At 44.1% G+C, this 144,179-nt stretch overlaps 3 protein-coding genes across 10 annotated transcripts in view; 1 reads left to right on the top strand and 2 right to left on the bottom strand.

The window, feature by feature from the left end:
- Positions 1-2,218: 2,218 nt before the first annotated feature.
- Positions 2,219-90,186, bottom strand: LOC147019539 (MAP kinase-activated protein kinase 2-like). 3 transcript variants are annotated; one of them, XM_085894098.1, is made up of 10 exons: positions 89,797-90,186; positions 57,660-57,799; positions 37,816-37,880; positions 37,311-37,390; positions 29,123-29,249; positions 22,066-22,141; positions 21,796-21,920; positions 14,507-14,592; positions 14,124-14,201; positions 2,219-4,182 (listed from the first exon to the last, which is right to left on the bottom strand). In XM_085894098.1, exons 1-10 carry the CDS (start codon positions 89,968-89,970, stop codon positions 4,042-4,044), a joined length of 1,092 nt encoding a protein of 363 aa, XP_085750224.1. In that variant the 5' UTR covers positions 89,971-90,186; the 3' UTR covers positions 2,219-4,041. The 3 variants fall into 3 exon arrangements, with proteins under 3 accessions (XP_085750224.1, XP_085750223.1, XP_085750225.1); XM_085894097.1 differs by having other exon boundaries at positions 14,124-14,204; positions 89,797-90,185; XM_085894099.1 differs by lacking the exon at positions 89,797-90,186 and adding an exon at positions 89,544-89,681 and having other exon boundaries at positions 14,124-14,204.
- A 19,161-nt stretch (positions 90,187-109,347) lies between these two features.
- LOC147019540 (RNA-binding protein 15-like) lies at positions 109,348-115,352 on the top strand. The gene is made up of 2 exons (XM_085894100.1): positions 109,348-113,517; positions 113,729-115,352. Exon 1 carries the CDS (start codon positions 109,694-109,696, stop codon positions 112,208-112,210), a length of 2,517 nt encoding a protein of 838 aa, XP_085750226.1. The 5' UTR covers positions 109,348-109,693; the 3' UTR covers positions 112,211-113,517; positions 113,729-115,352.
- Positions 115,353-118,198: 2,846 nt separating this feature from the next.
- Positions 118,199-144,179, bottom strand: part of DOCK4 (dedicator of cytokinesis 4) — a 289,016-nt gene continuing 263,035 nt past the window's right edge. For all 6 annotated transcript variants that reach the window (XM_085894107.1, XM_085894106.1, XM_085894104.1 and 3 more), the window contains 12 exons: positions 139,660-139,746; positions 139,240-139,443; positions 138,162-138,245; positions 136,284-136,403; positions 135,945-136,030; positions 135,525-135,666; positions 127,814-127,895; positions 127,499-127,614; positions 127,269-127,353; positions 124,719-124,871; positions 124,394-124,437; positions 118,199-119,505 (listed from right to left, as the gene is read on the bottom strand). In XM_085894107.1, coding sequence (XP_085750233.1) covers positions 118,978-119,505; positions 124,394-124,437; positions 124,719-124,871; positions 127,269-127,353; positions 127,499-127,614; positions 127,814-127,895; positions 135,525-135,666; positions 135,945-136,030; positions 136,284-136,403; positions 138,162-138,245; positions 139,240-139,443; positions 139,660-139,746 — 1,731 coding nt within the window. In that variant the 3' untranslated portion in view covers positions 118,199-118,977. The remainder of the gene's footprint in view (positions 119,506-124,393; positions 124,438-124,718; positions 124,872-127,268; positions 127,354-127,498; positions 127,615-127,813; positions 127,896-135,524; positions 135,667-135,944; positions 136,031-136,283; positions 136,404-138,161; positions 138,246-139,239; positions 139,444-139,659; positions 139,747-144,179) is intronic.

Genomic DNA, 144,179 nt, shown 5'->3' on the forward strand with positions numbered 1-144,179 from the left:
GGAAGAGAGGGAGAGAGAGAGAGAGCGTGAGTGAGCGAGTGAGAGGGAGAGAGCCAGAGCCGGAGAGAGGGAGAGAAGGATAGAGGGAGCGAGGGAGGGAGAGAGCCAGAGAGAGGGAGAGAGCCAGAGTCAGAGGGAGAGAGGGAGGGAGAGATGGAGAGATGGAGAGAGGGGATTGAGGGGAGAGCGGGAGAGCGAGGGGAGAGAGGAACACACAGATAGAGAGCGAGGAACAGAGGGAGAGAGGGGGAGAGGGAGAGAGGGCGAGAGAGCGAGAGAGAGAGCGCGAGAGAGAGGCAGCATGAGAGAGAAGGAGAGGGAGAAGGAGGCAGCAAATGCGATCCTCTCATTTGTATACGTGCCACTTCCTGTTCAAACCGAATGCCATAAACCAACCAATGCCTCATCTCAGACCCACACCTTGCTCATCACAACGCCACACCACTCACCATAATTCTCACACCTTCTAAAAAAAACCCCTCAACAACCTTCACTCGGTCTCCTTTCCACAATCACCTCACCCACTTCAGTCACCTCACCACAACCACCTCAACCATTCCCGTTTCAACGCCTTCACCACAAACGCCACAGCGCTTCCTCTATGTCACTACAACTGCTACAAACAGCCCCAACCACAGTTAATTCCCTGGGCGCTCACCACAGTCTGAGGATGCCGAGGAAATGAAGGACATTATGAGCCAGAGCATGTCATACAACTTGGCATGCAACTTGCTGCGCAAATAAGAGCTGGGGCTCGTTCGACGTCCACGTAGCCCTCGCACTCCGCTAGATAACAACACTCAAATAGCCGGAGAGCACTCCCGACAATCCTTGGCCAATTTAAGTTACGGTGCTGTCTTGCATGGCCAAGCTGGAGCGTAACTGAGGCCATTTTCAACTCCAGTGAGGTGGGACGATGCTTCGGGTTGGAGTGATGTCAATGCGTCAATCGGGGAGCTGAGAAACGCTAACAGGCTCTTTTTATCCACTTTCTAACTCCCCCTTCACTCTGGGCTCTCCAAAAAGAGAGTAAATGAGTCTCTTTAGTCCAATGTTTTCGCCCTTCATCCAGAGCCTCATTCAAGCCTAGAGGGCAGCACAACCGAGCAAGGTGAGCAGGGTGGAACAAGCGTTGCAAGGGTCGTTGCTGGGTCATCGGCACTTGACTTTGTAAATGTTTGACTAATGACTGTGGAACACCATCAAACTCTCACACGTGCCCCATTAAAGTTGTTGTTGCATGCATCTTTTTCTCCCATCTGTGTCTCGGCCACAGTAGACGCACAACCCGAAAGAGCAACAATTACCGATTCACATCTCTCACACTTCGTCCTCTTGCATTACATTGCATCACATTTTTCACCTCTCACTCACACATCATAAACACCCCCAGTTTTCTTCCCTCCTTCCCCTTCCTAAGTGAATGGGCTGTGTAGGTCCATTGACAGTGTCAGGTACAATGAGGTTGCTACACCTCAACTGCTTCTCTTCTTTCTGGGCTAGCTCTAATTTCCTCAGAAGTGTGTGTGTGTGTGTGTGTGTGTGTGTGTGTGTGTGTGTGTGTGTGTGTGTGTGTGTGTGTGTGTGTGTGTGTGTGTGTGTGTGTGTGTGTGTGTGTGTGTGTGTGTGTGTGTGTGTGTGTGTACCTGTAACACAAGTTAAAATTGTCGAAGTTAATATCGGGGTCACTCTACCCTTTTTTTAACGATTTTCTTTTTCCGCAGCCACAAATTCCTTGCTTTCCCGTTCTAAACATAATTTTGTGAATAAACCCTTTTTAATGTGCCACATAACTTTCCTCGCCCTTGCTTTTAAATATATTGCTTGTTATAAATGTACCCAGGTCGTTTCACCTTTTCCTTCATTGGTCCAGCATGGTCCACACATTCATTAGTTTAGACGGGAAGTTATACCCCACCGAATTTGCTCTCGTAAGCCAGCACACCCTCACTGTATCGCTTGGCAGTGATCAAAGTGTGCACTGAGGGCACGTGACCTTAATTGAACGGCCGTTCACAGGTAATGTATCATGCGAAGTAGTGTAACCCTGCCCAGATTGGCTGTGCCAATCGGCATTCGTAGCTGCCTAGCAACCTGCTGGTGTGCGGAGTTATCAGGACCGGTTGGTCGAGAGGGACCCAAGCATTCCCCCTCGTGGCGAGCCTTGAACCCCCGAGTCCGCAACAAGATATAGTTATATAAAAGTTATAAAAGGATATATAGTAATGGAAGGTCTTTTAATCACCTCAGATTTTCAACATGTGCACCTGTTCTAGATACAAAAGCAATTTGCATGAAAACAAGCGATTCAAAACACCTTTGACAAACACACACAAACATTCATACAGCAATAGCAAAAATATTTCTAGATTTGTTTCCAACATATCTTTCAATTCACTCAGTGTTGATAGTATTATACAATTAAAAAAAAACAAACAAAAAAAAACATTCTACGACCTATTGACCTTACCTCTAATTTCACTCGGAATCCGATGCTAGTATTTATTGCTAAAAATACTCCACAATTTTTATTTCTCTTGGTACAATCACTCCCTTTTCTCACAAAGCAATTCGTATACAACAAGCTTCAAGCAACTTGAGAGTCAGACAGGATGGTGCACAAGTACCACACCTGCCTTTGAGCAGTCTAGTCTGGGTTCGATTCCCGACCCGACTACAAACTGTTTGATCGGTGCTTCGTGGGCAAAGCATTGCATGATGCTTTGTGTGCCGTCCTTTAGATGGATGTTAAGCCGGGTGTCCCATCTGCTAGCATTAGCTGGTGGATGTTAAAGATCCCACAGTGTCTTTCATGTCGAGTAGGGAAGTTATCGCCAGCATCCTGAACAAATTACAAATCGCTGTCAAAATCGGTTTCAATCAAACTTCAGGTCTAACCAGCCAGCTCATGAAAGATTTCAGTCAAAAACTTTCCCCAGTAGACACAAGACAGCAGAAACATGACGGGCAACAGCAGTAGCAGTCGTAGAAGAAATGAAGCTCCTGCCGTACGAAGGCGAATTTAACCATACGTGTTAATGGTGGGTCTTTAAACGAACAGATATGTTCCGGGCACCGATCATTATCGAAAATTCATTACTACCACAACTTATTCCCACACTGTGCAGTCATTCTATCTATTAATGGGCAACCTGAGCAATCAGAATGAATAAGCAAGACATCCTGGCACAGCATCACCAAATTATTATTATTATTTTTAGTATCAATCTTTTACAACTCTACCTCAAGTTCCGAATGAGCAAGTTCTCTTAATTTATCTGCAATGGCTCAATGGACTTATTTGAATCAAAATAAATTTCTACATTTCACTGTCCATATCAAGTTGAAGGTCACTCATTAAAATTGGATTGTCCAACAATCCGAGATACCAGTGTTCCAAAGTGGGACTCTGCCGTACAAGGTGATTTGAAGAGCCACGTATTCCTTAACCACAATGATTACACAAAGCCTGCATGATTATTCACGTCATGAAGGGATACTTCATATTCTCTCTAAGATTTCCGAAATAGGTTAACGACACTGTACACGGGACTAAAGAGCTCCCATTCCTTCAGATTCTCGTCCAAGTGCAGAAACTACATCCCAACTCCCAATTTTGTATAAGGCACAGCCAGTACGATTAACGTAAGGATAGAGGAGGGGGGGAGGGAGACGAAGTGATTGATACATAGCCACAAAGAAGCACAATAATAACAATAAAAAATATCAGTGCAACAGGGGTTCAGGATAGAGCTAACTTCGCTCCGTTCTTAAAAGCAGCAAGAAGTTCACCAGTGCTCCTCAATAAACTTCAATATCATTGCTGCAAACATCTCATTATTTTTACCATATCTAATATATGATATGAAGAAGCTTTTGCACCATAATTTCAACAATGGATTAAAAAACACTTTAGTGACACTGAGAATAAAACAAAACAAACTACATTTTGGTGTAAGAACGCGTTAAAACACGCTTTGGCGATGTTAAAATAAGGCAGTCGGGTTCATCATCATCATCTTGAGTATTACAGTCTGTTTATCAGTTGTAAGCAGCACCAGCCGTGGAGCTCTGTTTTTTGCGCCGCTTGTTCAGCAATGGATTATTTGACTCCTCCAGTGTTTTGATCTTCACCTGGTCGTAATCTACTCGCATCGTAGCTAGTGCACTTGTCATTTCATCCTGCAGCACAGATATAGCACACGCAATCGAGGGTTCGAGTTTCAATCGAGAAGATAGAGATAAGGGAAAGATAAAATTTTATTTTTATTACAAAGTTTCATAATATTCAGAACAAGAAGTTCAAGGACTAAAAAAAGATCAGTTCCATCGAGATAAAACAATCAGAGATTGCAGACCCTCGCCAGGACTTGTTTTGTGTGGTGTGTTGTGTACTGGTGTGTTACGTAATTGAGAGACATAACTAGAACTGCCACTTTATAACTGCTGGCAGTGATGATTAGGTATCAACTAAGACGTCCTGCTTTGATTGGACAGCTGATCCTGATCCACGAGGTCTTTTTAATTATTATTCAAATGAATTCAGAATGGCATCTATCTACAATTCCAGCAATCTCTGTGTGTGTGTCTGTCTGTCTGTCTGTCTGCGACCACCGTTTCTAGACGACCGCCAGTCCGATCTCATTGAAACTTGCCAGGAATATTGCCGGGGACCCGCGGATGTGCCTTTTCGAGGTTTGATATCGATCAGACGAGCGGTTCCCAAGTTTCGGCCATTTTACTGCTTTTTCAGTGTTGAAAAGGTGTATATATGGCAGCTTAAGGTGTCGTTCCACCTTCTCACCTTATCATGCCAATCTTTTCCCAAATTATTAATAACCGGATGATCACCGGTCCGATCGGATTGAAACTTGCCAGGAATATTGCCGGGGACCCGCGGATGTACCTTTTCGAGGTTTGATATCAATCGGATAAGCAGTTCCCAAGTTACGGCCATTTATCTGTCGACCAATGACAAGACACGGTGCTGTGACATCACAAATGACGTCACAATTAATGTTTATTTATGTATTTATTATTATTATTATTTTTTTGCACGATTGACGGTCCGATCTGATTGAAACTTGCCAGGAATATTGCTGGGGACCCGCAGATGTGCCTTTTCGAGGTTTGATATTAATCGGAGGAGTGGTTTCCAAGTTATGGCCATTTATCTGTCGACCAATATCTGCGAGAGAGAGGGACGGGAGGGGGGGATGAGAGTGGGGGCAATAGAGAGGGGCGAGAGAGGAGGGGGAGAGAGGAAGGGCGAGACGAGGGGGGAGAGAGGGGAGGTGGGAGTGGGGACGAGAGAGAGCGAGAGAGGGGACGGGAGAGGGGGTGTGGGAGTGGGGCGAGAGAGAGAGGGGCGAGGGAGAAGGGCGAGAGAGAGGGGCGAGAGAGGAGGGGGGAGAGAGGAGGGGGAGAGAGGAGGGGGAGAGAGGAGGGGGGAGAGGGGAGGGGGGAGAGAGGGGGGGCGAGAGAGGAGGGGCGGGAGAGGAGGGGCGAGAGAGGAGGGGCGAGAGAGGAGGGGCGAGAGAGAGGAGGGGCGAGAGAGGAGGGGCGAGAGAGGAGGGGCGAGAGAGGAGGGGCGAGAGAGGAGGGGCGAGAGAGGAGGGGCGAGAGAGGAGGGGCGAGAGAGGAGGGAGGCGAGAGAGGAGGGGCGAGACTAGGGGAGAGAGAGAGGGGGAGAGAGAGGGGGAGAGAGAGGGGGAGAGAGAGGGAGAGAGAGAGGGGAGAGAGAGGGGGAGAGAGAGGGGGAGAGAGAGGGGGAGAGAGAGAGAGAGGGAGAGGAAGAGGGGAGAGGAAGAGGGGGGAGAGAGAGGAGGAAGAGGGGGAGAGAGAGGAGGAATAGAGGAGGGGTGAGACTTGGAGTGAGAGAGGGGGGAGAGAGGGGGGGAAAGAGAGGGGGCGAGAGAGGGAAGGGAGAGAGGGGGAAAGAGGGGGTGAGAGAGAGGGGGAGTCAATTCAAGAGAGGGGGAGAGAGGAGGGGGCGAGAGTGGGGGTGAGAGAGAGGGGCGAGAGAGGGGGGCATCACAATTCTTCATTTGATATGACGTCACAATTGACGCTGGAGACCTGAAGATGTTTCCCAGGTGTTTCCCAAGTTATGGCCATTTATGATACGGTTGGTCCGATCTAATTGAAATAATGCCCCAATCCAGTCATCGTTTACGCACCTACGGGCCTGCCCCTACGGGCCCGTACTAGTCTATCTATAATTCCAGCAATCTCTGTGTGTCTGTCTGTCTGCGACCGCTGTTTATCGACGACCGCCGGTCCGATCTCATTGAAACTTGCCAAGAATATTGCCGGGGACCCGTGGATGTGCCTTTTCGAGGTTTGATATCGATCGGACGAGCGGTTCCCGAGTTACGGCCATTTATCTGTCGACCAATGACAGGACACGGTGCTATGACATCACAAATGACGTCACAATCAACGTTTATTTAATTATTATTATATTTTTTTGCACGATTGATGTCACAATTCTTTTTCTTCTTCGTTTGGTATGACATCACAATCGACACTGGGGACCTGGGTATGTGCCTTTTCAAAGTTTGATATCGTTCTTCCTCATCCATTTCAGCTGTTTCCCAAATGTCTCCCAAGGTTTGAAAGCTGTTCTTTCCCAAGATTTGAAATAATTAATTAATCCCAAGGTTTGATTATGATTTAATTATTAATTTATTTAATTATTTACTCGCAAAGTTTGATTACTATTCAAATTATTAATTAATCCCAAGGTTTGAATTTTCCTGAGGGAAACGGCTGTTTCCCAAGGGTTTGAAAGCTGTTTTTTCCCAATGTTGGAATTAATCATTGTGCTTGGTAGACATTTGTGAATACATTTACAGAGAGGAGGGGCGAGAGAGGAGGGGGGAGAGAGGAGGGGGGAGAGAAGGGGGTGGCAAGAGAGGGGAGGGAGAGAGAAGGGCGAGAGGAGGGGGAGAGAGAAGGGAGAGAGGAGGGGGAGAGAGAAGGGCGAGAGAGGGGTGAGAGGGGGGCAAGAGAGGAGAGGGAGAGAGGAAGGGGGGACAGACGAGGAGGGAGAGAGAAGGGCAAGAGAGGGGGTGAGAGTGGGGGAAGAAAAGAGAGAGAGGATGGGGGAGAGAGAAAGGCGAGATAGGGGTGAGAGGGGGGCAAGAGAGGGGAGGGACAGAGGAGGGGACAGAGGAGGGGGAGAGAAGGGGGCGAGAGAGAGAGGAGGCGAGAGAGGAGGCGAGAGGGGGAATGAGAGAGGGGGCGAGAGAGGGGGTGAGAGGGGGCGAGAGGGGGTGAGAGGGGGAGAGAGGGGGCGAGAGGGGGGCGAGAGGGGGCGAGAGGGGGGAGAGAGGGGGAGAGAGGGGGCGAGAGGGGGCGAGAGGGGGCGAGAGAGAGGGGGGGCGAGAGAGGGGCGAGAGAGGGGGCGAGAGAGGGGGCGAGAGAGGGGGCGAGAGAGGGGGCGAGAGAGGGGGCGAGAGAGGGGGGCGAGAGAGGGGGGCGAGAGAGAGGGAACGAGAGAGAGGGGGCGAGAGAGGGCTGCACATGCTGGCACTCACCTAGGGGCACGCACCTACGGGCCCATACTAGTTAATATAAATTCAATTCAGATCAAATGGAAGACCAAATAGGTACAGTCCTGCATTGGAGTCATCAGAAGGAACCCAAACAAGGAAAAAGCAAAGATTAAGTCATCAGGAGGAACCTGGATAGGAATCACATTTCAGCTGCTACTCTACCCCCAAACCCATCCAGACACAGCCAAGTGAGACTTATTCCAAACAAACAAAACAACCCACATCAAATATATTTAATCGTTCTGGCTGCCAGACCATGTGTCCGATAAAGTTGAAATTTTAAATACGTATTCCCCATCACTACTGGATCACTATTGTGAAGTTTCATGTCGATTGATTGAGCAGTTCCAGGGAAAACATTATTTAATATTTTCTTAAATCTATTATGGCTGACAAACGATGTGACCTATGACATCATATGTGTGAACCTTTTGTTCCTCATGGATAGGAGCTCATATGTGTAAAGTTTTACCTCGATCTGTTCAGCCACTTCAGAGAAGATTTTTGAAGGATTAAAAAAAAATACATATATATATATATATATATATATATATATATATATATATGTATATATATCTACCAAATCACATAACCGATGACATCAAAAAATATTTTTGTGGACCATTTCATCCCAAGATGACCCTCAAGTTTTCAAACTCATCGGATGTAGGGTTCTGCACATGCAATTATGACGTCATAACGAAGGCATATATGACATCATTAAAAAAAAAATCTCACTCCTTCCCCATGTGCCAAGTTTCAATTTTTTCCTTGGTGCGGTTTCAGTGATAAAGAGGTGCAAAGTTTTTCTATTTTTCCAACATGACTGCCACACCACGTGATGTATGACATCATAATTATTAAAACATTCTGCATGAGTAGTTGCTCCAATGGTGAAAATTTGTCTCAATCTGACAAGTTGTTGGAGAAAAACACGAAAGTTCTGAGGAGACAAACAAACAAACAAACAGATCCAAATGCAATATCCTGTCCTTTGGCGAGGGTAATAATTAATGGACGTAGTTGTCTTCCAATCGTAAATAAATAATTTACGTACGTAATTGATAGATATACTCGCATTACAATCGTGCGTAATTAAGACATACATGTTGTGTGGGCAAACAAAGAGACAGACAAACAGAGACAGACAAACAAACAAATGGACCAAAATGCAATACCCCTCTCCTCTGGCAAGGAAAATAATATTTATAACAAAATATAGACCTACTGGTGAAAATAGTAAAACCAGAACGGCACTCTGTGGAGCACACATCTCCACCAGGCTGAACAGTTTACGTTTTGTATCCCACCGATAGGCCAGATCTGCATCCGGACCTTAACCAAAATCGAATCGGCTTGTTCTTGTCACACACCTAACCTGTCCACCAAGTTTTGTGGGAATCCGTCCATAACTTTTTGAGATATCCTGCGAACAGCCAAACAGACAGACAAACAAACAGGGGTGAATACATAACTGCCGTCCACCTTCGGTGGCGGAGGTAAATAGAGAAAAGCCGATGGCACGCCATCACAAATCTCCACGCCTCCCACCTAAAACAAATTTGAAAGATGACAAAAAGTTTTACCAGAATTGACCCAATAAAAAATTCTTGATTTTGAGAAAAAAAAAATCTTCTGTGTTGATCCCTGTCACCATAAGTTCCCACTCCCTGGAGCATGAACCAGGTGGTCAAATCCAAAGAATGTTAAATATTTAATGATTTCATGCACCCACCCCCCCTCCCCCAATGTTGTTTCCACATACAAAATTCCATTAAAAATATTTTCAAATGTGCTTTTATTTCATTTTTTGGCATTTGACCTTTTGACATTGCCCAGAGCCGCAGGGGGCAGGGCCAAAAATGATACTGCTCTCACACTTTCTTGCCCTGTGGTGATAACTACAAAGTTTGGTGAATTTCTGCACAACTGTTTAGGAGATAGCATGACAAATGGACAAAAAGACACAGAGATACACTGACGGAGCAGATTCCAGTGTACAAGTCGTCTGAGGTTGTTTATCTCACTTCTTCGGCTTGAGTAGTGTGGAAGGGGTCAATTGTTTACACACACACACACACACACACACACACACACACACACACACACACACACACACACACACACACACACACACACACACACACACACACACACACACACACACACACACACACACACCTATATGTATTCACTGACTGACACATTAAAGATCGGTACCTTCCGGGTGACGTAGAAAGGTGAAATTTTGCGTGCCGCTGGAAATTGCAGCCGATACACTGGGAAAGTCACAGAACCGTTGGAAAGCAACCGTAAATGAAAATATAAATGAATGAAAATAAATAAATGGGGGAAAAAAATGAAAAAAATAAATGCAGTTGAGTGACCCGAGAGAATGGGTAAACACAGAAATTTTGTGTGCCGACGGACATCGAAGCCGATACACCAGGAAAGAAATCACAGAACCGTCAGAAAAGCATTCGTAAATGAAAATATAAATGAATGAAAAAAAGAAAGAAAAATCAAATGCAGGTGAGCGACCCAAGATAATGGGGACAAAACTAGAATATATTGGCTGGATCAGTGTCCACCCCCCTGAGTTAATACTTGGTGGAAGCACCTTTTTTGTATACCTTGTCGAGGCTTGTATCAGAGCTAATTCAAAACGCACAGCACGGTGAGGGGGGGGGCATGAGACAAGAGGGTGGGAAAGGGAAGGACAAAACAGTGGGGAACAGAGACATTAGGAGATCTGTGGAAGGGAGAGGGATGGGGCGGGGAACATGGGGAATACAAAATGGACATTACAGGGACTTTCAGGAAGGAAAGCAGGGAATTTGAAGGAGGTGGGTTTGGGGTGGATTAATGGCAGTAAAAAATATAGAGGTTTTGGGTGGGAGAAGGTCAGAGGTGGCGGTGAATGACTGTTTTTGAAGTCTTGGAGGGAAGAATGGGATTGAAGAGAGTGAGGGAGTTTATTCCAAAGGTGGGGAAAAAAAAGAGGAATGAAAGAGTGAAGGTGAGCAGCGATTCGTGATTTTGGTATTTTTACCAGAAGGGGGTTGTTGGTGGGGACAAATCACAGACACAGCGGGGGAGACCAGAGAGGAGACAGTAGAAGATAGAAAGACCACCGACCTGCCTGCGGTGAGAGAGTGAGAGGCCCAAAGACTCAGCCTCACCGTGGGAGATGCCAATGATCCGAAATGCCTTGGTTTCCACAGCGTGAAGCTGAGAAAGGTGAGTGGTGGGAGTATCAGCCCAGAGGGGAGAGCAGTACTCCATCAGGCTGCGGACCGAGGCTTTGTTTGTGGTCAGGAGCTCAGGTGGGCCGAGGAACGACTTTGCACGATGGAAGATTCCCAGTCGGCGACTGGCTTTGGAGGCCAGGTTAGAAATGTGGCTTTCCCAGGAAAGATCATGACAGATGGTGAGACCCAGAAGCTTGAAAGAAAGGACTTCTTCCAGAGGATTGTTGAGAAAGTAGATGGAGTTGTTTTCGAAACGGTCCTTTTGGAGAGACATCGTGAGAGTGTGAGATTTGTCCGGATTGAAAGATATGTTCCATGTGTTGGACCAGTTTGTGATTTTACCCAGATCTGCATTGAGCGAAGAAACTGCTGCTTGCCGGTCTGAGGGATGACAGATGGTACGGCAGAGGGTGGAGTCATCAGCAAAGAGATAAAGAGGATTAAAAAAAATAAAAATAAAAACTTTCACAGCAAATGCAGCTGCAAATCTGTTGGGATAGGTCTCTCCCAACTTTGCACACCTTGATTGGGCAATATTTGTCCATTCTTCTGTACAAACCTGTTCAAGCTCAGTCAAGTTGGGTGGGGAGCGTTCATGAACATCAATCTTCAGGTCATGAAACAGATTTTCGATTGGATTTCGGTCTGGGCTCGAACTGGGCCACTCAAGGACATTTATATTTTTCTTCCTTTGCCACTCCGGTGTAGCTTTGGCTGTGTGCTTCGGGCCATTGTCATGCTGAAAGGTGAACTTCCATCCCAATTTCAGCTTTCTTGCAGTGAACAGCAGGTTTTCCTCCTGGATTTTTCTGAATTTCGCTCCATCCATTTTCCCTTCTATCCTAAGAAGTGCCCCAGTCCCTGCTGAGGAGAAACATCTCCATAAAATGATACTGCCACCACGATGCTTCCAGTCGGGATGGTGTTCTTTGGGTGATGTACTGTGTTGGCTTTGCGTCAAACAACGTTTTGCATTTTGGCCAAAAAGTTCTCATCTTCGTTTCATCAGACTCCAAAACTTTTTGCCACATGGCTTCTGATTCTCCAGTGTTTTTTTGCATACCTCAAATGGGACTCAAGGTGGGATTTTTTGAGTAATGGATTCTTTCTTGCCACCCTCCTGTACAGACCAGACTTGTGGAATGCTTGGGACATTGTTATCACATGCACACAGTGGCCAGTCTTTGCCATAAAGGCATGCAGCAGTTTTAAAGTTGTAATTGACCTCTCTGGTCAGTCATCTCCTTGCTTGGTCATCCAGTTTGGAGGGATGGCCTGATCTCGGCAGTGTCTTGGTGGTACCATTCACCTTCCATTTCTAAAGGATCGTCTTGACTGTGCTCCAAGGGATATTCAAGACCTTTGAAATATTTTTATACCCATCCCCTAATCTGTGCCTTTCCACAACTTTATCCTCGAGGTCTTTTGACAGCTCCATGGTGTTCATGATTGAGTCTTCACTTTGAAATGTACTACCCAGTGGAGGAAACCTTCAGGAATAGTTGATTTTATTCTGGAATAATCAGAATCATGACAATTTAACACAGGTGGAGGCCAATTGACTTGGTGTAAGATTTGAAGATAATTGATTCTTTCTGAACGAATTTACAATTGCAATTATAAAGGGGGTGGACACTTTTCCAACCAAGATATTCTAGTTTTGTATTTTAAAATAATTTTCCGAAATTTGTCGGATATATTTTTCATTTGGAAGTTGTGGGTTATGATGTCTAAATAAAGGTGGAAAAAGTCTGATTTAATGCAATTTAATTCCAGGCTATAAGGCAACAAAAGGTGAAAGTTTTGAAAGGGGCTGTTGACTTTCTATGTCTCGTGAGTTTATGGGACAAATGCCTTTCATCGCCCCTGCTTATAAACGTGCTTGTTGTAAATGTACTCAGCTCGAAGCATCCTTTCCACAATTGCTCCAGCATAGTCCGTACGTAGTTAGCAGAGAAGTTTTACACCACCAATTTGCTCTTGTTAGCCGATGCGTACTCGGCAGCTCTGCTCAGCTGCACCTGTTACAATAAGTTAACTCAAGTACGCATCGAGCGCAGGAAATCCCCTTTGATGCTGCTAATCCACCAGAAACAGAAACACTCAAAGTAGGACAAACCCTGCCAGGACTGGCGGTACCAATCGGCACTTGTGGTTGATTAACAACCAGCCGGAGCACAAAGTTATTCGTACGTGGTGGCCTCAGGACCGGGTGTTTGGGAGCAACTCGAGCACTTCCCCTTGTGGAAAAACTCAAAGCCCAGATCCGTAACAATATTCTTCCGTGTAAGGGGGTGGGGGAAGGGTGGAGGGGGGATGCATGACTCGATTATATTAAGAATGGTATGGTCCGTATGTCAGCGAAGGAAAAATTACTCTTGTAACAGGGAAAATGTCAGAGTAAATCATCTTTTTAAACATGTTTTGAGGCAGGCCAGGTTAGGTATGAGAGTATGCGCCGGAGCAGCGCGTTGCTACGTCCACTTTCCGCCGGTACTCCAGGGGCCTCCGTCTGACCATCCCCCAGGCAGATGCCTAGCCATCCCAATTTCCTTGAGATGCTGATCAACCTGCTGCAACCACGGGGCATGGGGTCGGCCCATTGGCCTCCTCCACTCACGAGGCTCCCTCACTGAGAGAATCTGGTGAGCAGGATCAGTGTCAGGAATATGAGCAGCATATCCATACTGCCACAGCTGATGCTCACGGACTATGCAGGTAACAAATCTCATTTGAGTTTTTCTCAGCAACCACTCGTTGGACACAAAGTCTGACCAGTGATAACCAAGAATTCTCTGAAGAGACCTGACACCCAGGGAATGATGTCTCCATCTCAGATCCCTAGTCAGAGTCCAAGTTTCACATCCATAGAGCAAGACTGGAAGCACCAAGGACCTGAAGACTCAGATTTTCATCCTCCTGCACAGGTACCGACAGCGCCACACCACGCCCACACGGATAGTGCCTGACAGGGCAATCTTCCTGGGTCTTTTCTATTTATTAATATTTTATTTTCACAAATTACCAAATGTACATATCTAATTGAAATTAAGAACAGTGTACTTTGGATCAAGGACTGACAGAAAACAACCAAAATGCTCTTGTCGACATAAAACTCAATTTCCTTAAAAGGTACGTTTAGTTTGCTTCACAGGCCAATACTTGGGAATTCTTTCACCATTTCAATATGTTATCAATCACTGTGCCCAAGCATTTCTGCTCAGAAACTTGTTTGGGCTTTCGCACAATTTCCCATACAAGTAGTGAAGGTGAGGAGGTGTGCATTGTGCGAGTCCATGAAAAAACAAATTACCTTGACTTCATGCCACGTCTCTCTCTCTTCCTTGAGTACGCGACTTGTGTAAAGAGGTGTTTGTGGAACTTCCTTGGACTGCTGAACATAAAAGGTTTTGAGGGCATCATACAAAGCACTTTGTGCATCATTCACATTTTCGTTTTTACCAAGACCTTCATAGTTGAGGAATACACTTCTCATCACAACCATCAACCTTCAAAAGAACAATACTAATTGCCGATAATCCTTGGGTATTTTGGAGTATACATCAGTATTATGATGTCCAGTGGTCCAGATGTTTCATTCACACTTGCAACAGGAAACATAGAATGGCAGCACACATCAAAAGATGGAATGCATGTTCATACAACACAAGGATGAAGGAATGGAAGGCAACATACATTTATCCAATGATGATGCATAAACTCAGAGATAGTCATCCTCTGTGCCGGGTCCGTTTTTAAAAGATGTCGAATGATTTGTTTGGCTGGAAAAAAAAAAAAGAAAGAGGGACAATGCAATAAAAAGGATGGTTTATGAAGCATTGAAAAATAAAAGTAATGGATATAGTTACAAATGATCAAAATAATTAAAATGCAAGCAGCAAGACAGAAGAACAAAATAAATTTTAAAAACTACAGAAAACGATCTCAGCAAGTATTTCTTAATTTCTTCAAGTTTAAGAACAAAGAATGACTTTATCCTCAACTGGAAGGGCACTTGATAGAGCGCATACCTCTGCCACGTAATGTCTGATCCTCAAGAACATAATCAGGCCCAATACATTTTTGAATCATCATGCTATGTATAGTTTTTGGCCCCATCTCTCAATGGTGAACAATCACTTAAAATTTTTTTTAATTCTCATATACAGGAGTGAAAACATAACCTCCTTCCACCTTCAGTGGTGGAGGTAATTAAGGGGGTTTTAGATTGTTCTTAAAACTAGAGTTCATAGAACACCTCACCCCATGCAGTCTTGAGATAAATATGATGATAATAATAAGAATATAACTAGAGGAAAAGCATATTACATGTATATGGACGTGGTCTCCGAGCGGCAAATTTGATTTGGCGAGACGTAAAATGCCGTAATATTTTGTCCAAGTACCGCTAAATGGAAGGGTTTTGAAAATGCAAAAAAGGCAATTTGTGTTCTCATGTTCAAGTGCATGATTAAATTTAAATAAATTAAAAATATTAGCAGTCGTGGAGAAAAAAATTCCCGCCGTTGACGCAGCGTCGTATACACCACCTTATTTAACACGTTCCATTAGTTATTTGTGTCTGTCGTTTGTGTTCTTTACAACATCCTTAAAAACAGTAAGTTTCCAGTTTGGAATGATTTTCTATTTTGTTTGACTTTCTAGACAGGCAGAGTCAAAAAAAATTATCTCACTCCTCTCTGTCTCTGAATTTGACCTCATCACACAGCGCAAAGTACTGCTAAACTAACTACATAGTCCGGATGTCAAACACCATTTTTCAAGATGACCTTGCATTAGGGTCCGCACAATGTTTTCCTGCATTTTTGTGATCACCAGATTATCTGAATGAATATTCCGATTGATGCCACTCTGGCACCCTTGAGCATTTTTGTCGAAACCCATTAATATGCAAATTAGCGGTGGCCATTGTCAAAATTACTATTTTTCTTAATACCTCCAGAAGTAAGCATCCAAATAGCCTGGTTGAGGTGTCCAAACCCATGTTTTTAGGGTCAATGGTCATGATAAACCCACTTACAATTTGATAACATTGAAATGTAGCTCATTAATATGCAAATTAGCAGTCGCCATTATTGAAAATGTAGATAAATAGACATATAGATCGAAAAAAAAACCACTTCAGTCTTTGTGAATATAGATCACTTTATTATTCATACAGATTCAACAATTCGACAGTATGCAATGAAAGCAGCTAACGACATGAACAAACGAAGACATTCCTGTGTAAATGAAATGTTCATATATATATATATATATATATATATATATATATATATATATATATATATATATATATATATATATATATATATATATATATATAACAGGTTTGTAAACCTTACGAAGGCTACTTCAGTGCTTGGTGTCTCATTCAGTGTCAGAGTCATCGTCAAGGTCAAATGCAGCAGCTGTCTTGGTGCGCTCATTCCTGCAGCCAGTATCTCCATGGCACGTACAGAAAATTGTGCATGGTAACTTGGCTGCTGTACAGTGGCATTGAGCTGCGTAGCATTGCTTGTCGGAGGAACATCCACATCGTATTTGCTACAAGATCTCTGTAGGGCATCAGCATAATTGGAAGTAATGATCTTGATGCCTCATCACGTTTCCATCCGTACTGATTGGGATCCAGAGGTGGTGGCTGCAGCTCAGCAGCTGACTTCCATATTGCTGTCTGGATATGAGCGCGTCACACGTTTTGTTCAAAGGACTCTGTAGTCGGTGGGCAGAGCCTTTAGGTCTGGTGCTTTGATGGCATTTGGTTCCACCATCTTCATAGACCACACCTCTTTGCGAACATCAGACATGTTGCTTCTCTCCTTGCTACCATAGCAAACAGCTATGAACACAGTGGCTTCGGCGATGACATCGTCAATAGATGCATCCACATTCCCAAGTTTTTGAAATGAATGGCCTGCTGCGAGTGTCTTCTTGCCAGTCAGTTTACCTCTACCATACATCTGGCAAACAGTGTCGCAACCTGTCAGTGCGTGTAAAGCTAGTAGGTCTTGCACCATCCCGGCATGCTTTCTGGCAGTGGCTCCAATGTCGATCAACGATCGGCCAGGACATGTTGCTTCCATTGTTACGCAGCATTGCAGATGCAGTTCTGCGAAGTGATACACAAGTGTACACATCAGTATCATCACAGATCACTGTGATGCATTTTGCGCCATCTTCGGCAACTTTAGTGACTTGATGAATCATGATGACATCTGCCTCCTCATGCGTCGTCTTCAAATCAGTGCGACACCTTTGGGCTCCGTGGTGTATTTCCACTGGGGTAGACTCCTGTCCCGTAATGACGAGCCTGTGTTGGCTCTGCTATCTCTGTTGACTTACATCAATCAAATTCTGGCAAATCAGTTCTATCAGCTGAACTTTGTTCTCAGTTACTGACAGAACCACCAGCTGTGGAGGCAGTGGGGTCTGGCGGTTCAACCTGTGGCGCCTGCTAGCTTGCTGCCCAGCTCTTGCTAATCTTGTTCCACTCTTGATGCTGAAATCATATCTGTCAAATACCAGATATACATCTGATTTGTCCACCTTTGCCATGATGTAGCTCATGAAGTTGTCAACAAAGTCTTGCACAATTCCCCTGTTAGGCCAATGAATAACCCAGAGGATTGCACAACCATCTAAGATGGTGACCTCAGGTTGTGGACCCAGTCTCGTTGAGATTTCCACTTGGAGATTCTTCTTCAATGTTGACTTGGTCTTTGCTATTCTCATCTCCCCCTTTTCATCGAACATTGATGTTGGCACAGGTGCAAGCTCGTACTCGAAGACGTCACATAGTTTGATGTTTCGACTTTGTTGGAGTCCCATGACCCTGGAGTAGATGAGATATAGATCCCAAACCTCAGTAGATCCCACACGCATGATTTTCCATGTCACTGCCATAGTTATGACTTGTTTAGATAAGGGAGCATTGAATCCTGCTGGCCAGCTTTCTTCATGAAAGTTGTCATGAAAGTTTCAAATGTGAAAGTGTTTGTTTGAAAGTTGTCCGATCAACACGATCTGCAGTCCTACAAAGGAGAACTCGCTGCCAACAATTAGGATTCTTCTTATCAAAGTCCATGATGTACTTTTCTCCGCAAAAATGCAATATTCTTTAAAGTCAAATACTGTCGTCTTTGAACGGCGGCTTCTTTTGCTTGTTGAAGCATCTTCCAAACAGACATTACTCATTCGTTTCAAGTGTCTTTCTATGTGTGAGCGTGATGTGTACGTTGACACACAGTCTCTATGGCATTTGAGCTCGATACATTTGTCTGCCTATAATCTCTGTTCAAACTCTTTATGTATACCATCTTGTCTTGCTTTGCTTGTCCAGATGATACTTTGCACTCTGTCTGGACCAACTGTTACCAGAAGTTTTCCAGCTTTAATTGCATTGCAGGGACTGAAGAAACAGTCTACCATGGGGATGGAGCCTCAACCTGTAACAATAGAGGTAATTATAAACATCAGTAAACACATAATTTCTTTGTTTATATTTTCAAAAATTCTCAGGAAACAGGTTCCACCCTGTGTACTTTTAAAAATCAATAAAATACACAGTTGCTTTCAGACAGATCATGTTAAATAATAAAATAAAACAACCTGCTTGCAAATAATATCGATCATTCTACTGTATCAGAAGACATTACTCTTACTTAAAACTCAGTTCTCCATGTTTCTTTCATTACATTACAACCCTCAACTTACTTGATCAGAAACAGTTCATGCTGTTGATCTTCTGAGGTCAGCCATTTCTTCACAACTGTACTGGGGATAAACGGCTCTGCGCAAGTTATTTTCAAACAGTTTTGTTGTTGTTGTATAACTTGCACTGTAAAAATGACAATCAGCACAGACAAATTCAGGGGGTAAGGTTATGCTAATTTGCATATTAATGAGCTAAATTTCAATGTTATCAAATTGTAAGTGGGTTTATCATGAGCAGTGACCCTAAAAACGTGGGTTTGGACACCTCAACCAGGTTGTTTGAATGCTTACTTCTGGAGATATTAAGAAATATTGTTATTTTGATAATGGTGACTGCTAATTTGCATATTAATGAGCTAAATTTAAATGTTGTCAAATTGTAAGTGGGTTTATGTTGACCAGTGACCCTAAAAACATGGGTGGAGACACCTCAACCAGGCTATTTGGATGCTTCCTTTTGGAGATATTAAGAAAAATAATAATTTTGACAATGGCCACCACTAATTTGCATATTAATGGGTTTCGACAAAAATGCTCAAGGGTGCCAGAGTGGCATCAATCAGAATATTCATTCAGATGGTCTGGTGATCAAAAAATGCAGAAAAACATTGTGCGGACCCTAATGTACGCTTTTCTGGGCAACACTCGGACTAACAGGTTTGTTTTCCAATTCATGTTAGATATATAACATTCAACTGAAATTAAGTTTTTCCTCACTCACAAAATGATCTTTGTAGACAGGACAGACAGACAGGCAGACAGACAGAAGTGAACAGATTGCTTCACCCTGCTTTTCGCTTCATGTGTGCAGGGTAATGAGACCTCATCATGCGTAGATAGACAAAGCAAACACATTTTAGTTTTGGGTACTGATGGCGTATCAAAACCATTTTCCTCAAACTCCCAAAAATCAGACAGATTAAATCGGCCTTCTTTCACACAATATACCACCAGATATTCCGCTTCTCTCAAACCTTTCATATAGACGTTTCAGGGACACTCCAACAGAGCTTTAAAGAGCAGGTTGCAGGTCACCAAACATGTTCTGAAAATTTATCAATATGATTCTATGTGCATTAAATAGTTCGATGCAAACTATTGTGGTTGCCTAACTATTGGGAAAATTGATGAAATTTAACTCCGAAGTTGTTATTTCTCGAGGCTGTTGAAAAAAAAGCCACGTACCATATATGGATGTTGACGTCATGTTCTCCAAAACAAAGCGGATGCTCACTCGCTCATTGAAGAAGTGTCCAGTTCAGCGGGCCGTTCTTTCGCTTTTTTGAGCTTGCAACTGTCTATATTATCCTTTTTTATTTTGAATTATTGTAGAACAAAGTTATGTGGATATTTGTACATCATGCCTCGTACGTGTGTCGTCATGTTTTGTGAAAATGGATGGAAAATGGGTAATCGCTCCCACCGATTCCCGAAGGAATCAAACATTCGCCGGCAGTGGACAAGATTTGTACAAACAAAATGGGCGATTCTTCCCCCAAAGAAAACGGGTAAAGAGGACCCTTTGGATAGACTTGTCATTTGTGGTGACCATTTCACAGCCGAGGATTACGAAGGCATAAACACATCTGATCACCACTCTGTGAATACGGTTGTTGGTTGACAAGTTCTCCAGATACTGCTCTGTCACAGAATCAATTGTTGAGTTTAAGTGAGAAAAACCTTGAAATGTATTCTTAAAGAGTACATGGAAAAACACATAAATAAACTTTCTGAAAAATACAAGCATGAAAAAATTTCTCAACAAATCAACTGATTGTTGATTAAATTACTTTTTTAACAGCATCAGCAAATTGGGCTATTTCATTTCAATTGTAAAAAAATGATCAATTTTCTACTTTTTTTCTTCTAAATTTGGTAGAATATTTCCCAATGAGGCTAAACATGTTTTGGTATTTATATGCCACAACAGCCTCTTGAAAGTTGGGGTTTGTTCTAACTGTTCACTTTCGCTGGAGTCAAGCTCAGCTGTCAGAAAGACTTCAACGCCAAGGCAACGGTGTATAATATATTTGGGCCCATAATTGATTCATTCTATTTTTGACTCTTGAGTGACTAGAGGGTTAAAAAATATTATATCAAGTCACAGACGAATCAAACTTTACATTATTTTATGCATCGAACAAAAAAATGAAAATCTACAAACCAATCTGTCTGGTGGAGTCTGTCAGTGTGAACTGCCGGGCAGTCAGTCCTGCCACTTGTATACGAAATAGGCCGTTTTCTGGCACCTGCAAGTGGCTCAAATTTATGTGGCTCAGGGCCAGAAACTCCACAGTATAAATTCCCATCATCCTCCGACTCGTCCTCGGCAATATCGGAATGAAAACACTCAATTTCATCACCGCTGAAATCACTCTCCGATTCGCATCTCGCCATTGTTCACACGCTGTTTCCGAATGCTCACGAAGTTTTCGGAGAACGTGACGTCATAGCATCTTCGGTAAATTCCGGTCTGTTTTTCGATCACTGACAAAAGTTTTGACTTAAAAGTTAATTTTAGCATATTTTGAGTTTCAAATGTAAGAAAATAATTGCCCAACGATTATTAATGTGATTACAACCTTCGAAGCACGCGAAGTCATCAGCGACCCAAAACCTGCTCTTTAAATATTTTGGCAGCCAATAAAACCGGCTTGTGTGGCCGACCTCAAGTTTAACACCAGGTATCATCGGCTCACAATTTTACAATCGGAGCTTAAGATGGAGCAATTTCTGAGCCAAATTGATAGTTTCAACATTATAATTTATGTAGAGGCTTCACTGTACCTGTCATGGTGCATAACCTCTGACAATTTTTCACCATACAATCATCACGTGCACTTCGGGGCAGCATTTCTTTTGGATAATGTCCACAAAACGGTCACTTCTGGAGAGGCCCTCTTGTGGAAATGGTCAATAAGAGCAACTGCCCCTCCTAACTTGCTCTTCATGCTGGTCATCCCACAACACTGGTTCTTCTATATCCTTGAAGGCCATAGTTCCTGAACTTGTCATATTTTCCACTATCATGTCCATGATAAGTGCTTCAGGAAGCCATGCGTGCAGCATATTTTTATTTGCCTGTTGGTCTATTTTGTCCTTGATGTTGCTCTCTTATATCCTTGGCTTTGCAGAGAAAAAACAAAAAAAGCAAAAGAAAAACAAACAAACAAAAAAAAAAAACAAGCAAAGCTATTCATTCACGAAGAATAAATAAAAGCAGGTTGCTTTAGAAAACACCAATGAACCTTGTTCTGACACCTCAGCCCATTCAGGATTGGGGAACTCGTACTGTCCTAGACGAATTCTTTTCTTCATACCAGGAGAGATGGCAAGACCGTGGTTTGAATAGAATGGTGGAAATCCACAAAGCCTTCAAAAGAGCACATTCGTTGGACAATCATTCCATTCCCTGAACACTTCTGAAGCATCAAACATTAATGTGACCCAATGCTCCACAAAATTAGGAGAATATTAAAGAATGAGTAAAAAAAAAAAAAAAAAAAAAAAAAACTCACAAGATGTACATGACGACGCCCAACGACCACATGTCACATGACTTGTCATATCTTTCTGGACCCAATACTTCTGGAGCTGTAAGAGAAAGAAAATCTTTTCTTTTTGAGCAATCAATGATTTTTCTTTTTTTGAGCTTTAGTGATTCAACAAAAAAATATAAACAATCATCGCACAATCAGGGCACAGACAAAAAACAAATAACAAAAAAGAAGGAATAAAAGGTTCACACATATGATGTCATCGGTCACATGATTTGGCAGCCATATTGGATTTACCTGAAAACAAAAAAAAAAGTCTTCTCCAGAACTGCTGGACAGAACAAGGGGAAACTTCACATAAATGTTCCCCAAGGCATGTGTGTACAAGGGTGTGAAGGGATAATTCATATCACATGGTTTGTTAGCCATATTGGATTGAAGGAAAAAATTATACTAATAAAAGTGTGTGTGTGTGTGTGTGTGTGTGTGTGTGTGTGTGTGTGTGTGTGTGTGTGTGTGTGTGTGTGTGTGTGTGTGTGTGTGTGTGTGTGTGTGTGTGTGTGTGTGTGTGTGTGTGTGTGTTCTCCCCATAACTCCAAAACCATAAAACCTAGCATCCTGAAACTTTGCATGCATACGAAGGGAACTCCAAGGAAGTGCATGACTGAAAATTGGAAGTTGGAAGGAAGGAAAAATAAAACACCCCTTTTGAAGATAATTAATGGCCTCATTTAATTATACACTTTATGAGGCCATCCTCGGCCACCTCGCTTTCTGGAGTCTTAAGGCGTTTCCTGGGTAACCTCGTTGGGGTCTGAACCCCCCCATGTTTTTTGGCCGGCTCAACCATGACCCGACTTGGAACAGGCCGCAATGATTTCTTCATGATAAAGTTTTTTTTTTTTCACTTTCCTCACTCATATTACCGAATGCCTGTTCATTATAGCTATGAATCGCTGTATACATCGCTGTTGCAAGTCCTACAGTTTTCAAATTAGGAACTTGGAGCAATTTCATGCATGATATGGTTTTCCATGATCTACTCTCATGGACTAATTAAAGTACATCATTGAAATATTATTTCGGTTTGAGGATCAGATATCGTCTGGACTAAATAAGTGTCAAAATCTGGAGTGAAATCAGATAATTCAAATAAATAACGAGTCTTATGAGTAAGCCGATGTACCTATTTACTTTAAGCAAGCTGGATGTTCCCTCCTCCTCCAAATACATACACAAGCAAATGTGAAATTTCCAAAACATTAAACTCATCTTTTTCTACTGTTTGGAGAATTATATTGAATGAACAAAAAATTTAGGAACGTAACAAAATTAACCAGCTTCATTGAGCAATATGATGTAATGCATTCACTGGTAGACCTGTTACACCCTGTCCCCCAGAGGGACTGCCTATCTATAGCGTCCGCCAGATCTGTGTCTACATTTTCAGAGGTTTTCTGCGGTGCTCTAAAGGGAATCAAAGCAAATCTGGTAAAAAAAAAAAGGACTTTCAAAAAAATAAAGGTTATAACGTTTGCGTGGACTCTGAACCAATGTACCACATGCCACATGCAGACGAGCAGGCAAAATGGCGGATATATTATGGTCAAAATGGCGGAAGACGATGTCATCTCGTACCTTGGTCCCCAAGCAGGGAAGATCGTGGTTCAACGTAACGTGATTTAAGGATCGTGTTACGCTTCTCCGTTGTGGGTTGCGGAAATGCTGCAGGTGCCTTAGTCATAAAAGTAATGCTGCTTTTCCGTTCACTGAATCACCTTTCTCGCTCACCCCTTCACCCCTTCCACAATGACCCCTTTCCCGCTCCACTCCACTCCACTCCCTTCACCCTCGAGCAGCATCATCCCGAGATTATTCTTGTGTTTTCTATTTATAGCAGAGTACAGTGCAAGCACGTAATATGTTTACCATCATCCACCTCGCTGTGTTGTCATAGATTTAAAAGGTAAAACTCGTGTTTTTTTTATTACCTCTGCCACCGAAGGTGAAGGAGCTTATGTTTTCACCCCTTTCTGTCTGTTTGTCTGTCTGTCTGTCTGTCTGTCTGTTTGTGTACAGGATATCTCAAAAAGTTGTGGACGGATCCGGATTAAATTTTGTGGACAGGTTCGGTTTAGACTGGACAAGGACAAACTGATTATATTTTGGTGAAGATCCAGATCCGGATCCGACTCTGAGAATTTTAAAGCGTTTCTTCACCATTGAGAGATGGGGCCAAAAACGATACATAGCACGATATCTCAAAAAGTTGTCGAAACTTGGTGGACAGGTTTGGTGTGTGGCAAGGATGAATTGATTCGATTTTGGTGAAGATCTGAATCAGAATCTGGATATGAGAATTATTTAGTTTTTAAAATGATTCTTCACCATTAAGAGATAGGGCAAAACCGATATATAGCATGATATTTCAAAAATGTAATGGGCCAGATATGTTCTCATTTATCAGGCATTGTGTGGCAGAGGTATGCGCTCTACTGAGTGCCCTTCTGGTTTACACTGTATTTATTGTATTTTCATGTTTCTATCAATGTTACCATGCTTGATATACATATTTATTTCAATGTTAACATGTTTTATATCCATATTTATGTGTTTATTTCAATCGTAATTTGTTTATTTATGGCTGCCGTCGATAATCCTCGATATTTTCTCGAAGTCCAGGAACTGAACCCCCGCTTTCCCATTGTTCCTTGGTCACCACGATCACGGTTTCAACTATCGCTGCATTTTCCAGGAACCTAACCCCCACGCTATTGGAGGGTTTCCTGTATTTGAATAACAATTTGATTCAGAGGTAAGTTGGTGGACATGTTATATTTAAGGTGAGATGTGCATTATTTAATGTATTAATTATCATGTAATAGAATGTGTGATGGGAGCTGTAACTATGTGATAAATTAAATCCTCCAGCGAGTAAAGTCTGATTAGTGATGTCACATTGATGGGTTGACTGCCTACCTGAATGCAACTGAGGTTGTGGATCTACTGATGTTGGTAATCTACTGATGTGGATCCATGACCAAGGTTGTGGATCCACCATTTGGAGAGGTTCTAGGCTGAAAGGATCGAAACCTTGAGGAAGAACGGTGCCCGGATGATAGTCCGTACAGTCAGGAAACCAGTCAATTGTTTACAGGTTAAAGTTCTTACTTTAGGTTAAGGAACTATGTTTTGAGATTTACTTCGTATTTAAATAAAGTTGAATAACTTTCCATTCACACTCTCCTGTTCCTCCTCTGCCGCTTTGACCATGCTCTTTTCAGTCCATACCTTTGTGGCTATTGTTCGGGAACTATCTCAGTTGTGTTTGAGTCTGGGGAGTAACTGGTGAAATCTATCTGTCCGGGTTCTTCCCGACATCTTTGTTCTTTGTTTTTTCACAATACTCTTTCTCTTTCTCTTTCTCTTTCTCTCTCTTGCTCTTGCTCTCTATCCATCTCTCTAAGGAGAAGTGAATTTTAGCAGAAGCTTTTCTGTAAGGCTCACTTGGCTGCACCTGGATGGGTTTGAGGGTAGTGAAGTAGCGGCTGAAACCCAAATCCCATCAGGGTTCCTCTGGATGACTCCATCTTTGCTCTTTACTTCTTTGGGTTCCTTCTTGGTCTTCCGTTTCATCCGATGGAATCTGGTGCTTAGGCCAACAGGGAGGAGCTTCAATCAGCTCCTTCAATCAGGGAACTTCAATCAGCCAAGGATTAGGATGTTGTGGAGATGGCAACCCATGTAAATTGTTTTGGAATACTTTCATGACTGTGTCCGTCCGTCCGTCCGTCCGTCCGTCCGTCCGTCCGTCTGTCCGTCTCTCTCTCTCTCTCTCTCTCTCTCTCTCTCTCACTCACACCCTATTTATCCTCCCACCCCTGTTAAACTGAATCTTATGGTGAGGAAGTTGTGGTCAAGCAGCTTGCTTTCTCATCACATTAAAAGGCTAATCTGACAAAGGGTTACTTTAGGTCACTAATGTAAGGCTCACAAGTAGGTCTACCCTTAAGCAAGTCAAAAAACACCATCTTTTCAATCTCATGGCTAAACACTCCAATCAATTTCCTTCTGTTCTTCACTATGGGCTGAAGCACACACTTCGCTTCTGTCTGTCCTGGATTCTGCAAAATATAGCATTATCAACATCATTGGCATCTCCACGGTGAGGTTGACGCACAAGGCCAATAGCTCTCACATTACAAATGGGGCAGGTTAGTCACTTCTGGGATTTTTGTCCACCAATCCTTCCCAATGCCATATGCAGGCGATTGTTGGGCGCCGAAGGAAGGGAGTACTCAGTGTTCACTATGTTTGTTGGTTTTTTTATTTATTACTTGGTGAAAAAAATTTGAAACTTCTTTTATGCCAAATATGTTGGTCTGTAGCATTTGTCTGTCTGTTTGTGACACGATTTTTGGCCACAGTTTTCAAGCAATAGTGTGTGTGTGTGTGCGTGTGCGTGTGCGTGTGCGTGTGTGTGTGTGTGTGTGTGTGTGTGTGTGTGTGTGTGTGTGTGTGTGTGTGTGTGTGTGTGTGTGTGTGTGTGTGTGTGTGTGTGTGTGTGTGTGTGTAGGTGACCAGCCAAGGACGGCAACGCTCAATTTTGGTGAAGACCCGAATCCAGATCTGCGAATTTTTTTAAGTGATTCTTCATCAGAGAGAGAGAGAGAGAGAGAGAGAGAGAGAGAGAGAGAGAGAGAGAGAGAGAGAGAGAGAGAGAGAGAGAGAGAGATATATACAGTATATATATATCACAATATCTCAATGATGTATATAGCAAAAAAAAACAAACCAAAAACGATATATATAGCACTACATCTCAAAAAGGTTATGAATGGATTCACACGAAATTTGGTGGACAGGTTGGAAATGCCACTGAGAAGAAGTGGTTAAAATTTGGTGGAGATCCGAATCTAGATCTGGATACAATAATTATTTAATTTTTACCTGATTATTCACCATTGAGAGATGGGGCTAAAATGATATTGCATATCCTCTCAAAAGGTTGAGGATGGATTCGGATGAAACTTGGCGGACAGGATAGGTGTGTGACAAGGACGAGTTGTTTCGATTTTGGTGAAGATCCGAATCAGGGATCCGAGAATTTTTCAAGCGGTTCTTCAACATTGAGAGATGGGTCCAAAAAAAATATGCATAGCACCGTTATCTCTAAAAGCTGTGGACGACTTGTGACAAAACGAGGTGGAAGAGTTAGTTAGGTAACGAGAACAAGTCCGGAATCAGATCTGACCTATCAGTGGCATACAAAATGTAAACTATTCAGCCTGGCGGAGGGTATGTTCTCTCTGGAATGCAGTTGCATTTCGCCAAGTTGTCACTCTGGAAGTGATTTTTCATTTTTTTATTTGTTTGTTTGTTTGTTTGTCTGTGCGATATCTCAGCCATTCTTTGAGCTAGGAAGCTGCAATTTGGGGACAAAAGTGAAGATGTGCTTTTGCGAAATTTTTTTTTCATTCATCAATTAATTATGTAATTATTATTGATTTATTAGTTAGTTATTTTATTTCTCATCCGGGCAATATCTCAGGCCCCTTTTGAGTGAGGAAGCTGATAGTTGGCATGATAGTGAACAAGTTATTTGGCTATAAAGGGTATTTTTGATTTACTGATTAATCAATTAATCGATTAATTATTCATTTTTTGATTATTTAATGTTCAAAAAGTTACAGATTCAGATGAAGCAGTGGTGGTTTCGGTATGCTATTCGGCAATTGGTTGAAAAATGAAAAAAAAAATTCTTTTTACAATTATTATTTATTTTAATTCTGCAATTAATCAATTAATCAATCAATTATTGTACACCGCTCCATCCCAATTCAGACTATGTGCTGCAAGGTAGCATCGCCAGGGCGCCCTGGCGATGTCACGCGCTGGAGGATTGTTTTTTTTATTTATTTGGGATGGGGGCGGTGTACTTTGAATGCACCGCTACTTGTCATTTCTTTTAATTATGCAATTAATCACAAAATCAATCAATTATTGCACACCGCTCACTCCAAATCAGTCTCCATATGCTGCATGGTGAATAAGTATAATTTGTACACATTCACCTCAGAAGTACACCACTCCCTCCAAATTCCATCTCCACGTGATGCATGGCGGCAATGTCACGCGCTGGAGGATTTATTTATTTATTTATTTGGCACGGGGGTGGTGTGCATTAAAAAAAAAAAAAAAAAAAAAAAAGGAGCGGTAAATTCAAACTGCTTATGCTCCGGTCTAGCTCCATCTGCTCTCTCTCAGCTCTGCAGCCCTCGTCAGCTCCTCCAGGATGCATGGATTCTTCAAGTCACCACCTACTGGTTAAACTCCCCCCCAAAGCATCTGGGCTCGTTGCCTACCTCCACAATTTTGTTGTTCTTTTCTCCCATTTGTGGAAATGTGATTTAATACCACTCGCTCCTCCTCCAAGGCTTCAAAATCCCTTGATAACTCTTGCAGTGATGGTCTTTTTACAATTCATCTGAAAGGTGGAGCAATTTCCAATGGACAATATGGCAGGAAACTAGAAATCCTTTGAGAACCCCAAAGCTAAATCGATCAGCATCCAAGGTCAATATAATAATCAATTCAGTGATACAGATTATCCTGACCTTTACGAGATTGAAAGTGCAGAGTATATAAAGATACTGCCATCGTAAAATGGGCCTGCAAGAGGGTACGAAAAAGCATAGGAATTTCTTTATTAGCATATCATTTAGCTAGCAATAGTTCCTCACTTTTTTATCACTTCAAGATGCAAGATAAACTGACAATATAGCAATGATTACAACAAGGTCATTGTTTGCCAGCAACCAAACTTGATGGAAAATTGCTTGTCCATGGGAAGATCAAGACGTATTTTTTAATCCAAGGCAGCTAATTGTGAACAAATGACCGACTCATGGAAAAATTAAAATGCCATGCGTCATATCGTCACCTTAGAATTAAAGGTTCTAACGAACAAAGGTTCAACTGTCAGATAGAACTTTTTGATTCCAAGGTGACGATGTGTCACAGACATTTGGGTAATGTCACAAAGAATATATCACACCAATGTCAATGTCACACTTACCCACATAGTAAGGAGTATAACAAGGAGTGGCAAGTGACTTGTTATTCAAAGTTTCCTTTGCAAAACCAAAGTCGGTGAGCTTCAGAACAGCGTTGGGCCTTATTGATGTGTACAGCAAATTCTCTGGCTGACACACACACACACACACACACACACACACACACACACACACACACACACACACACACACACACACACACACACACACACACACACACACACCTTTTTGCACAAAAGTATAATGGCTTTTGAAGGATTGTTATTTCATTATTATCATACGATAATGGAGCAATCGTGTATGTGTCTATGAAGAGAAAACTCAAATTTTTCATAAATTAAAATGAGTACATGACTTTTTTGGGAAAAAAACTGAAGCTGGAATTAAATTGTAAATACAGTACGAGTATAGATGTGCATACAAAATAATTTCGGATGAAACTAGAAGGGCACACGGTAGAGCACATACCTCTGCCAGGCCAATTACTTTTTGTTTTGTTTTTGTATACCTTGTCGAGGCTCGTATGAGAGCTAACACACACAGCAAGGGGGGCATGAGACAAGACGGGCGAGAGAGGGAAGGACAAAACAGTGGGTAACAGGGACATTAGGAGATCTGTGGAAGGGAGAGGGATGGGGCAAGGAACATGAGGTATACGAGATGGGGCAGGGAACATGGGGTATATACTTTGCGTTTTGTACACCAACAATAGGCCAGATCTGGATTCGGACCTGAACTAAAATTTAATCAGCTTGTTTCTATAACCTAACAAACTCATCCACCAAGTTACGTCCAAATCCTTCCACAATTTTTTGAGATATCGTGCTCCATGTCGTTTTTGCCCAATCAATCAATGGTGAAAAATAATTTTAAAAATTCTGGGATCGAGATCCTAATTTGGATCTTCACCAAAATCGAACCATTTCGTCGTCGTCGTCACATACACAAGCTCTCCACCAAATTTATTCCAAATCCTTCCACAACTTTTTGAGATATTTTGTTCACAAGAAAACAAACAAGAAAAAGACGTCATTCTGAACATGATACTTTCAAAATCCACCTCCTCCCCCCCCTCTCCAAAGATGTCTATTTCATTAAGATTCTTAATCAAAGCTCAAGTCAATAGGATGAAAATTGATTACTTTTCAGATGAAATTTGTTGATTTCAGAAGTTTGACCTTGAATTGACATTTGAATTGGGAAACCAACTATTGTTGAGGTCAAAAGGTCAGTGATGCAATATGCAAAACTTGTTCAAATTTCGAGAAAATCGAACAAAAAAAAATGACGATTTTAGAAATTTGACCTCAAGATGACCTTTGACCTCAAAATCAATAGGCTTCTCAGTTGAGACCACCTCTACAGCTTAGTAAAGCTTCATGACGATCGATTTAAAATTGTGACAATTAAGTAGATGTAGATGTGACAATTAAGTAGATCAAGTAGATGACAAGCAGACAGACAGAATAACAAAATCGAATGAACAATATACTTGAAAAATCTTCGATTTTGCAAGTAACAGAGACAGACAGACAGACAGACAAAGGTGAAAACAACCTCCATCCCTTTCGGTGGCAGAGGTAATTATTTTAACAATGCAACTATCACAGAAAATGGTAATATGAACCAAAATAATAGTTATGAAAGAGAATACATATTTCTCAATTGCAAAAGTTTAAAAGTTTACCAAAAAACCACATTGCTGGCAATTTTATTGAATACGCATGTGAAGACTTTTGTTATGCCTCATCGAATGAGCTGCATGGGAAGATGAGGCAGCACATCCATCATGATTCATGTCAAAAGAGTAATTAGATGACTGCATCACATTAATACGGGACTTTTGAAATGACGTATGAATGCCAACGAGGCCTTGTGCACATGCGCTGTGCATGCGTTTTCAGCGACCGACTTCTGGTAGCATGGGCACTTTTACACTGCCATCACGAGGACAAAACCTATAATTTAAATACTCTTTTCAACATAATTTTCAGCATTTAAACAAAAAAGTGGAAATTTCAAAATGGTTCACCATAATTGTCGTGTTCCTGGATGCAAATCGGACTAACGGAAATACAGGAAATACGAGAAATATCCGTGGATGATAGGTGTTTGGTTCCTACAATTTCCTGTTAATACAAGCGAGCAACGGTGTGCATGCACACCACCTTTTAGCACAATAGATGCAAAAATCTAGTACAATTTCTCTTGTGGCTCTGGAACAAACCAAATAAATATATATAAATGTTGTTTGTCTTTCGGCTGCTCCCTTTCGGGGTCGCCACAGCGGATCATCCGTTATGATCCGCATACTGATTTGGCATAGGTTTTACGCCAGATGCCCTTCCTGACGCAACCCTGGTCGCCTCTTACGACACAGGGATAAGGATTGGGTTTCGCCATGATTCGGGGCTGCCTTACACCCTCTCATAGCTCGGCCCAGTGCAGAGACCCCGTCCTCAAGCGATCCTCCAACCCAAGCCTCCGAGTAGCCGGATTACAGGCGCACGCCACTACGCCCGGTAAATAAATATATATAAATATATACTGTATATATAAATATACATACATAAATATATACTGTATATATACTGTATAATGTATATATAAATATACATATATAAATATATACTGTATATATAAATATATATATATATACTGTATATATAAACATACATAAAAAAAAAAAAATATATATATATATATATATATATATATATATATATATATATATATATATATATATATATATATATATATATATATATATATATATATATATATATATATATTGTGACGTCCACAGAACTTGAACAGTCCCGCCAACGTAGAATGAGCCGAAACGATGGAGGCGGTTTATTTTTTATAACCCAAAGATGGCGGTTTTAATCGCTCCACAGCAAACGGGACGAGGAAGGTGGCACAAGTCGCTTTTCACTGAGTTAATAATGTTTATTTCTCTAACCAGAAATAATAATAAGACTCGGCAAGAGGAGGGATCCGGGGCGATTCGACGGGATGGTGGTGTGGGTTCGGGCGTGGGGAAAACACAAACAATTCCAATGGATATACAAATCTCAAACCCTCTAAGGCGCCAGGTACACACACACACACACACACACACACACACACACACACACACACACACACACACACACACACACACACACACACACACACACACACACACACACACACACACACACACACACACACACACAACGTAGCTGGTCCTGGTGGTCAGGCTGGCCCATGGTGTAGACGCAACAGTCCCTGGATTGGCGTCGGATGAGCTGGCGTTGCACTCGTCAGGGGCAGGAGACACCGTGGTGCTGTCGACCTCCTGGTGTCGGCCCAAGTCCGCTCACAGCCGCCAGGGAGCCAGCTCTGGCGCCAAGTTGCGAGCAGGAGAGGGAGGCAGGTCCGCCCGCCGTTCGACCCCGTACTCCGAGCCAGCAGAACCCCAGAGCCAACCGAGGTGAGGCACGAGGCACAGCAAGGCCACGAGACACGATGAATCCAGGAACGAACCAGCGCAACAATCGAGCACGCTCTGAGCCCAACAGCCTCCACCAAAACGGTTTTTCTTTATCAATCTTCTTCTTCCACCCCTTTTCCCCGAACAGAACCTTTTTATGCTCGAGTCCTCGTCACTTCCAATCAAGCCGTTTTATTGGCCCTCCGCCGTCGCCTTCCGCCAATCGTGATCACGGGGCGGAGCCATCCGCAGCACTGTCCTGTGACGTCACGGCAAGCCTCCAGGGAATACTAAAAGGGTTTACGCAGACACACTTACCCTAACCCGTTTCCCTATCTAATTACGTGACAATTATCATTTCCCCCTTGAAGAAATGGACATTTACTAGACAACTTATCACCACTGAATTGCTACTTATTCCATCGAGATCCTGGTACACTCGAACAGCATGGCATACCTAATTAAACATCCTAATTACCCTTTGAATGCATACCCCCCCTCAGACGTAACACTGCCCCCTCCTCTGGTACCGCAGCTCCTGCAAGGTATATCACAGGCGCTACCGTACCAGCCTTAACACTTACTGACTCACACCTAATTAACCTAATGAAATAAAGTAGGAGGGGCAATGGGCAGCGAGCCGCAGCTAATTTACCTATCCTGCTTAATGTACTACCCCCTTATGGCCTTATCCTCGCCTAAACAATCATTCATTTTTTATTTTTTATTTTTTTTTAATCACATGAGAGCATTGAGCGAAGTTGCACTCCATCCTCTGGATCATCGCTCTTGTCTAACACTCTTCCAGTGATCTGGGGAGGGGAAAGAAAAGGTTCCACAAAAACACAACACTTATACTTTACATTCCTACTCTAAGCCTTAACGACACTATTCACGGGATATTTACACTTGACCGCATCCCCCAGTGGATGCTAATAGACCCAGCGTTACCTGGGGAGCCAATTTTCAAATTTGCTTGCCCCAAAATTATGCGGACATCATGCCCTTGCTGCACATGTCAAGTTGTGCGGGATCGAGTGGGACTCACACATCTTCACAACACTCACACCATGGTCATCATCACATTTCTCGGTCATGGTCCCCATTTTAATGATGCAGGCTGAATCCCATCATGGCCGTGGGGTGGGTTACCACAAGATGATGGGGGCATCTCAGGTGCAACCATGCCCACAGGTAAGCTTTAGTCCAACCCAGACGTTTCTCCGCCCTGCTCCCTTTGATTCCCACCCCCCTGGTAGCCATCAGCTCTAACCCCGTACAACACACTGGAAGGGGTCTCACTGGCTTCTCTGGCCTTCCTGGGTCGCCAAGGTCCTACCCGCCTTGGTCGCCCAACCAGACCCTCTCCCAGTTGCCTCCAGACACTGTCACCATTAGCCACCAGGGGTGAATCTCCTTGAAGGGGGTCACAATTCCCACTCACCGTGAGCTTCAGCAATCCCTGCGGACAAGCACATCATCCCCACCCACAAAACCCACATGACTCCCCCCACCCCATCAGCCTTACATGTGACACCTGCATTTCTAACACTTCACCGACCATGACCTTCCCTGTTACCACACCATGTCCAATAAAAAAATCAATGTGTGCACCATACATTTCACTTCTTAACTTAAAACAACTCACCCAGCACTTCTCACCCGATCCACGCACCAGCCATTGGACAGCCTCTCGTGCCCGCTTTGTTACCAATTACCCACAGACACACTTACTCTAACCCGTCTCCCTATCTAATTACGTGACAATTATCATTTCCCCCTTGAAGAAATGGACATTTACTAGACAACTTATCACCACTGAATTGCTACTTATTACATCGAGATCCTGGTACACTCGAACAGCATGGCATACCTAATTAAACATCCTAATTACCCTTTGAATGCATACCCCCCCTCAGACGTAACAATATATATGCTATATATATAAATACATATATATATATATATATATATATATATATATATATATATAAATATATATAAATTTCTACTGTTTATATAAATATATAGATAAATATATATTGTATATATAAATATATACTGTATACGAGGTGTGTTCAAAAAGTATCCAACCTTAATTTTTCGTGTGTAAACAAATTAAGCTAGGGAGGCGTGGTTTGGTGCACGTATGTAGACGATCCTAATTCGTATGTGGGAATATTTTCCCGCTTGCAGAAGCTGTCAGTCGTCGACAGACCGCCGATGAGTGAGGAAGTGTAAGTGAGCGCCATCGGATTTTCGTTTTTGACAAAATGACGAAAAAAACTTGAACAACACTACTGCATCAAATTTTGTGTTAAGCTTGGCGATTCCCAAGTGGAAACTATCCGCAAGATTCAACAGGCCTCCGAGAACGAAGCAATGGGCACCACACAGATAAAAGAGTGGTACAACCGCTTCAAAGATGGTCGCACATCAGTGGAAAGTGAAGCACGTTCTGGTAGGCCCTCAACATCCCGAAATGAGATCGTCATTGACCAAGTGAGGACCTGCTGATGCAGGATCGTCGATTCACGATCAGAGAACTTGCAGACGAGGCAGGCGTCAGCATTGGATCCGTTCATTCCATCGTGTCTGAGGATTTGGGCTTAAGGAGAATCTCAGCGAAGTTCGTGCCAAAGCTGCTAACGATCGAGCAGAAGCAACTCTGTTTGGAGATCACACAGGACATGCTGGAGACTGAACAGCGATCCCAACTTCAACACAGTGACCACTGGCGAGGAGACCACAGTGATCGTCATTTTGTCAAAAACGCGAAAGAGGAAAAAGAAAAAGCGAAAGGAGAGAGGAAAAAGCAAAGGGCGAGAGAAGCGAGCAAGAAGCGGGTGTCTGACCTGCACCGAGGAGACAATTCGTCCTTCCCAGTGCTTCGGCAAGCACCATATATACAGGGTGTCCCCAAAAAAATGTACTCACATTTTGGCTCCTCATAACTCATTGAATTTTTCATTTATTTTCAGATCAAATTGACCATAAGAATGGCAGAAGTACGACTAGGTTTTGAAGAAAGAAAATTTATCATAACGTGCTACTGGAAGCACGAAAACATCATGGACGTGCAAAGACAATTTAGAAGACATTTACACAAAGATCCACCAGCACGACGCACCATTGCTCGCATCCGAGATAAGTTTGAAACAGATGGAACTGTGCATGACGTCCATAAGGAGCGTTCAGGAAGACCACGGTCATCAACCACCCCCGCAAAGGAAAATCAATTGCTGGAAACCCTCCACCGATCCCCACAGAAATCTGTACGACAAATGGCTCATGAGACAGGAATCCCAAAATCAAGCGACCATCGCATTTTGAAGCGAATTGATTGGAAAAGTTACATTCTAAAATTAATCCACGCTCTAAATGAAGACGATCCTGACCGGAAAGCTGAATTTTGTGAGTGGTACCTGTGCAAATGTGAAGAAGATGCAGCATTTCCACCCAAAATTGGGTTGCGATGAGGCCAGCTTCAAGTTAAATGGCTCAATTTACCGACACAATTGCACCTACTGGGCTCCTGAAAATCCGCATGTTACTATGGAACACCATTTAAACTTACCAGGGGTTAGTGTGTGGTGTGAGATATCAGCATTGGGCATCCTAGGGCCGCTCATTTTTGACCAAACTGTCACTGGGGATGTTTACTTGAACTTGCTGTAGGAATCTGTCGGTTCACGTGTCGAAGAGATATTTGGTGACGAAGAGATTTACTTTCAGCAAGATGGAGCACCTCCCCACTACCACCGTGATGTAAGGGCCTATCTCGAAGCAACTTTTCTGAACAGATGGATTGGGCGAAGAGGTAGTGTTGAATTCCCTGTGCGTTCCCCAGACCTCACTCCAATGGACTTCTTTTTATGGGGATATCTTAAAGATAAGGTTTACGGCTCAAAACCAGCAACAGTTGATGAGCTGAAAGACAATGTCTTGCAGTTCCAAATGAAATGATTCGTAACGCTGTTGAATCCATTGGTCCGCGTTATCGGCTGTGTTTGGAACGTGATGGTCGTCAGTTTGAACATTTGTAAACATGCATTTATCCATTAATCTTGTTTCTAAATCAATAAACAACGCATTTATTATCATTTAAAGAGTGAGTACATTTTTTTGCGACACCCTGTGTGTGTGTATATATATATATATATATATATATATATATATATATATATATATATATATATATATATATATACATATATATATACATATATATATATATATACAAACATACACACACATATACATATATAAATATACATATACATATATGACAGCCCTCATAGCTTCCCCACCGACCCCCAACATGATTCATTGTAAAAGTTTATTTTGAACTTACCCCATGCATTCACAAGCCCCAAAATACGACTTGCCCATTGGTATTCAAAAGCACCTAAATCAGATACGGTGTCTCTCACCAACTTTTTTGTTGTGCAGAGGCACACCCCTTTCTTGCAGGTACTTTTTCCAAGTATTTACAGCTTCTTTTAGAAGCTTTGTGAGCTATTTTATGGAACAATCCTTACCTCACACGCACAACAGAGGTTCGCATGCTCCGAAAATCACCATTTCTCGGGGTTTCTGCGTGTGCACGCTGAGCATTCTGGGGTGGATTACGTCATTTCAAAAGTCCCGTATTGAAGTTTGTTGACCAAATTGAAAAAGCACCATTAAAGCCTTTACAGCATCAAATGTACCTTAACGTCTCTGTGTGCAATATTCATAGAATGCAGGAACTGAATTGCTTTCCCAATGTCTCTCATTATCTCTGATGCTTCTGCACACAAAAGTTGTTTTCAAATCATCAATATCACAAGTACAAACATCATCATTAAAGAATAGATTGTTATTAAAAGTTTAACAATGCTATATTCATTTATTATTATTACACAAAAACAAAAAAAAAATTTAGCAGCAAGTTTTAAGCAACATCTCCTTGAACCATTTATTTATTTTTAACCCATTAATCTTACCCATTCCTCGGTTACCACATAACAAGCTCTTCTCATTTTTCAAAAGGCATCAAAACATTTTCTGTTTTTTCTTTCTTGGCATCGACTTTTTCATCATTAAAAACTTGCATTTTCAGGGGAAAAAATTATCCTGGAACTAATCTATCCTGAGATACTTCACCAAAAATATACATTATCTCTAAGCATTTGATTTGCCAATGGTAGGGTCACACAACCTTCGTAATCATACCTCGCTCGGTGAACGCTTGGTCTCCTCGATCCTGAATTCTGTTGAAAAGCTCTCCTCCTTCCATACTTCAAAAACAAAAAACAAAAAATAAAGAACAAACAGCTTTCAACACTCGGGCTAAAGTCGGTCATTCAAAACTTTTATTTTATATTTTAAGACAATGTTATAGAGGGAAATGTACCAGATGGTCGACAAATTATTGGCATTTTCAGTGGTATCGACTGAAAAGTTTAATGTGGATGTACATAAAGTAATAATGGAGTCAGCATATGAGGGAAATGGATTTGTCAGGAACCACATGCTCATTGTACAGTAACCACCATTTTTTTGATGCACACTTGTTTCACCCGGCGGGCGAAATTACTCACTATAATAAAACACGGCATCTCGTCGATCGAGTTACACAATTCCACAACTTTCACCCTCTACGACACGAGCGTTTGTGAACTTCGTGTAAAGACGAGTCTTGATTTCCCCCATCCCCCTCCCCAGGGTAATCACATGGATTCAAGTAATCCACGATGAGCTGTGAGCGTGGGATGTAGTTACACATTGATGTTGATCTGGAAACTCGAGAGAAATTGTGATCTTCAGAAGTTTCATGGAGAAATACAACAAGGACAACACTTGTATGGAAAGTTGCATGATACTGCATGTACCCTTGGGTGCCTACATCAAGTCCTCATGACAAAATTGCGCTAAAAGGATGTTGTGTCAAATGAAAAGATCATGCACCATGCTTGATACAGAGAGTTGGTCCAACTGAAGCGGTTACTCAACTCGGGTTACAATCCCGGACGAGTCGCCACTCTGCCACAGGAAGTCAGGGAAGGAATTTGGAATTTGTTCAAGGTGCCAGCGATAGCTCGCCAACTCTTTGCAAAGTACACCATGGAATGTTTGACATTCACCAACAAAAAACAGAAGGGACACCCAGTTTAATGGCCATCCGAGGGACAGCACACACACTGATGAATCTCCCTGCCTGTGAAACACCGGAATGACGGTTTATAGCGGAATGATGGACTGCAGAGGCGATTAATTGTCATGAAAGTGGGGTAAGTGCAGGCACAGGTGAGTGTATGTAGTGGTGAGAATGGGGTGAGTGTAGGCATGATGTGGAGGTGCAGTGAGAGAAGGCAGCGAGGACAGTGAGGCGAGGGCAGGCTGTGTTGAGGCCGAGGCGAGGGCAGGCTGTGTTGAGGCCGAGGCGAGGGCAGGCTGTGTTGAGGCCGAGGCGAGGGCAGGCTGTGTTGAGGCCGAGGCGAGGGCAGGCTGTGTTGAGGCCGAGGCGAGGGCAGGCTGTGTTGAGGCCGAGGCGAGGGCAGGCTGTGTTGAGGCCGAGGCGAGGGCAGGCTGTGTTGAGGCCGAGGCGAGGGCAGGCTGTGTTGAGGCCGAGGCGAGGGCAGGCTGTGTTGAGGCCGAGGCGAGGGCAGGCTGTGTTGAGGCCGAGGCGAGGGCAGGCTGTGTTGAGGCCGAGGCGAGGGCAGGCTGTGTTGAGGCCGAGGCGAGGGCAGGCTGTGTTGAGGCCGAGGCGAGGGCAGGCTGTGTTGAGGCAGAGGCGAGGGCAGGCTGTGTTGAGGCAGAGGCGAGGGCAGGCTGTGTTGAGGCCGAGGCGAGGGCAGGCTGTGTTGAGGCAGAGGCGAGGGCAGGCTGTGTTGAGGCAGAGGCGAGGGCAGGCTGTGTTGAGGCAGAGGCGAGGGCAGGCTGTGTTGAGGCAGAGGCGAGGGCAGGCTGTGTTGAGGCAGAGGCGAGGGCAGGCTGTGTTGAGGCAGAGGCGAGGGCAGGCTGTGTTGAGGCAGAGGCGAGGGCAGGCTGTGTTGAGGCAGAGGCGAGGGCAGGCTGTGTTGAGGCAGAGGCGAGGGCAGGCTGTGTTGAGGCAGAGGCGAGGGCAGGCTGTGTTGAGGCAGAGGCGAGGGCAGGCTGTGTTGAGGCAGAGGCGAGGGCAGGCTGTGTTGAGGCAGAGGCGAGGGCAGGCTGTGTTGAGGCAGAGGCGAGGGCAGGCTGTGTTGAGGCAGAGGCGAGGGCAGGCTGTGTTGAGGCAGAGGCGAAGGCAGGCTGTGTTGAGGCCGAGGCGAGGGCAGGCTGTGTTGAGGCAGAGGCGAGGGCAGGCTGTGTTGAGGCAGAGGCGAGGGCAGGCTGTGTTGAGGCAGAGGCGAGGGCAGGCTGTGTTGAGGCAGAGGCGAGGGCAGGCTGTGTTGAAGCAGAGGCGAGGGCCGGCTGTGCTGAGGCTGAGGCGAGGGCAGGCTGTGCTGAGGCAGAGGCGAGGGCAGGCTGTGTTGAGGCAGAGGCGAGGGCAGGCTGTGTTGAGGCAGAGGCGAGGGCAGGCTGTTTTGAGGCAGAGGCGAGGGCAGGCTGTGTTGAGGCAGAGGCGAGGGCAGGCTGTGTTGAGGCAGAGGCGAGGGCAGGCTGTGTTGAGGCAGAGGCAAGGGCAGGCTGTGTTGAGGCAGAGGCGAGGGCAGGCTGTGTTGAGGCCGAGGCGAGGGCAGGCTGTGTTGAGGCAGAGGCGAGGGCAGGCTGTGTTGAGGCAGAGGCGAGGGCAGGCTGTGTTGAGGCAGAGGCGAGGGCAGGCTGTGTTGAGGCAGAGGCGAGGGCAGGCTGTGTTGAGTCAGAGGCGAGGGCAGGCTGTGTTGAAGCAGAGACGAGGGCTGGCTGTGCTGAGGCTGAGGCATCGCTTTTGGAATAGTACTGTCCACTCCCCCCTTCCCCTCCCTCCCTCCTCGCACAATCATGGCCCGTTTTGGCTGAGTCCACATTTAAGTTCAATTTATTTTCTTCATAAAACAATTTTTATTTATTTTGGGTTGCGTGCAACAGGCAAGCTAACTTCCTTGTGTAGGAATAACCTTAATTGCTTAGGCAGTTTTTATGTTTGGTTTGGCAACAGTTCAACATTGTTTTTGGAGGGAAAGAGGAAGATGAAGAGGAAGACGAAGAAGTACAATTTGGTGATCCCTGATGTGGTACTTTATCGATGCATTCTGGCATCTTTTCCAGTCTTGGTAGTTCAGAAAACGCTCGAGAATAAAAGGTATGACTTTTTTAAACCTTATGCTGAGAGGATAATATCGAGTGAGGATATATCACTTTGTATACCTTTGAGACACATTTTGTACACATTTATACAACCGTACTCCATGATAATAAAAAAGGATTTCTAGTCAACAAAGTATGGTGAATGAGTACAACACCATACATTGGCAATCAAATCAAAATGCTCACAAATATTTATGAAACTGAAAAACGAAAATCAAACTAATTTTAGGAAAGCCAAATTTAAAGTTGGTGATGTAAGAATTCAAACCGAAATCTCATTTTAAAGAAGGTTATACCAGAAGTTGGACAAGCAAGATATTGTAAATTTGTGACATTTTAGACAGCGTTCCCTGGCTTAACAAGTTGCATGATTTGGATGGAGAAGGTATTTAAAGGTAAATTGTCAACATGGGTTACAGAAACCAAAACTAGCTTTAGTTACATTTAACAATTGTGCTTAAAGTAAAGGCCAAATTTAAAGAGCAAGTGATTGACAGAAAGAAGATACTACACACTGTAGCAAATGAGAATCTGCTTTGCCCGAGGCCTCGGCAGCATGAAAGGTGAAACCCCAAATGACAGCATTGGTTTTCCTTTGTTTAAGGGCAAAACATTCCTCATTCTAAAATGTAAATTTAATTCAATATTTTATCATGAATAGATTGTTATACTTGAAGGGGGCGAATAAATTTTCCAAAACTTAAATCAGCATCTGTTTTTTTGACTAGTGCTGGGAGGGTGAGTGTTCTGGAGAATTTTCCTCATTGATGAGCTTCGGTCGAGATCGGCATGGTCAAGTGGAGCAAACCTGAGGCCCAATCACATATTGAACGAAAAAAAGGACAGAAATTCCCAGATAAAGATGATTTAATTAACTGATGGGATGGCCTAGACCGAAACGTACACACCCTCGCCTCAATGCTGTCTCGTCTGGGTTGGAATCCCGACCCAGCTATAAACTGTCATCCCCATGTTTCACAGGCTGGGTGATTCAGCAATGTGTGTGCCATCCCTCGGATGGACTTTAAACAGGATGTCCCATCGGCTGACATTAGTTGGTGGATGATAAAGATCCCACGGTGTCCTTCGCAAAGAGTGGGTGAGCTAATCGCTGGCACCATGAACACATTACAAATTCCAAAATTCCTGCCGAACCTTGCATTCCCTGCGTTTCAAGGGAATTAAGTGCAAAAGGGATCATCCCAAGGGGATCACTACACCCCTCAGCTGGGTATGCAGATTATTAGTAGTAGTATATAATGAATAAACGAGTTTTCCTTTTACGTTTTACCTGTGGAGTGCCCACGGGGATGCGTGCCGGTGGAACAAGTGGTCCATATTCATGCCTTCCTCAAGTGTGTGTGTGTGTGTGTGTGTGTGTGTGTGTGTGTGTGTGTGTGTGTGTGTGTGTGTGTTTCCCCCCCCCCCAGGTTTTCTAATGCAGCCAGTTATACTGTCATAGCACAAAAAAATACAAGATTGTCAAGGCGAGGGTCAGTCTGACTCGGCAGAAAGTTAAAACGATGGGTTTTATCTACAGAATTTTGACAAAAACATGTCAACCAACGTGGGAGGAAAAGTAAAGCTTATATTTCAAGTGTAAGCCTTTCTTTAAAGCAAAGAGAGCAGTTATCTTGGAGCCCTCTCTTATCCCACCCACCAAAGAGCTAATGCCCGAAATGTAAGCATTACTTTGCTTTACAAGACAGTTAGCACACCTTTGGCAACTTTCTTTTGATAAAAAACCTGTCGTAATATGAGCTGGGTTTTTGGAGTTTTCATTTCTGTAAGACTGAGCCATATAAGCAGCCTACACTGATAAGCAATCCACAAAGGACTTTGTACTACAAGAAAAAAAAGGTTAAAAACAAAAATTGAGTGCACTCAAATCTAAACATTTTGCCTTGATAATAATAAATGAGACTAAGCCATGTTGGCAATGCAAAACAGCTCCTTTTGGCAAGAAAAACTGGCAAGCTGTAACAAGGCCAAACAAAAGTTGCTGTTTTTTAAAATTTGAACAGAACTGAAAGATGTCAGTTGGTAACTTTTTAAAAAGTTTTTTTTTTGACAGCAATCTTTTAATAGACATCAGCCTACCTCGAAGGCCCATGGATTCATGCCATACCTCAACAAAACAGGAAAATCTGACCACAAGTAATCTTTCCCTGTTCCCCACTTCATACTGTACCTCCACTTATGCTTACCTGTTTGCCTCCACCTGTCCTCACCTCATATTAAAGCGTTTACCATCTGGTCCGCAGCTGTCACGTCGTGGTTATTCTTTGTCAGGGATTCTTATTATCCAAAAACGTAATCTGCACAAACTGTGGCTAACAATGGTGCAAAGGATTTAGTGCTTTAATTCACATCAATTGAACACTATAGAGGTGAGAGTGCACTCTACTCCCTCCTCTCTCTCCCCCCCCCCCAAAAAAGTGGGGTTAAGTTAAGTACTATGTTCACTCCATCTGGCTGCTTGCCCATAAACTTCAGTTTATGATGAATGAACAACTTCATTTCAATTGACTGTTGTATTTTGAACACGAATCAGAACGCAAGTCGGAAAATGAACCCGACGTTTTACAGTAACTTGGCTCTGAATTTGTCCCGATCATAAATGCGCAGAGAGGAGTGAAATAATATTTTTACTCTGTTTGCCTGTCTGGCAGTCAAAGTTGAAAATCATTCCAAACAGGAAACTTACTGTTTTAACGATGTCATAAAGGACACAAACAACAGGTACGAATAACTAATTTACCATGTTAAATGAGGTGATGAAAAGACGCTAAAATATGTATCAATAGCAAAAAAAAAAAAGATGCCGAAAAAAGTTTTTCGACAACCTTTAAAATCTTAATTTTATTCCAAAATAATTATAAACTTGAATACTGTAGAGCACAAGTCACCTTTTTGGCACTTTTAAAATACTTCCATTTATTTAGCAGTACTTGGAAAAAAATATTATGGCAATTTACACCATCTTGACCAATCAAATTTTCCGCTCGCAGACCCCGTCCATGTCAGTGTTTCTCAAGACTGGGTGCGATAAGGTGCTCCATGAACTCTCTTTTTGTTACAAGGGTGTATGTGACAATGATAGCACATCAAACACGACCCGTGTGTAAGTGTGTTGACATAAGCACGCTGAATGGGGGCAGAAATGATTACAGGTCAGGATTGACGATGACACGAGATGGTGGTTTTAGTTTTTGATAAAATTACCATAGAGGATGATCAAAACAGTTGGCAGCACAATGATGATTGGTAAGACTACTAATGATACAGTAGTGATGAAAAGATATTGGCACCCTTGCACTTTTTTTCAGATTAATCAATTTTCTCAAAAAATAAGTTGAAATTTACAAGACTATTAGGTCTTCACAATTCTTCATTTCACTTAACTGCTAATATTATAGAACCTTTGTTTTTGATTCAGAACTTAATATACCCTTTTAAATCAGACAAATAAAAAGAAATGGTATTGACCAAATTATTGACACCCCAGACTTAAGCCATGAATGAGCTTCCTCCACCTCTCTACTGGCAGTTTGGCCCACTCTTCTTGTTCAAACTGCTCCAGTTCTCCCAGATTTGAAGGGTGCCTTCAACAAAATGTTGTTTTCAGATCTCCCTGTGACAGGTGTTCAATGGGATTTAGATCTGAACTCATTGCTGGCCATTTCAGAACAGTTAAGTGTTTTGTCTTGAACCATTCCTGGGTGCTTTTTGAAGTGCGATTGGTGTCATGATATGCTTCACCAAAAAAGGTAGAATTTGGTCACAACTGTCCACATGACATTCTCCCAGAAGGATTTTGGCTTGTTCAGATGTGTTTTAACTCCAGTCGAGCTTTCTTTTGTCTCTCTCTCTCAGCAGTGGAGTCTTCCTGGGTCTCCTATCATAAACCCCCTTTCATTGAGTTGGCGACGGATGGTGCGAGTTGAAATTGTCTTACCTTGTGTCTGAAGGTCACCTTGAATATGTTTGGCAGTTGATCGAGCTGTTTTCTCCACCATTCGAACAATCCTTCGCTGCAATCTTCGATCAAGTTTTCTCTTGCGGCCACGTCCAGGAAGGTTAGCTACAGTGCCTTAAACTTCCTGATCACATTGTGTCTGGTGGGCACGAGAATATCAAGGTCTCTGGAGATGGACTTTTCGCCTTGAGATTGTCCATGCTTGGCTACAATCTTGTGTCTGACCTCCTCAGATAATTCTCTGGTTTTCTTTCTTTTCCTCCATGCTCATTGTTGTACACACAGTGACAGAAAACAGCAGAATGACTCCTTTTCTCCATTCAAACTTGATGAATGAGTGATTTTTATATTGCAGGCATCTGAAACTCACCGCAGGTGAGTTAAATTCCAAAGTAAAGGAGAATCACCTGCTTGAAATCTAATTATTTCTCACAACTTCTAAATGGTGCCAATAATATTGTCCGGGCCATTTTAGGATTTCTGTGTGGAATAAGCTCAGATTTCGTTATTTTTTCAGCTTTTTTTGTTTTGTACCACTGTAAACCAAAGAAATACATTTGTGGATTCCAAAATATTTTTTTAATTTCAACAATTTTCTGGGAGAAATGGTGAATTCATTGAAAAAAAGTGCAAGGGTGACAATATTTTTGGCCACGACTGTATAATCTAATATATAAAATAAAAATCAATTTCTTTGGGATTTATTTAACCACAAAGCGATTTCACAAATACTGTATAACAAACCATTAAACCGAAGTCCAAAGTATTAACTGATCAGGGAAAGTCGAAAAAAAATCCACAGCCATTTCATCTTAAATGGTCTCACTTCACCTGGCCTCTGAGCTTTGTGACAATTGACTGGTGTGTCCACCCCCCATACTTTACTGAAATGAGGAAGATGAAGAAGAAAATAAAATGTTAAATGAAAAGCTGGTGAGTTATCAATAATAAATCACAAAGACATTATAAATGATTTAAATTCAAGGATAGGCAAGGATATGAATCACGGCTTGTAGCTAATGGGGTTGGGAAGGGAGGTGAGAATGGACTTCGTTGTTGGGAACTGAATGCCTAACATGGGTTGTGCATTACCAACACATGGTTTCAATGAGACAACCAAGATCTTGGCAATGGTATCAACTTGATCTTTTCATCACAAGGAGTGATCTGACAAATCTGCTTCACATCCATAGCGTCGAGTAACATAGAACCAACTGCAATTCTAACTATTCTCTTGTCTGCAGCAAAGTTGGGCTGTAGTATAGAAAATTATATGGGGTAAGCAGTTTTATGTTGATACTGTATCGAGTTTTATGTTGGTGCTGTTGAGATGTCAGATGCACATCAACAGCACCAACATAAAACGAGATATCTGCAACCACAAGCCGATTGACCGCCGAGAGTTAGCCTCCCTCGGCGATCGCCTACGGCTTATCCTTGGCCCCTGATCCAATGATGGCACATTTTGTTTGGACGGCCATATGACCTTGACCTTCAACATTTAGCGATAGAGTGTTAATGAAAAAAAAAAATGTCCCATCTACAATCTAACCATAAAACTAAACATCATGAAAATCAGAGGAAAATTATTCAAATTATGATCAAAAGTGTGTTTATGTTATACAGCTCAGAAATTGGGAGTGTTGAGAGTGCTGGAAGAAAAGAAAATATAATAATAATAATAAAAAAATCCAAATGGTGGTTTAGTAGTACTCCTCGGGGTCTAAGGAACTCTGTGGTTCCACAAAAATTGTGGGCACTAATTGTAGAAAACAAACCCCACAACAGCTATAAGCCTCCCACTATCGGCTGATTGTACAGGTGGAGGCTTTATAAAAAATAAACTCAAAAATGCCAGCAAGTCTGCGAAGCGAACAAACAAGCTATTCCAGACAGAATTTCCAGCAAATGTACAGCAAGTATGGTATCTCTTGAGTGCAAACATTTACACTGTAATTCTATCAACATTAGGTTCCAAGAAGGATCAACCAGAGGATTATTTCGAAAAAGATTCCAAAGAAACTCTTGCTGTTATGAAAGAAAGGCATGTAGCCCATTATAGTACTGTACTGAGAAATCAACTGATAAAACATGACAAGAGCTTAAAATAGCTTGAAGCAAAGCACGGCTCATTGCAAGATGACAAGCAAATCTCTACTAAATAGGTTTGCATATATTTGGGTCAAACATTGCATATATTTCAGAAAGTATTCACACCCCTCGATTTTTGTCACATTTTGTTGTGTTACAGCCTGAATATAAAATGGATTACATTAAAAAAAACTTGTCACTGATCTACACAAAATACCCGATTAATGATAAAGTGAAAACATGTTTTTAGAAATTTTTACAAATTAATTAAAAATGAAAAGCTGAAATGTTTTGCATCAATAAGTATTCAACCCCCTGAGTCAATACTTTGTCGAAGAGCCTTTGGCAGTGATTACAGCTTTGAGTCTTTTTGGGTATGTCTATCAGCTTTGCACATCTGCATTTGTGAAGTTTTTCCCATTCTTCCTTGCAGATTTGCTCAAGCTCTGTCAAGTTGGATGGGGAGTGTCTGTGAACAGTGAACTTCAAGTCTTTCCATAGATTCTCAATGGGATTCAAGTCTGGGCTTTGGCTGACCACTCAAGGACTTTCACGTTCTTGTTCTGAAGCCATTCCAGTGTTGCTTTGGGGTCATTATCATAATGAAACATGGCCCCAAATAAGCACAAGACCAGTGCCGGAGTTGCATCAACTGCCAAGAGGAAGACAAAGTGATGAGCCTGAGCGACAAAGTGGAGCTGCTGGACCGGCTGTCGAGAGAACAGTGTGGCCTCTGTGGGCAGACTGTAAGGAGTAAATGAATCCACCATTCACTATATCCGGAAGAACGAGAAGGCGATTCAAAAAACGTGTTGCAGTCAGCGCTGTACCAAGCACCAAAGTGGTCACCCACATCTTCGATGTCCACATAGAAAGGATGGAGAATCTACATTGTCCTCAACCCATACATTGAAAGCTGAGAAACGTGCCTTTCAGTGTACCTCTCATTCGCATAAAGACGATGCGTATGTATGCGCATCTGGCTAGCATGGGTGGCGCTAACACGAGTGACGTGGGTACGAGTAGCCCCAGTCCATTCCAAGTGAGCAGGTGATGGTGTGACCATGTCAAGAAGCGCTACGGTCTCTGCAACGTCAAACTGACAGACGAGCGTGCCTCCGCGGACCAGGAGGTGGCTGAAGTGTTCCCTGCTCAACTTGCACAGCTAATCGAGGAGAAGGGGTACCTGCCAGAGCAGGTGCTCAACGCTGACGAGACCGGCTTGTTTTCGATGCCAACGTAAACTTTTATCATGAAGTGCAAGGGGACAACATTGGGATTTAAGGCCGCAAAGGACCCGGTATCTCTTCTCCTCTGCGCAAATGCAAAAGACTATAACGAAGCCCATGATGCTGAACTGTTCCCTGAACTTGCAGGCTTTCAAGGGCAAGAACAAGCACATACTGCCTGTTATTTGGAGTGCCAATAGGAAGGCGTGAGTGACAGCAGCAATTTTCATCGACGATTCCATAAATGTTTCATCCCTCAGGTGGAGATACCTGGCAGGAAAAAACAAAACAAAAACCTTGTGTTCAAGGTTCTCCGGCTCGTCGACAATCCTCTTAGCAAACCCGGGGACCTGAAGGGGGCTCACCCAAACATCAAGGTGATCTTATTGCCGCCCAACACCACCTCCCTGATCCAGCCGCTCGACCAAGGGGTAATATACTCTCAAAATCGATTATACCCGCCACACCTTTCACCTCATTTTGGATGTGATGGACTCATTTTGGATCCGACCCAGGGCTCACCCACGGGCAGTGTTGGAAGGAGTTCAACATAGTCCACTGCATTGGCGCAATCAAAGAGTCACTGGACGAAGTGAGAGCCTTCACCATCAATGCCTGCTGGCACAACCTATGGCCACAGGCAGTGAAGAACTTAAGAGGCTTTCCCGCCAACACGGAAGAGAGGCATGAAATTGTCAGGATGGCATGGCGGGTGGGACGGTAAAGCTTTGACGACATGGAGCCTGAGGAGTTGGACACTCTTATCACCTCAAATGCTGAGGAGGAGTTGGAAGCCATTACCAAGGTTTCCAAAAAGGAGAAGGAAGAGAGAGGTGGTGAGGTCCAACCCTTATGATCAAGTTCCTGGGTGAGATTCTGCAAGACATGCGGTCAATTTAGAGGCTTTTAGACGCTGATCCGGTCATGGAGCGTTACCTCAAGTTCAAGAGGGGGTTGGATGATGTGACGATCCCATCCAAGGAGCTACATCGAAACCTGTGGCTATCTGCTGGGCAGCTCACGATCACCTATTTTTTTTCTGCCCTTGTCTGTCCACCTCAGGAGCATCATCACAATCGCCTGCATGGTCTTCAAATGACTCCACTGGATTTTAAATCGTCATCATCCCGTTGAAGAGTGTTTGTGTAAATAAAAAAATTTAAAAAATTTATGGTAGGGTTCGTTAATCACATTCCTTCAATAAAAACCAGAAACGACACATGGTGTTGCCTTTGTTTTATTTGTAAGCATTTTTAATGAAACCAATCATGTGTATTCGCAGTGAAAAAGATTTAAAATTTTTCAGTTTCCCTGATTATTCAGGAACCTACCTAAGAATTTTAACCACAGGATTGCTCTTATCCAGTGGTTAAATTATTCGAGATTTGACTAGAGTCTGACAACCTAGTCGAGGCAACCAGGGACTAGAGTCTGACACATCAATCTCGTAAATGTTGTCTTCAATGCACTGCAGAACATCCTCATGTTGCAGGAGTTATATGCAGAACCAATACGGAAGAATAAAGCATGGCATTGACATTTTGCCCAGTGCGAAGGAACCTGGCAAAGAAGGTGGAACGGCCAAGATGCTCAAATGTGGAAAGGACACTCTGCTTCAGTAGTATGCACAGCTTGCTTCTACTTTACGAGACAACAGCAGATCATCAGCATTTTGTTGGTAGCCTGTGGCTGCTTGTTTGCAGCAATGATGCAAGTGCTGCTATGCCACTGATGCATTGCCCTCTGCTGCTTCGGGAAGGAATTTGAAATTTGGGCATTGTCTCGGCGATAGCTCACCGACTCGTGAAAAAACACCATGGGATCTTTAATGTCCACTGACCAATGACGGCAGACGTGATTCCCAGCTCAACGTCCATCCGATGGATGGCACATACAGTGATTAATCACTGCCTGTGAAACATTGGGATGACAGTTTGTAGCTGGGTTGGGATTCAAACCCAGGCTAGACAGCTTAGAGGCAATTGTGCATACCTCTCGGCCAGCCTACTACATACATACCTCGGCCTGCATACCAGCCTACTACAGCAGATACGAGAGAGGTGCAGAACAGAGCAATGCAAATCACTCGAATGAACCTTCATATACCTTGCCAAGGCCTTTGCTCAGGTCAGCAGGTCAGGTCTTTCTTTATAAGGTCTTGGAAAAGATAAACTGTCCTCTAAAACCCTCAATATTTTCATGAAGATATGCAAAGTACTGTACAGTTTGACAGTTCGACACCCACCAATTTGAAACGTGGAGAAAAGTAAAGCAACGTCGATTGTTAACGTCTCCCCTTTTTCGTACTATATAAATATCCTTCCCTCTTACTGCTAATTTATGCCTTTGATCCACTTACTGAAGGGGTCAATTTTTGCACTAGACGTGATAGCCAGCTGTTTTGTTTTACTCGTTTGGAGGGACAAAAAACCCCCCAAAACAAGAGGGTACACGTACAAAACTCAAGTGTGATCCCTCCCAATTATGGTTCCTGGATGGAGGCATTAAATGTTTTGCCTGGGTGTCCATGGTGACCCACTTTTTGAACAATGTATTCATAATTTTTTGATTAATAAAATTATTGAATTATCAATTGTTGAATTTTTTCAATTTACAATTATTTATTTTTTCAGTCCCATCAATTTTATATTTTTATTTTAGGTTCCCAGAGGGGGACATTGAGTGTTTAGTCTTGTTGTCCATGGTATCCCTCCTTTTGGAAGAAAAAAAAAGTTTTTTTTTCATCATGAGGCAGAATTTCAAGTGCTACAAGTTGGCTAATATTACGAGTCGGCAATACCGTCTGTGAACCATCAGCGATCTCCGATAGCAGCCTCTAGATCGGAAACAGTTTTGCTGCCTGCAAGCAGTAAACATCATTGACAAAACTTCACAAAACGTTTTTGGTGTGCTTATTAAGAGTTTTCCCCAATTGTTAGCCTGAATAACACAGCTGTGGTTATTTATGGTACAGGGTACCACGGACCTGCCAATGATCACATTGGATGGCACGTGCTTGGAAATTGTTCACAAGTTTTCTTTTACTGACAACTAGCCATTAGCTGACCACATTGACAAGGCAGCTTCCTCCTTAGATAAGTTAAGTCAATGCATGTGGATCAACAGAAAATTAACAATTAACACAATGGTTCCGACTACCAGGTTAAGTGTGTCCTAATTTGCTTTATGTAGCATAACCTGGACAACAAACAGTAACAAGGAAAAAGAAACTAAAGTTTTCATTGATGATGCCAACATCAGCTGGCATCACACGGAGGTCTTTCAAACTGTTAACATACGAAGTATCCTTGCGAAACTTACACACCGGCATCTTAACTGACTTCGCCAAACAGAAGAATGGAGATTGTCATATTCCAAAAGATAACGTTTAAGGAATTGGTCGATGCAAATATACCCTTTGGTCGACCTCAGCTGTGGGTCAAGGGTGTGTGCAAGAGGTATACACAGCTTCGATGTTGACATAAATGAGTGGGAGATATCTGCATGAGATAGGAGCTGTTGGAGACAGATGCTGAGCCACAGCAATGTGGTTGAACCACAGCAATGAAGATGGCTTTTCAAAAATCAAGAAAATAAGATTCACAGGAAACAGCACAATCATGCGTCCTCGACTTCAGACTACACCTTTAGTACCTGCAGCAGAGAATTTCCCTCCAGAATTTGTCTAATCAGCCACTCTGCAAAATAATGTGGATTTATAACAAAAGAATGTGGAACATGTACTCAATGCTTCAGCTTGTGACTACCTCTGCAGTGCAAAACATGGTCTTTCAGCACAGATGGTTGCCATACTTAAATCATGCAAGCCTACAAGTATTGAAGGAAATTCGAGACATATAGGACTGTTTATACGAGAAGACGTCATGACAATCAAAACTGCTTTTGCACCATTTGGGGCATTTACAATGCAAAGGAGAGTTGTATCCTTTTTAAGAATAATAACAACCTCAAAGGAGGTAGTTCAACGCAATAACATCTTGTCCAGTACAAATGGATCGTGCAAACTTATTGCCAGGTGGAAGAAGAATTGAACTACAACAGAGCACTTCAAGCAGATATTCAGAATTGATAGATTACAAGTTTAATATTCAACTCAATACGAGTTGAACTGGAGAGTTTGTAGAACACCTTACCCCACACAGTGTTGAGGGGAAAATAAATAAATAAATAAATAAATAAAGGACATGGGAAAGGTCTTTTAAACTCTTCCTTATTGCGCTTCCGAGCACGATCGACAAATTTGATTGGTCGAGATGACAAAATGGCGGACTATTTTGTCCAAGTACTGCTAAACTGGAGGGTTTTGAAAGTGTCAATAAAGGCAATTTGTGCTTTGCAGTGTTCAAGGAAATAATAATTCATTTGAAATGAAGAAAATATTTTAAAGGCTGTAGAAAAATAAAAAACTTTTTTGGGGAAGTTTACCGCCATTGATGCACCGTCTTTTAGACCACCTTACATAACACATTACCTTAGTTCTTCGTTCCCGTTTATGTCCTTTATGACGTCCCTAAAAACAGTAAGTTTTTTTTGTGTTTGGAATGATTTAAAATTATGACTGCCAGACAGGCAAACAGAGTAAAAAAAACAAAAAATTACTTCGATCACTCCTCTCTGCGCATGCGAGACGAGACGCCGTACAATTCGTCAAGCACAGAGCCAAAGTACTCCGAAACTGCAAGTTCACGTTCCATTTTGTGTTTCATTGTTCAAAATATAATATCGAATTGAAATGAAGTCGTTCCTCGATCATCGACTGATGTCTGTAGACAAGTCAGATAAAGTGAACCAATTGCTTCACCCCACATGCAGGGGGTAATAATTATAAAGAACATAGATTTAGTGCAAGCAAAATTACAATGTCGCTACACCCAGTTAATTTCCCCATTACTGACAGGGTGCCGACAATCCCAAAGCACCTCCGGCTTAAGGTGTGTTCACACAGAAGAGTTAGCCCAGAGTACGTCTGAAGTTGTGAGATCTGATGTATATGTGAACACAAGTTAGTTTGTTCAAACGTCAACAAGTTAATCTGCCTGCGAGCGTCAATTGGGAGTATGGAGTAAGTATGTGTGAACACAGCACAAGAATTTGGTCGAACGAGGCTCCCTATCTGAAGACGAGGCACCCCATTCGAAGACGAGGATCCCGATCAAAATCCTCACAGCAACAGCAGTCATGCTTCCTCGTGATGCCATCGGGTTCACCAACTATACTCCGAATTCAGGTGCCATGTACAGTATTATAGCCTTCATCTGTGTGGTCCTTTCAGTACTTGAGCAGATCATTGTACAGTGCTCGAGTACAGGACGGGTTACAGCACTCGAGTTATCGAGCAGGCAATTCAAATGTTACACCACACAACGATCCATTTCTGAAATTCCACCTGCTCGCTCAACCCAGGACGCTCACATTTTGTCACTAAACATGACCTACCTTTATTTGCTATTGCTTACGGCACAATGAATGTAGCATCATGGTGTGCAAGCACATATCTGCCGTCGAGCTCCAAGAACGAAAGCGAATCACGTACAGTACTTCAAACAGAATGAGCATTTACATTCATGCTGTATTACACCTTCTGCCTTTTCATTACGTAATGATCCTTCAAAATGATAAATCGGTTCCACTCTCCCGTACTGCTCGTCGGTGCCCAGTGTAACCACTCAAAAATAAATAAATAAATATAAACGCATGATGAGCACCTGAAATGTTCCAAGATTTTCCAAACTTATGTGGATCATTACACGTCCCTCATCAACTCAATAATTTGCATCAAATTATCAAGATCTCCAACCGTCCTGGTAAATGAGTCTCAAGCCTTCAAGATTTTAGTAAATTTCTCAAGCAGTGGTAGCACTGCTTATTCCCAAATACAAACGATGATACTACTTTCAAACTTAAGAACTATGAACAGCCAGACACATCTACTTCCTTAATCCATACAGAGTTTAGAAATTGTTTTTCATCCTGTGCCATGGCATGTTTTATACGTTATTTTGGTCCCGTCGTGTCATCCCATCTTGAGTAACGAGAAACGCCAAAGGAAGCTGGCAGGGGGCTGGGTGGGAGGAATGTGTATGTGCATACCATGCGGATAGCGGTGCGTTAATATACTTCTTCTTCATTAATGGCCACATATATTGCCACGTCCTTGCGGTGTTGGCCGGGGGGAAGCTTGGCCCAAGTCTTTCACGAACAGGCTGGCCAGGACTGACGTTCGACTAAAGGTAGGGCAGGAATTTGGAATTGGGACATGGTGCCGACGATAACTCGCCTACTCTTCATGAAGGACACCATCCGGATCTTTAACATCCACCAACGAATGCCAGCAGATACGATTCCCGTTTAACTGCATCTGAGGGATGGTACACACAATGACGAATGACCCTGCCTGTAAAACACCAGCATAATAGTTTACAGGTGGGTCAGGATTCAAACTCAGGCGAGACAGCTTTGTGGTGAGTGTGCGTACCTCCGGACCATCAAGCCAGCTCCTGCATTAATAGTATTATTTCGCCATTATAATCAGATGTATCAGCAACAACCTTTAAGGTATGGTGGCGATACAACTCTGTGGCGGAAAGTAAAGAGAACGATCAAATTGCTACAGACAGTGAAGGACGAAAGTGAAAAAGAAGAAAAATCTTGTCGACTGAGAGAATTGATGTGTTCAGATTGTCTCCCAATCACGTGGAAAGTTTGGTCTTTCTGTGTTGGAAGAGATTGAATGGAGGATAAATCAATTAATTAATCAGCATTGGGGAGAACAGCAATGTCAGGATTGACAAAGATCTGAAAAACCAAAGATGTGACAAAACAAACCAAGAGGAGGCTGGTGAATGATCTGATATTTCCAGTTGCAATGCGTGGATTTGATTTATGGAAAGTGAAAAATAATGGAAGGAAGAAGACCGACAGTTTTAAATGCGGTGTTGGAGACGAATGTTAAAAATCCAATGGCCTAAATGAACTGTCATACTTTGGACAAATCATGCGTGCAGAAAACGAAAGTCTGGAAAAGTCTTCCATGCCGGTTAGGGTTGATGGAAGAAGAGGAAGAGGTGGATCTTGTATGTGCTGGATGGAAGGGGGTAAAGGCTGCAAACAAACTGTCTGGCAGAGCTTCTGGAAGCAGTGCAGGATAGGGATGTTTGGAGAAATCTGATCATGAATGTCACCAGAAGTCAGCCACTGATTATAATAATTTTTTTTACTTCCGGTAGGTGCATGGGCCAGCGACTCTTAGCCTATACACTCAGCCTGGGCGAAAATCGCGATGGGACGATTATCGTGCTTTCCAGTCGCTATTGCGATAACAACAATGGAAATTATTTATCAGGACAACTGCTGTGCATGTGCAGCAGGTAAATCATACCTTGATCCCATATATTGACGGTACATTGGTTGCGTATAGCACGTTTAGTTTCTCTGAAAAGATATACCTGTATTGAATGGAGCGCTATAAAATAAATCAGGTGATGTAATACGTAATGCATGTTCTCCGAGATGTAATTTCAATTGCATATTGTAAAGCAATAAAGATCAAAACAAACAACCAACTACTCAAGGCGCCAAAACTGCTTTCGGTGTCGAATTTGGCGATGCCTTTGACTGCATTTTGTCTGTGCGGGAAGTTAAGCACACAAAGCGAACATCAAGTCAAAGATCGAGAAGAGGAGAGTCCTCGGTGTCTGGCATTTTAGCATCGAGGACAAGGATTACCTCATTCTTCTCTCCTCTCCTCTCCTCTCCTCTCACCGTTCTTGTTGGACCGAACAGGGCGGGCAAGATGGTGCGTTTCATTTTATTTATTTGTCCCATTCTTGCCACAACATGGGATTGCTTGGCATTTATTATTCGTAAAGTTGCACGTCAAAGGCGTTATTTTAAATGTCGAGATGGTCATACACGACTTTCTTCACAAATGTCCCAATCAAGAAGTCGGTAGACTTCTTATGTCGAGATGGCCCAGAAACTCCATAAATCCTCAAAAAAAAATAATTACCAATATAAAACTTATAACCTTATAAATTACCTACCAGTCATCTGCAGAAAATTTCCCATCCAATAACACTTATTAAACTTTGGGACATCAGCGTTGGACAAGAAAAATGAGATCCAAAAGCGCCGCCTCTTCTTCTGCTTCTTCTTCTCCTTTTCTGACAGACTTACTCAAAATTGGTTTAAACACGAATCTACTGAATTTTATCGTGGGAAAGTGCATGCTGATCGAAATTCTAATAGCTTGAAAGGATTCCACGAAAAATATGCAAAACTGCATTTGAATTGGAAGCGAACAGAAGGGTGGGCGGGGCTACGACTGTCAATCAGTCTGAAGGGGTGGGGCTGCTGGACACATTTGCTCAAGGGCCAATCAGACCTACATGGGTGTGGTTAATGGTGGAATAGTATCAGGAAGTTGGTAGACTTCCTATCCTATGTATTCTGATCGCTCCCAGGAGGTCGATTGGCTGTCTCCATGCTGCTGACATGGGGCCAATCGACAGCAGCACACACAAACATATTTCTATAAAGTATGTACAATACCATTACAACGTGAACACATCTGTAAAGTTTGTACTTCAACATTTGTAAATCAGTTTGTTTTCGAACAGTTAATAAAGATGCTCATGTCAAATACTCTTGCAAGACATTTTACAGCCAGAAATTGCCGTCACATCAATTTAGTCACTTAATTAACTTCAGCAAAGATTGTACTCCACATCAAATTCCCCTTCTGTACCCATATCATTCCACCTGAGAGTGGGGTGGGCAGGGGATGGGGGCTAATGCTCGTGTTTAATACAACACAAATCCGAAGGAAAAAATCCGTGCAATAACAATGAAATTCTCTCGCATGTAAACACATTTAACACGTAGTTTATCCAAGGCGGAAAACACCCTTAGGGAGGAGGGCAAATTAAGGCGCTAGAATCTCCGTTGTGTGACCCCCTAATCACCCTGCAAATTTGGTTGAGATCAGATCAGTCACGACAGAATGTATTACAGTCAGACAGAGACAGACAGACACAAACACCCAAGTCCACAAAGAAAACGATATATATATATATATATATATATATATATATATATATATATATATATATATATATATATATATATATATATATATATATATATATATATGACTGCTAAACAGTTGTGGGGTGTCCGTGCATTCTAATCCATCAAAGGTAGGCACTGATATTTCACACCTTAGGCACTCACATTTCACAAGCACATTCATTTCACTGAAGTGCCCAAGACCGACTACCGACAACTTTTCTTTTAAACTGACTCCTGACAAACGACATCATCATACAGTACATCTTAAAAATGCATGACTGGAGATACAGCACAAAGTAAATGCATCGGATGCAACACAAATATGTTTTTTTTTCTTCCAAGTTTCTTTGACAGATGTGATATTTCTCATCCCAAATGCTGTGACACCAGGGTCAGATAGTTTACATCATTTGACATACCACTCCATAATGATAAGAAGGCACTTCTTTCCCTGATGCATATTTTCATATACGTCCACAATCTTGACAATGTGCTGGCAGTTCGACGCACGCCAATGCATCTCCACCTCCCGTCGTGCTTTTGGACAATCTTGAAGCATCTGTAAAAAGAAACAAATACTCGAATAATTTAACACTTTTATTTATTTATTTCCACTACACCAAAATCTTTCCCAAATCAAAGTTGAAACCTGGATCTGAAAGTAAGGGATTGCATAGATTAGAGCCAAAGAATATCATAATGAGCAGCTCATCGAGATGAGTAATGACCTTTGTACAAATTGTGTGTGTGCAATTCAAGTAAAAGAATCCTGGAGAGAGTGGAGGGGGTGGGGGGAGGGGTGGTTGCATCAATACCTTCTGTAGTCTTAAATCTGACCGAGAGATGTTCTTACTTTGAATTAGAACAGCAATGAAGTTTATTCTGCAAATGCAATGCAACTACACACAACCATCCATCCATCCATCAGGACCATACTCTATGACAATCCTGGACAGGTCACCACTCCAACACAGTACACCAGCAAGCTGGCACTCATTTTGCCGACATCGGAAGGATGACAGGTAGAGTCAACTCCACCTGGTATTAATTCAACAGCCGAGTGGGATTTGAACTCAGGATCCTAGGATCCCAAGCCCACCACCCTAACTATTAAGCCAACACAAGGCACACCCACAACCACAGCCAAATAAATAAATGAAAGCAGTAAAATGTACACACAACAAAGAAGTAACATTGCACAAACTGGTGGGCACTCCTGCCCTCCGGGTGGAGGTACCATTCTCGGCCCACCTTCGGTGGGCAATGTGCTACGGCACAGTCTTGGAAATACACTTTATAATTTTATTGATCACAACATAAGATAAAGGAAGACTATTTGTAATACCGGCTACCACCAAAGGGGGCGCTATTTCAGCCACACGTCAACTTAGGAGTTTCGGTGACATCCACGTTTGATCAATTATAGTAAAGATGTTCACGAGTAAGTCGGTCCCCATGACATGACAAGAAGACAGCTCTAAGAATCACACAAAGGTGATTGATCAATTAAAAGGTGAAACTCGTTACAAAAGAAAAACTGATGATATTTTAAAATGAGATGGTAAAACTTATGACAGTGTATTGATCATGACTGTTCTCATTGGATTCTGCTCAATCTAGATTAAATTGGCTCATCGAGCAACACGAATATTCTTACCATTCCGAAACCTAATTTCAATACTCATCTTCACTGCAATGCAAGCTTACCCTTTTTCTCCAGTCTTGTTTAGAACATCAGCCGAAAGGTGATGTCACCGATGTATGCTCTATTAACCAACCTGAACACCCTCTAAAAAAAAGGGGGACATATCCAAGGATTTTGTTTTATGCTGCAGTGCGATGGAATAGTATTTTAAGGTTCTAATAACAAAAAAATCAATTGTCAGGTACGAAGCGTTATATGTGCACGTCTCTTGCTTTGTTCACAATTTCAAAAGTCAGTAACACAAAAATAACCCAATTGATAATATTAGAATGCTTCACAGGGGTGGACCTTGGACTGTCCATGCATGTTTGCCGCAAATTTGCAGTAAAAAGTGATTTTCACACGAGTAAGTTCAAAGTCCCAATAAAAACGTTCATTTCTTTATCAAATCCATATAAAAACGTGAAATACGGCCATTTTCAGTGAGTCGAGTTAAGCTTCCCAAGTGTCCCTTGGGACGAGGTTCTTCTCGGAGGCCACCACACGAAAACTTGACGCCTCACAATGTGGATGCCACTCGCTACATGGCCCTTTCTGCACGCTTTGCATGAATCTAGTGGTGGTTCTGTGGGTAGTGGATGCGGTGTGCGGTGAAAAACCTCAACTTTTGTTTCTATTTAATAACCTTCAAGAGTACACGGCGGTGGAGATTTCAAGGAAAGAGATAGAGAAGTTCTGAGGTGAGAGGTCATTGTCGGCCCGATACGGCGAACCAAAAGACCGTTGCGATTCAACACTTGGCTGTTTTCCACGTGGACCTCTTCATCGATCCCCATGACATGACAAGAAAACAGGTAAACATTGCCACACTCTCTTGCCTATTCCTTGCACACTTCTGGACATTTTTTTTTTTGGATACAATGTCAAGGTTCGTACAAGAGCTAACACACAGAACGTACAATAAGGGGAGCAGGAAACAAGAGGAGCAGGAGAGGGAAGGACAAAACAGTGGGGAACAGAGATATTAGGAGATCTGTGGAAGGGAGAGGAATGGAGGCAGGATACACAGGGTATACAAGATGGACAATACAGGGACTTTCGGGTCCTTACATGACAGGGACTTTCAGAAAGGAAAGCAGGGAATTTGAAGGAGGTGGGTTTGGGGTGGATTAGCAGGGGTAGAAAATATCATGGTTTTGAATGGGGGAAGATAAGAGATGGTGGTGAACAGCTGTTTTGAAGACCTGGAGGGAAGAGTGGGATTGAAGAGAGTGAGGGAGCTTGTTCCAAAGGTGGGAAAAAAGAGGAATGAAAGAGTGAAGGTGAGCAGTGATTCTTTATTTTGGTAGTTTCACCAGAAGGGGGTTGCTGGCAAACCTTGAGCGCCCTGCGGAAATGTAGGGGGCGGGGGGACACAGATAGAGCAGGGCGGACGAGGCCAGAAAGGAGACGGAAGAAGACCACCGACCTGCCTGTGGTGAGAGAGTGAGAGGCCCAAAGACAGCCTCATCGCGGGAGATACCAATGATCCTAAATGCCTTCGTTTCCACAAGGTGAAGCCGAGAAAAGTGAGAGGCTGGAGCACGAGCCCAGCGAGGAGAGAGCAGTACTCCATCAGGCTGCAGACGAAAGCTTTGTATGTGGTCAGGAGCTTAGGTGGGCCAAGGAAGGACTTTGCACGACGGAGGATGTCCAGTCGGTGACTGGCTTTGGAGGCCAGGTTGGAAATGTGGCTTTCTCAGGAAAGATCATGGCAGATAGTGAGACCCAGTAGCTTGAATGAAAAGACTTCTTCATAAGGATTGTTAAGAAAGTGGATGAGGTTTTTTTTGGGGGGGGGGGGGTTCCCAGATGGTCCTTTCCGAAAGACGTAGAGAGAGATTTTCAAGATTGAAAGACAAGTTCCATGTGTTGGATCAGTTTGTGATTTTATCCAGATCTGCAGAGAGTAAAGAGGCTGCTGCTTGCCGATCTGAGGGATGACAGATGGTACAGCAGAGGGTGAAGTCATCAGCAAAGACATAAAGAGGATTTTCCATTGCGTTGGAAAAATATTTGATGAAAACCAGAAAAAGCACAGGGCCCAGAACACTGCCTTGAGGAACTCCAGCCTGGACAGGAAGAGGGGATGAAAGAACTCCATTAAGGCCACACTTTGACTGTGACAGGAGAGGAAATCTGCGAGACATGAGTGGAGATGGCCATGGATACCATAGGAAGAGAGTTTGGTGAGCAGGGTAGGGTGCCAGACCATATCGAAAGAACGCAATACGTCTTGAAATATGGCTCTGATTTCATGTCTGGTATTGAGGACTTCCATCCATTGTTGGGAGAGTAGAAGCAGCATATCCAGGGTAGAGTGACCTAGTTTGAATCCAAACTGATGATCGGGAAAAAGCCATTGAAGAAGAGGAAGGATTTAATGTCTGAAGCGATGATGGATTACATCACCTTGCTGATGATTGGGAGAAGGCTGATTGGTCTGTAATTGCAGGGATCTGTTTTTGCACCTGTTTTATGCAGGGCAGTAATGTTTGCTGATTTCCAAGCAGATGGCAGATGACCTTGAGCAAATGAGAGGGTGAATAGAACAGAGAGAGGGTGAGCAAGAGCAGCAGAACAGGTTTTTAGGACACGTGGGCTGATGCTGTCTGGACCGGACAAAGCTGTAAAATGCCTTATACATTTTTTTTTCTTCCTCACTCTGTCGTTTAAATATTTGAGTATTTTTTATATTCCTGGAAATTGTTTCTTCTTAGAATTTGACTTTATCTAAAGTGCAGACACATCTACCAAATGATATACACACTATACAAGATTATAAATGATATTTTTATGACACACTCATCAAGTAGAACAGAAGACATCCTGATGTAAATGCTGCACAACTATATATATATATATATATATATATATATATATATATATATATATATATATATATATATATATATATATATATATATATATATATATTTATTTGACTTTATTTAAGATCTGGAACTCAACTTTTTCTTCACATTCTTCTTCTTCAAAAGAAAAGTGACCCTGCTCTACATGATCTTACCAAGTCAGCATCCATTTCATATATGCAAACAAATTATTTACCATAACTGCCTGAGTGCTGACCTTTCACAAATATTCTGATGAAAAACCAAGCAAAATTCATCACCTCCATTCCTGATTATGAGACACAAGCATCAGCAATATGTCAACATCAAAAACTGATGTGAATCAACAAATGATTACATTCACTATTTAGCAAATGCCATTTCACTGTGTCCCTCACTAGTATCTTTACTTACAATTCACGGACCGGTGTGTTATCGTGTGAACAGGGGCGTTTTTTATCTTTGCTCGCTGTCTTGAGAGGGGAGCAAATTCTCAATTTTTGTATGTCGAGTAGTGCCACCTCCAGGTTGGGGTATTACAAGTCTCCACCATTTACAGTGCAGTATTCCTGTCCCCACGCTTTACAGTGCAGCAAGTCGTTTTGAATTATACAGCGAGAAGTATTTTGAATTACACGTTTGAATAAGGATATGAACACAACCACCTTGGCCGCTCCCCTAGTAGTGGGGCAATGTAGCTAAATATAGCATAACAATTGCGCATTTTGTGAGGAAAGCACCAAATTTGGCACACTAGTAGCCTATCATATTATGAACAGATTTGGATATTGGGCCATCTCAAATTCAGCCGCTGATGGCTGTGGCAGCCATTTTCCACTGCCATCAAAAATTGAGATGACCCAATATCCAAATCTTTTCATAATATGATAGGCTACTAGTGTGCCAAATTTGGTGCTTTCCTCACAAAATGCACAATTGTTATGCTAAGTTGCCCCACTATAGGGAGCGGGTGCTTCTAGTAATATAGAATAGAGCAGGAGATAGTGTGGAAACTCCACATAATACAAGATGTGACTTCAATTACTCAACTCCCTCCCAACCCAGCAACCCCAGCCCCACCCTCCAAGCCCCAAGTCCTCAACCACCCCAACCCCAGCTCTGTCCTTCTCTCCCCCTTACTTCCCATTCTTAACAATGTTTCTATTTGTTAAAAACGTTAGAAGTAAATAACAATGGAACAACGTTTAATTCACAATCTCTTCCCTCTTCCTTCCCGTTCTTAACAACGTTCCCGTTCATTAAAAGCAGCGTTACAATTTACTGATGAGAAGTTAAATCCACAATCTCATGTGATTCTATCATCTCGTGATATATGACGGAGGGAGACAGACAGACAGACAAGTTTATTATTGCATGGAAAAATTGGGAAAGAATATGGGGATATATAAAATACATGGCGGAAGAGAGAGGTGGCCAGAATTTTGCCATTTCTGCATTCATTACATTTCAAGAGCACCTGAATGTGCTCTTGAAATACAAGATTAGATCTGTGACCGTCAGGTCAGGACAGATTAGATCTGTGACTTGCTACAGGTACCACGTAAACCTGTACTAACCCGTTCCATGGTCGGGTTGTCAGCGACTGAACCATTTCCCCCACCAAGTTTCTTGGTGAGGAGGCTGTATGATATGGACACCCAGCAAGATGAAGAACAAAATCTGTCAAAGGGTGGAGGAGCTCCTTGTGAGCCAACGGCCATCCATATCTAGTACCCAACTGTGTCTGTGGACGTACTCCTGCAGTTGAGTTACTTTTTATTCGTAGGTTAGTGGCAGGATTTGCACTACAGCCACCGTAAAACCCTTCACTCTGCAAAACGTGCCACAAAGAAATCTGAAAAGCCACTCAGTGCAGCTGCCCTCCCTGGTCAGATTGAGGGAGACTGTGTCAGGGTGGTGCTGAGGTGTCGTCCACCAGACGGCGGTCTCCTTGGGTTAACCTGAGGCGGTCCCTTTTGGGTGGGTGCCTGGAATGTCCCATACCTAAGAGAGGATATCTGAGCTGTCTCTGTTATCATCTGAGCTCAAGCGTTTGGACACCGGTATTGCAGCACTCTCTGAGGTTCAGGTCAGGTCAGGTCAGGTCAGGTCAGGTCTGGTAGCATGCGCCGGAGCCGACCACGTGCCTTGTGGTTGCAGCAGGTAAATTGGCATCCAAAGGAGATGGGGATAGGCCAGGCATCTGCCTGGGGATGGCCAGATGGAGGCCCCTGGAGTAACGGTGGAAAGTGGACACAGCGACACGCTGCTCCGGCACATGCTCCCATACCTGACCTAACCTGAATGCAATTAAAACTAAAGGTTCTGTTCACTTCTTGCTTATGGCAGCTTTGCTGCCGGGTAGCTGTCATTTCTTGGAAGCGTGGCTGTGCCGCTGATGCTGTGCCCCTCTACCACTGCACTGGTACCCATTTCGCCGACCTCAGAAGGATGACAGGCCGAGTCAACACAAGAAGGGCACCTCCGCCAGGCTGATTAGTTTACGTTTTGTATCCCACTGATAGGCCGGATCTGGATTCGGACCTGAACTAAAATTTAATCGACTTGTTCTTGTCACCTAACCAATTCATCCACAAAGTTTCATCGAATCGGTCCATAACTTTCTCAGATATTGTGCTGTATATCGCTTTAGCCCCGTCACTCCATGGTGAAAAATCACATCAAAAAATTATTGTATCCGGATACAGATCTTCACCAAAATTGAATCAATCTTCCTTGCTACATACCAAACCTGCCCGCCAAGTTTCGTCCTAATCCATCCATAACTTTTTGAGCAATCGTGCTACATGTCGTTTTCGCCCTATCACTCAAAGGTGAAGAATCGCTTTTAAAAATTTGAAGATTCCCTCCAAAGGAACATTGATTTTCTACAGAGAGTCGTTTGTATTCGAAAAACTCACAACTTGTGACTATAAATAATCCTTTTGTGACCATACATGCATACTGTCCTGTTTTTGTCATGTTCCTTTATACGAAATTTCCATTTCCAAAGTCTACAATACACCAACACCAGTGTCAGGAGAAAATAGCAATAAAAAAACAACAACGATCCAACAACAAAACTTCCCAAAAGCAATGATCCCACCTGTGGAAATACCTGCAATACACCAACACCACGTTAAAAAAAATATGTCAAGCTCAATCAATTTCATTGGGGTGGTGGGGGGATCAGAGAGGAGCAGTGATGAGAAAAGTGTGGCAGTCTCGAGGACATCACCAGGGTATTAAATATTTAAAAGTTTTTTTTCTCTGTTTGTTTTGTTTTGTGGGAAAGGGGCAGAGGGGAGGGGGGTGGGTTACAGCAGGGGAGGGGCAAAGGCAGTTTTAGGGTGAGGAATGCACAAACAACAACCACACATTGTCTTTTGACAACACCTTCTCACAGACATCACAATCACTATACGCAAACGTATAATCACATCACAATCACGCAAACGTATACATTCACCCATCCTCACTCATGATAGCTATAATGGTTGGCAAAATGAATACCAGAGTACTGGAAAAGGGGCAGAGCATCAGCAGCATAGTCATGCCCCAAGAGAATGATAGCTACCCAGCAGCCAAACTGCCATACGCAAGAAGAGATACCTACAATTCTTGCATATATCCCTATCCCACTCCATCTCCACTGCTTCTCAGTTGGCCGACCTATGCAATCCCAATTGAAACTTATCTACTGTTTCACCTGCCACTACCTTTCCAGGGAAACCATTCCATACATAACTAAAATGGGCACTCGGTAGAGCGCATACCTTCGCCTCAGCTACTTTTTTGTTCTTGGCATGAGAGTGGGGGGACAGAACAGTGAACATTTTGGTGTTGGTTTCATGCAAATTGGTTTTGATTTGACCGTGTTATGACAAAAACCGCATATTTTGAAAGGTCGTGACCCCACTGATCTTTGACCCCCAACCGCTAACAAGGGTAATGACGTAAGTGTCATGTCACCAATCACAAGATTGGGCAATGAATTCTGAACATTTTGGCGTTGGTTGCATGCCAATTAGATCAAAATTGACTGCGCTATGGTAAAAATACGAATTTGACCTTTCCGTGACCTTGACCTTGACCTTTGACCCGATCGCTCCCAAAATCTAATCAAATGTTCCTTGGATAATAACCCATCATACCACCAAATTTCAAGCGATTTGGTTTAATACTTTCTGAGTTATGCGAATAACAAACAAACACACACACAAACACACACACACACACACACACACACACAAATAAATAAATAAATACACAGAAACCAATACATAACCTTTCGCAGAATGCGAAGGTAACTAGAACAGTGCTCGGTATAGCGCAATCCCCCCCCCCAACTCCCCCACAACACCCCTCACCCTGGCAAGTCTGAACAGTTCATGTTTTGCATCCCATTGACAGGCCAGATCTGCATATGGACCTGAACCAAAATCTAATTGGCTTGTTCTTGTCATCGACCCAACTCATAAGCCTGGTGTTGGCTTAATGGTTAGGGTGGTGGACTTGGGATACTAGAATCCTGAGTTCAAATCCCGCTTGTCTGTCGAATTAATACCAGGTGGGGTTGACTCAACCTGTCATCCTTCCGAGGTCAGCAAAATAAGTACCAGCATGCTGGTATACTGTGTCAGAGTGGCGACGTGTCCAGGATTGTGCCCAATAGCCAAGGAGACTGCTTAGGCAGCACCAACGCTCTGCACAGAGTATGGTCCCAACTCATCCACCAAGTTTTGTCTGAATACATCTACAACTTTTTGAGATATTGTGCTTTATATCGTTTTTGTCCCTATCTCTCAATGGTGAAGAATCATTTTATAAAAAGTGTCCGAATCCGTATCTTCACCAAAATATAATCATTTCGTCTTTGTCACACACCCAATCTATCCACCAAATTTCATCAGAATCCGTCTACAAATTTTTGAGATGTCTTGGTCACAGAAAAAGACAGACAAACAACACCACCTCCGTCCACCTTCGTTGGCAGAGGTAACTACTCTCTGAGTGAAAGGCCTTTGCCTTACTACCATCTTTTCTCTCATTTTCTTTACTCTCAGGCTATGACCCTTGGTCCGAAGCAGAGGAATAAAGAAATGGCCCCTGGTCCGAAAGAAGAGTAGGAAAGAAACTCTAAGGTACCATATAAAACTGGAGGCACTAATTGTAGAAACCAGAGAGGTCAGACATCGTCTGAGATATGACTTTGGCCACCGGTTATTTTGAGCAAGATCCTTGCACAATCGTTTGAAAATACAGCAGCAGGAGTAAGTCACATCTTCCAAATGTAACATGATATAAATATGGGTGTGGAGGGCAGCCAACCCGACTCTCCAATGAGGCACTGGGCTCAAAATGAAAAAAAGCCGAGCAATGTTGGAAAGACCATATGACCATGATGTCTACGATGACGAAAGTCACACAAACGTTCCTGAAACTAAAACGGCTCACCATCGTTTTTAATAAGATTTCAACAAAAAAATGCATCATGACATAATAAAAACAAGTGCATATTATGTTTAGCAATAACAACCGCCGTATGGGATGCTCGGCAACAATCCCCTAAATGTGCAATCTGGCTCGAGCCTTCATCCTTGGTAAAAGGGAGCCTGGGGTCACTCGCTGTATGGAAGAATTAAACAAATCACAGCAAATACATGGACATTTCGATTCACCATCATGCGATTGCCGCAATACAGATATGATAGCTGAAATGAGATAAAACAATAAGCCAATTAAAATAAGCCATCCTAAAAGATAAATTTCACATCAAAACAATCTTCATATTTTTGAGATGAATAAAGTTAATTTTTTTTTTTTCCATCACCAACACTCAGCAGCATACACCAAAACAAACTCAAAGGAACACGGAAAGTATTTTTTGCATTCTTGCGGTGCTCGCCAAAAGGTGAAGCAATGGCTCTGGAATGTAACACAGCTATGTAAAGTGACGTTAAACTCCTCGAGTTGAACAATCAAAATGGAAGCGGCAGACGAAGTGGCATCATGCTAAGAGCGTCTGCTCTGAGTCTGGGAGGTCGGCTGTTCAAGTTCACCGATGGCCAAGTCATATCAAACACTCTTAAAATGGTAGGTGCTTTCCACCTTGCTTGATGATGCTCAGTATTTAGAGGATAGAGAACAGACACGACCCAAATCGGTTGGCAGACATTTGGAAGAGGATAATTTATACTCAATTTCTCTGCTGTGTGGATAGAAAAGTGACATCATCAAGATGGCTTCACCGGTACCCACAGTTCCCCGTGAAAGTTACATCACTTCCTCCAAGCTCAGCGGCTGTCTGGTATTTTTTCATACATGCATGCGTGATTATCCCCACACTTTTTGAATAAAATAAAATAAAATGGGGGGGGGGGGGACAAGATCTTTTTGATCTTTGGACAAGATCTTTTGGACAAGACAAGATCTTTGGACAAGATCGCATGAGCTCATATTGTAATCAGCTCCGTCTGTTGGTTCGTCCGTCATGCTATTTCCTCCTAAATAGTTGTGCAGAAAAATCACCAAACTTGGTAGGTATGATCACCAAATGCCAAGAAGGTGCGACGGGAGTAACATTTTGGCTGAACCCCAAAGGACAGGGTCAAAAACTGAAAAAACGAAATTACTAGCAGATTTTCAATGAAACCTTGCATATATAATCAAAACTGGGGGACACATGATATATGTAATGATTTTTAGGATTTAACCCCCGGTTCATGCCCCAATGAGTCGGGACTTTGGGTCACAGAGGTCAAAACGGAAAAAAAAATTCACTCAAAATTTAATATTGGGTCAATCCTGGTGGAATCTTTCGCCATCTTTCAACTTTGCTTGAGGTGGGAAGCTTGGGGATTTGCAATGGCGTGCCGTCAATTTCGTTTGTGTTGCAGATCCTCCATGAGAAATAAGAAAATAAATTGAAGCACTGTGCATTCTTCGTGCACAGTTTAAGAGAGAAAGTTTTAAAATCAGAACAGAACTTCCGAAGAAGTTCAACTTGATGTCACAATGTAACATTCCAGAGATGTTTTCCAAATCCTGGCTGAGCAAACTCCACCAATGAGTCAACCAGTAGAGTGTAGAATTGTAGAATAGCAAGTCTTCATCTTACGACAAGAAATGATGTTGAAGTAAACAAAATGTATATCATTACGGTTTTGGAAAACTTACCCCAGGGGGAGACCATATATGGACAAGTAGGTGACCCGAGCATCAGTTGTTTCATTAGTCTTTGTAGAGGTAGTCCTTAGCCCCTTGTCAAAGGGCTGTTCAGGAGCATGTGTTGGCTAGGCTGTATTTTTCCAGTGCAATGTCTCACCCTCCCCCTTTGTTACTTTCAATCATTCTTCCTTTACACCATCGTTCTGTTCAATCCCTCTATTACTTTCAATCATCCCTTCTTTTCCCCATCAGTCCATTACCCCCCCCCATCCCAATCCCCTTTGTTCATTTCAACAGTCCCTCTTTCACCCCATCGTTCTTGCCTTCAACCCCGCGGCCACTCAGTGGTCCCTCGTTCTGGCGGAATCCCTCTCCATTTTTCCTCTATTCGCGCATTGCTCAATAGGACACGTTTGACCCGTCTGTAGTCGTTAACCCATCAGGTGCCCTCACGTGCATGTTCATGATGCTTGGTGCTCTTCGTGGCTTGCGAGGTGCGGCGCTTCTTGTGGGAATGGTGCAGTGCAGGGCTGTACGAGTGAGCATTTTGTGCATGAATTGGGGGGGGGAGTTGGGGGCTCTCATAAAGAGAGGGTTGAGGGTTGCATTGAAAGTTCTCTCAGAACGGCGTGGTATGTTCAACAAGTGACATCGTGGACCCACCCCCATCGGCTACGGACTAATGGGGGGGGGGGGGATAAAAGGCTTGTGGGAGGAGGGAAGAAAGCTAATGTGAAGAGGAAGAGAAGCCATCATGGAACGCAATGTAATTTTCCTATCAGCAAACATTCGTGCCTTGAAAGAGTTTTATGATCGCGAGAGAAGGCAGAAGTGAACGGGGAAAGCTTGCATGAGCAGGGACAAAAAGAGCTCCTGAGCAGAAAGACTGAGTGAAGCAGAAAGGTTGAAGCGAACGGGACAAGATCGCATGAGCACAAGACTCAAAGACCGAGACTGCTCGTGAGGGAAGGAACAAAAGCGTGTGAGGCTAAAGAAAGGAAGGCTTCATGAGCAGTTGGTGGCGAGATTGTGTGGAAAAAGAACACTCCTTCCACGAGCGTCAGCCTGCCCTCTCGATCATGTCAGCTATGAAGGACGACGAGGAGGGTGAACGACGACACCTCATCGACAGAGCCCCCAGCCCCCCCCCTCCCACCCCCCTCCTCATGGAGGCCTGAGGAGGAAGAATGAGGCAGAAGAGGGTGAGTCGCCTAAACAGCTCGAATCTCTAGGACGCCAGGGAAGACTCGCCCACTGGGTCTGGGCACGTCAGGGATGCGGCTGCGTATCCCCATCATGTCAAATCACCACTGCCCATCTTCCCCATATATTTTCCTCCACATCCTCTTGTATATTTGGGCTGTGTGAGATGAGGGAGAAAGGAAAAGGCTGCTTTTCTATTCGCCATATGATACTTTTATTGTATTTTCAAGTCCTTGTTTTATTCTTTCCCCCCCGAGTGAATGATGGCCAGGTCTTTTGTTTAAGTAAGATTGAAGGAGAATATGTGTTATGGTTAAACCTGCTCTTGTGTGCCTTTTTTCTTTCTTGCTTATAAATCCGTGCTTTTAAATTATTGCTTGCTTGTGTGTTTGTAATAAGTAATTGTTTGTTGTTATTTCCAATCTTTCTTGGTTGTTACTTCCTTTATTGGTCCGATACAGAACGCAAGTGTAGTTAGACGGGAAGTTTTACCCCAATAATTTGCTTTGTTAGCCAGCACACACTCACTGTAACGCTCGGCAGTAATCTGAGTGTGCGTGGAGAGCATGTGACCCTAATTAGCCGGCTGTCCACAAGTAAGGTATCACGTGAAGTAGTGTAACCCTGCCCGGATTAGCCGTGCCGATCGGTGTTCATGGTTTCCAAGCAACCTGCTGGTGTGCAAACTTATCTGTGCCCAGAGGCCTCAGGACCTGGTGTTCAGAAGGGACCCAAGTGTTACCCTCGTAGCAGTCCTTTTGAACCGCAGATCCATCCATCCATTGGGACCATACTCTGTGCAGAGCGTTGGTGCTGCCGAAGCAGTCTCCTGGGCTATTGGGCACAATCCTGGATGGGTCACCACTCCGACGCAGGAATACCAGCAAGCTAGAACTCATTTTGCCGACCTCGAAAGGATGACAACCCCAGATCTGTGACAATATTATTTTGCAATTAACTCACAATGATTTTAAAATAATTTGATTGCAGGTCTTTTTGTTTCCGTTTGGAGAGGTTCTGGGCTAAAAGGATCGAAACCTCGATGATAAACGGTGCCCAGCTGATGATCCTAGCAGTTGGGAAATCAGTCAATTGCTTATAAGTTAAGCAAATAAAATAGCTTTTGTAAGTAGAGTTCATAACATATCTGCGTGTGTGTGTGTGTGTGTGTGTGTGTGTGTGTGTGTGTGTGTGTGTGTGTGTGTGTGTGTGTGTGTGTGTGTGTGTGTGATGTCTGGCTTTCTTCTTGGGACTATGGAGCAGTAATTGGTCTTTATTTTGATTAACAGACACATCATAGTGCTGGAAAACTGCTGTTAATTGTGTGTATTTTCTGTCACTTTGTAAAACATCTATCAACTGCACATACTGTATGTTGGACTCGACAAGAATGCACTGGTTGCCATCCTTTGGAGCAAAATAATAATAATAATTATTATTATTATTATTATTATTATTATTATAATAAAAAGAGAGTTCTTCAAAGAAAAACCTGGGCAAATTAATTTGTTTATAGTATCGTAAGCAGCAGCCCACATAACAACCCCCCACAAAGGCAGTAAACATTGTAACCTTGTGGTCCAAGAAGACCAGATCACTGTTGCTACCCAAACCCAAACTTGCGGCGAGCAGCCATGGAGATTAAATTGGGATCTAACACACACTTGAGAGGGTAACGCAACAAGGCATTACTAACTCGGTCACTGAGCCACTGTGCCTCTGTATATGGCAAGACTTTCCTGCAGAGCAGTGACGTCACAAAGAGCACACTGTCAGAGTTGTGGGTTCCACTTGGCAGTGTTATCCTGACACCCTCTTAAAACCATCTTCATCGGTCACAATTTGAGATTCTAATCTCTTGCACAATTTCTGGTGTTTTCATGAAAGAAAATAAAAGCTTGCTTAGCTTTGGTCCAGTGGTCTACACTTCTCCTCCATTTGTATGCAACACAAGACTGCAGGGTAGCATCAATGGCTGAGGGTGCGGCTGTACCGCTGAAACAATGCCCTCTGGTTACGGTAGGAATTATGGAATTTGTTCAGGGTGCTGGTGATAGCTCGCCTACTCTTCGTGAAGGACACCATGAGATCTTCAACATCCACTAACTGCTGGCAGATGAGACGCCCAGTTTAACGTCCACCCGAGGGATTGATTAATCATCCTGCCTGTGAAACACTGGGATGACAGTTTATAGCTGGGTCGGGATTCAAATGCAGGTTGGACAACTACGAGGTGTGTGTACCTCACGGCCATCCTATCAGCCAAGTGGTCCACAGTATATTAAATTTACCATCAAGGAGCATCCCTGCCAAGGAAGTGGAAATGGGCTACTATGTCAACTTAAGCATTGCACCGATTATGTTGCCAGCAGTCCAATGTGATCGACAAGAGCCGCAAACAGGTGCATTTGAAAGGCATAAAAACAGGTAGCTTTCACTGGTTAACTGGAACACCCACTTGGGGATTACCACAATGGAATTGTTGTACATCTCCAATTTAAAAATCATAAACAAACATGAATAAGTTACGAGGACGTAAGAAAAGGTGAAGTATGTATTGTGTAGCAACAAAGATAATGAGGATGATGCTTGAAGTCTCGACAGCAAGAGTTCGGGTATTGCTCAACGTGACGGAACAATTATGCAAAAATGGTGTTGTCAAACATGATGCTATCATTACGCCAACAAAGGGCAACCTGCCTGGCAGAAAATTATATAAATCATTGCACGAGCAGTGGAAACGCAATCATTTCATTTTACGAAGAATACACCAACGGACCCATTGCATAATCATGTCGGAATGTGTTTACCACGTGATAATTGTAGGATCAAGAGGGGGTTGCCATGTCCACGTTATCTTTCTCCTCTTTCAATTTAGATGATTGGCAAATACCAATTCATAGAACACCTTATCCCACGCAGTCTTGAAAAAAAAAATAATAATAATAATAAAGGAGGACGTGGGCGGGGTCAGCGAACAGCAAATTTGGTCGGTCGAGATGATGTAAAAAAAAAAAGGACATAATGTTTTGTCCAAGTGTTGCTAAAGGCCCGGTCACACCTTGACGTTTTAGCCAGCGATGGCAACGTGTTAAAATTTATGTAAAACGCTGGCTTACGTTGAACTTTTGATGTTTTTTTTTAAAGATTCGGACGTATTCATAGCGACTTGGTCTTATGTATAACGCATTGGTAACTACACAGAACGTTTCGTTGTGTTATAGATAACTTATACCAACGAATGCTGAACCTGTTGTCGGCCTACACAACCGATGCCCAACGATAGTCTAACTTCAGCATAGCGCGTTGCACGCATTGCTGACGATGTCGTGACGTAGCCTATTAAAAGGCTGACGCACAACGATTCAAATCATAACTGCCGTAGAAATGGAAAGGTCAAAATCGCGGTCACACCTTGGCGATCTTGCCAGCGTATGCCGACGTAACAAAAAGTGTGTCTAAAACGTTGGGGCACGTCGAATACGGTATGGGTAAGTTTGGTATGCGCGAGTAGAACGCTAAATACGCTATCATAAGTCGTAGTAAGTAGAGTACGTCAAGAAATTTTGAACATGTTCAAAATTTTACGACGTACTCGGCGTATGACACACGTTCGCATGCGATGGGGATAAGTTTTACACACGATATGTGGACGCTTACACACGTCCACAAAGGCTACTTATAAGCTACTCATAAGTCGAAACACGTCGCGGTAATGTCTTTTTTACGCGAAACTTATTTCTAACTTATGTTTGACGTGCTTTGAACCAATTCTTTACGTAGTCCCAACACACATCGACGTATGTAGACGTATTCCAATGACGTCTTCCGGTCGACAAAAAAAAAAAGAATGTGTTTCTAGCTTACAACTGCCATATAAAGACGTGTTCGCAGCAGTTTTGGGAATTGGTATATAAAAATGCTGCTCATAAAAGGGGAACCCAACAGTGTTTTCGAGTTCCTTTTTGAGTCGATGTCCATGTCAGCAGTAACAGTATCAGTATCAGTATCAGTATTAGTATTAGTATTAGTAGTAGTTTGTTCATGTTGGCAGTAGTAGGTGAGTGTGAGGGGGAGGGTGTGGGTTATGATGGATCGTCCTTGCGTCCGCGTGTCCACGGGTAGGTTCATAGGCTGCCACTCAACGATTTAAATGGCTGCATCTCCACTATTGAAAGTAGACGCTTGCGCTCAACAATTGGATTTTTTTTACACTCAACGACTTTTAAACGGTACCACTCAGCTAGTTTCATTGTTTACAATGAACGATTTAAATTGCTGTCACTCGCCTTTGTTTTTTTTTTTTTTTTTTTTTTTTGACGCTGGGGTTTGGAAATTTGAAGCGTTTCTTCTGAACGTGTTAAAACGCTCAAACTCGACTATTTTAAATAGACGCTGCCGATGGACAATTGGAATCATAGCCAAGCTAGACATCGAAGTGTGAACATCCTCGTCATGCCGAAGAAAAGTTTGAAGAATGCTGCAAATAAGTGTCCTGGCCGTGGCCGTGGACGCTGACGCAAGGACGATCCATTATACCGACGTCTTTCAGCCTATGAGTAACTTAAAAGCAACGTCTGTCGACATGTGGCAACGATCGCGTAACGTGCCAACAACACGTTAATCATAGGTTAGAAATAAGTTTCGGGTACGCTAAACATTACCTCGGCATGTCTCAACTTATGATTAACTTACAAGTAGCATGTGTTGACGTCTGTCAACGATCGCAGACCGTGCCTACAACTTGTGGCCAGCGTAGCGGAACGTGTGAGTCATACGCCGGCATACGTCGTGAAATTTCAAGCATGAAAAAATTTGAGGACAACCGAAAAGTACAACGTTTAAAGCCAACGTACAACGACGTATGGCAACGTACTACGACGTATGCCAGCGTGCTCTCAATGTTATCAAAACTTACCCATAACGTATTCAACGTGTGCCAGCGTTTTAGAAAAAAAATTCAAAAATCGGCATACGTTGGCTAAAACGTCAAGGTGTGACCGGGCCTTAAACAAAATGTTTTTGAAAGTGACAAAAAGACGATTTGTGTTCTACAGTGTTCAAGGATATAATTCAAATGAAATAACATGAAGATTTTAAAGGTTGAAGAAAGAAAAAAAAATCTTCAGGAGGTTTGTGCCATTGATGCAGCGTCTTTTACACCACCTTATTACCTCTGCCACAAAGTGGGCGGAGATTTTCTTTTCACCCGTCTGTCTGTGAGCAGGATATCTGAAAAAGTAACGTACGGATTTGGACGATATTTTGTGGAGAGGTTGGGTGTGTGACAAGGATGAATTGAATCAATTTTGGTGAAGATCTGGATCCGGATCCCAGAATTTTTAAAGTAATTCTTAATCATTGAGAGAACTTGTGGCTAAAAACTATGTAACATGACATCTCAAAAAGTTGTGGACGGATTCGGACAAAACTTGGTGGACAAGATGGTTTGGTGACAAGAACAAGCTGATGTGATTTTGATTGAGGTCCAAATCCTGATACGGCCCATCAGTGGGATCCAAAATATGAACTGTGTTAGCCTGCTCGAGGTATGCACTCTACCAAGTGCTGTTCGTTGCCTCTGCCTTCGTCTGTACAGATCTACTTCAATAAAGATCGTTCATTCTCAGACGTCATGTAATCTACATTCCTCAGAAAAACTACAGGTTTTTCAACTGGTCTTGGAACAAAGTTGGCTCATTGAACCATAACAACTTTGGAATGCACAGATTCTTTGCAACGACTGCCACAGCAAGTGGTGTTTTAGGTTAACAGTCACAGCCTGTTTTTCGGGCCTTGCAGCGCACTTTAGTCCATGGGCTAGACGAGTACTCCAGGGCAGCAATAGTTGCATTTAGATCTCCCGGTATCTCCTGCGATGAGGTTGAGTGTTTGAGCCTCCCACTCTCTCACCGCAGGCAGGCCAGTGGTCTTTCTGTCTTCCACTGTCTCCTCTCCGGTCTCGCCCCCCCCCCACCTTCTATATCTGCGATTTGTCCCCACCGTATTTCCGCAGTGCACTCAAGGTCCGCTAACAACCCACTTCTGGTAAAACTACCAAAATCATGAATCACTGTTCACCTTCACTCTTTCATTCCTCTTTTTTACCCATCTTTGGAACAAACTCCCTCACTCTGTTGAATCCCATTCTTCCCTCCAGGCTTTCAAAACAGCTGTACACCACCACCTATCGTCCCCCATCTAAGTCCTCGATCTTTTCTACCCCCGTTAATCTACCCCAAACCCAACTTCTTCAAATCCCTGCTTTCCTTCCTGAAAGTCCCTGTAATGTCCATCTTGTATTCCCCATGTTCCCCACCCCATCCCATCCCTCTCCTTTCCACAGATCTCCTCATGTCTGTTCCCCACCGTTTTGTCCTTCCCACTCCCGCCCATCTTGTCTCATGCCCCCCTTGCTGTGCATTGTGTGTTAGCTCTCACACGAGCCTCGACAAGGTATACAAAACAAAACAAAAAAAGTTGGCAAGTCAAGCCTGTGTGCTGAGATAAGCGGCGAGGCCTATGAGCTCGACTAGTGCGTCCAGGTCGACTTTGTTAAACTGTACCCAAGTCATCGAATGCAATCAAAATATTATTTATCTAATTGAACCACAAGTTCACATTATGGACAGGCCGGTGGTCTCTGAATTCTACCACCTACTTTCTGGTCTTGCACCCTCTGCTATTTCCGTGATATGCCCCTCCACCCCCAGGATTCTGCACGACTCACACGGTCCACTTGCAACCCCCCTTCGAGTAAAACTCAAAATCCAGAATGACCACTCACCTCTACTAATTAGTTCCTCTGTTTCCCACCTGTAGAACCAACTTCTCCATTCTCTTCAATCTCATTCTTCCCTCCAGGTCTTCGGGACAGCTGTTCACCATCATCTCAGATCACCCCCCCCTCCCCAATCCAAAACCATTATCTTTTCTACCCTCCTAACCCCTCCCCTACCACCAAGCCCAGCTCTTTCCAACTTTCCAGTTTTTCTTCCCGAGTTTGTTTCTGCATCCATCTTGTCCAACCTGTGCATCCTCCCTTACCCCCCCCCCCCCCATTCTTACCCACATCCCTAATTTGTCCAAATCTCCCTCCATTTTGTCTCTCAACTCTGCTGTTGCAATGTTTGTCGTCTTCTGCTGTTCCTTACCTTAGTCAAAGCATCAAAGCATTTTTTAAACACCGCTCCTACAGGTTTTAAAAAAGACATCGAAACATTTAAGTTAAACGTTTCAAGTTTCTTAACAGTATGTTTTCTCGAGATGGTATTAGCAGTGTCTCGAGAATTTGCTTGCTTGTTTATTTCTTTCATCAATCCAATTCGCTCGAATTTGTTAGAACCTGTTTGTTTTCACATCTGTCTATCTGTGAGCAGGATATCTCAAAAAGTTACGCACGGATTTGGATGAAACTTGGTGAACAGGTTAGATGTGTGGCAAGGACGAATTTATTTGATTTTGGTGAAGATACGAATCTGGATCCGAATACGAGAGGTTTTAAAATAAAAAAAGAGTTTCAATGTGATTCTTCACCTTGAGAGATGGGGCCAAAAACGATATATATAGCACGATATTTCAAAAAGTTGTGGACGGATTATGAGTTGGGTAGGTGACAAGAACAAGCAGACTCGATTTTGGTTCAGGTCCGGATGCAGATCCGGCCTATCAGTGGGATATGTAAACTGTTCAGCCTGGTGGAGGTACGTGTTCTAAAGAGTGCCGTTCTAGTTTCACACGTCACACGAGTTATTTGTGCATGATGCTTGTGTCCATAAAAACAGTAAGTTTCCTGTTTGGAACAATTTTCAATTTTGACTGCCAGACAAACTGAAAATGTTATCTCACTCCTTTCTGCGCACGTGTGATCGGGACGAATTCAGAGCCAAAAATACTGAAAAACTACACGTTTGTTTTCTGATTCGTGTTCAAAAAATATGACATTCAATTGAATTCAAGTTGTTCCTTGATCATAAACTGACGCTTGTAGACACAGACCGACAGACAGAAAGGACAGACGGGGAAAGTGAACCAAGTGCTTGATCCCACTTTTCGCTTTGGGCTCGTGGGGTAATAAATGTCTGCATACCAAACCAGGTGTACCAAAACCAGAATTCTCTTGCGACGTTCTTAATCAGTTACCAACCAATCTTGAGGAGGATGAGGAGAAGGAGGAGGTGGTTAAGTGCGAGCTCGATTTGAAATCAAAACAATACAGAGTGAATCAAAACACACGAGTACGTCAAATGAGAATATAAATTGGTACGTCATCTTGTTTGTAAAAAAAAAATAATAATAATTAAAAAAAAACATTATCTGCATTGTATGTACTGTACATGCCTCCTCTCTGGAACAACTTTATGAATTGCTGTAAAGAGGCTGGAATGGAAACAAGAATGAGAATCAGTTCAATCATCAAAATGTGACATTATCTTGACTGAGCGTCAGTGCTGCCAAAGCAGTGACTGGGCAAAGGTCATAAGTCTACATAGTTGGCCGTTACCTTCCCAGCAGTCAGGGCAGGACCTTGTTTCAGGTGGCAGGGATAACCCGCACACTCTACAGTCTCAATGAAAGACACCCATGCGATCTTTAATGTTCGCCACAGACCCATACTTGTACCCGGGGTCCTCCAGTTTAACGTCTATCCGAAGGATGGCGCACACAACTGACGCCTCGACCTGCATGAAAAAACACCAGAGTGGGAGTTTATAGCTGGTTCAAGGTTAGAACCCAGGGAAGGCAGCTGGAAGATGAGTGTGCATCGCTCTCGGACCTAGGCTATCCCACCGGTCCTGTTCACCTCTCAAATTATTTTAATGCTTTTTAAATACAAAATACACATTCCGCTTGTGACATAATCTCAAAGAAACACGTAAAGATCCATTCTTGTAGTGCTAGCCAAAAGGTTACGCCGTGATTCTGGAATGCGTCAAGTGAAATCAAGCTCCCAGTTGAATAACCTCACCGAGCCAAAACACAATTACTGTGCTTAGAGTTTCGAGAGGAAAGGAGGTCCTGGGAGAGAGAGAGAGAGAAGTAAAAATAGACTCCAGTGAATAGGAGGTCAGAAAAATGACCCCACAGCACAAGATGGAGCATTTCAACTACACGGAATGGCACAACATTGTAGTTTTGTAAAAGAACACCTGAAGCTACAATTACTTAATCCAACACTACAAAGATGGAGTTTGGGCAATGCACCATTGACCTCAGGTCAGCACAGGTCAACTTCCATGAAAATGAACACGAGACATCTATTTAAACAAACAAAAGAGCTTTGTCTTCCATCTTGAAAAGATTCCACACAATACAGAAATATAAATATGTAAAAGTAATTTATTCTATGCTGGCAGTGTGACGGCTCATCTCATCGACATCATTCATCTCAATAAAAACAGGTTCAAATTCGAGCGAATTGGATTGACTAAAGGAAAAACAAACAAACAATCAAATTCTCGAGATGCTGCTGATACCATCTCGAGAAAACGTACTGTTAAGAAACTTGAAACGTTCAACTTAAATGCTTCGACACCTTTTTAAACACCTGTAGGAGCGGCCAGGAGGGAGGAGGGGGGGGGGGTCAGGTCAGGATATTATCTTTCTGCTTATTAATACCGCAGCAGAGTACCCACCCCAGCCTACAGCATGCAACACATTCTTCTGACACGTCCCTTTATTGGGGGTGGTGTATAGGCAACAGACTGCTGCCTCGATCGCTCCCGAAAAATAAAATTAAGTAAAATAAAATAACCTGGGTTATGGATGTGATGCGAAAACATGCGCACTGCTTATGTACGTATGTAATTGGATGTGGTTATACGGCTCAGATAATCCCAATTGCACCCACAAAGGAATAAAATCAAAAGATGGGCGGAAAAAAGAAAAATAATAATTCTGAAAACTTCATGGAATCACAATGAAACTCCAGAAACACACTTTCAGGGTGTCCCGAGTAATCCCTGAAAATTTCAACTTCCTCGGCCAAATCCTCTCGGAGGAGAAGATCAAATGCACGACAAACAACAAACAACATGCTTACACATACTTTCCCTTCATTATATATGGATACCGAAGGCGTCACGCTTTCCACCATGGTCGTTGGGCACGTGATCCCAGCCACAGTCAGATTTTAAACGTATCTGAGGCAAAATTGATGTTTTCCCTGGGCAATGTAACCTTAAGTAACTGCACGTGCAGATGATTGAAGACGTAAATTGCCACAACTGCATGGAATAGATTTAAATCCTTCCTGACGTCACAAAATAAAAGTGGTTGGGCAAAGGACACCAAGCACTCGATTCAATTCAAATGGTCTTCCATGTTGAAAATGCGCACGAGAGATGAGCAGTCTCACAGATGGTTGGCATTGCATATAGTCAGGAGCACAGACATACTGGCCAGTCAACAGACAAGGAGGCGGCCCTGCCGAGTGACCAATGCCAGACAGGTTGGAAAACAAATTTAGCCAAGAAAAACACGAGAGCTCGCCAACTCGACTTCATCAAGAGGCAGGCTACGAATCATCGCAGTCATGTTCAACTGCAATGATGCTGTGACCATATATATATACACACACATATATATATATATATATATATATATATATATATATATATATATATATATATATATATATATATATATATATATATATATATATATATTGTGGTGAATAAACGTTTAATCTCCTTAAAATTGGAAGGACAGATGCTTGTCCCTTTGACAGAGTGCGTCACAATGACTGAAATGTACTACCCAACAGGTGTGTCAGACAATTTAAGCCCTTGTTATACTGGGAGCATGGCTGATAGGATGGGCCAGAGGTCATGCACACTCTCCTCTAAGCTGTCTGGCCTGGGTTTGAATCCCGACCCAGCTATAAACTGTCATCCCGGTGTTTCGCACCACTACTAGTACAACCGAACTGCACATCGTCGACACTTTTATACTGTCTGGAGGGCATATACAAGTAAATTGTCCCAAATCTAATGGGGTCATCTCCTGGAAAGATAAGATCTCAAACAGTATCGTCCTGAGGCATGCAGACAGACACAGCATGGAAACCATCTGACTAAAAATTTGGCTTCACCAGGCTGGTCACATTGTACATATGCAAGACAACAGACTACCCAAAGTTGCACATGAGAACAAAATTAAATTTGAAATTAGATTCAGGGATAGACAAACACTGCACTACAAGGACGTCCTCAAGCAACACTTGAAGACCGCTTCAATTTCTGTTTTGGAACAGTTAAACACTTGCTCAAGATGGGCTCAAATGGCATAGCATATTGCAGAATGCAGTAGAATATGCAAAGGAAGCAAGAATTGCAATGTGGAAGCTGTAACAAAAAAACCTGTCACAAAGCAAGTCTACGTCGAACGGCAGTCTCGGTTTACTGTGACCAATGTGCGGAGGGGTTTCTCAGCTAAAATTAGCCAGGTTTCTCATTCACGAGCTCATTGCTACGAAGACGACTCCCGGGTCATCACTGAAAACGACAGTCAATAATAACAACAATAAGCAGAGACCCACAGTCCTCACCACCGCCCCCCCCCAACATCCCAAATCTATGTCCCCTCCCTCCCCCTTTCCTCAACAAGTCCTCAATCCCACCTCCCAAGCTCAAAGTCCTTAATCCCCCTCCCAAACCCAAGTCCTCGAGCCCTTCCCCCATACCAAGACTAGATAATAAAGGATAATAACTGGAATGCACTTACCGGGTGTAGTGGCGTGCGCCTGTAATCCGGCGACTCGGAGGCTTGGGTTGGAGGATCGCTTGAGGACGGGAGCTCTGCATTGGGCCACGCTATGAGAGGGTGTAGGGCAGCCTGGAATCATGGCGAAACCCAATCCTTATCCCTGTGTCGTAAGAGGCGACCAGGGTTGCGTCAGGAAGGGCATCCGGCGTAAAGCCTATGCCAAATCAGTATGCGGATCATAACGGATGATCCGCTGTGGCGACCCCAAACGGGAGCAGCCGAAAGACGAACAACAACAACTGGAATGCACTTAAAAGGAGGTGCTGCTCATGCCGTTGTTTTCTCTCAGTGCAACACTACCCCAGAGGGCACTAACCTATCCTGTTGCGTGGTCACTGTACGAGTATATTATTTTGTCGACATTGTCAAGGCTCGTATGAGAGTGAACATACAATGCACAGCAAGGGGGGCATGGGACAAGGGGGGCAGGAGAGGGTAGGACAAAACAGTGGGGAACAGAGACATTAGGAGATCTGTGGAAGGGAGAGGGATGGGGTGGGGAACATGGAGGTATACAAGATGGACATTACAGGAACTTTCAGGAAGGAAAGCAGGGAATTTGAAGGAGGTGGGTTTGGGGTGGATTAACGGAGGTAGAAAAGATTGAGGATTTGGATGGGGGACGATAAGAGGTGGTGGTGAACAGCTGTTTTGAAGGCCTGGAGGGAAGAATCGGATTGAACAGTGTGTGGGAGTTTATTCAAAAGGCAGGAAAAAGGGAATGAAAGAGTGAAGGTGAACAGTAATTTGTGATTTTGGTAGTTTTACCAGAAGGGGGTTGCTGGCGGACCTTGAGCGCCCTGTGGAAATATGGTGGGGACAAATCGCAGATATAGAAGGGGGACAAGACCGGAGAGGAGATGGTAGAAGACAGAAAGACCACCGACCTGCCTGTGGTGAGAGAGTGAGAGGCCCAAAGACTCAGCCTCACTGTGGGAGATACCAATGATCCTAAATGCCTTGGTTTCTACAGTGTGAAGCCAAGAAAGGTGAGAAGAGAGAGCACCAGCCCAGAGGAGAGAGCAGTACTCCATCAGGCTGTGGATGGAATCTTTGTATGTGGTCAGGAGCTCAGGTGTGCCAAAGAAGGACATTGCACGATGGAAGATTCCCAGTCAGCGAGTGGCTTTGGAGGCCAGGTTGGAAATGTGACTTTCCCAGGAAAAATCATGGCAGATAGTGAAACCCAGAAGCGTGAATGAAAGGACTTCTTCCAGAGGATTATTAAGAAAGTAGATGGGGGCGGGGGGGCTTGCCAAACGGTCCTTTCGGAGAGACATAGTGAGAGAGTGAGATTTGTCAGGAAGAATTTAAATATAGTCCTGCAGCAATTTAATTTTATATTTTCCCGTGTGAGCTCAAAGATGGACTCATCTGAGATTTTCACAATATGAAGCCCTGTGCAAAATATGGAGATGCAACCTGCCCTCATTGTCCAAGTTATTCTGCAGACAAACAGACAAACACACAGACGGGATGATTGCAATCCTCTCCCTCTCGTCATACGGCCTCAGTGCAAGTCACAAGAATAATAATAATAATAATAATAATAATAATAATAATAATAATAATAATAATAATAATATTTGGTACACTCCTTTGAACGAATGTGCAAAGAATTCCGAAACCAATTCAGTTTTGACATTGTCCCTCTGATTTTGATTATATGCCAAACCTTCTTGTGAATTTGTATAAAGTTGATCACCTGAAATAACAACACATTTTCCCACTTTTCCACAAGAGTTACATCATAATGTCATCTCAAATAGAAAGCCGTTGCCACAAGATAATGAATGAAATCAAAGTGTATGGTTATGGTTTTGAGGAGTCCCAAAAAGATCCTCACATAGTTAAAGTAGTTATTTCATCATATATTGCTCAGTTTAACTGTCTAAACTCAGTGTTGATTGATCTGCATTGTGATTGTGTAGTTAGAAATGCCATATGTCATTTTCATATTCTCCATTCTTTTCGCCAAGCCATTTCCCGCATTCTATACATCACGAGCATATTCCCCTCACAGACGCCTCTGGAACCGCTTTGAACAGGTTTCATGAACGCCTGAAACCATATATCGCGCCAAAACCAAAGGCCACGGCGGCTCCTCCCATGGACGTGGGGTGGGGGGAGGGGGAAGATGAGGATCGAGTGAAAGGTGGGGAGGGGCTCTATAAAAATGTGGAGCAGAGAGCTTCTTACTGAGAGAGACCTGCAGACTCGTAAATTTAGAGCTGGAGAGTTTCCGGATTTTGTTAGGCTGCTCGCTTCTTCTCTGCACTCGGCTCTCTGTCCTTCCTTTCACTTTGCTCACTCGTTCTTGCTTCTTTTTGGGCTTTAGAGCACTTTTCGTTATCATCTTTGGAGCGACTCGATAGCCAAGTTCTCTGGCAGCACGTCTCTGACCCGAAGCACTTCTTTTTGTCACTTTCCTTCGTGCTTTATCTATCCATTACTCGCCACTCGCTGTCTTTGTTTCACCATTTGTTCTTTCCCGCATCTTCTGTCTGTCCTTTCGCTATCTTCCGTGTTTCTTCACCTTCACACACCCACATCAACTAGCTGCTAGACCCTCCACCTTATCTACATCACCCAACATATGATTGTTTATCTGAGGCTTGTCAACACATAAGGTAAGTTTAAAATGATGATATTCACTATTACTCATGTTTGGGAGGAAAGGGGTGAGAGAGGGAGGGAGGGTGAGGGGGTGGGAGAGGGAGGGAGGGGTGAGGGGTGGGAGTGGCAGTGGGAGCTGTTTTTACATATATCTATGTTTCATTCTGGGACCACAAGAGAAACTGGACTAGACTTCTGCAAGGATTGGTAATAGGAGAAGTGTCCGTCCATGTGTGTGTCGATATCTGTATGTGTGTTATATCCACTGCCGCCACGAGCTTGGACTTGGAGGAAATGGGGATACAAAAAAAGGAAACAAATAATTAATGGTGACAAACCCCTTTAACCCACCGAATATCGTGCCCACAAAACCAAATGAACGAACGGGAATCTTACTTATTTAACTTAACGGGCCCACATGCATATGATAATAGACAGACATGAGGGAGCCACAAGACAGAATTATTGGACAATGCCTGGCAGGACATCACAGAACTTGGAGGTAGGTGGCAGCTGGGAAAAAACAGCCTTTTCTGCAACTGCGTCCGTGCGCTGTAAGACGCCTGTGAGGAGTCGGAGAATCGTGGCCAGGTTGGTGGGGTCGTGGTTCTGGCATGCAGCTCTGCAGTAAGACACAGCTTCCTCTGAGGTCGAATCCAATCAACTCCTCCTCCCCTCTCTGCATTCACGTTTTAAAGTTTTCGGCACCAAACTCACCTCTAATGCACGATGCCCATCCCCTCTCACTCACCATTGGCCCTGATGACTCTTCTGATAGGCAAGAGGAACCACTCTCCCAACTTCTCAATCAGACGGCTCTCCCCCACTTACCTTGGTTATGACTGAGAGGTTCTTTCCCATGCAAAATTGTGCATCAAGGCTTGTCAAATACTCAAACTAGAAGGGCACGTGTTTAGAGCGCATACCTCCGCCACACAATGCCTGATCCATGAGAACATATTTTGGCCCAAAACATTTTTGAAATATCACGCTATATATCGTTTTTGGCCCGATCTCTCAATGGTGAAGAATCACTTTAAAAATTAAAAATTCTCGGATCCAGATCTTCACCAAAATCAAATCAATTCATCCTTGTCACACACCCAACCTGTCCACCAAGTTTCGTCTGAATCCGTCCACAATTATTTGAGATATTGTGCTATATATATATATATATATATATAGTTATGGATCTGGAAACCATTTGCATTCAACATACAGGTCCCAAAAGTCAGTTATCCCGTTAAGTACATGTCGTCAGATCCCTTTCCTTTTGTCTAGTGGGAGAATCAAAAACGAGCGTTGCGACTTCTTTTAGTTAGGTTATTAAATCTTTACATCTAACAACCAACGGTCCATCTGCATGACCCCTCGGCCCGTCATGATCCACCGCCAACCGGCTGCACCAACGTACCTTTGCAGTGTTGATACTGTTGCTCGTCGAGTGTGGGCCTGCATGGGGGATTGGCTGGGGTTTACCGGGAGGGGCCGTTGCAGCGTTATACTACTACTCATCAAGTTTGACACCGCATGGAAAGGGCGGTTGGGGTTTCCCGGCAGGACCAAGGCCCCGCCCCGGAAAGGTGGGCAGTAGGACCCTGTCCAATGAGGGGCGGACACAGCGAGGCGTTTTTCGCCAAGAGCCCCTCCCCGTGGTGGGAGGAGATTTATATCCGAGACTCTCTGAGTAAGGAGGAGTTTTCACGGTGGTTGGGTCAGGCAGTTTTTGTTCATGGTGGCTGTGAGCAGTCTGGTTCGTTCTTCACGGTGGCTGTTACGGGGAGAGGAGTTCTGTGGACCCTGACTATTCGCCACGCGAGCTCTGCCACGAGCGAGTCCCACACGTGCGACTGGGACCAAACCGACAACCTTTGGCAGGTGCCGCACTACAGAGCACGCTTTCCCTCCGACGACCAGGTACCCACCGAACTCTGACCCCCAGCTTGTCTCTCTTCACGGATGCGAGGGTCAAATAAAGACTCTGGGGTTTCTTTTCTTTTTGTGTGTGTGTCTGCGTGTGGGCCCGTCTATAAGTAGAATTGTTTAAGTGTTTTTGCTTATTTTAAATATTTCCCTGCTTGCATATTCGCATCAAGTCTTGCCTTTGTCTTTATTTTACTGTTAATAAATTTATTAGAAATGTGCCCAGTCCGTTTCTGTCCCTTCTTACATTGGTCCAGCATGGTCCGGGTCTGAGTATAAGCGGGGTTTCATCCCTGGTAATCGGTCTATCATAGCCGGGACGTCCTGGGCAGGCCCCGCTCGACTGCAACGAGCCGGAAAGGTAGGTGGCAAAGCGGTAGTCGGTAGTGTGAATCGGATGAAAATTGAGGATTTTAGAAATACCAACTAGGTTGTTGACCTCTTGACCTCAAAAATAGGCTTCTTCCATATGACAAACTCTACAATGTGGTGAAGTTTGGTGAAGGTCAGTTTAACCCAAAAAGTAATTTCCATAACAATATCTTTGAAGGTACGTGTACGTTCATCGAGAAGCAACTGTATCGATGGCGTGGTGTTGGCAGGGTCTGGTATCTCGTATATTGTGGATTCAAACATTGCTGTGGAACCTCAGAATGATAACTTTGGTATTTTGAGTAAGAGCTACTGAGAGCCAATTCCCAGTCTCGAAACATAAGAACTCCTCCATGCTTCACGTCCTTGAAGAAGAAGTAGAAAAAATCTTTCCTTAGCTAGTCTAGTGTGGATGTGACTGCACCTACGACTCATATTTCGACTCGATCAGCGGTTGTACGAGTAGTGGCATTTGGATGGGATCGGTTGCTACAGAATTTCGGTGGTAAGGAATTGCAAAAGGTTTGACACAAGCATGTCACCACACTCGGTGGTGTAATGGTTCGAGCCCTCAGCTCTGTATCTGGAAGGTTGGTGGTTTGAACCGAGTAATACCAAAGACTTAAAAAATGGTACGTGCTGCTTCTTTGTTTGTCGCTCATCATTTAAAAAAAAAGAAAGAGCATGGACAAACAACCATATATTGGTAACCATCTAATAATTATATTCACAATTAATATCAGAGTGGAAGGTAGGGGTAGCCATAATTTTCAACATCTACGGCAGGATACCAAGAAAATCTGCTACTACCCCCATCCATCCATTGGAACCATACTCCATGCAGAGCGTCGGTGCTGCCTCAGCAGTCTCCTTGGCTATTGGGCACAATCCTGGATGGGTCGCCACTCCGACACAGGATACCAGCATGCTGGCACTCATTTTGCCGACCTCCGAAGGATGGCAAGCAGTCAACCCCACCTGGTATGAATTAAGCGGCAGAGCGGGATTTGAACTCCAGATCCTAGGATCCCAAGCCCACCACCGTAGCCATGAAGCCAACACCATGCATACTACCTCAGACGACGCCAATTATTCTCACCTTATTGTGGGTCTGCGGGGGGAAACGTTTTTTGGCCCAAAGTCACTCATGAATTGCTGGCCAGGCCTGATGTTCGACTGCACAAGTTAATGGGAAGACAAAGGCAGCGATAAACGAGCGGGGTATGGAGTTCAACGCCGAGATTCAAAGGTAGTTGGCGTTCCCATCAGAGCTCCTGGCTCAAGATGCAGGGAAACCAGGTTCAAATCCCAACTACCACCAGCGTTTGTTCATCATCCAACGTCCTTGCAATACACGTTAAAACGAACGACGATCAAAAGGACGTCGACTTGTGTGCTTGTCCCGCAAGTGCTATACGCACAAGCTCCTCGAAGGGAAATAAGTTAACAAAGAAATAAACAAGCAGTCATAGACTGGTACTTACGAAATCGTCAACTTGACCTCTGACCTTGTCTAATAAAAGCTGTCTCTCGAGAAGGTAGCGACGCAAACCAGAAGTTTCTACGATGATTCTGTACCAAACCATCAAAAAAATCGAATGTTTGACCTCACTGTGACCTTGACCTTTGACCGATTTTGACCAAAATCTAATCAGCGCTAGCCATCACCCTCCTGAATCACGTGGTGTATTTTGACATTGGTAGCTTCTTCCGTTCGAGTTATCGTGCCCACAAACACACAAACACACAAACACACAAATAAGAGGACGGAAGTCATCAATACACTTTCGAAATCTTGAGATTTCGTAAGTAATAAATAAAAATCTATGACCCACACGTCTTAATCAATTTAAACCAAAGAAACAGCCAGCACGAACGCTTCTCAGAAGGGTCACTGCCAATCTCCAGGGAAGAGTTTTGATTCTATAAAAAGAAAGCCGTGCCCACACGCACCCCAATCCAGGATGTGCATTGCGGACAGGGAAACATCGGCATCAAACGGATCGACATACTCAAACAAAGCAGGTGTCGGCAAGTGTTTGGTTGGAAAGGGACGGCAGAGGCACGCAAAGGTCACAGATCAACCACCTCCACAAAGCAAGGGCAAACTCACCGCATCGTCCATGACAGGTGACCTTATTGAGGAGCATCGTGAGTAAAATCTCTCCCACTCATCTCGTGATATAAACACTCCGCAATTATATAAGGGATTCGGTCCGTTCACGTGCAAACACTTGTGACATCGCCATGTGCCCCCCCCTCCCCAATGACGTGGGTGGCACAGCAGAGAGTGCCCCCGATCATCTCCAGCTCAGTTTCAAGGTACTACTACTACTACTACTACTACTACTACTACTACTACTACTACTACTACTACTACTACTACTACAACAACGCGGGAATCGAATTTCGATGTCAAAAGTTGTTCGAAAAAGAAAACTCAGGATTTGATTCTCATCGAATACGAGGATATTACGGACTCAGAATGACGACGATACGTCGGGACCTTCGGCGGCGTCATCTGAACCACCAGATTCCAATGACGTGGAATTCGAATTCCAATGACGTGGAACTCGGGTTCGAATCCCGTCACAACAAAACACGTTTGTACGACGTGTCCGAACGTCCTGACGATCCGCGTGAAGGCAACACCGATGTCTGCCGGCGTGTTCGCGTCCCGCGTCGGACACGTCGTACGACGTCGGAGTCAAACTCACCTTGAAAACTGACAAGACGTGTCGGGTATCGACGTGATGGACGTTTATAAACAGAAACACGGGTATTATATCCTCGGGAGGTCCTTGTCGTCTGGGGAACGAAGAATTCCCCACGCACGGCATCAAACGACCTCAAAAAAAATTGTCCGACGTCGCAACACGATAATCTACTGTACGGAACTGTACTGTACTGTACTGTACTGTACATTCATCATTCATGTCGGGCATGTACAGTATAACCAGGTGCACACACCTTGAGGGCATACTTGGCGCCACCTTCCTTTTTGAAGCACTCCAACACCTTCCCGTTGATGCCCAGCCCGAGCACGGCCTTCGACACCTTGTAGTCCTCCGTGATGACGTGCCTCTTGGGTTGTAGGGGAGGCCGAGCCGGCCCGGAGAAGGGCGTCTCGGCGTTGGCCCACATGACGCCGGTCGTGTTTCCCCGAAGTCACCTTCACGGATCCCTCGAGGTCGACGACGGCGGTTCGACGCGGCTCTGGAAGCTCCCTCGCGCCGCCACACGCCAAGGAAACACTCGAGATGGAAGCGCGAGCTCGATGAGGGACACACGAAGAGTTGAGGAAAAAGTTCGGCAGCCTCGGAAAACGGGAAGCTGTTAGGGGCGGGGCGAACCGGATAGCGCTCCTCCCCCAAGGCATACGTCATTCCGTGACACGCCTCCCCCCCCCCCTCGGGTCCCGGGCCAGAATTTCCAGTCACCTTCACTCGGAGTCGTTTTACCTGCGTCGTAATCACTTACCCTGACTCGTGTCGACGTCCGCGACACGGATGGAAATATGATAACAGCGACAACAAAAGGGCCATATACTTATTACGTATGCAAATATGGATAAAACAAGCTCAAATGAGCTAAGATCCTCGTTTTCTAAATGTAACGTCATAAAAACGAATATGACGTCATTGTGACGTATCGGGTTTGCGATAAATTATCTGTGCTAATGCCCGGCTTGATTCCCGCAAACAAAATTCAAACAGCTTGCCGAGTTTCGAAGATAATGGTATCGGCGATTTCCATTAGCGGCGATATTATGACGTCAACTTGTTTTCTAGGAAGAATTTCCAAAATCGGAGATGGTTACTGCCTGCGCGTGGGCTTTCTGCATATACATGGCAAGTTTCACGAAGATCCGACGAAAACTCTGGGTTGTGAAACAAAAAAATGTCAAAAAATAGGACTGACGTCATAAAAATTGATATGACGTCATGGTGATGTATCATATGTGCGGTAATTCATCTCTGCTAATGCCCTGTTCGATTCCCGCAGTTGCCGAGTTTCGGAGATTTTTTTCAGGCGATTTCCATGGTTACTGTCTGCGCAGGGTATTTTTAGCCGCGTCTCGCGAAGCGAACGTGGCTCAAGGAGAGCTCCATCTCTTCTTCTTCTTCTTCTTCTTCTTCTTCTTCTTCCTCTTCTTCCTCTTCTTCCTCTTCTTCCTCTTCTTCCTCTTCTTCCTCTTCTTCTTCTTCTTCTTCTTACAAAACCTTTCAGACTCGGCACTTTTATATACACCAGTACGTGCCCGAAAAAAAAAAATTAATAAATAAATATTCAAACCGCGAGCAACAAACAACAACCACACAAGCCGTTTCTTCGCTCTCGCGTGCCCGTACGTGCGTGGCGCAAAAGTTCGCATATCACAGTTACGATGATTCGCAATTTAGGTTTTAATGGCCAATTATTCAATTAGCGCCAACGTATTTTGCCTTTTCGCAATGTCATCGCAAGGAAAAACACAAAGAGAAGAGAAGAGAGAAAAAAAAATTACTTCCTGGTTCGGAGCACACCAGCACTCTGATGTTACCGAAATTTATGCACCGTCTAATATGAAAACTATCATAACTTGGGGCATTGTGCTTATCTATAAATGCGCATAAGAAATCGTGAAATTATTAGAATACACGAAGTCATCACTATCCGGAAGCCCGTACGTTGTAACTGTGGTGTATTGGCATACGCGGGCAAGGCACAATGCGGGGAGCGTTGTGGGGGCGTGGTTTTGGTAGTCACGTGTCGGCAAGGCATATAGGTAACAATTAGTTAAATAACCAAACCGACAGAGGAGCTCGATCAAAGTGCAAGAAAGTCTTGGATTTTTGTGAAAAAAACCCCCAAAAAAACAACCTTTCAGGGAAAATATAACCAACCTATGGTCGATGAGTTTCAAAAGTCTAATGAACTCGTATTTGTACATTCTGTTCGTAATTAAAACTTGAACACAGAAAAATACAAAACTTGTGAAAAACCTGGGGTGTGTTCCGTTAGCAAGCGGCTTGCTATTGCTTGCCAAACGCTCCAACGGAACAGAGCGCTCGGCACCGCTTAACAACATGGAGGTCCCCACGGAGACAATGCTATTGTGGAACTCAAACAAACGCTGTCTGGGCCATCGGTTTCGGTTTTACTCGATCCTCTGTCCTGCAGTTGGGTGACGTTTTGTTGAGGAGGTTGGTGGCAGGATTTGCACTCCGGCCACCGTGAAACCCTTCACTGCGCAAAACAAGATAAACGCAGAGAAAATCGAAAACCCACTCCGTGGGAGGACCTCATGTGCAGCAGCCATCAACAGGGCACCTCACCGGATAATAGAATTGGGGAAAAGCCTTCGGGACCCCCTACTCTTTGATGATAGGAAGGTAACCACAGGCTAACCTTCCTGGGTCAGATTGCAGGAGAGTGTGGCGGAGTGGTGCTGAGGTGTCGTCCACCAGACGCCGGTCTCCTTGGGTTAACCTGAGGCAGTCCCTTCGGGTGGGTGCCTGGAATGTCCTATCCCAAAGAGAGGATGATCACCTGTCTCTGTTATCATCTGAGCTCAAGCGTTTGAACATCAGTATTACAGCACTCTCTCTCTGAGGTTCGGAGACCGGATTACGGTGAGATCATGGCGGGTGGTTACACCTACTATTGATCTGGTCACTTTCATGGTTACCATGCCCAAGGAGTTGCTGTAGCTGTGTCCAACAAGCTGACTCCAATGATAATTGAGGTAACACTGGTCAACGAGCGTATTATGAGACTAAGGATTCGTCACTCCTTGGGTGTCATTTCCCTGGTCTCTGTTTATGCTCCGACTGAGGCGACTGATCGCACCGTGAAGGACGCATTCTATGCCACACTAGAGTCTGTGGTTGATCAGTGCCCCAGGTGAGATACACTTCAAGTCTTGGGGGATTTCAATGCATCGACTGAAACAGATGGGGATGGTTATGAGATGTGTGTTGTTCCCCATGGGTCTGTTACTGTGAAGCAGAATAGCACCAAGTTCCTTGACTTTGCAAGAAGTCATGGACTGATGGTGTCTGGTTCATTGTTTCAGCGCCCACAGGCTCATCGCTGGACTTGGTATTCCAACGCTGGTGGTGTGGCAAAGGAGAATGACCATGTGCTCGTTGATGGTCCCTCGAGGATGATCCTGAGCTACAGGGTGTTCCAGAGTGCTCAGTTCCTCAATACTGACCACAGGCTTGTGGTAGCAACTCTGAAGTTGCAGCTTAAATCTGGGAGAATGGTACCATCCCAGCCGAGGCTGGATGTTGACAAGCTCAAGGATGAGAGGGTAGCTGAGGAGTTTGCAAATAGGCTGAGTGGAGATTTGGGGGGTGGGGAGTCTGGGTACTTTGGGGGATGCTGAAGGGTTGTAGAGTGCCTTCAAGACCACTGTTCTTGATGTTGCCAGTGGATGTCTTGGAACTCAGCATATGGCGAAGAAGAATTTTGTCTCTAAAGGGACGCTGGATACCATTGACCAGAGTTGCAGCATCAGGCTTAATGGCAGAGCTGAGCTGTTCAGGGAGCTGCAGCGTAAAACTGTATGTGCGCTCAGGGTGGACAAGGAGTTATCTGTGCGAGGAATCTGTGTGGGGGTAGAGCATCACCTGTGGTCAATGATTCTCTCCATGCTTACAGGAAGATAATTTGTGCACTGTGTTCCTCCAGACATCAATCTGATGTCTAAACTATACTCTGGTACTAAGAGTGCTGTGAGATGTGGTGATACCATCTCTGACTTATTTCCAGTTGTTACTGGAGTTCTTCAGCGGTGTGTACTGGTCCCCACACTTTTCAGCACTTGTATGGACTGGATTTTAGGGAGGATGTCGGAGAGATCAAGCTGCGGTGCATCGTTTGGGAATGTCAAGATCTCTGACCTTGATTTCACATATGATGTGGAATCTTTGTCATCTTTGCGGAGACTTAAGATATCCTTTTGGAGGCCCTCGAGGAGCTAAATGAGGAGTCGGAGGGGCTGGGATTATGGGTTCCCTGGGTCAAAACTAAGATCCAGGCTTTCAATGACATCTTGGATGCTGCTGTCTTGTCTGTACCTGTTTGTGGTGAGGATGTTGAGGTCATCGAGAGATTCACTTACCTTGGCAATGATATTCATGTCTCTGTTGGCAGTGAGTCAGAGGTCAATAGACGTCTAGGTTGGCCTGGAGAGTCATGGATTCACTGGATAATGAGGTGTGGTGCTGTCGGTACCTATGCGGGAGGACGAAAGTCTGAGTCTTCAGGTCATAGGTGCTTCCAGTCTTGCTCCACGGATGTGAGCCTTGGACTTTGACCAGGGATCTGCGACAAAGACTTAACTCCTCCGGTACCAGGTCTCTTTGGGGAATCCTTGGCAATCGCTGGTCAGACTTTGTGTCCAACGAGCAGTTACTGAGAGAGACTCAGATAAGATTCGTTACCTTATGCTGATGAATAGTCCGTGAGCATCAGCTGTGGCTGTATGGACATGTCGCTCACTTTTTCTGACACTGATCCTGCTTATCAGATTGTCTCAGCGAGGGAACCTCGTGAGTAGATTAGGCCAAAGGGCCGACCATAGTTGCATCAGGTAGATCGGCATCTCAAGGAGATGATGATGGGCTGGCATCTTCCTGGGGGGATGGACAGACAGAGGCCCCAAGGGCACCAGCGGAAAAAGGATGCAGCGACAAGTTGCTCCGGCGCATGCTTCCATACCGGTCCTGACCCAATTCGAGAAGAAAACTGCTTGAAACATGGAATAACTTATGTAATACAGAGAAACCGTTCTATATATTGTAATTTATTCCAAGTCTTCTCTTGGTCTTCTGCCGGTGCTCTCACCAGGATACTGTACTCTAGATTATTAAATGGCTGGCTTTGCATGATGGTGCTTTCATCTTGTGATCTCGTGAAAGCATGACCTGGCCCGTGTTCCATTAATAAGCAGCTTGCTATTCCTTGCCAAGCAGCTTGTGTGATTTTAAGCGCTCAAGCAAGCACTCCAAGTGAACGGAGTGCTCGGCACTGCTTTACAACATGGCGGTCTTCATTGTGAACAATGCTATCGTTGTCCTCCAACAAATGCTGTTTGGGCTGTCATTTTCAGTTTTACTCGATCTTCTTGTGACAACTTCGTCAAACGAATTTACTGCGTTAGTAGCGGCTACAGAGTACAAGGAAGAGGGAAAGGAAGATAAACAAGAAGGGAACGGGTCGAGCACATACCTCCACCAGACGGATTAGTTTATGTTTTGTATCCCACTGATAGGCCGGATATGGATTCGGACCTGAACTAAAATTTAATCAGCTTGTTCTTGTCACCTAACCAATTCACCCACTAAGTTTCGTCCAAATCCGCCCATAACTTTTTGACATATGCTATATGTCGTTTTAGCCAGTGACTTTACTCAACAGTGAAGAATCACTAAAAAAAAAATTCTCGGATCCCGATCTTCACTAAAATCAAATCAATTCTTCCTTGTTGCATACCCAACCCGCCTACCAAGTTTTGTCTGAATCCGTTCACAACTTTTTGAGATATCTTGCTATATGTCGTTTTCGTCCTGTTGTTGTGGGCTGGGGTTCGGTGGCGATAAACGACCACTCGGTGGAGTTGTGGAGTCGTCTCCGACCGAACACCCGGAATTGAGGTCGTGACTCTCGGACAACTCCGAAAGGTCATGGGTCTCTTAGAGGACCGTGGTCGTCAATATTTCGACGGCGTGAGGTAGGGTCCACTTGTCTAATTCCAATTTACCCAAGTACTCACGCCGTCCAACTTCCGGGGAAAACCACACCCTCGACCGACTTTGTCCGAATCGAGTAGCTATCACCGACTCAGATCCGGCGTAACTGAGCGGAAGTTACCAAAGCCGCGCCGGACCAAATGAACAATTCACGGCACGAACGGCCCTACCAATTCACAACACGCACCATGCTAGGCCAATGGAGGAAAGCACAGAAAACGAGCTGGTACATTTAACACAGGGTTTATTTTACAAAGAATAATTGGGGAGGGGGAGACACAGAGCAGAGTTAAACTGACTAAAAGCAATGCAGGTATGTACAAGGCACTTAAACAATTCCACTTAATGGACTGGCACCACACACACGCACACACACAAAAGAACTGGGCCGGCTGGCTTTTATTGAGTCCTCCAGCTCAGAAGGAAAGGTGAGCCGAAGACCAGGGTCTGGCTTGCACCTGTCCGCCTCGTGCGGTGTACGACGATCTGGTCACGTGGCGAGACTCGAGTCCACAGCTTTCACACAGTGCCAAGCACCAGGGACCGCGCTCTCCAACCGGCCACGCACCAATGAACCAAGACCAAGGAGAAGATCAGAGACGACGATGACCCAGGACCAGACAAACCAGCCAGCACCAAGACCCGCGACCCCCAACCTCCCCAGCCTGACGCTCCTTTATATCTTTCTTGTCCAGGGTGAGAAGATCGCCATCTGAGGTGGTCTCAACCCTCATTGGCCGGGGTGTCGTGGGAAAGTCGCCCTCTGTGGCATCTCAGCCCTCATTGGCTGAGGTGTCGTGGGAAAGTCGCCCTCTGTGCGTGATTGGACAAGGGATGGAGTCGGAGCTGAGGCGATGAAAATCTCCACCCACGTACGTGGTCAAACGCACGTGGGCAATCGCGTTGGTGTGCCAAGTGAAGTGAAGGAGATTTGTTGTAAACAACTAACTATAGAGAAACTTCGCAGCGCACACATGTAATCCCCGTTAGACACAAGTAGGGGACCCTAACTATAAACACATACTTATCGAGATAACTATACTTGGGGACTGCTGTCTGTCTGTGTGCACAAGGCTTCCAAATTCGTAACACTATTACTCAATGGTGAAGAATCACCAAAAAAACATTATCGGATCTGCATCCGGATTCGGATCTTTACCAAAGTTCTCATCATTTCGTCCTTATCACATACCCAAGCTCTACACAAAATTTCGTCCAAGTTCGTCCACAACTTTTTGAGATATTTTGTTTACAAACAAACAAACAAACAAACAAACAAGACAGGGGTGAAAACATCACCTCCATCCACTTTCGGTGGTTGAGGTCTTAAATGAGAAGTCAGGAGGAGCCCCTGCCAAGCTTACCTGAGGACCCAACCACTGTGCGCATTTAGGGGAGGGGGTGGAGGGGTTTTGTTTTTTTGTAAATCTTGAAGAATTAGGGTGAAAAGTGGAAATAACAACAAAAGTATGAAATGTACATTTCAATAATATGATGAGTATACATAACTGATAGCAGGGGTATGTCTCTGAACATCTCATTGGTTATCGTATAGTGTTGAATCTGCCTACGGCGACCATTTTTACTCACACAACGAAGTACCTCTCTTAAGTTAAATCTCTCACCTGTAATGCTTATTCAAGTATATCTCGTAATGTTGTAAGACAACAGTGCATCAATGCTGTGCTCACAATGTAATTAGCTATTAGCTTGAGTTCTGTTCTTGTGCAGTACAAGTATGCAACGGCAATGTTGTTAGAAGCAGAGACTCCTGCAGCAATCAAGGGAAGCGTGAAGCGTTCCTCCCTTTATATGGAATGGATTCTCTGTCCATGCAACTTTAACACAGGGACTGAAAATTAGTTTCTCGGCTTCCACTGGACGAAATCGGCTGCAAATTTCAGAAGTAAATCCTTTGTACTGTCGAGGTAATATGTTCCAAATTTCAGAAGTAAATCCTTTGTACGTCGACGTAATATGTTCCAAATTTCAGAAGTAAATCCTTTGTACCATCGAGGTAATATGTTCCAAATTTCAGAAGTAAATCCTTTGTACGTCGACGTAATATGTTCCAAATTTCAGAAGTAAATCCTTTGTACCGTCGAGGTAATATGTTCCAAATTTCAGAAGTAAATCCTTTGTACCATCGAGGTAATATGTTCCAAATTTCAGACGTAAATCCTTTGTACGTCGAGGTAATATGTTCCAAATTTCAGAAGTAAATCCTTTGTACCGTCGAGGTAATATGTTCCAAATTTCAGAAGTAAATCCTTTGTACGTCGACGTAATATGTTCCAAATTTCAGAAGTAAATCCTTTGTACCATCGAGGTAATATGTTCCAAATTTCAGAAGTAAATCCTTTGTACGTCGACGTAATATGTTCCAAATTTCAGAAGTAAATCCTTTGTACCGTCGAGGTAATATGTTCCAAATTTCAGAAGTAAATCCTTTGTACCATCGAGGTAATATGTTCCAAATTTCAGACGTAAATCCTTTGTACGTCGAGGTAATATGTTCCAAATTTCAGACGTAAATCCTTTGTACGTCGAGGTAATATGTTCCAAATTTCAGAAGTAAATCCTTTGTACCGTCGAGGTAATATGTTCCAAATTTCAGAAGTAAATCCTTTGTACCGTCGAGGTAATATGTTCCAAATTTCAGAAGTAAATCCTTTGTACCGTCGAGGTAATATGTTCCAAATTTCAGAAGTAAATCCTTTGTACGTCGAGGTAATATGTTCCAAATTTCAGCAACACCCATTTCCGCATTCTTGAGTTTTTAACGAAAATTCTCAAAATAAACGTTGGTGTCTGTCAGTCTGTGTTGGCGAAATGTGTTGGCACTCATATCTCAAACGGTATACATTGAAACGAACTGAAACTTGGAATATACATCGGCCAATACATCTAATTAATGGCTTCCAAAACAAACTCCATCTAAGTGCCATCGTTTTTACTTTTTTGCTAGTTTTTACTCATGGGGGTGAACCCCGATTTGGACATTGAAAAAATTCGACTCCGGTACTAAATTAGTCAAATGTGAGGGCTCATAACTCATGAACTGTGAGATGAAAGTTCGTGAAAGTTGAAAGTTCGTGAAATTTTGTATATGAATGGAGGGACACTTGTTGAGAGTTCGAAGTGAGCCACAACCGCAGAATTAGGGACATAGCAAATATTAGGGACACCGTAAAAGTGGACTTTGGAAAAAATATCAGTTTTTCAGGTGTTCTAATTCTTGAAGAAAACTGGCTGAAACATGGAATTCCATATGTAATACAGATAAACCGTTCCATTCTTTGGAAAAATGTCAGGAGCATAGAAAAGATCCCTTTATATGGTACTAGCAGGGGTACCCGGCGTTACCGTGCAATGTTGGGTACCTCTTCCCACCCCACCACTACCTCCTCCCACCCCACCCCATGAGGGACTAATTCATCGATATGGCTGAAATAATGATGCTATAGATGTTTATCCTCATCGCCACGTCATGAATCTGGGATGTGTTCAGTTAGCAAGTTTCTTGAAGAGCGCTTGCCAAGTGGCTTAAGCACTCAAGCAAACACTCCATTCAAAACCGTTGAGAAGGAATGGCTGGCTCGGCAAGCGCTGGCTAGGTGCTTGGTAGCTGAACACACCACCGGACATCTCAACAGCATACAGAACAATCAAAACACCAATAAAAGGACATTTAAAAAATAATTAAACACTGTAAATATTAATCATGAGTATTTTCGTTGTAATGAAAACAAACCTTGTTCAGATACACACATCCACCCAGATACGAACTCAGCTTTATATATTAAATTAGGTGACAGTGTGACACCTCAAACTGAACTGCTGTTTGCATGATATTTCATACTCTTATTCTTATTCTTCTTATTATTATTTTTCTTCTTCTCCCTATCATAGTAATCAGCAAATAAACTTTCTATCCTCTATCATTTCATTTTTCCATGAGTTTTAGGATGTTATCAAAAAAAGACTCCAATAATGAGTGCATTCCTGCTTTTGCAGTCAACGCTGCCTGATGACGTCATGCGTAGGGAAGTCTTTTTCCATACTTTTCATGGAGGCAAACATGGGATATTCCGGCGAGGGTATTACATTTGGGTCCATCTGTCTGTCTGTCTGTCCGCACAGAACTTTAGCATTTTTCTCTGCGACCGCTTGTCGGTTTGAGACAAAATTTCCACCAAAGGAGCAACGTCTCATGTAGAATGTTTTACTGATAATTATGACGTCATAGGTCACGTGATGTGGCATCCATGTTGGAAAAATTGAAAAACTCTGGATCTCTGAAACCGCACCAAGGGAAAAATTTGAAACTTGGGACATGGCAAGTACTCCTCGTGGGGAATAGAGTGATTTTTATGACATCATCGGTGCCTTTGTGATGACATCATAATTACATATGTAGAATGCTACATGTGATCAGTATGAAAATTTTTGAGGGTCGTCGTGAGATAAAATGCTTCACAGAAAAGACTTTGATGATGTCATTGGTCACGTGATTCGGCAGCCATATTGTTTTTTAAAAACACCTTCAAAAATCTTCTTCTCTGAAGTGGCTGAACTGATTGTGGCGAAACTTTACATGTCTGACCGCCTGTCCATGGGGAAAAAAGGTTCATACATTTGATGTCATAGGTCACATGGTTTGGCAGCCATGTTGGATTTACCCTAAAACCTAAAAAAAATATTCTCCAGAACGGCTGCACAGATCGAGGGGAAACTTCACACAAATGTTCCCCAAACCTTAGGGCCACAAGGATATTTACGAATAAATTGACATTCCATGACTTGTGGAAAATGCCAAACAATAGAAAAGAAGGGACATTCCAGGGCTTGTGGAAAATGCCAAACAATAGAAAAGAAGGGACATTCCATGGCTTGTGGAAAATTGCAAACAATAGAAGAGAGGGAACATTACATAGCTTGTAGAAAATGCCAAACAATAGAAAAGGGACAGTCAATAGCTTGTAGAAAATGCCAAACAATAGAAACGAAGGGACATTCCATACCTTGTGGAAAATTTCAAACAATAGAAAAGAAAAGACATTCCATGGCTTGTGGAAAATGCCAAACAATAGAAAAGAAAAGGACATTCGATGGCTTGTAGAAAATTCCAAACAATAGAAAAGGGACAGTCAATAGCTTGAAGAAAATGCCAAACAATATAAAAGAAGGGACATTCCATGCCTTGTGGAAAATTGCAAACAATAGAATAGAAGGAACATCACATAGATGGTGAAAAATGCCAAAGAATAGAAAAGGGACAGTCAATAGCTTGTAGAAAATGCCAAACAATAGAAAAGAAGGGACATTCCCTGACTTGTGGAAAATGCCAAATAATAGAAAAATGACAGTCAATAGCTTGTAGAAAATGCCAAACAATAGAAAAGAAGGGACATTCCATGGCTTGTGGAAAATTGCAAACAATAGAAGAGAGGGAACATCACATAGGTTGTGAAAAATGCCAAACAATAGAAAAGGGACAGTCAATAGCTTGTAGAAAATGCCAAACAATAGAAAAGAAGGGTAGCTTCAGGGACGTCTGACGTGGTGATCGTTCGATCATGTGACCACAGGGATTATTTTTTCTGGGAGCACTCTAACCACCGTCAATCAATTTGTCCAACCACTGTATGTTGGATCACCGTATAATCACTATCACTGCATGTTGGATCATTCCAATCACAGTCACTGGCATTTCTACTCAATGGGACTTTTTATTTGCCCTTTGACATTTTGAACCGGAGGCCCATTCCGTTCTCTCAGGTACTTTTCCAAGTATTTCCGGCTTATTTTAGAGAATAATAACCCTTATCTCCCAGATACGTGACTTTCAAAATTACATAATCCACCCCAAAATGTTCGGTGTGCATGTGCAGAAACTCCAGGAAATGACTGTGATAGGGATTGTTGTGCATATGCAGAAACCCCAGAAAATGGCAGCGTTGACAGGAAACAGCATAAAGTTTATATTACATGAGCCGTCAAGGGGGTCACGTTTTTATATTTATGCCTATTTTACTCCAAGGGGTCCCAGGATTACACACCCCAAAAATGGTTGCGATCGGTTCAGCCTTTTTGCGGTACCTGGGAACAGACAGACGGACAGAGGGTGAATTATAGTAAGAAGTGCGTGCCAGATATGGATCGTGACCTAAAATGGCTCACAAAGCTTCGAAAATAAGCTAAAAATACTTGCAAACGTACCTGTGAGAAAGGTATGCACCTCTGCACAATGAAAGAGTTGTTGAACTTTCTGAACTTCCCCAAAAGCTGAAAGCTTGCAGCTCCTCTTTTGGAGACGATATGCAGGACTATTTCATGAAATATGTACAATGTCGGGATGCTTCGGACACAATACTTGGCCTGTATGATGGTCACAGAAGCCACGTAGCTATTGACCTGATCAACTGGGCCAAGGAAAACAATGTTGTTCTGTTTGTTCTTCTTCCACACCGTTCCCACATCTTTCAACCTATGGATGTCAGATGTTTTGGGCCCCCTCAGCTGAAGTATAAACAGGAATGTTTGTCTTTTTCACGTGCCAATCATCGTAGAGTAACAAGCTCTGACGTTTGTGGATTGGCTTGTAAAATAAACGCAGATGAGGCACAACTGGCTCGGCCTGCAGGATTGTTTTAGTGTGGTATAATATGGAGACGAATTTCCATCCATCAAAGTCCTACTCCATATTGGATGCACCCTCCCTGTTGGCTCCATTGAGGCTGAACGCTCATTTTCTTGCCTGCGGTGCCTGAAGACCTACCTAAGAGATTCCATCGGAGAAAGTTGGATGGCACCTGTGGTCCTCATGAACATAAACCATGACTTCCCCATAACCCCACATGATGTGTGTAACATTTTTATTCAGAAATGCAAGCGCTGTCTATTCCAAACAAGTTATTCTTTCAAACCGCGTGCCAGAAACAACAACCACACAGGCCGTTCCTTCGCTCTCACGTGCCCGTACGTGTGTGGCCATACGTGCAAAAAAAACACAACTTTCAAACCACGAGCCAGAAACGACAACCACACAGGCCGTTCCTTCGCTCTCGCGTTCTCGCGACAACCACACTTCCACACACAGAGTTAATTAAAATCCAAAATAAAATCAAGTTTACCTCCCTGTCTTTGCTTGCCATGACATTCGCTGCCATGTAACCGGCACGGCCCGTGACGTCATCGTCGGCCGGCCACACACCGGCCTACGCAGCCACGCCTACGCAGCAACGTGTCATGTCATTGGTTGGTAAATTTAATGGCCACAGCAACGTGTCATGTCATTGGTTGGTAAATAAATGGCCATAACTTGGGAAGCACGTGTCTGATTAATATCAAACCTTTAAAAGGCACATACTCAGGTCCCCAGCAATATACCTGGCAAGTTTCAATTAGATCGGACCAGCAGTTGTCGAGAAACAGCGGTCACTCACACACAGAGATTGCTGGAATTATAGACTAGTGCATGCCCATAGGTGCGTGCCCGTAGGTGCGTGGCCGTACGTGCAAACAAACCCAAAAAAAACTTTCAAACCATGTGCCAGAAACAACAACCACACAGGCCATTCCTTCGCTCTCGCGTGCCCGTACGTGCGTGGCCGTACGTGCGTGGCCGTACGTGCGTGGCCATAGGTGCGTGACCATACATACAAAAAAAAACTTTCAAACCGCATGCCAGAAACAACAACCACACAGGCCATTCCTTCGCTCTCGTATGCCCGTACGTGCGTGGCCGTACGTGCAAACCAAAAAAAAAACTTTCAAACAACCACACAGGCCGTTCCTTCGCTCTCGTAAACGACGACTGGATTGGGACATTGTGTTTATCTATAAATGCGCATAAGAAATCGAGAAATTATTAGAACACAGAAAATCATCACTATCCAGAAGTAATGCATGCCCATACGGAATGTTCACATCATTCCAGAAATTATCGCTTTCATTGAAGTAACTGCTGTGATGCTTACACACACAGAGTTAATTAAAATCCAAATTAAAATCAAGTTTACCTCCCTGTCTTTGCTCGCCATGACATTCACTGCCATTGACCATTGCCACTCCTACGCCATGGTGAGGCGACAGGGTAGGATTTGTAGGAGACCTGAAAGTACAGTGTCATTAGGTATTCCATGTTCGAATTGTTTTAGTTTGAAAATAGTTTAAAAAAAAATAGTTTGCAAAGCATACCACCAAATTGAGATGTATTTCGTTGGCAAGCATGTTGAGTGGAGCTGAATTCCTTAACACTTCCAAAGGCCACACCGTTTTGACAATTTGAAACAAAAAAAAGTTGTGCACTTTTTTTGATAAATTATTTTCAGAACAATTTTTCTTCAATAAATAAATAATAATAAAAATTGTCTCCATGTACACACCTTTATCTCATTAGCACCTCTTCATAAACAACATTGCTGAGGAAACGGCGCTTCTTCTTTGTTTCCTCGTCCAGGGCAAGAATGCGGAGGCTGCTGGATCTGCCAACGTTTTGATAAATTATTAGTTTTAATGGCCAATTATTCAATTAGCGCCAACCTATTTTGCCTTTTCGCAATGTCGTCGCAAGGAAAAACACAAAGAGAAGAGAAGAGAAAAAAACCCCGTAATGGCGAACGCGGCTGAGGTTCTCTTCCCCATCGGCCATGCCTACGCAGCAACGTGTCCTGTCATTGGTTGGTAAATAAATGGCCGCAGCAACGTGTCCTGTCATTGGTTGGTAAACAAATGGCCATAACTTGCGAAGCACTTGTCCGATTAATATCAAACCTTGTTAAGGCACATCCTCAGGTCCCCAGCAATATACATGGCAAGTTTCAATTAGATCGGACCAGTGGTTGTCGAGAAACAGCAGTCACAGACACACACACACACACACACACACACACACACACACACACACACACACACACACACACACACACACACACACACACACACACACACACACACACACATTGCTGGAATTATAGTTAGATGATATGTTTTGATGTTGTTCAATCTAATCACGTTCCCACAACAAAAGTAAAACATCAAAAGATGTCGTGATGCTAATCCATAAGAGGATTGTGGTGTCGGATTGTGGTGTCATTCCTACCTTGTTTGGTTGTTTACTTGAGATGTCATCCCTCTATGTTTTTACTGTTTTTGTGTTTTTTTTGTTATCATATCATAGAATGTGTGATGGGAGTTGTAACTACATGATAATACATGAAATCCTCGAGCATGAAAAGTTTGAATCGTGATGTCGTATTGATGGTTTGACTGACTGCCTGGACACAACTGAGGTTGTGGATCTACCAATGTGGATCCGTGACCGAGGTTGTGGTTCCGCCGTTTGGAGAGGTTCTGGGCTGAAGGGATCGAAACCTCGAGGAAGAATGGTGCCCAGCTGATGATACATGCGGTCTGGAAACCATTCACCACGTGCGGGTTTCATTAGGTGGAACAGAGACATTCCAGGTCTCAAAGTATCCACCTCAAGCACTCCAACGAAAGCGCTGATGAAGAATGGCTGGTTTGACAAGCGCTAGGTAGCTGCTTGGTAACTGAACACTTCCCTTACTTCAAATGCCATCACATCCGACTCCGCTCGTGACAAGGCCAAACGCCTTAATTCTGTGTTTGCTTCCAAATCTTGTGTCCCAAACCCCTCACCCTCGGTACACATCCTTCCCTGTCGTACCCAACTGCTCCTGGCCTATGTGTGTTTTGCACCTGAGAAGGTGGAGAAGGTTCTTTCAACCCTCGACTCTGACTCTGCTACTGGACCGGATGGCAGGAGATCACGTGTCCTGAAAAAGTCTGCTCAGATGTTCTTTCACATCCTCTCTCTGCCCTTTTCACCCAGTCATTTGCGCTAGGTCATGTTCCATCTGCTTGGAAATCAGCCAACATCACTGCATTACATAAAAAAGATGCAACAACTGATCCTCTCAACTGCAGACCTATCAGCTAACTTACAATCATCAGCAAGGCCATGGAATCCATCATCACAGTTGATATGAAATCATTCCCTTTCTCCAACAACCTTATCTCAGATCACCAACATGGTTTCAGACCAGGTCACTCCACACCTTGGACATGCAGCTCCTACTCATCCAGCAATGGATGGAGGCCCTCAATGTCAGACATGAGATCAGGGCTGTTTCTCTGGACACATCTCATGTTTTTGATAGTCTGACATCTTGCCTTGCTCTCTAAACTCTCTGTCTATGGCATCGAAGGCAAACACCACACATGGTTTATCGACTCCCTCTACTCTCGTATCCAACGTGTGGCACTCAACGGAATCCTTTCATCTCCTCTCCCTGTCAAGGCTGGAGTTCTTCAAGGCAGTGTCCTGGGCCCTGTTCTTTTTCTGGTTTTCATCAATGATATCTCTGACTGGAAAATCCTCTTTATTTATTTGCTGATGACTCCACTCTCTGCTGTGACATTCCTCATCTTTCAGACAGGCAGGTTGCAGCTTCTTCCCTCTATTCAGACCTTGAAAATAAAAAAAATCACAAGGTGGTAAAACCCTTGGAATACGTCTTTCAATCCGGATAAATCTCACACTCTCACTATCACTCTCCGAAAGGACCATCTGGCAAACCCTCCTATCTATTTTCTTAACAATCCTCTTGAGGAGGTTCAGTCATTTAAACTCCTGGGTCTCACTATCAGCCGTGATCGTTCTTGGGCAAACCACATTTCAACGTTGGCCTCCAAACCCAATCACCGACTGGGCATTCTCCATTGTACAAAATCCTTCCGTGGCACACCTGAACTCTAAACCACCTACAAGGCCTTCATCCACAGATTGATGGAGTACTTCTTACCCCCCCCACCCCCCGGGCTAGCTCCCCTGCCTCACATCTTACTCAGGTGGACAACGTCGAAAACCAAGGCCTTTAAGACCATTGTAATCTCCAGCGATGAATCAGAGTCTATGGACCTGTCACTTTCCCATTGCAGCCAGGTCGGTGGTCTCTCTGTCTTCCATCGCCTCCATTCTGGTCTTGCACCCGCAGCTCTTTCCATGCCTTGCCCTCCTTCTCCCAGGTTTCTGCCGGGCACACACGGTCCACCAGCAACCCTCTTCTGGTGAAACTACCTTAATCCAGCATCACTGCCAACCTCCTCTCATTGTTGTTCTTTTTTCCCACCTGGGGAATCAACTTCCAGATTCTCTTCAATCTCATTCTTCCCTCTTGGTCTTCAAGACAGCTGTTCACCATCATCTCAGATCATCCCCAATCCAAAACAATGATCCTCACCCCCCCCCCTCCTCGTTAATCCCACTCCAATCCTCTTTCTTTCAACTTTCCCTCCTTAGAGTTTCTTTCTGTGTCCAACTTGTCCACTCAATGAATTCGTGTTTTGCGTCCTGTTTTTAGATCCCCGTAGATAAAAGGATCTGTCTTACTCATGTTGTTGTTCTTCATCTTCTTCTTGTGGACTTTTTTGTTTCAAGCCTACAGTTTTCATCGAAACTTCCTAAAACTTGGCATATATATGTAAAAATACACTGCGCAGACAGTTACCATCTCCGATTTTGGAAATTCCTCCGAGAAAAAAAGGTATGACGTCAAAATATCTCCGCTAATGAAAATCGCCTATAGCATTATCTCCGAAACTTGGCAAGCTGTTTGAATTCTGTTTGCGGGAATCAAGCCGGGCATTAGCACAGATAATTTATCGCAAACCTGATACATCACAATGACGTCATATTCGTTTTTATGACGTCATCATTAAGAGGACGAGAATCTTAGCTCATTTGAGCCTGTTTTCTGTTTCATCCTGATCCGTACAGTGTACCAGGTCTTCTATGAGCCTCGACTATGTATACAAAAATACCCTAACCCACGTCCTGTTCCACTGTTCCCAGAGTTCACATTTTCATGACTTCCTATTCAAAAACCAGGGGCGTGTGCCATTACCAAGCAGCTTGTTATCGCTTGCCAAGCCATCCGTTCCTTAGCAACCGTTTCAACGGAGTGCTTAAGCTGCTTGGCGAGCGCTCTACAACCAGTCTGTCTGTGAACAGGATATCTCGAAACGTTATGGACGGATTCGGACGAAACTTGGTGGACGAGTTGGTTAGGTGACAAGAACAAGCCGATTGAATTTTTGCATTGTGGGAAAAAAACGAAATATGTTTTGTTACAAAGTGAAAGGTCACAGCTGGTAAAGAGAGAGAGAGAGAGAGAGAGAGAGAGAGAGAGAGAGAGAGAGAGAGAGAGAGAGAGAGAGACAGAGACAGAGACAGAGACAGAGACAGAGACAGAGACAGCGCCAGAGCCAGAGACACTGACAGAGACAGAGACAGAGAGAGAGAGAGAGAGAGAGAGAGAGAGAGAGAGAGAGAGAGAGAGAGAGAGAGAATCAAAAAGATAATTGCAATTTGGTGCTCAGATCGGAGATATTAAGGTGTGCGTGACGCGTCTTCGGTGTGTGATTCCACGCCGTCCCCAAAATCCGAAATATAAGGGCATTGAAAGAACAACCATGACTGAATTGCGTTTAGTGAAGAAGAATATGAAATATTGGAAGAAGAAGAAAAAGCAGTGAAGATTGCGACTGTTCAGGCGAAATATTGGAAGAAGAAGAAGAAGATTGCGATTGTTCAGGTGAAATATTGGAAGACGAAGAAGAAGAGAAGAAGAAGAAGATTGCGACTGTAAAGGCGAAATATTGGAAGACGAAGAAGAAGAAGATTGCGATTGGTCAGGTGAAATATTGGAAGACGAAGAAGAAGTGAAGAAGAAGAAGATTGCGACTGTAAAGGCGAAATATTGGAAGACGAAGAAGAAGAAGATTGCGATTGGTCAGGTGAAATATTGGAAGACGAAGAAGAAGAGAAGAAGAAGATTGCGACTGTAAAGGCGAAATATTGGAAGACGAAGAAGAAGAAGATTGCGATTGTTCAGGTGAAATATTGGAAGACGAAGAAGAAGTGAAGAAGAAGATTGCGACTGTAAAGGCGAAATATTGGAAGACGAAGAAGAAGAAGATTGTGATAGTTCAGGTGAAATATTGGAAGACGAAGAAGAAGAGAAGAAGAAGAAGATTGCGACTGTTTATGCGAAATATTGTAAAAAGAAGAAGATTGCGATTGTTAAGGCAGTGACCGGATGTGATGTTTATTATTATTGTCATTATTCTCACTCGTACGATTATGATTATATCATTATTAAAAATGTATTTGAGGGATGTCACTCGTTTGTTAAATGATCTGCGGAAACGTTTGAGGCCGAACCGGTTGACAAACCGCGTAAAGACAGCAAAACAAACAAAAAAAGAAAGCAATCAGGACCCTCAGCGAAGCGTTCACGGAGCTTCGTCAGAGGGGACCCGAGAGCAAAGACGTTTAACGCTTAAAAAAAAATCCCGAATAGATAAAATAAACCCGATCATTGTGAGGATTGAGGGAAAGATCGCCTCAGTGTGGGTTGGAGGAGGAGGGGAGGGATGCAGGAAGCGGCCCGGGTGCGTCCATTTGAGGGACAAACACGAACATTGGTTGTTAGCCCATTTACAATCACCATCGAAAGAACAAAACAGACGCTCGTCGAGATAACTGCCTCACTGTTAACGCCATTGTGTGGGAAATAAAATAATAATGAAAAAAAAATAAAACAACCACACGATTTGTCACGAGACGGATCTTCAGGAACAATTATTTAATTATATCGCTCAGCGCTCGGTGCGGAGTGATACACACGGCGCGGAGGGTGCACAGCGGCCGAAGGATTCATGGAATGGGGGGGGGGGGGGAGAGGGAGAAAGTCGCTGTCGGAGGGAGAATTTCTGAGGTAAAATAAGTAATGTGTTTAAAGATACGGCTCATTCGGTGAAATTCGTCGAAGGCATCATGCCACAGAGGAATATCAAGGGGGGAAAATAAAACGGACGGATCTCGATATACCGCACTATTTGTCGTCGCGGCGGAAGCGAGCCGGTCAGGAAACCTCGGCAAGATGGCGGCGGGCGGATAGTGCGGCTCGCGAGAGCAAAAGGCTCGTTTGGCGAACGTCACGGCGGACGGGTACCGACGTCAATCGGCGCTGTTTACGACGACCTCGAGGTAGGCCCATCGAGAAACACGTGCGCGGTGCTTGTGCTCCGCGAGTATGAAGCGGCACCAGGAGCGGGCCTCGCCGCCCAAGGGCAAACGGCCTCGAAGCATGGTCGAGGAGCGCGACTCGCGGTCCGGCCCGGGGCATCGTGGACAGCCGGCTTCCGGCCGCAGGACTAGTCCCGATCGAGGAGACAAATCGGCAAGGCGCGACGAGCGTGATTACGAAGCGCGCAGTGGCTCTGGCGGCTCGGCGGGGGGAGGTGGAGGCTTTGGTGGGCGCAGCAAACGTGGCGGCGATGCGGCAGGCCGTGAGTACAAGACGTTGTTGGTACGAAACGTGGGTTCGCAGCTGTCGGACGAGCAGGTCGAGGACGGACTCTTCCGCGAGTTCAAAAAGTTCGGCGATGTGAGCGTGAAGATCGCGCAGGATGGCGGTGACAGGGCCCGTGTGGCCTACGTGAGCTTCAGACGGGCCGACGAGGCTCGGGAGGCCCGGCGGGCCAAGCCTCGGCTCACGCTGTACGAGCGACAGCTGAGGGTGGACGCCGTGTACCCACGTCGACGAAGCCCTTCCCTCCCTGACTATGACAGCTACGGAGTACAAGGGGGTTACCCTCCTTATGCGCCACCACCTCCTCCTCCACCACCGCCACCTCTGCCGCCTCTGCCGCCACCTCCTCGAGGTCACTCTCCGGCGAGCCGCCCGGGCCGAGATTCCCGAGTCCGGAGAGGCAGCCCCGTGCGAGATGACGTCACAATGAGGGACAGGGACAGAGGAGATTGGGAGTACGGCTCGTACGATCGTCTACGTGGCACTTACGCCGGTGGAAGAATCCGAGATGACGACGAGTTGCACATGCTCCCCGAGGACGACCAGTATGCCACACGGACGCTTTTCATCGGAAACCTGTACCAGGAGGTCAACGAAGGCGAGCTCAGGCGCATATTTGAGCGCTTTGGCTTTGTGGAGGAGGTCGACATCAAGCGGAATTTGTACGGGCTAGGCAACTCTTACGGCTTTGTCAAGTTTCGCAACTTGGATATGGCCCATCGTGCCAAAGTGGCCATGTCCGGAAAGCTCATCGGGCACAGTGCCGTGAATATTGGCTACGGGAAGGCCAATCAAACCACACGCCTCTGGGTTGGAGGTCTTGGCCCGTGGATGCCCGTGGCGGCGTTGGCCCGCGAGTTTGATCGCTTCGGCACGATCAGAAGCATCGACTATCGAAAGGGGGAAAATTTTGCCTACATTCAGTATGAAAGCATGGATGCTGCCCTTGCTGCTTGGGCTCAAATGCGTGGATTCTTCATTCCCGGGACGGACAGACGTCTACGTGTTGATTTTGCCGACTTGGAGCAGGCACCTCATCCTTTCCAACCCCAGATGGACGGTTTGCCTGATGATTATGGCACTCACTACGACATGCGCACCCGCGACAGGACTAGTCCTCTGAAGTCGGTTCTGCATTATCGAGATCGCAGTTGGAGTAATCAGGACGGAAATTGGCCCAACCAGGGCAAAGCCGGTACTGGAGGAACAAGGGTGGCGGTCTCCTTCGACTCGTACACTCCAGTCGATCGTGGCCGCCATCGGGATAGTTGGCCTCCGGGCGACCGTGCCCGTGATTTTGCAGCCGGACCTCCGGCCTGGGACGAACGACGGCGGCGTAGAAGCCCGCCTCCACCATCTCTGCCACCGCCGCCTTCGGATGGATACAACCGTTGCGAGCGGTCGCCGTTTGATGAGAGGTCTTCTCGCCGCCACTATGGATCCACCGATCGTGCTCGCGACGGCGGACCACCCGGTGACTTGGAGCGTGTCGTGCCGAGCGAGGTTCGTTCTGACGGCCTCCGGGTGGGGTTGTTATCTCCCAATGATCATCGCCAAAGGGAAGCTAATGGTTGCGACCGTGCACGGCCGCAGAGCATCGAGCGGCACCGCAGACCGTACGGCGGTGAATCGGACGGTCGAAGCAAGGGCGAGGTCACGGTGAAAAATGAGAGTGGAAGAGCATTGCCGCAGGCGTTGTCAGAGTTTGCCCGATCGTTGAGCCCCGCTTGGCAAGGTGTCCTCGTCCTCAAGAACAGCTCATTCCCGACACGCATGTTTCTCGTAGCCGGCGATTTGAGCCTGGCTCACAGTCTCCTCCAAGACGGTACAGCCGGTGGCCCCGTCTCCCAGCTGAAGATAACGCAACGGCTCCGGCTCGACCCACCGAAATTGGAAGAAGTGACTCGGCGTATGAAGCTTGCCGGTGCTGATGGGCACTGCATCCTGTTGGCACTGCACGCACGACAGTGTCCTGGTGACGAGCCACCTAAATCCGGCGACCCACGACCACTACGCAATCTTGTGTCATACTTGAAACAAAAACAGGCTGCGGGGGTCATCAGCTTGCCCATTGGTAGCAGTGGCAGTGGTACTGGAAAAGAGAGGGATGGCACAGGAGTGTTGCATACTTTTCCTCCATGCGAATTCTCCCAGCAGTTCTTGCAAGAGCCAGCTAGGACGTTAGCCCGGACGGATGACGATCACCTAATAGTCATCATTGTTCGTGGGAACGCCTAAGTCGAAAAACAAACACACAAAAGACATGAAATGTGGTGGCAGTTTCAAAATAATTTCGTATTTTTCCACATTTTGCTGATATTACTGCGACAGAACAGCTGTGTGAAACTGTCACCACAAGAGGGGGCTGGGAAGGGGGTGGGGGGCGGCGGGGTTGAGAATCAAAAACACCTGTCTGCATAAGTTGTAAAAAATTGAGTTTCCTTTTTAAAAAACAAAACAAACAAAAAAAAACCACGCTTTTTCCTTTTTATTTTGTGCCTAGTTGTGTTTTTCAGAAGCATATTTAGTCCAACTGAATTGGTAATGACGATCTGTATGTTGTAATTGTCCAAAGATGTGTTTATGGTAGTGAGCTTCTTTTTTGTTTATTTTAAGATCCATGTAATGCTAACTGTACTCCACTTACTCCACTCGTTTCGTTTGCATGCCTTCCTCCCTGTATTGTCCTCATCTCATGTCGAAACACCACGTGGTCTCTTTTTTTTTTTTTTAATGATTATTATTATTATTTTTGGTTACTTTTTTTTTGCTTTTGCAATTGGTCTGCTTTCGATTGGCCATTCCTTTTGGGGACTTCTTGCAATTTGGCCAAGATCACTAACGACTCGTTTGGCAATTATTGTGTTTTTATGTCTATAATTCGCCGTAAAGTCCTTGCTAAATTATTAGAAATGAAAGGAATGAACGAAAAACAACCCATCGACACACAACGAACAAGAGGAAGGTCCTTTTTACCTGAACAATTTGCCCGACAAATTAAAAAAAAAGAAAAAAAAAAAAGAAGAGGCTTTGCAAGACTGAACACCTCACCTCACCCCATCGTCCTACGACAAGCTCATCCTTCTTTGTGCAAGGTTCCAACCAAGGCTGTTTATTTTATTTATTTATTTTTCCCAATCTGAACTGAGCATCAGGAATTTGTTCACATTGTTCCCACTGAATGGGCTTTGCCAATGGGAAGATGGGAAAGATTCTCGTTTATGTGGGGGAACAAGTGGCAGAGAGAAGAAGAAACCCCCCCCCCAGCTTTGTTGATTACTTGAAGGGCAACGTGCAAGTGCAGCGACATACTCATTGACATTCACTTTTGGCAAAAACACCAGAACCGGCAGTGATTCACTCCAGCTTGCTTGATGTGACGAGGCGGTGCGAGGTGGAAGTTAAAAGGAGGAGCTCCTCGGTCTTCGTTGTGGTTGCATACCCAGTGGCTTGGTCAAGATCGATTGCTTTGAGAGGCCTGCGGCGGCGAGCGGTGCACCGATCGGGTTGCCACGGCACACGTCGCTCGTCCACTGCTCACCAAGGTGAGCAGTCACATCCGTGAAGCCACTGACGTTGCGGGCGAATTTGCACTCTGTTCGCTAAAATGCTTGCGGTTTGAAAAGTGAAAGCATCTCTGCTGTTGTTGATATTGATTCTGGTATCGGGGAGGGGACGGCGTGTTTTGCATGCGATGCGATGCGATTGGCCCGCAAGTGTTGTACCTTCCAAAGTTGCTCCGTTGTTTCTGTGCAGGATTTGCTCGCCGTGCCGTTTGGGCCTACTCTGACCGGTGAGCTCTCCCTTCTTCCTGGTTGGCACATTCTGTAACCTCTCGATGAGGATTTGTGCCCGCTGGCTTTCACCTTGCTCCAGCACGTTCCTGCCGGATCAATTTGCTCTGAAGGCTGGATCAACGAGTTTTGTGCACGCCACCTTTGCATCCCAGTTCATTTCCTCGTGTTCAATTGCCAGTTCCTGCACAAAGCTACCTGGTGTGTCTGTCTACACTCTCGGTGCACAAGCCCTTGCAATTCTCCATTTATACATTGGATATGATAGTGTTGTTTAAGCATACTCGTCGCTTTGTAGTTGGAATGCATTTTTTTTTTGTTTTTTTGTATGCCACTTGTGTTTAAACTCTGATCAAATATTCCATTTTACTGAACCTGTTGCAAATTGGATATTAATTTTTTCGTTAAACAAGCCTTTTAAACATTTTATTTTGTTTCCAGCTGCCCACCCTCCCTTTTTTCTTTTTCTTGTTTCCTTGGGGGGGGGGAGCTATTATGCATATTTTTGATTAGGATTGATGAAGGTGAAAGGAGAGGGAGGTGTTCGGGAAATTCGCAACATCAGATCAAAAATTATTTCTCATACCTAATAAGTAGAGGTTTCCTCTTCCTTGATACAGTTCTGACTGCATAGGGCCATGTTCAGAAAAAAAACCTTTCTCTTGGGATCGTTTGTGGAATAACCACATTGCAAAGATCAGCCTGATGAGAAGCGTTTTGGCTCAAAAAAGGAAGTTTACAAATGTGACTAAAGCTCTCGTCTATGCTGCCCCAACCCCTTCCCCATATTCTCTAAGGTATCTATTTACATATTACTCACATGTATGTTTGTAGGAATACCCATCCATATATTTACACACCGGACGATTCATCTGAATGAGCCTTTTCAATCTGGCTCAAGGCGGAAGGGTCTCCGCGAGGTATTGGGCCCCATGTGCTGCCGAAACACCTGGTGCTTCTGGTTAATGGAACATTAGGCGCAGTCGAAACGTTTGGTGCTGTCTTTGATGGAGAGTCAGCTCTCTGAAAGTTGCTGCCTGGCTCGTGTTATTGCTAAATCAGTGTGACCCCCCCCCCCCCCCACAGTGCATGTTGCAACATTGTTTTCTGCTGCTTATGTGATGTTCTTTGATCAAAAATGAAGGTTCCTGTTTCGTTTGAAGGCCTCTCGGTGTAATTTTGAATTCACAAATCCAAAAGTTCCACATCGCTCACCCGTCGAGTGTCCGTTGGTAATATTCTCCACGCAACTCCTCTTAACGTGTCGGCGAGGTGACGCCCATCATTTTTCTTGGAAGTTTTAACGGTAAACTCAAAGTTATGATTTGAAACCTGTCGCGCTCTTTTAACGAGGACGGACTTTCTTAAAGCAATCGCAGGTGTAATGCTTGCATTAAGCTGCTGTGCTGTTATTTTATTATTATTATTATTTAGGATGTGCGTACTGCATTCCTCAGCAGCTCTCTAGTCCCACTACACCGACAGTTTGGTGTATCTGGTGTGGCTTGCGCTCTGGTGTGGTAATGTTGCAACAGATCGATATATGAATAACATACCAACTGAAAAATAAACCAATGCAGACAGGATCGTTTTGGCTTTTAAGATGTGTGCCATTGATTGCTGTTGGATTCATTACGTTCCCTGCACATAAAATATCGACAACTGCTTTACCAAGTTGGTCTTGCAAAAATACACAAGAATCTTGTTGAAATCCGTTCGCATTACTGCCGATTGGGCAGGTATTTGTGGGAAGGGAGGGACGTGGATACATATTTCCCACGGCTCTCCCTCGCCGTTTGATGGACGATGGGAAGAGGTGTTTATTTTTTTTTTTGCTGGATCTTGTGCAGATGTTTGCATTTATGCCACCTCTGGTGTTCTAAAATGGATAAATAAAAAGGGGGTGGATTTGATCGTCAGTATCTGAAAATGGCCCGATCTCAGAATCTTTGAAACACTAAACCAGTTTATGTAGTTTATTATTATTATTATTTTTGCATACCTTTGGTTATTGGCCTTCCTCAGAGGTCGAGCAAGTGTACACTTAGCTGAAACTGTGTTTGTAAGTAATCTAATAACTTAATGTTGTTCAAACTTACTGAAGATGCACTTTAATCCCATATGTACCTCATGTTCTCTTGCACTTTTTGGCAACAAACAAAAACGTTTTAGAGGCACTGCTGGAAATCCAAACTGCACGCAAGGACTTGCTCACCTGAATCCATCACTTTTGTTTTTTCAAGATGTCCCACACCAAGTTCGAATGGTGGTCAGATGCATGAGGTGTCCTTGAGCTGGCACTACCACCAAACTACAGCACGACAACTGTAGGACGGATGCGATGCAGGCACTGCCCCGCATGGACTCGTGCTCAGTGGCAGTCCAATCGGCCACTTAACAGGATACTGACCGTGTTCGATCGACGTGTAGATGTCGCGCGACTTGTGGGCCATCATGTCGTATCTCCTTTCATACTTCTGTTCAGATCTTCGTGAAGATTTATTTTGCTCTTGTAGCTGCACGGTGTAACTCGGTGTCTCCTCGCTCCTCTTCACCGTTCATTGAGGCAGCACGTTCTGGGATGAACACCTTTTTTTATGAATGTAGCACTGCAATTGGATGAATTGCACTTTGCTCGACGAGGATTGCAGTTTCACAAGGTGGATGAAAACCTTTCCTCCTCGTCTTGCTTCTTGAAAGTATAACGCCGCTTCCTATGTGTTCATCGTGAAGGATCACTATGGCTCCAAATGCAACCGATTGTTGTTGATGAAGTGGCACAATTTCACAAGGTGGATAACCTTTTCTCTTCATCTTACACCTTGAAAGTATAACACCGTCTCTTATGTGTTCGTCACACAGGATCACCATGGCTCTACATTTGACCCACGATTGTTGTTGTTAACATAGAAACAGTGGCAACTCCTCAAGATCTTGTCTGAATTGCTTTTCACTCCTTTTTGGCCTCGATGCCTCTGACAATGGGATATAATTTGAGCTCCCACCAACGCCGGAAGAAAAACGATTTGCTGAAGATGCACTTTAAAAACTATTGACGTTAATTTTTATATAATAGCAGCTCCTCCACCACCACCACCTTGGATCTGAGTGGCAGTCGTTTCAAGCACTCCCAACAGTTCTACCTCTGACTGAAATGATTGGCTGGTTCTGAGGTGGGACCATGTTAAAAAATAAATAAATAAATAAAAGCTGATAGATTTTGAGCATTTGTATTAAAGTTAAAAAAGGACAAAAATGTTCCATTGTTTGTTCTGGAGAAAGGTATACACGGTATATTTGTGCAGATTTTACAGCATCCTTCCTTATTCTCTTTTGATGGTGGTTTGTACGAGTCAGGAGGGATTTGTAAATGCAATTTTTCAGATCACATTGCCACGTCATTATCAGGTGTAAGTAATCACCTCGTTGTGAAATCTTCATCCATCTAATTTTAAGATTGATCACTTGGAGAGTATGTTGCACTGGCAGTTTCATTAACGAACACTTCCGGTTATTTAAAAATCAAATAATCCTTTGCCCAGTCCGAGTGGGTACTCCATTATGGATAACAAATTCTTTTCCAACTGTTTTCACACCTCCCATTCCAAACCCCAAGCCTGGTGTTTGTTGGCTATGCGGTTAGGGTGACTGGCTTGAGATCCTAGGGTCCTGAGTTTGAGCCCTGTTAGTCGCTGAATTAATACCAGGTGGGGTTGACTCAGCCTGTCGTCCTTCCGAGGTCGGCAAAATGAGTACCAGTGTACTGGTAATAGGGACACTGCATCAGCGGCACAGTCACGTCCCTAACCATTGATGTAACCAGACGGCAGGCAGATATATATATATATATATATATATACATATATATAAATATATATATATATATATATATATATATATATATAAATATATATATATATATATATATATATATATATATATATATATATATATATATATATATATATATATATATATATATATATATATATATATATATATATATATATATATATATATATATATATATATATATATATATATATATATATATATATATATATATATATATATATATATATATATATACATATATACATACACACAATCAAAAAACAAACAAACCCCACCCTTTCCCATTTAAAGGTATAAATGTTTCAACACTTGACGACCAGGTGTAGTAATATTTTCTAATACAGTACAACTTTCATGACATGGTAGTTCACACAAACCTAATCATAGTGGCCGAGTTCTGAGATCTCTCAGATTTGTCTCAAAATCTTCAAAGCCATTTCACGAAAAGAATTGGGATTATGACATAACGGATTGTCAGTCCTCCAAAGTAATAAGATGCTCTCAACATGGACGCAAGATTAAGCTGTCCTTCGAGGACAAGCGCTCCGAGGTAAAAACACTCTTCGTACAACACGAGTTGATTATGAGGCTTTTTTCTTTTATTGTACATCATGGTTACAAACGAGAGGAGGAGATGAGGAAGAGGAGGAATACCTGCAAATGCTAAAGACGAGCAGCACTTTTAAAATGAAACGCATTATCTTAACATTGCCTCCTGCCCCATTCACCGTCCATCTCAAATTTACATTAATTAAAATCAGTGCACCCCCAAAAGGTATCATTCCTTCTCAAACCCGTTTCAAGTCTTGTAGAGCTAGTAAAGGTAGCCGATAGCAAAGGTATTTACACATTGCTCATAGCCCGGTCATCTGTCCTGCAGCGACTTATATAAATGATACCAGTGCAGATAAAACGCTTCACATTGCAAACATTTAAGTTAGCAGGATTTTAAAAATGAAAACATTAAAATTAACCATAAAAACCACCGCAAATTGAATGCCCTGATAAGCCTGGTCCTCGTGTGTTCATGCTATTGACGGTACAGCTCGGTAAATCGTTTAGAAATGCAGACTTACGAGCGTAAAGACAAATGCACTTTTTCACTCGTGTAATACTTAATATAAGTACATCATATGTGCGCACGGACAATCTGATCTGGGGGTTATGTACATGGAAAGTTATCTTTGCCTCGAGTCCGCATTCAAAGATGGATGGATAGCAGTAAGATTGAAAAAGGAAACCGAGAGTGCACACGGGGCTAAAAGGCAAGATAACAGTTGCACTAGACCAGTTGGTACTCTGTTGCGATCGCTCAAACTGCCCACGAGCCTCTCCCCCCTGTACCGTTAAGTCTCACTAGGTCTTTCCTCGTTCCCCAACCTGCGACAGCTTTCGAGGCAGAGGAATGGGCATCCCGTCTTCGTTCCAGCCGCCATCGCTCGCCCGGCGACTTCCTCTGGGCTTGGGAGGTAAAGCGGGTGGAGGAACTGCATCGGAAGCCGCGTTTCCACCGAGCGGAAGCGAGATGCTGCGGCATGGCTGACTGGGACAGTTGGCCGGGGAAGAAGGTGATCTATCGCGTGCGAGCTCTGAAAGGCCAAATCTGGATGGAGCTTGAGGGACGTAATCTCTGCGATGCCTGTCGACTTCGTGAGCGTTCAAGCCCCCTGAACGACGCAAAGGCGTTGCCGTCATCTCGGGGGCATTGCGGCAGCCATGCTTTCTGTATCCGCCCTGTGCATGCGTAGTGTAAACTGCGTAGTCGCTGCTAGGCAACGGCGAGCTGCAGCAGCTGGGCGAGCGGGTCAGGGCACGCGATGGCGGTCGATGGCTGTGAGACGTGTGGGTCTCCGTGGGAGATGCTGGGATCGGTTGTAAGGGCATCTGGAAAGAAGAGATTCAAAGATTTAGTAATCAGATTTTCTTACAAATAATTACATTTGGCTATTAAACATCGCCTGCTGTATCATAATGAACACTAGAGAAGCACATGTCAGACTGGATCAGATAGTAAATACATTCCACATGCGTTGATATACCACGAACAGTCAAACTATTGAATTGGAAAGTGAATATGATCTTTTACTTCTCATGGATGCACATTTGACTGGAGTTGCCCCCCACCGTTGCACATTTCCAAAGGAGGCACTGTATCTGATGTTGGAATTTGGACATGAGGGTCCTGGCACACAATGTCTAGTTTTATTTGAGGTGCCATGGTATTTTTAATATCCACCAGCTAATGTTGGCATATGATGGGCCCGGCTAAAAGTTGCTCAGGAGTACGGTGCATGCATTGATGCAACGCTGCTAACGAATCACCAAGGTGATGGTTTATAATTTGAAATTGACCTCAACGTGAACAGCACAAAGGTGTGTATGCTACTGCAGATCTATCCTATCGCCCAAATCCTTAATGACGGTGAGCATCCCGAATTTGTGCCAGTTGACACCTCCACATACAATTAATGGCAAAAATGTCACCTAGTGAATTCATTCATTTTGTTTGGAGCCTGTGACTGCTGGTTGCATAATTGCTGCGAGCATGGCTGTACCGCTGCTGCAGTGCCTCCACGTCAGGGCAGGAATTTTGGAACTTGTTCATGGTGTCGGCTAAAGCTCGCCTACTCTTCGCGAAGGACACCGTGGGGTCTTTAACGTCCACCAAAGAATGGCTGTGGACGGGACGTCTAGGTTAACATCCATCCGGGGGACGGCGCACACACATCGATGAATCGCCTTGCTTGTGAAGCCCTGCGATGATAGTTTATAGCTGGGCCGAGATTCAAACCCAGGCGAGACAGCTTAGCTTAGAGTTGAGTGTGCGTACATCTGGGAACATATGGTGAGCATAGAACTTCATAATCAAACAATAGGCCTCCTTTGATGATAGGCCATCAAAGTGTGCATATTCACTTTCCTGTCAGACCAAAGATCCAATGGAAAGATTTTAAAAGCTAAAAGAGATTTGTGATAGGAGGCTCTCAGCCTTTAGGTTCTCTCTACATGGAAGAAGTCTGCAAACTGATTACAAGCGAATGTTCAGATGAATATATGACTATCATCTCGAATCCCGGCGCAAGTTTACCATGAATTTTCACCATCGGACACCAATAGCTCCAGGAGATTACAGACCTGAAGTTGCATCACTCAAATGCAGTAAAGAACGTTCTCTCCAACTACAACGGGAATGCATACTACAAGCGTGCTATGTGGGCCAAAGATCAGGTCCAGATTTTCGAATCAAATGCTGGCAATGCAAACTAGGAGCTGAAGGTGTGGAGAGAAGACATGGTTGTGTTCTTGGTATTTTCACAACAGGTAAGCAGCAAACAAAGGCAGGAACTCCCGAGCTGAGCAGGATTTGCCTTGGCAACCGGTGTGGCAACATCAAACCTGATTAGTATTGACTACTATCCTGTGATAAATCACTCCATCACCGAGTACAACAGTTCAAGAATGCCTCAAGTCAGAAGAAGCCAAGGAGATTGATCAACAGTCCATGATAAGTCCACGTGAAGTCGAGTACCTTTGATTTGAGTACGCATGAAGGCCTATCCTCTTATTTGGAATAGTCCAGGCATACACAAATATGACTTCCACAAGTTTGTGTTTACTTGTGCTCAGAAGATGGAGGGATCTGGTGTGGACATCGTTCGTGAGGCAGGGTTTATGTCATCCGGTTAACTACCAGGCGTGGTTTTTGGCAAGAATTGAAATAAGTATCCACCCCTGCTGAAGTTCTCATCTGCATTTGGTGAGAACCCGAAGAGCAAGGATATGGTCAATCATTGACCTCTTGGTTGTAAAGCCCGACTGCTCTGGGAGCTGGTGCTCAAGCATATGGTGGTGAACCCTATCAAGAATTATTCGAGCAAGACTTTGCCTGGCACTGAGCAGCGTCACCCCTTGGTAGCTGTTGCAATCCTGGTGATCACCCTTCCCTTTCCCGAGAGGGACAACAAGGCCCCTCCAGTCAGTTGGGATGATGCCTGTGTTCCAGGTAGAGCACAGAACTGCACGCACTGACAAGTATAGCTCGGTTTCCACCAGCTTTGAGAAGTTCAGTATGGACGCCAGAGATCCTGGGAGCATCACACCATTTCAAATGGTTCACCACAGCCTCTCACCACAAACAAAGGTGGTTCATAATTGATTGGGTCAGCAAAAGGGATAGTTACACCCCGGACGTCCAATTTAACAGCTGGTGGGTCAGCATGGTATAGCCGCTCAAAGTAACTGGTCCAGCGGGACTTTACTTTGGTCGACTCTGTCAAGAGCCCACCACCTAAAACTTTAACTGCAGTACACCGAGGGACAGGCTTGGTGGAATGCAATGCACAAATTCCTCGAAGCAGGATGAGAATCACTTTACCACAGGTGATGGATACTCTACCCATTCACAAATTCCTCGCACATAGGCATCCTTGTCCGCCCTCAGGTCAGTACTCGTACAGTTTTACACCTCAACTCCCTGAACAGCTCAGCTCTGCCATTAAGCTTGGCCCTACGACTGGCCAATGGTATCCAGTGTCCCTTGGGAGGCAATGTTCTTTGCCTGACGGTGGGTTCCAAGACATCCACTGGCAACATCAAGGATAGTCGTCTTGAAGGCACTCCACAACTCTTAAGGATTTCCCCAAAACACCGAGAACCCCCAAATCCCAATTCAGCCTGTTCACAAAGTCCTCAGCTACCTTCTCATCCTTGAGCTTGCCAACATCCAGCCAAGGCTGGGATGGTACCATTGTCCTGGATTTAAGCTGCAACTTCAAAGCTGATACAAGCCTGTGGTCAGCATTGAGGAACTGACCACTCCGGTAGACCTTGAAGTTTTGGAGCAACTCCAATGACAATCAACGAGAATATGGTCAATATCCTTTGCCATATCACTGCCATTGGAATACGAACTCCAGCATTGAGGCTGTGGGCGCGAAAACCTTGATCCCGCCACCCTAAGTACAAGACTTGGGTGCTATTCTGGTTCATAGTTCCAGACCCATGGGGACCAATGCATGTCTCAAAACCATCCCCATTAGTGCCCGTTGAAGCAATGAAATCCCCCCCCCACCCCGAGACAATAGGTGCACCTCACTTGGGGCACTCATAAACCACAGACTCCAGCGTAGCATAGAATGCCTCCTTCACAGTGAGAACCCTCACCTCAGTCAGAGCATATTCAGAGACCAGGGAAATGACACCCAAAGAGTGACGAATCCTCAGTCTCATAAGATGCTCGATGACCGGTGTTACTTCAATTATTATTGGAGTCAGCTTATTGGACACGACTTCAGCAACTTCTTGGGGATGGTAACCATTAGAGTGACCAGATCAGTAGTAGGTGTAACTACCCACTATGTTCTCACCACTGCCCGGTCTTTGAACCTCAGAGTGCTGCAATACCGATGTTCAAACACTGGAGCTCAGATATCAGAGACAAGGGATCATCCTCTGTAAGGGAAAGGACATATCAGGCATCACCCGAAGGGACCGCCTCAGGTTAACCTGAAGAGTCCACCGTCTGGTAGATGACACCTCAGCACCACTTCCACAAACCGACCCAGGAAGGTTACCCCATGCTTTTCCTCCCATCATCAAAGAATGGGGGTCCTGAAGGCTTTGCCCCATTCCCATCATCCAGTGAGCTGGTCTGCACAGGAGGTACTCCCACAGAATGGGTTTTCAGTTTTCTTTGTGGAATGAAATGTTCCATTATGGCAGAGTGAAAATCGTGCCACCAACCTCCTCGGTCTTGTACCTATGACAATATCTCTCATACACAAACACACCATATTCTGAAACACCTCGTGGTGAACCACACTGTCCTGTGGCCCGAGGGAATTGCCATCCAGGCCCATGAATCGTGATCCTTACCAAAACATTGGTAGACACTTCGAGCACATGGAGGACTCCGTTCTACCTTCTGAAGCACATTCGCTTATGGAGATAACAACACGCACATTAAAAGGCACATACAACCAACAAATAAAACTTAAATTGACTCCACCAATTTGAAACGAAGGATCAGACTTGGCCTTGGGCGACGTTTCCTTTCATAAAACGGAAAGGACATGAAAGGTAAGTCGACACCACTGACTGGCATGCATACACTGCAATAAACCGTGATGTCACAACAGTGCGTTGCTTTACCATGCAATGCATGCACTCCACTCCTCACACTCACAAGCTGTGCCGGCTCGCCAACCGCCCATAACCAGCTTGCTAGCAGACCCTTTCTATGTATACACCACCCAGAGAACCCGCAAAAGAGAAAACCGAAAGTACGTGAGCAGGGAAAACGTGCAACACATAACGTACATCCATATAATATTTGATCAAGCCACTTGTGATGCATGAAGGAGAGGAATCCCAACGATGATGGCATTTTATCTCAACAGCCCAAAAATTCCATGCTTTGGCACGTGGCCAGGGATGAGCTGCAAATTGGATACAGAAATGGCTACGGGTCGGAGCTTTGGCTTGAGAAAGTTTGTGGACCATGAATGAACCATCGACTGAGGCCAATGTTGCTTTTCCTTCGTTGTTTCCAATTGGTGGAATGGAGTTTCATTTGTTTTGTTGATTGGCCGTGCCTTTTCTACTGGATAATGGTTAATCCTATCTGCATTAATCTGTCATTATATATCGTGACCCACATATGATTTATTGACAAGTTAAAGGCTGAATTCAGCTTCTCATTTTAACTTTGTGTCTCAACTCCTCGGTTCTTTGCACTTCGTCAATAAAACAATCCAAGAAAGTCGGAACAAACCTTGCGCATTGGACGAGCTGTCAAGTTGGTCACCTGTTCATTTCCTGCAAATAACAACAGTTTAAGTGGGCTTTCGAAAAATATATTCCATTCTCATATTTATAGAATCGATGTTTGTTATGTGTTTTGGACAATTAACACTTTTTTTTTCTTTAACCTTGAATAAACCACGTGGGGGTGCGGGGGTCGAGACATTTGTGGAATCGGCGTTCTTTTACACGACTAGCACAGACATGAGCAGACAATAGATTAATAGTCTTTTAACCTGGGTTCCCCACATCATGAGCCAGGGCTTCAGATTGCAACATTAACAGGTTAATTGCACCTTGATCACCAGTTCGAGGGGGGACAGGGGGCGATACAGGTGTCAGAGGCAAGCGCTGCACAGGAAGGGGAATAGGTGAGTGTGACTGTGGAAGAATGCAGTGTTCTCTTGAATGTCCATCCAAGCTCCAGCTGCTGGGAGCAGGTGTGACAGCTGTAAATACAATGAGAAACAAACGATCAATTGATGAATGAAATGCATTATAGATGAATGAAATGCACTTTCCTTTAAAAAAAATATAAAATCTCAAACCACTTTACGAAACGAGAGATTGGACAACAAAACAAAGCTTAAGAGGAGAGTGGAAAATTTCGGGTTTTTAAGAGACGATGAAGCCGCAAATCTGAAAAGGCAGTGAATTTGAATGTGGAGGAACATGCTCTTTTCCCAAGGGATTGCCAAGTGTTTCCAGTTGAGCCGTGTCAAAGTATGCTCAGGTCAATGCAAGACAGGAACCAAGTTTTTGTTCCCTCTGCCACCGAAGGTGGACAGAGGTTATCTTTCACCCCTGGTCTGTCTGTCTGTCTGTATCTGTGAGCAGGATATCTCAAAAAGTTGTGGACAAGTCGGGTGTGTGACGACGACAGATTATTCAATTTTGGTGAAGATCCGGATACGAGAATTTTTTCAGTGATTCTTCACTTTTGAGAGATGGGGCCAAAAACTATTTTTTGCATGATATCTCAAAAAGTTGTGGATAGATTTGGATTAAAGTTCGTGGATGAGTTGTGGAGGTGACAAGAAGAAGTTGACTCAATTTTAGTTCAGGTCCGGATCCGGCTCATCAGTGGGACACAAAACGTAAACCGTCGGAGGTATGTGCTCCACCGAGTGCCGTTCTCGTTTTTACTGCAGCTGCAACATCGATTAAAAAAAAAAAAAACATCATGAAAAGGGAAAAGGAATCTTCTTGTGTATGGCAGCTTGGCGGCCAATTTTGCTGGGGCACGATTATGCCGCTGATGCTGTGCCCCAATACCAGTACAATGGTACTCATTTCGCCGACCTCGCAAGGATGACAGGCTGAGTCAACCACACCTCGTGTTAATTCAGCGGCCATTGGGGCTCAAACACAGAACCCTAAGATCCCAAGCCGGCCACCCTAACCATGAAGTGATGACCAGGCTTGGTAAAAGGAATGCAAAAATAAGAGTGTATTGGAGATTGGGCCGACCAGGTGAAGTGTGATGCCGGCACGATTCGCAACCTAAGCCTGGACGTGCAACATCATTGACGCCCGTGAATTGCGAGTTCCAAAAGGAGAAAGTGACATTTTCGTCGAATGAATTGTGTTGGTTTGTGGCAATTAATCAAATGCAAAGCATTTCACTTCGCTGTGTATCTTAGGCTTGGAACGTAACTCAGGGTACAATACACCAAGCCATTGTCGAAAAGTACATTACAATATTTCCACAGTCAAATGCTTTTCCATCAAATCCCTTCGTCAAAAAGTGGAAATGTCCATTCATCGGGTGCCACGAGGTGGACGATACATCAACATTTGTCAATTTCATTGTGTCAGGTTGTGCGTGCGTGCATGCTTTGCAGCGAGAAGATCCCGACATTGATTAAACATGGCCACTCTGCAAGCTCTTGTTGGTAATCTTCGAAAGGGAATCCTTATTTCACTTTTGCAATGAAAAATCATGGGGTTGGCAGGATGGTAATCGAGGAATGCACACTCGTCTCTAAGCTGTCTCGCCTGGGTTTGAATCCCAGCCCAGCTACAAACTGTTATCCGGTGATTCACAGGCAGGGTGGTTCATCGGTGTGTGCGCGCCGTCCCTTGGATGGACATTAGTTGGTGGACATTAAAGATCCCATGTGTCTTTCGTGAAGAGTGGGTGAGCTATCGTCGGCACCACGAACAAATTCCAAATTCCTACCCTGACTTCCTGAGTCGAAGACCATGACACCCGTCTTGTCCAGAATGCATTTTGAATATCCCCGTCCTCCAAGCAAGCTATTTTGGGTATTAAACTAAATGGCCTTGCAGTGCCCTTCTTATTTCGTCTGCAGCACAAGGTTGTGGGGTAGCATCATTGACCGAGGGCGTGGCCGTGCCACTGATGCAATGTCCTCTGCCGGTTGGGGAAGGAATTTGTAATTTGTTCATGGTGCCAGCGATAGCTCGCCTACTCTTCGTGAAGGACACCGTGGGATCTTTAACGTCCACCAACCAATGCAGGCATATGGGACGCCCAGGTTAACATCCTTCCGAGGGACGGCACACACATTGATGAATCACTGCCTGTGAAACACTGGGATGACAGTTTGTTGTTGCTTTGGGATTCAAACCCAAGATATACAGCTTAGAAGTGAGTGTGTGTACCTCTAAGCGTCTAAGGCCATCCTACCAGCCCTGCACCCAAAGCTATACTTGGTTGATACATTAGAGTACCATTATAAAGAACAATTGTGGTATTGTTTGGCCTGTTATAATGAATGGTGCTTTGGAAGGAAAATCCGTTTTTAAACAAACAAATCCATATCAGTCGGGTCCGTTTGGAAAAGGGGTCTTCCAAGGGAGGTGATGAGGGAAAAAGTTACCTCTGTCTCCAGTGGAGAGGTTTGGGTCACTGTTTGGCTTTCCTGGTCCACGGACCTGCTGCAGCAGGCTTTGTTGCAAGTTCATCTGAAATAATGGCAAGGGAGAAAGATTTAAATTTAAACATTTTCACACCTTTGACACTACATGATGACAGTTTTAGTAGTATTCAAATAACGACCATTGTAACAAAGGCATATTACAATTCATGAACATGTTCAGCGGAGGCTACCTGTTTACGCTCATAGGTTGGAGGGTAGAGGGCACTGGCGGGCCTTTCCTTTGGCAGTAGAAGCAACGAAGATGGCAAAGCAAGAGAACCACGAGGGTCACCGAACAAGGGTGATGCTTCAGAGAGATAAAAACGAATGAACATGTCAACCAAACCGGTGCATTTAATGCATTTCTTTATAAAGATTCCAAATGGCAAAACAAGGGCTTCTGTCTTGATTGTCATTTTTTTTCTTTTATTTGATTAAAATGCTCGAATGACATTGTTCAATTGATTCAGGAAGAGGAGCGGTGTTGGAAGTCATGTTCAGCTTACCATGGTTGTTGTAAGGAGCAGCGCTGAACACGTGGCCTGGGGCAGACTGGATTGATACGAGGCTGCCGGTTGACGGACTTGCCTGGAAGCAGCCAATAGAAAATCCAGGAAGAGAACAATTGGCAAGGAAGTCTCAAACAATCTATTTGAACCTATTTTACACCAACATTGCTCAAACCCCTTAGTTCATTCATGCGTATATAAAGCACCTGGCTGCTGACTGAATAATTTTTGGGGGTCCGCTAAGCCATTGATGCAATGACTTAGTCTCTTCTCTTTACCCCCGCCCCCCCCTCTCTCTTCCATCCTGCATATCAGGGTAAGAATTTGCAATATCTGCACGCGATGGCCTAATCTTTATGAAGTGTAAAGTGTGATATGTTTTTTTTAACTCTGCCACCAAAGGTGGACAGAGGTCATGTTTTCACCCCTCTGTTTGTCTGTATGTGAGCAGGATAACTCAAAAAGTTGCGGACGGATTTGGACGAAACTTGATGGATGAGTTGGGTAGGTGACAAGAACAAGCCGATTAGATTTGGTTCAGGTCTGGGTGCAGATCCGACCTATCAGTGGGATACAAAACGTAAACTCTTCAGCCTAGCGGAGATGCGCACTCGACTGATTGCCGTTCTAGTTTCCAAAAGTGAATGCTTGCAGACAGGAGAGCCGGTTTAACATTCCATCCAAAGGACAGTGTACTCATTGATGCAACCCCCCTACAAAGCACCAGGGCGTGACAGGTTATATATGTAGTTGCCAATTCGAGCACAGAACTCGCGTTCTGCACGAGTAGCACAAGAGAATAAAAAAAGAAAATGGTTGATTTGTTGACCGTGAAAGATGAAAAAGTGTTAATGCTTTGGGCTATACCCTTTGTCGAAGCAAAAGAGAGGGAAATGGAAAGTGGTTGATACAGGGAAGGTGATGTCACCAAAGACCTCACCCTTGATGTGATACAGATGAGCAACACCTATAGGTCCAACCTGTGAGCATCAGGAGTGATGTGTTGGTTGAAAAGTTCTGTTCTTTGTTTCCAAGAGTCATTGCTGCCATCGAAGAATGGTAAACCACATTTGTGTCCTGCAAGGTTGAAATGACTATAGACTGCTTTTCGGATGTCATTATTGTTAGATCCGACATTGTTGACATGTTAATGGAAGCGGTCTGCCATCGTCCAGTTTACGGATGTCATTATTGTTAGATATGATATTGTTGAGATATTAACGGAAGCGGTCTCCAAGCCATCGTCCACTTTAAGGATGTCATTATTGTTAGATATGATATTGTTGAGATGTTAACGGAAGCGGTCTCCAAGCCATCGTCCACTTTATGGATGTCATTATTGTTAGATATGATATTGTTGAGATGTTAACGGAAGTGGTCTCCAAGCCATCGTCCAGTTTACGGATGTCATTATTGTTAGATATGATATTGTTGAGATGTTAACGGAAGCGGTCTCCAAGCCATCGTCCAGTTTACGGATGTCATTATTGTTAGGTATGATATTGTTGAGATGTTAACGGAAGCGCTCTCCAAGCCATCGTCCAGTTTACGGATATCATTATTGTTAGATATGATATTGTTGAGATGTTAACGGAAGCTGTCTCCAAGCCATCGTCCAGTTTACGGATGTCATTATTGTTAGATACTAGTGCGTGCCCGTACATGCGTGGCCATACGTGCGTGGCCGTACGTGCAAAAAAATAAAATAATAATAAATAAAAACTTTCAAACCGCGTGCCAGAAACAACAACCACACCGGCCGTTCCTTCGCTCTCGCGTGCCCGTACGTGCGTGGCCGAACGTGCGTAGCCGTACGTGCAAAAAAATAAAATAATAATAAATAAAAACTTTCAAACCGCGTGCCAGAAACAACAACCACGCAGGCCGTTCTTTCGCTCTCGCGTGCCCGTACGTGCGTGGCCGTACATGCAAAAAAAAAAAAAAAAAAACTTTCAAACAACCACACAGGCCATTCCCTTCACTCTCGTAAACGACGACTGGATTGGGGCATTGTGTTTATCTATAAATGCGCATAAGAAATCGAGAAATTATTAGAATACAGTAAGTCATCACTATCCGGAAGTCCGTACGTTGTAACCCGTAATGGGGAACGCGCTCTAACTTGGGAACCACTTGTCCGATTAATTTCAAACCTTGAAAAGGCAAACAAACAGAGATTGCTGGAATTATAGATAGAAGATAGATACTGTGGGTGCAAAACGCCAAGCAACGTGTCCTGTCATTGGTAAATGAGGATCTCTTCCCCAACGGCCACACCGACGCAGCAACGTGTCCTGTCATTGGTTGGTAAATAAATGGCCATAACTTGGGAACCACTTGTCCAATTAATATCAAACCTTGAAAAGGCACATACTCAGGTCACCAGCAATATACCTGGCAAGTTTCAATTAGATCGGACCAGTGGTTGTCGAGAAACAGCGGTGTCTCTCTCACACACACACACACACACACACACACACACACACACACACACACACACACACACACACACACACACACACACACACACACACACACACACACACACACACACACACACACACACACACACACACACACACACACACTGCTGGAATTATAGATAGATGATATTTTTGAGATTTTAACGGAAGCGGTCTCCAAGCCATCGTCCAGTTTCACTGATCTAAAGTTGATTGCAAAGTGAACTTTAAATGCAGTAAATTACATTGGAGGTGGTAATGGTGAAATTGTCATCATTTTGAATACAGCTTGTGGCTGCTGGTTGCATCATTGCTGGGAGCGCAGTTGTGTCCCTGATGCAGTTACCCATTTCCAGTAGGCTGGAATTCATGTTACTGATCTCGGAAGGATGATAGGCTGAGTCAACCCACCTGGTGATATTTAACGGTACGACAGGGGCACAAACTCAAGACCCGAAGATCTTAAGCCAGCTACCTTAAGCAGTAAGCCAACAACTTAACCATTAAGCCAACAACGTTAAGCTAAGCTAACTGTTAAGCCAAAGTTAAACCAACAAATGATTGGTAATATTGATGTGTGTAGTTGATAATGTCACAGGTATGATGATGGCGCATGCATTTGAATGTTCATGGTAGGAGTTTGGAAGGTAATGTGCCTTTGACCGGAAAATTTCACACTTTTGTCATGTTTGAATGAAAAAAAAAAAGAGCTGATACTCTCGGTCCCACACCTTTTGGGTGGTATGAAGAATAGATGTGTGTAATATCAAAGCTAAATCTTCAATGGTTTTTGAAATATCACATACACAAGCCAAGTTAACGAGATGGTTGCCATGGCAACATAATTCAGCCAATCACAGCCATGATCTAATCAGGTTTAGATCATGTAATGAGGAATAGATCTGTGCAATATGAAAGAGAAATGTTGAACGGTTTTTGAAATATCACGTACACAAAAGTACATGGACAGGTGATCGGTCAGTCGGAGATCATTTTAATGTCCCTCGTCTCCGACCTCATCGGGGGGGGGGGCGGGGGGGACAAAAAAAGAAGTGGTTGAGAGAAGACGACGGCAGTTCTGCATCATCGATCCATTATGTACAATTCTGAATTTTTTCTGGATAATTATTTTAACTGCAAGACTGTCAGGATGAACCAACTGTCAGGATACGTGACTCCGTGGCACTGAGGACCCTGACCAAGATGGATGACAGGAAAGGCAGACTGAATTGCACAAAGGCAAAGCACACAAACTCAAGAAGAAAAAATAGATAGGAATCGGATTGAAAAATGGTGAAAATTATCGATCTTCTTCTTCTTCTTCTTTCGGCTGCTCCCTTTCGGGGTCGCCACAGCGGATCATCCGTATGATCCGCATAGTGATTTGGCACATGTTTTACGCCGGATGCCCTTCCTGACGCAACCCTGGTCGCCTCTTACGACACAGGGATATGGTACACCTATTTTAACCGGGGTATACACCGGCCCAGTACACTGGTACTCATTTCGCTGACCTTGGAAGGATGACAGGCTGAGTCGACCCCCTGGTGTATTAATTCAGTGGCCCAACGGGGCTTGAACTCAGGACCTTTTGGATCCCAAGCCGCTGCCCTAACCACTGCGCCAACACCAGGCTTGTGAAAATTATCGATATATCATTAAAATACTTCAAATGTTATCATTATTATTATTTCCAACCCTTCCGGTTCGGGGATTTTTCCAAGTGTTGATCGAATCTGCTGCCACCGCTAAAACCACATTAAAGCTACGTTTTCCTCACTGGATTGGTCGTGTTTTACTGTTATATCTTCGTCCCCATGTTGCCGTTATATCTCGTCCCATCCCGTGATCTCCATCTCCGTTTGTCCAATTTGGGAATTTGGAATCAACATACCTCCACTCCATGTCCCCTCTTTCCATTCCCCCCCCTCAAAGCTTCATACCAATCGGCTTCTCCATTCCTCACCCCTCCCTCACTCTCAATGCCTTCCACTCACCGCAAGCACATCTCTCTATACGGATCTCTACATCCGCATCTCGGACCAACTTGTAACCACTTATCTCAACTCTCTCTTCCTCACATGTGGCGGTTGCATTTGTCACCACACAACTTGGCTGGGTGTTCGTTACTCTCTCACCAGCCATGGAATTTCAGCAAAGGACTTCTGTGACTCCATGGGACTGACTCAATCTGTGAACTTTCCAACCTAGATTTATTCCAATGGAAAAATCCTTTCTTCTGGACTCGGAGATGACAAACCTCCCTGCAAATGTCTCCTGCTCCAAATGATTTATCTGATCATATGCTTGTGAAAGTCAACATCTCTCTGGCAATTCTCATAGAGCTGCCTTAGCGCCAGCGAGTTTGGCATCTCACTCAATAAGATTGGCAAGGACTGCAAGCAGCCATCTCTGTTCAGCACTGGTCTCCCATATCTACTGTCCCTGATATTAACTCGACCTGGGATTTCTTCCACAGAAACCTGCTCTCTCTTGTACACAGATTCATCCCATCTCGTCTTCAATTATCCTACCCTTATTCCCACCCATGGTACACTAAATCCTGTGGTGAGGTTGTTGCTCTGAAACAACTTGCCTTCTCTTCCTGGAAAGCAAACCCGACTGAAGGCAATCTCAGTGCATTCCAAAGCCCACAACAAGTGTGTGTCCACTCTCAGGAGAGCCAGAAAAGAACATCTGTCCAACCTCAAGATTGAACTTTCAAACTAGTCTCCCTCCTCTAAAACCTGCTGGTGCCTTCTGAAGTCTATTTCTGGAGTATGCTCCCCTTCCATCCCTTCCCTCACTTGAAATGGCACTCCAGCCGACTCTGCTCGTGAAAAGGCCGAATGCCTCAACACTGTGTTTGCTTCCACATTTTGTGGCCCCAACCACTCACTCTCTGTACCCACCCTACTCAGCCACAAACAACTACTCCTGGTTCCCATGTCTTGTGCACCTGAGTAGGCAGCCCTCGACTCTGATTATAAATTATGCAACTGGACCGGACGGCATCAGTTCACGTGTCCTAAAACCCTGCACTGCTGCTCTTGCACATCCTGTTCTTTTCACCCGATCATTTGCCCTCGGTCATCTTCTACATCTGCTAGGAAGTTAGCCAACATCAGTGCATCACATAAAAAGGTGGAAAAACCGATCCCCTTAACTGCAGACCTTTTAGCTCACTTCCAATCAGCAGCAAGTTCATGGAAACCATCATCGCAGTTGATGTGGAATCTTTCCTTCTCTCCAACAGCCTCATCTCAGATCACCAATTCAGATTCAGACCTGGTCATTCTACCTTGGATATGCTGCTCCGACTCTCCCAATAATGGATGGAGGCCCTCAATATTAGACATGAGATCAGGGCCGTCTCTGGACAAATCTTGAGCTTTCAATACAGTCTGGCATCCTGCCTTGCTTTCCAAACTCTCTGCTTGTGGCATCGAAGGCCAACTCCACTCTTGGGTTACTGACTTCCTCTAATCTCATAGCCATGTAGCTCTCAACAGAATTAATTAATCTCCTCTCCCTGTCAAGGATGGAATGCCAGAAGAATGTTCTGGACCCAGTACTATTCCTGATCTTCATCGATGACCTCTCTGACTCTCCGGAAAATCCCCTTTATCTATTTACTGAGGACTCCACCCTCTGCTGTGTCATCCCCCATCCTTCAGATCGGCAGGCAGCAACATCTTCCCTCTCTTCAGACCTTGACAAAATCATAAGCTTGTCAACGCACTTGGAATATGTCTTCCAATCCTGACAAATCTCACTCTCACTCCCTTTGTCCGAAAAGACAGGACGACAAACCCACCGATCTACTTTATCAACAACCCTCTCAAAGAAGTTCAGTCCTTCAAATTCTTGGGTCTCACTTTCACTGATTATCTTTCTTGGGCAAACCACATTTTTCCAGTTGCCGACTGGGCATCTTCTATCGTACAAAGTCCTTCCTTGGCACACCTGAACTCCTATCCAACAACGAGGCCTTTGTCCACAGCTTGATGGAGTGCTGCTCTCCCCTGCCTCACATCTTGCTCAGCTTGATACTTTGGAAACAAAGGCCTTCAAGATTATTGGAATGTCCCATGATGAAGCTGAGTCTATGGGCCTCTCACTTTCCCACAGGTCAGTGGTCTGTCTGTCTTCTACACCCTCCTTTTTGGTCTTGCACCTTCTGCTTTTTTCTGTGCTTTGTCCCTCCCCCTCCCCCAAGTTTTATGCAGGGCACATGCGATCCACCACCAACCCCCTTCTGAGAAACTATCTAAATGCAGGACCACTGCTAACCTCCACTCTTTCCTTCCTCTGTGTTTTCCCCACCTGTGGAACCAACTTCCACATTCTTTTCAATCTTCAAGACAGCTGTTCATCACCATCTCAGATCATCCCCAATCAAAAACCATGATCTTTTCGACCATTTTTAACCTCCCACCCCACCACACCACACTACCACAAACCATCGTCCTTCCAAATTTCCCATTTTCCCTTCTGATAATTTCCTTCTCCATCCATCTTGTCCAACCAATGCATCCTTTCCTGCCCCCCATTCTTCCCCACACTCATTGTTTGTCCAAGTCTCCCTTTATCTTGGCTTTCGGCTCTGCTGTCGGTGTTTCCCTTCTCTCTACTATTCCTTTTTGCCCGTTACGTCCTGATCGGTTCAGTGTCCGAGCTTTTCTAGAAGCCATGACTATGTATACTAAAACAAACAAAAAAAAAAATCCTTTTTTCATTCAAACATGACAAAAGTTTGTGACATTTTCTGGTCAAAAACCTTCCAATCTCCCACCAGGAATGTTCAAATGCATGCGGTCATTGTAATACCCATGACTTTATCAACCCCACAACCTCCTTCCTTTTCTTTTTCTTCTCCTTTCAATCAACATTTCACTCATGATGCTCACACCTCGCACCAATAAATGTTGCTCACCTGTATCACAGCATTGTGAGGTCATTGGTGACATCAACTCCCCTATATCACCCACTTCCTGTTTTCTTGTCTTTATATTTTGCTTTGACAAAGGGCAACGCCCGAAACGTAAGCACATTTTCATCTTTCATAGCGGATAAATCAACCACTTCCTTCTCGTGAAAGTTTAAAGTCAGGCTTGGAGACAAAACCCCGACGAGGATGTATGCTATCATTGAGCTACCCAGTCATCCCAGCCCCTTGGTGTTCCCATTGCAGTGTTACAAAGAAAATGGAATTAAATCACCTTACAGACCATGTGAAGCCTAACCTGCATCTTGTGTGAGAAGCATTCATCGGAACCATCTCCACCAGTACTGTCGGACATCCAGAATATGCCACCAGCATCGGTGGATGTCTGGGAGGACAGAGATGATCCAGAATGTCGAACCAAGCCCATGAGATTCATCGGGCTGCGGGTGTAATGAGAAGTACACTTAATGTGAGATCTGCTTCAATGTGGCAATGATATTGAGGATGTTGCAAAATTGCTTGGCAATGGACTGCTCATACACTTCGTTAGTATCCAAGACCAAAGCTCAGTCTACAGTGCATAATACAATATTTTAATGTGACACAGATCCTTAAAACTGAAATACTCAGCATGTGGGCAAACAAGCTGCTGTCATTGCACACTCTTGGTGTCATGGTAATCTGCCCTAAATATGAACGTGTGTTTGCGACATGTGACCTGTGCCGGTTGAGGTGCTTCAGCAGGTCGGGACTGACGGAGTGCGAGTGGAAGCCACAAGGCATGCGAGCTTGCCAAACAGAATCCTAAAATAAACACAAGCAAACGTCAGCAAAGGCAGTGCAGGATTCTCACCTCCATTCTTAACATGATTTTTGTCAAAGACCTTGTTTTAGGTTTGAGTATCGAGAATCTTTCTTGGTGCAGATCCAAATCAAAGTTAAAAAGCTACATTATTCATCTGCTTAATTGCCGATTAAATTGTGCACACAAACACCCGAAGAAGCTCTGAAGACCATCTGGCTTCAAGATAAAATAGATTAAAAGTATTTTACCCACCTTTTCCATTAAGCTGTTTTGCATCACTTGGAACTGCTCGAGAAGCTTGTTATGGAGAGGTCGCATGTCTTGGGTAACCAGTTTATCATGAACCGAGAGACCCTCACGTAGGATGTGAACCTAGGCAGGCAGAAAAGCCTCAAAACTCTCCTTACTCCAAGCAAAGCAGTCTCGTATCATCTTATGCACACTACCCTCACCCTGCATCCCCACTGGTTTCTCTACACATACTATTTTGTTCCCCTTCCTATTTGGTTCGGGGGACTTTTGGCAGCATGACTTTTACGTATGCAACATTTTGGTGCCGATCCCGAAATGTCCTCGGGAGGGCATTCACAGTCAATCACAAAGTAAGGACGAACATCATAGATACGAGGTCTGACAATAAAGTTCCAGGACTGATGTTTGCCTTGGGTTTCATGATTGGATGTGCATCGTAATCTTCCTGTTAGTACTGGGTTAGCCATTGCAATCGATCGGTTGTGTTTTGTAGCTGTTCTGCAGTTTTGTTAAAATCACAAGTGTTCTGAAGATGAATGACAAATTTATGTAACAGAGAATCATCATCAGGTTTTTGGTAAAATTAAACGAAAGTGGCACAGACATTTTCAACAAGTTGAAGCTGGTATACAGGGAAGATACAATGTCAAGATTACGTGTGTTTGAGTAGGCCAAGAGGTCTGGGAAAGCTGAATGGATGTGAATGATGACGCACGGTCGGGATGCCCATCAATTGCCGAAACGGGTGAAAATGTTGAAAGGGAACGTTGGTCCGATCTGACTTACATCTGAAACTCCAATGGAAGGAAGTAATTTTGCATCAATAGAAGAGATCCAGAGAGCCGTGACCAATGAGCTAAATGGCCTTTCAGAAGACGACTTCCAAGGGTGCTGTTGACGCATGGCAGTGATGTTGGCAAACGTGTATAAACTCTCAGGGAGATTACTTTGAAGGCAACCACTAAACATAATTGGTACGTTTAAAATACAATTTTCTTTTTCTCTAATCCTGGAACTTTATTGTTGGATCTTGTAGACCAGGCAGAACATCTGAGACCTCTCCCTAAAAAGTCATGAATGAGCCAACTGGATTTTATCGACAAACCTATACTAACATGATACTTCTCCTCAAGACTCACTTGTTTCCAGGAGCTTCAATTAAATAATTAATAGCATTGCCCTAACCTCGATTTGAACCCAAAAATCTCTACGATTGCAGCCCAAGTTTTGTCATGACATCAGGACCTTACTTCACACACGTGCAATGAAATCAGTGTACCGAAAGATCATGGCACATCAGTGAAGAACCAAAGATGTGAGTAGAAGGTGCAGCTTGAGCAAAAGCTTCTATCAGCTGCTTAGCTCAAAAAAAAGTAACCGACATAACGAGATTAATAATTACATGAAAACCAGACTCGGTGGTGTTATGGTGAGAGCATCCGCTCTGAATCTGGGAGGTCGGCGGCTTGATTCTGACCCTGGCTGAGCTGCATCAAAGACCTTATTAAAAAAATGGTATGTGCCGTTTCCTATCTTGAGGCTCAACATTTAGAGGACAGAGCACAGACAAACCCTGCCGGTTGTGGGGAAATTCTTCTTAATTGCCCCGTTGATTGCAGAGAGAAAAAACGACGTCACAAAGATGGCGTTACCGGTGCTCAAGGTGACCTTGGAACTTGCATCACTTCTCCTAAGGCCAATGGCTGTGTTTGGTCAAAGAGAAATTTGGTGTTGTCCCGTGTATGTGTCTGCGTTTCAGTGCACGATTTGTGCTGCAGATCCTTCATGGGCCTTAGACCCTGAAGATAAAATCCAAATAAAGAAAAGCACAAATGGGTAGAGGACGAAGATTGTTCTCGAATGTTGCCACATTCGCACCTGCTCATGCATCAGCTCCCGGAGCCGCACAATCCTATCCCAATCTTCAGGGTGACTTTCAACGTAGTCCTTCAAGAAAAAGGCCTGTGGAAAGGAACAGGAAGCAGAATAAGAAAATCAGTCGTTATTGTTGAACGTTCTGTTCATATATTTTATAGGAGTCACAAATAATAATTACTCATGCTGAATATTTAACATGGAGCATATTTTGTTCAGTGCATCTTGATGCAAACAGTAACTGATATATTTTTTACTCTTCTTCTCCTTCTCTTCGTTTTATAAGGGATGAGGTACAATGGTACCAATCTTCTGCCCTGCCTCGACCACAATACTCCTCCACTCCCCTCTGTCCCCAGCCAACTCTTTCCACTCTCAAACCACCCCACCTTATTGATAACTCCCCGAACACGGGCTAACTCTCAAACGGACAAAATCATGGCTCAACTGCAGCAATGATCAGTCGATGGCCACGGCCCCAACTGAGGAAAATTAAGTATCGCAGGCACAGAGCTGGGTAGAGCAGGACTCGCTTCCAGTCAGGCAGGGAGGGACTTTATGAAGTCAGTGAAGGCTCGTGGGAACCCACTCCCAAGCAGATCCAGAGAGGCCCATGGCAGACTGGGTACGGACAGACGATGCAACATGGGTTGCTGTACCAAAAAGACCCTGTCGCATATCATGCAGGCATATTCACCTGAGCTGCTGATGCAGTGTCTCATCATTGTGACAGCCATGGAATTTGGCCAGAGTACTGTCTGAAAGGCAGGGTCCTGGAGTCATTTACATGATCAGCCCGTACAGGGAAGGTGGAAGTAATGAGCACACTCCAAGAAAAAAGAAAAGCGACGTATAAATATCCAGATTGCAGATTGAACACCTGGCTTGACACCCAGTCTGTAGGATGATGCGGTGCCTCCTGATGGCACTTTATACGGCAGAGAAATAATATATTACTCTATCACAAGTGGAGGGTAATTAAAGTGGTGGCAAGCTGTTTGTGATCCATTTGATATGCTCCGTGACAAATTTTAAAAGGGAGGGCAATTGCCTCTCTAGTTAATTACAAAGTTATTCTTACCTCCTGATAACGAGAGATGCCTCCATTGACTGCAGCATCGATGACGCCATTGAGTGACATACTGAGAGGTTGTATACTGGTGAGAGTCCCCGGTTGTCCGCCTTGCTCTCGCTCCTGAATCTGGTACTGACTGACCAAGCTTCGCAACTCCTGAGCCTTGTTCTCGAGTGCTTGGATGGCGTTTTCCAACGGACTCACAAAAACCTGCAGTGAAAGTGTTGGAACAGCTAAGGCGGTCTTCGCCAAGCTTTGTACAAGCCGAATAACCATGAAAGAGAGCTTCATTTTAAAGAGTAAAACATAAATAATAATAATAATAATAACAATAAAACTAAAAAGGAAGAGAGACGGAAAGGCCAAAGAGAGATGTTAAGCAGAGAACAAAAACGGACAAAATTAAATAAAGGCAAACAAACTCACCACATCCCGGCTCTCCACCTCAAACCAGCGGGAGATGCCAGGGAGACTACGAGTGAGGATCAAGGTTGTTCTTTCAATCCACAAGCTCTAAATGAAACAAAGTTGGTTAAACTCCCAAAATCCAGGCAACTGCAAACCTCCATTCTTTCTTTTCCTCCTTTCTCCTGTTTGTTAAACTTGCTTCCCAGGGATGGTTCAATTACACTCTCACATCCTGGACTTCAAAGCAAGTGGCATACCACCACCTCGTGTTCCCCATTCCACCACCCATCCCTAACCACAATCACTTGTACCCCCATCCCTCTTGCTTGCTGATTACTGCGTTTTCTACCCTTCACTTTCCCTGTGTATTCATTCCTTTGCTCGTTTTATCCAAATCTGGCCCCACTGCACCCATGGTCAGTATGTTGTGTTCTGACCCTCCATCAACTTGCCCTTCCATGAGCCTCAATTTATATACATTAGCGTGCGCACACACACACACACACACACACACACACACACACACACACACACACACACACACACACACACACACACACACACACACACACACACACACACACACACACACACACACACACACACACCGAAACATGTGGAGTGTGACGAGCACACACACGAGCACACCCCCCCCCCACCAATTTCCAATTGGACACAGTACTACACCAAAGAGTCACCTCCAATCCAGAGGCCTTAGCCTAGCGACTGTTTGACAGACAAAGATCACATGGTCAACATCAGTTAAACATCAACCGGAGCCTCCTATCCGGATTTCAGGCTTATTTGCCCTCATCAGGATGGCATACCGATAAATATCTAACCAATAATGACTCACCACCACATAATTTGGTGAAAGACTGTGTCCAATGGAGATCAGGGGAGTGCTTATCACACTCCTCATGTTTCGATAGTAGATATATAACGTAGATCGGCTCGCTATGCTTACCTCCCCACACGTCACTTCAGTGGGACAAACATCGCCGTCTAAAAACATCTCACCACCATGGTATAAAGAACACCTCACCGCCACGTTATTAAAAACACCTCACCACCACAGTATTGTTACGGGTCGGGTGAGAAGACCACTAGATGAGGGAAGCTACGTCGATTCGCACCAGACTCCCCGGAATTGTCGGCCGTCGCTCACGGATAATTCCGCGACGTGGCAGGTCGCTTAACCGACTGTGGATGCCAATAACTCAACCGCATGACGTCGGGTCCTCCCGCTTCTGGGTGAATTGGGTTACCGAATTAACCACGTGGTTTAACCACTGGGGAACCACGCCCTCAGTACGCCTTGTCCGAATCGGATGCAGCCGAGCGACACTGCCAAAGACGTACCAGCTCGAAGGAACGGACCATTGGGAATAAAAACCCGGCTAAACCTGGATCTGAACCATGCTGAACCAATGAGGGAAAAGACAAAGGCGAGATGGGAACATTTCTACAACAATTATTTATTTACAGCAAGTGAGGAAAAGCATGTGGCACAACAAAGGTTTATTGGGTATGTAACGCATGGAATGAGGAGAGGGGTGTTTGGGGGGGGAGGGGGTTGGGATGCGACAATTATACAAGCAACTTACCAAAGCAGACAGTACAGACTTGACGTGAGATTATTCACAGTAACAACAATAAAAGATCTTCTACAGGCTTACTTATCAGACAGGCACTAACACACTCAGACACATACACAGAGAAATAAACCTCAATGAAAAGGACTCTTGCAGCCATGGAGGGAGGGAGTTGAGGTTACATTTATCGGTACCTGGGTGTTTCAGGGGAGGGATGCTCCGTGGTGCGGCACCCGACAATAGCCACGTTGTTCTGGCCACAGCCGCGCGTGTGGAGATCGTGTTCCAAACAGGAGGAGCTGAGTTGGAGAAGGGAGGAATCCAGAGTGCGAGGGTGGAGCAATAGGTGGAACCAGGCAGGAGACGATTCGTCGAGATCGTGTGGGCGGAGACGAGATGCAGGAACACAAACTTCTACAATTCTCAACACACTTCACCACTCCTTCAATTCCTCAATTCCCCATTCCTTTTCCTTAATATTCCTCAATTCCTTCTTTACACAGAGGCTTTCTCCGTGCTTTATAGAGCCAGAGGTTCGGGGAGGGGCCATGCCGAATCCGAAGTCATCGTCCGAGTCGGGCATTCCGACTGGCTCTGACCCTTCACATGGTCCGCCTTCCTGGGCCAGGCTTCGGCCAGACGCTGGAACACTCCGCCCACCTGGGTGCTAAGCCTACGTGACTCACCGCCCATGTCTGGTTTCTCGCCCGGAAAACGAGACTCCGGGTAGACGGTGGTACGCTGTGGTAAGCGAGACGAGGGGAGCAAACGAGGCAGAAGACACCGTGGATCGTCACGCTGTGGCAAGCGAGACGAGGGGAAAGCGAGGAAGATTTACCTCAGGAGTGAAAAGAAGAAGAGTGGGAAGTGGAATGGAGGGGAAAAAATTATTTGATAACCTAACTAATAGCCCATCGCAACGCACTCCCTGCTGTCCCGCGAGACAAAAGGTAGGGAACATTCTACAAGTAAAATAATGGGAGAACTATCTCAGGACGACGAGCTGATGTATGCATGTGGTTCTGAGAACCGCAACAGATTAAAAACACCTCACCGCAATGGTATAAAGAACACCTCACCGCAATGGTATTAAAAACACCTCACCTCCACGTTATGAAAAACAACTCACCGCCACGTTATCAAAAACAGCTCACCGCCACGTTATTAAAAACACATCACAGCCACGTTATTAAAAACAACTCACCGCCACGTTATTAAAAACAACTCACCGCCACGGTATTAAAAACACCTCACCGCAACGGTATTAAAAACACCTCACGGCAACGGAATTAAAAACACCTCACCGCAATGGTATTAAAAACGCCTCACCTCCACGTTATTAAAAACACCTCACCGCAATGGTATTAAAAACACCTCACCACCACGTTATTAAAAACACCTCACCGCAATGGTATTAAAAACCTCACCACCACGTTATTAAAAGAACCTCACTGCAATGGTATTAAAAACACCTCACCGCAATGGAATGAAAAAAACCTCACCGCAATGGAATTAAAAACACCTCACCGCAAAGGAATTAAAAACACCTCATCTCCACGTTATTAAAAGAACCTCACCGCAACAGATTAAAAACACCTCACCCAATGGTATAAAGAACACCTCACCGCAATGGTATTAAAATCACCTCACCTCCATGTTATGAAAAACAACTCACCGCCACGTTATTAAAAACAACTCACCCCCACGTTATTAAAAACACATCACCGCCACGTTATTAAAAACAACTCACCGCCAAGTGATGAAAAACACCTCAACGCAACGGTATTAAAAACACCTCACCGCAATGGTATTAAAAACACCTCACCGCAATGTTATTAAAAACACCTCACCGCAATGTTATTAAAAACACCTCACCTCCACGTTATGAAAAGAACCTCACCGCAATGGTATTAAAAACACCTCACCACAATGGAATGAAAAACACCTCACCGCAACGGTATTAAAAACACCTCACCGCAACGGTATTAAAAACACCTCACCGCAATGGAATTTAAAAAACCTCACCGCAATAGAATTTTAAAAACCTCACCGCAATGGAATTAAAAACACCTCATATCCATGTTATTAAAAACACTTCACCGCAAAGGTATTAAAAACACCTCATCTCCACGTTATTAAAAGAACCTCACCGCAATGGTATTAAAAACACCTCACCGCAATGGAATTAAAAAAACCTCACTGCAATGGTATTAAAAACACCTCACCGCAATGGTATTAAAAACACCTCATCGCAACGGTATTAAAAACACCTCACCAAAATGGTATTAAAAACAACTCACCACAATGGCATTAAAAATACCTCACCTCCACGTGATGAAAAGAACCTCACCGCAATGGAATTAAAAACACCTCATTTCCACGTTATTAAAAACACCTCACCTCCACGTTATTAAAAACACCTCACCGCCACGTCATGAAAAACACCTCACCTCCACGTCATGAAAAACACCTCACCGCAATGGTATTAAAAACACCTCACCTCAACGGAATTAAAAACACCTCACCTCAACGGAATTAAAAACACCTCACCGCAACGGTATTAAAAACACCTCATCTCCACGTTATTAAAAGAACCTCACCGCAATGGTATTAAAAACACCTCACCTCCACGTTATGAAAAGAACTCACCGCAATGGTATTAAATACACCTCACCGCAATGGTATTAAAAACACCTCACCACCATGTTATTAAAAGAACCTCACCGCAATGGTATTAAAAACACCTCACCGCAATGGTATTAAAAACACCTCACCGCAATGGTATTAAAAACACCTCACCACAATGGTATTAAAAACACCTCACCAAAATGGTATTAAAAACACCTCACCACAATGGCATTAAAAACACCTCACCGCCACATTATTAAAAACACCTCACCGCAATGGTATAAAAAACACCTCACTGCAATGGTATTAAAAACA

The sequence above is a fragment of the Eptatretus burgeri genome, chromosome 9 (assembly GCF_056783735.1).
Source record: "Eptatretus burgeri isolate ZD-2024b chromosome 9, Ebu_testis_v1, whole genome shotgun sequence".
Classification (NCBI taxonomy): domain Eukaryota; kingdom Metazoa; phylum Chordata; class Myxini; order Myxiniformes; family Myxinidae; genus Eptatretus; species Eptatretus burgeri.

Excerpts from the sequence above, each read along its gene's own strand:
- LOC147019540 (XM_085894100.1), top strand. The coding sequence starts at position 109,694 with ATGAAGCGGCACCAGGAGCGGGCCTCGCCGCCCAAGGGCAAACGGCCT.
- LOC147019539 (XM_085894097.1), bottom strand. The coding sequence starts at position 89,970 with ATGTGGGCCAACGCCGAGACGCCCTTCTCCGGGCCGGCTCGGCCTCCC. Across the intron at positions 37,881-57,659 it reads CTTCTTATCATTATGGAGTG|TATGGAAGGAGGAGAGCTTT; the intron begins GTATGTCAAATG and ends TTGTTTTTGAAG. Across the intron at positions 37,391-37,815 it reads CCAAGCGTTCACCGAGCGAG|AAGCATCAGAGATAATGAGA; the intron begins GTATGATTACGA and ends TTTTGTGTGCAG.